Here is a 138,811-nt window from a genome sequence, read left to right as displayed (position 1 = left end):
GGACCCTCAAATCTTCTTGCACCAAAGAGGCCAATTCGCTGGGCACTCGGCCGGCTGATGTGTGCTGCCTCCACTGCCCAGGAAGCCCTCCCACAGCCCATGACCACACTGCCTGCTCCAGCCCAGTCCCCAGCAGGGGTTCAGGACAGAAAACACGCTCGGAGAGCTAAGGGGCTCAGGACCAAGGCCACACGGCAAGGATGCAGAGGAACCCGGGCCAGGGCCCAGCTCTGCCTGACCACGAGCCCCCGAGAGCCAGGACCACTCCTCAGTCACCCAGCGTCCCCAGGCCTGGCACAGCCCAGGCCCAGCACGCCATGTGTGAAGAAGGGCCCTGCGTCTTCCAACGGAGCTAGGAGAGGGGCGCCGGCTGAGGTGGGCTGAGGGGCCCAGAGAGGAACGGGAAGGGGAGGGGCTGAGGACTCAAGGCTGGGGCGGCCACGCCATGTGAATCATCCCTGATGGAATCAAAGAAAAAGGAGTAAAACTGAATGTCCTTGGAAATTCCTTTAGTGCTCGGCTGTCCATGAAAACAGGATAAAGTGGCTTCCTCTGCCTGTGCTCCAGCCGGGCAGGGTGGAAGCGCTGAGCTCAGGCTGGGAAGGCCTTGAGTCAGGACAAGGGTGGGGCCGGGCTCTGAGCTGGAGAAGGGGCTCCAGCTTTGCTACTTGAGGGCGTCCAGGTGGGTGCAGACCTGGGAGAAGACACTGTCCACGGAGCCTTCAGCATTGACCTGTGGGGAGATGGGCCATGAGGGCAGGATGCCGGGGAAGGCTGGGTGGGCCCCACCGAGGCAGGGGGCTGACCTCTCCCGGAAGCCAGGCCAGGCTCCCCGAGCCCAGCCACAGTGGGCAGCAGCCCCTCATCCAACCAGTGGGGAAACCAAGGCCCAGACAGGAGGACTGGCCCAAGGTCACAGCAATTTGAGGCCAAGCCAGGCAAAGACCCAGGTTGCCTAGGGCGCCCTCGGGCCCGCACCTTGCGGATGATGCCACGTTTCTCGTAGAAGGCGATCACGGGCTCCGTGGCCTTGTAGTAGGTCTCCAGGCGCTTCTTGATGGTCTCTTCATTGTCGTCCACACGTCCGCTGGTCTCTCCACGCTTCAGGAGCCGCTTGGTCATGGTCTCAGGGCCTGCGTCCACATACAGCAGCAGCGTGGGATGTCCGATCTGCAGGCGGGGCACTATTTACAGGGGCCTCATTCCTGCCCCCTGGGGCCATCTCCTCCCCATTTTCCCACTTCTGAGGCCCCACTGAGACCCACTCAGACCTTCAAGCCCTGCCCGCAAGGCAGCCTGAGGGACCTTCCTAAAACCAATCTGCCCTGCCCCTCCCCTGCTCAAACGTCTTCCATGGCTCCCCAGTGCCCTCAGGAGAAAGTCCTAACTCCTTACCTGACCTACCCTTCCCCCCACCTCCTCATCTCGTGCTTCTCAGTCCTTTGCTCTCCTGGCTTCAGCCACACGGACTGTCTGTGGTCTGGGCTCTCATCCACCTCCTCCCTTGCCAGGCCTTTGCTCATGCCGGGAACCTTGGCCAGGAACCCTTTCCCTCAATACCAAGTGCTCGCCTTCGGATTTGAGCTAAGATCTCATTCCTCTAGGACAGTCTTTGCAGATGCCCCCCCCCCCCACCATCCCAGCTCTCTGCGACACGCGCTTCCAGTCCCCCTTTACTTCTGCCTCGAGCTTGTCTCAGGAGGACCTCTGGTTATTTACTTAAGGTCCCTCCCCCAGCCAGGCCTGGAGCCCCCGAGGGCAGGTAGGTGGTCTTATACCTGCAAGGCTGGATATGAACTTGACAAAGGAATAAGGAGGGCTGAGTGAAGGGGCGAGGGCCTGCTGAGCTCTGGGGGTTCTGAACAATGTCCCTGTCATTGCAATAAGCGTTTCATCTGCGGGGAAGATTTGGAAGGGCCAGGAGGCCGACCTGTCTTCCTTTGGTGAGGCCCAGGCGCCCCCTGCTGTCCAGAGCCGAGAAGACCAGGTGCCCAGCCCTGTCGCCCAGTAGCACCCACAACGGCCCCAGGAGGGATGGGTTAACTTTCATTAACCACATTTTCTAGATGTGACCCTGAGGGCCTGAGGCGACATCATGCATCTGGTACATCAGGACGTGCCTCAGGGCTGCCTGGCATCTGACCTCAGGGTCCATGGCCTCCTAGTCTGAAGGAAACCCAGCCAATCCCCATTGCATAGATAGGGAAACTGAGACCCAGACCAGGACAGACACTTTCTTGAGGTCTTGCAGTCATTTCGATGTCAAGGAATATAATATCCTCCCTCTGGATGAGGCTCAAAGCTATGGAAGCCCAAAGATGGCCCAGCCTCACAGAGACAGGCAATGGGGATGGAGGTCTGTCCTGCCCCAGCCCCCTAAGATGCCCGGTCCTCCCCGCAGGCATTCCCGCTGCCGAGAAGCCCTCCCTGAGCCCGCACCCGCCCTTAGAGGTCAGCAGACCTCTCCCTCCTCCTGGGCACTTGCAGTTTCATGTTTCCCCCATATGGCCTGTGACATCAGAGGTGTTGGTGTGTGCATCTGTGTGTGCACATGTGTGTGCATCTCTGTGCGTCCCTGTATCTGGAGGTACTGCATCTGTGCGCACACACTGCATGAGTGTGCGTGTGTGTCCATTAGATGCTTGTGTACATGTGTGCATATGCCTCTGGCCTTGTGCATGTGTAAGTGTCTGTACCTGTGTGCACATGTACGTGTGCTTGTATGCCTGTGGGCACATATGCCTGCACATGTGTGTGTGTGAGTGAGGTGCTCCCCCACTGTGGAAAGTCTTCCTGGGGGACACCCGTGCTAGGCAGCCCAGAGCCCTCATCCTCAAGGCTCACTCTTTCCAGCCAGACTCCCCATGGCACCTGGAAGGAGACTAGACGCCCCTCTGTGGCATTCAAGGCCTCAGCCTGGTCTGAACGTCCCCACCCACATCACTGCCGGTTGCCCTGCCCCACAGATTCTGTTCTCCCCACACCAGCGTGACCCTTCCAGCCCTATCCATGCTGTTCCCTGCCCCTCTGATCGTGTGTTTATGGGGTGCCAAGCCCCACTTTTGAAGGATGCATTCTCTCTAATCCCCACGCTGCCCCTCAAGGCAGCTGCGAACTGTCTGTCCCCATTTTGCAGGTGGGGACACCGAGGTTCAGAGAGGCAGCCTGACTGGCCCAAGGCCTCAAGCAGCTGAGCTGGAACCTGCGGCCATGTTCGTGAATTCCCCAGCCTGGTGCCCTCTCTCCTTCCATTCATTTTCTTCTAGACTTCTAGAAAGACTTCCAGAAAGTCTCCCTGGTCTCCCTCCTTGCCCACCCTCCCACCCGCCCACCATCAGTCTCTCTCTCCCTCTGCTCAGAACTGCCCATCACAGCAGCCTTCGCCGGCTCATCCCATGTCACAGCTCCAAGAGGTTGCACTTACCCTCCGCTCAAACTCTTCCCCCTGCTTCACCTCCCGGGGGTAGCCGTCGATCAGGAAGCCTTTGGAAGTATCTACCTTGGCCAGCATGGCGTCTCGCAGCATGTCCAACACTGTGTCCTGGAGGCGTGGCAAAAGAAGGCGGGGTCATGACCCCCTATTCTCCACCCCCTCCTCGGGCCTCTGCACGCGTTGCCCCACAGCCAGAAATGCCCTCTGCCCTAACACAGATTTCCCAAACAAGCCTCCCTCTCCAGGAAGCCTTCTGTGAACTGTGACGACTTGATGGATTGATTGAATCATTCATTCATTCGTTCATTCATTCATTCATTTCTTCATCCACTCAATAATATGACTGAGCCCCTCCTCCCAGCCTCCTGTCTGGGCCCTGAGGACACAGCTGTGAACAAAGCAGACCTTCCCTGCCCTCCGCAAACTCACAGTGTGCTGAGGGGACAGACAATTACACCGTTGATTTATAGTTTCCAAGCATGACATGGGTTATACGGACAAAGAAGGGAGGCTACTGGAGTATAAAGTTGGCGGGAGGGGGTGGTCTTAGCCTAAGTCTGAGGAGTCAGCAAGGTATGAAAGATGAGGAGGAAAGAACATTCCAGGCAGGAAAGAGTGTGATCAGTGTGAGGGGACAGAAAGGCCAGGGTGGTGGGAGTCCGGAGGGGTTGGTGGTGGGAGGGATTGGTGGTGGGAGGGGTTGGTGGTGGGAGGGGTTGGCAGGGCAGGTCCTGGAGGCTCCCGGGAGCTTCCGGAAGGAACTTTCTGCCAAGGGCAGTGGGGACCCTCAGGAGGGTTCAGAAACAGGGAAGGTCATGGTCTGCCTTGCTAGTGTGTCATGGGCTTTGCTGGCTGGTGTCCACTCAGGGCCACCATCACCCCCCAACCCTCACCCTGCCGGGGCCCACTCACCAGTGGCACCAGCTGCCCCTTCTCCATGATTTCCGACAGCATCTTTCCCCTGGCTGAGCCTGAGCTGACCTCAGCCCGCAGGAGGTCCCCGGTGGAGAGGTGGGTGTAGCCGTACTTCTGGACAATCTTCTCACACTGGGTGCCCTTCCCCGAACCAGGCCCGCCTGCAAGCGCCCGCCCATTCAGAAGCCCCGAGAAATGGGACAGGGTCTGCCCGGGTCACCCAGTGAAGCGGGGGCAGAGCCCAGGGTGCAGCCCCAGGCCCAGGCTCCCACCAGGGCCTGCAAAGCCCCTCCCTGCCTGCTGCCTTGGACTCACCCACCACAAAGATGATCCTGGTTTTCTTCAGTTTCTCTGTGGGAGAGAAGAGGGAAGCAGAGCTCAGTGAGTCACTGGACAGAGAACCAGAGGTACCTCTGGGATCCCAGGCCTGTGCTGGGCCCCAGGCAGTTGCACACACACAGCTCATGGTCCTGTCGGAGAGGCAGATGAGTCAGCCCAGAGTGAGGGATAACGGGGCGAGGAAAACTCAGAGACCGGGACAGGTCAGGGAGAAGAGGGTGTTCCAGGCCTGAAGGCTACGGGCTCAGCACACGCTGTGACGGTGACCCTCAGGGGCTCGGACGCCAACCTTCGCGTTGGCCGAGATGCCTGGTCACCTTGGGCGTTAGCGTCTTCCACGCTGCGGGCGTCTGGTGCCGAGCAGCAGGCCCACATGGTCCTGCTCTGCTGTGTCCCCTGCCCTTCCCCTCCCGGGCCCTGGGCCAGCCTGCCGCCTGCCTTCCCTGGGCGGTACCAGTGTGGAGTTGGCAACCACAACACACGTTGCCCTGGAGACGGTTGCCGGGGTGGGGGGGGGAGGGGGCTCTGGTGGGCACGTGGAACCCTTGCCCGGAGAGGGAGGGAGCTTACGTTTCAACCTCTATCTCAGAACTCAGCAAGAGTAGCCCCACCAGAGAGGGGGGAACCTAGGCCTAGAGGCAGGGGCCTGCTCCAGGGATGCCAGAGCTAGGGCTGCGGCCGGGGCTTCTTCCCAGGCTGCCAGGCCTTCCCCGCTTCTCAGGGAAGTAGGAGCTCGTTGTGTGCACTTAGGAAAGAAGTCCCTGCCCCAGTGGGGAGGTGAGCTCGGCAGTTCCCCGGGGTCCTCCCAGCCATGAGGCTGGAGGTCTAGAGGAGCTGCCGAAGAACGACTTCTGTGGGTTCCCATCGTCTGCTGCCGTGTGATGGGCACAAGCCTGGGCGTGGCGGGGAGGCCACAGCCCAGTGGCAGCGGATGTTCAGAGGCCCAGGGGTGGAAGGATGACCGCCGGCCTCAGGCCGCAGCAGCAGCCAGGACAGCTGGGTTCCTTTAAGAGCCGCCGAGGCCGAGGCCCAGCGCCAGGGAGGGATGGGTGGTGCTGCCAGGAGGCGGGCCAGCCGGGCTCTTGGCCCACGTCTGCCTCCAGGTCCCAGCCTATAGGAGCCACGAGGGCCCAAGACATCCTCAAGACCCACCCCTGCTGGTCTGGGAGAGGGGCAGGAATGTGTCAGTGTTTGCCTTGGCATTTGCACTCTTGGGGCCTCTCCACAGGGCAGGCTTTCCCTCACCAGTGCCGCCCCCTCTCCAGAAAGAGCCAGAGATTCAGCTCTATAAATACCAGTGTAGGAGGTGAGCTGGGGGGCCCTCAGGAGCCTCAAGGAGGCCTCTTCCCTTCTAAAAGTAATCCTGGAGCTGGTATATCCTGTGAGAGGCCTGAAGAAGATGCTGGAGGCCCCCAGATAGGCCCCTTCTAGCAACCCCAGAGCCACGTCCAAACCCTCCCCGAATGTCTCCCGAAAGCACACCCCCTAAACAGATGGGCACACTGAGGCCCAGGCTGTGAGCAGGAAAAGAGGGGAGCTTCCGTACCTTCCATCCTGCCGAGGTCTGGGGAGCCGAGTCAGCACTCTGCAAGACAAGGGCACAGGTGGGGAGGGGGAGGGGGATTTTCCTGCCTCTGCTCCCACCCAGCCACATGGTGTGCCAGGCCCTGACATCCTCTGAGGGTGGAGGGGCTGGTGGGGGCAGGGAAGGCCCAGGAGGCTGGGAGGACTTCACAAAGTCCCCTTTCCTCTGGATGTCTCCACTGTCCTGTCCCTGCCTCCTCCCTCTGGGGCCAGACAGCGGGGGCAGCACCGAGGGGCATAAACAGCCACACCAACAACTGCTGAGCTGCTCCCCTTGCGATTCCCGGAAAACAGGCCCTGGGTCCTGCATCTGCCCGACAACTTGACAACGCGCCCCAGGGCCGGGAGGAAGGCCCGGAGGCAGGCAGGTGGGAGGGGAGCTGCACGTGTCCTCATCTGGGATGAGGTTTGGACTAGGATGCTCAAAGGGACACAGAGGCCCAGGGTGGGAGAGAAATTTGCGGGGCTGCTCACGTGACCACAGCCTGTACAGTCCTCAGCTGAGGGGGTCCCCAGGCTCTCACCCTTGCACAGGCCCAACTTCCACCCTTGATGTGGCCCCTGCCCACACCTTCCCTCAGTGTGTAAATCAAGCCCAATGCCTCCTGGGACCCCCCCCCCCCCCCCGCTCTGCATCCACAGCCCCAGGGGTCTCCCTTCACCTTCCCTTCCCATCAGTGCCTTCAGAGTGACTGCAACACATCTTTGGCCCCCACTTCTTTACTCCCCACCCACCAGCCCTCCCCAAGGCCGCCAGCAAACATCAGAGATACTCTTGCCTTGGCCTTTGACCCTCAACCCTTGGCCAGCATTCCTCTTGCCAGGGACATCCCCACCCGGGGCCCCTACTCCACCCTCTCACTTTTGGCGTCAGGTTCCCAGGACCCCCATCCCTGCTCAGCCAGCCCAGGCCTCCTCTCCCAGCCCCAAACATGAACAGCCCCTGGACAGGCCCAGAGACCCCACAGACCCCGAGCCTCTAAACAGTCCCTCCCATGTCCCCAGCATTGCGCCCTATCACCCAGCCAGAGGCTGCAGTCAGAGGGGACGCCCTTCTCCCCACTCACGTCCACCCCACACACGCGAGCCCCAGCCATCCCCTCCTGAACGTCCCTCCAGTCCGTGTCCTCACCACCACTGCCGTGTTCCAAGCAGGGGACCTGGCCACTGCTCCAGCCTCCCGTGGGCCTCCTTACCTCCGTGCCCCACCAGGCAAACTGCAGGGTTTTCTCTGACAAGCATCAAACCACGTCTTTACCTGCTTAAAACCTTTCCATGTATGGCCCCCTCAGTCCCCAAAATAACCCTAACGTAGCTGACCGGGCCCAGCGAGCTGGCCTCCAGCACCTTCTGCAGCCTTATCAGCCACTGCTTGAACTGCTCCGATCTCCCTCACCCACCACGACCGTGTCCCACTCCAGGGCCCGGCTAATGTTGCACCCAACACCTGGATGCCCTTCCCCAAGGTGCTACTGTTTAGGACTCAGTTCAGGTGTCACCTCCTTCAGGAAGCCTTCCTGGACTCTGCTCTCCACTCCCATACTGGCAGGTGACCGTCGCCCAGCATCACACACACCACACTGTACTGGGCCTCTCTGCTGTATACCGCAGGCCTGTGTCCACCACACTGGGCCTGGCCCCGGCTGAGCATAGCCCCGGGAGCCTCACTCCATCCTCACAGTCACCTTGGGAGGGAAGGAGAGACTTGCTCCAGGGCCTGGCTGGGGTCACACTTGAGGCTACGTTTTCTGCTGCCCCGGGCCTGGCACCCACTAGGTCCTTTAGCAGCTTTGCTGACCGTCCCGCTGCTCATGGGCTATGAGTTATAACCTCTTTCCTGCTGAGTGTGCTTAAGGAAGAGTAACAGCTGCCAGTGCCCCTCTGCAGCTGGTGGGGGAGGGAGAGGCCCCCAGGCCAGGGACAGCCTGCCGCGAAGACACCCTGAGGGGTGTTCCTGACCCCACCCTGCCCTGCCCCCTCCTGGTAACCTAAGCCCCTCTGTCCTGCTGGCACCTGCCACTTCTTGGTCCAAAATAACTTGGGTTGTGAGGAGTCCTCACAGAAGCCAGGGGTCCAGGACAGAGTTGGGTTACGGGCTCCGCACCCAGGCCTTATAAGGTCCCCAAATCAGGGCCATGGCAACTCCTAATATGACTGGGTGGTCTGCTGAGGGGCCTGGGGAGCTGAGGCCCGATGGGACAGCGACTTCATCTCAATCACAAGGCAAGGCCAGGGCAAGACCCAGGTCTCCCAGCTTCTGACCAAGAGCAGCATTTCCAGTGGTTGGCAACTGGTTAGGGTTCAAATCCCAACTCTATCACTCAGCTGTGTGACCTTGGGCAGCTGCTGTACCCTCTCTGGGCTTATACCCCCAGGTCCAGTCCTGCTGCTGCTGGAGAGTCCTAGGCAGGTAACTGAGCAACACGCAGGAAAGGCCCCATGGGCTGTCCCAGGGCTCCCACAGGGCCCCTGCTTTTCAGGAGGCGGGGGCAGGGGGCCAAACATCCAGGGGGCTTCTCGTCCCCCCAGCACTCAAAATGACATGACAGGATAGCTCCTCCCATCACCTAGGCTGCCCCTGCCCAGGTCCTCGGGGCAGGCAGTCCAGCCACAGCTCCCCCTCCCCAGTCCCCAGGTGGGACGTGCCAAGGGCAGGGACCTGGAGCCCCAAGAGTGCCGGCAGGACAAAGGGGTGACTGTCGCGGAGGCTGGGAGGGAGAGCAACACACACACACACACACACACACACACATCCACAATGGCACACACAGTGTGGCACTAATACCCAGAGCAGAGCCTGGGGAACAGGCAAGCAGATGCCTACAGATCGCAACCATGGATACAAACACAGCCACGCAAACCCGGAGGACGCCCTGCCACACACAAACACGCACCCCCACTCCCCGCAGGGGCACCCCCCCCACACGTGCACAGGCACGCACACGGGCACACACTGACCTGAGGGAGGGGTGCGGGTGGGCACCGGGGACAGTGTGTGCCCTGCCCGTCCTCGCCGGCCGCCCGCTCGCAAAGGCGACTATTTATAAGGTTGTCAGCGGCGCACGGCATGCCGGGAGCCAGCGCTCCTTGATGGCAGGGAGGGAGGGACAGAGGGAGGGAGAGCGGACCGGGAAGGGAGCGGGCACCGGACCAGAGCGGAGCCCTGATGGGAAGCCAGGCCAGCGCCCTCGCCGTGCACCTGCGGGTGGCTGTGCCTGCACACGCGTAGGGTACTTTACAGCTTCCCCAGGGTTTTTCATTCCTTCGTCACCCCCACTGTTCCCGCATCACTCCAGGGGGACGGGACCAGGCTTCCTGTATGACAGCTGGGGAAACATACCCAGAGAGGAGAGGCTCTCTGCACAAAATCCCAAAGCAAATTGGTGGCAGAGAGAGGCCAGGACCAGGGATGGAGGGCACCGAGGCATGGATTCTGGGGGCTTTGCTGGCTGGACAACGTCCCCCAGCCCCTCCTCGGATCCTGCCCAGAGGTCCCCGGGCCAAGACCCACCTGGAACTCCTCCTCTGTTGGAAGGGACCCAAGAGCTCCTCTGGGACAGTAACCTCCCGGGACTCCAAAGACCACCCACATACCCATCTCCGAGGCGGTGGCCGTGTAGATTATAAAAAAAAACCCAGCCCTGCTCCCATGCGGCTGCCAGGCAGCTCCCAGTGAGGCTGTGTGAGGATGTGGGTCATTCAGAATGCTGAGGGCACCCAGATGGGGGACTGACAATCCTGATAAAAAAGAACAGCTCCCATTAATGAGACTCAGTGGGCACCAGGTGCCGGGCAGAGCACTGGACTCAGACCATGTCTGTCAATCCTTAAACACAGAGAAGGAAAGTGAGGGTCACAGCTGTAAAAGAACTTGCCTGGGGTTCCCAGGTAGAGAGTGATATATTTACCCAGCATTTTGCATGAGACCGGGACACAGCAATAGGTGCCCAGTGATGTAGCAGAACAGAGATGAGAGCCTAGGACCCTGCATCTTCAGAACTCAGGCACTTGACCACTAGATCACATCACGACCTTGAAGGCAGCAGCCCCAGATGGAGTGGGTTGAATCTGGAATTTGTCTTGCAGGCACAAAAGAGCCATGGAAGGTGTTTAAGCAAGAGGATGAGACTATCAGAAGGGTGAGACCCCCTTAGATGGGTGGTTTCTTAGCAACAACAGCAACCTGGACTCCAGGAGGCCTGGGCCTGATCCCAGCACGGCCACCTGTGACGTCAGACAAGGTTCTTATTCGTTGGGATTTTAGTTTCGCCATTTGTGGGAGGGGTGAGTAGTGGGTCAGAGGGTCTGCCTTAGAAATTGTTTGAAAGGCCCTCTCGAAAGCTGTAGGTGGTTGTGTGAACTGGCAAATTGATGATGGGGAAAGCAAATTGATGATGTCAATCAAACTTTCAAATGTGTCTTTCTATTCTTAGGAATCCCACAAGTGGGTGCAAAACGTGTACAGGATGTTCTCTAGTGCCAGTGGAGACTGACTGATGGGAGGGACGGTGGCATAGACAGTCAGGCTGGGGAGATGGCAACTGCCCTAGAGTCAGCTGGAGAAAGGAAGCTGGAGGTCTGTGTAGCTGGTGGGGCAAGAGAAAGAGGCAAAAGGCCCAATAGCCCTGATCTTATCCCACCTTCATGAAAACAATTCTAAACATGCGGATGTGTATGGGCGCATGTGTGTAAAATCTATCCCTAAATTTTTTTTTTTTTGTATTTTAACATCTCTGAAATCAGGCTTCCCTGGTGGTGCAGTGGTTAAGAATCCGCCTGCCAATGCAGGGGACAAGGGTTCGAGCCCTGGTCTGGGAAGATCCCACATGCCGCAGAGCAACTAAGCCCATGGCCACAACTACTGAGCCCGTGTGCCACAACTACTGAAGCCCGTGCGCCTAGAGCCCGTGCTCCGCAACAAGAGAAGCCATGACAATGAGAAGCCCGCGCACCACAATGAAGACCCAACATGGCCAAAAATAAAAACAAACAAATAAATAAATTTATAAAACAAAACAAAAATCTCTGAAATCGTTTTGTCTTATAATCAAATCAACGGTATCTTAAAGTTGATGAACTACAGCAGAACTGAGAGAGCAGTTGTGTGCACAGGATCACCTGGGTGGGGGTAGGACTTTCACTTCTTACTTAAAGGCTTCTCCATGCTTTTTTTTTTTTTTTTTAAAATACAACAAGCATCTATAGATGTACCTTGAGGACATGATGCTAAGGGAAATGAGCCAGTCAGAAAAAGACAAATATTGTATGATTCTCCTTACACAAAGTATCTAAAGCAGTCAAATTCATAGAAGCAGAAAGTAGAATGATAGTTACCGCGTGCTGAGGGGAAAGGGAGAATTTCAGAGAGGCAAGATGAAAAATTTCTGGGGGTCTGTTTCACAACAGTGTAGAAAAACTTAATACTACTGAACTGTACACTTAAAAATGGGTAAGTGGTAAATCTTATGTGCTTTTTTTCCACAATAAAAAAAACCTTAAAAATCTTACAAACTGAACAAAAAATATTTTAAGTACCTGTTTTAATTATTTCATTTACGCATGACCTATGGATTTTCCACCAAGACTGGGATATTAAAGTTTCAGGATTTTTTTCCCGGCTACAATCTTAAGAAAGAAAAAAAGGGAGAGGGGAAGGGAGGGCGGGAGGAAGGAAGGAGAGAAGTAGGGAAGGAGAAAAGCAAGGAAGGGAGAAAGGGAAAGAAAAAAAAGTACACGGAAGAAAAATCTGGAAGATTGAAGCCTAAACTGTCAACAGGGAATAGGACTGGGTGATACCATCGTTTTCCATCTTACAGTGTTTGTATAGTTCAAGTTATTTTAAAATATAAAAAAATACCTAAAACATAACCATACAAAATGAAACCAAGTCTTAAAAAACATTTTAAAATATTCTAGCTAATAAAGAATTCCAATGAGCCAGCATCGGGGGATATATCTGGGGTGGCCACTCTCTGAGGTGCACAGCTGGATCCATGTGTCCAGCACATGGGGCGCAGGTGTGGGGCTGCCCTGGGCGGGCCTGGCTGGACCGCAAAGCATCCGCAGGAAACAGCTGGAGTGGCTGCCTCGGGCAGCACATGTGGGGGTTTGCAGCTGGTGGGAGATGCCCCCTCGCCCAAGGAGGAGTGGGGGGTAGAGGCCTCACAGGGGTAGCTGGGTAAAAGTTCATGGGAGGGCCCTGAACCCCAAACTAGGAGGTGGATTTGGTCCTGACCACAGTGGGAAGCCAGTGAAGTTTTCAGAGCAAAGCTGGCCGTGATGAGGTGTCTTCAGGAAGTTAACTTTGGCCATGAGTGGAGCGGTCTCGGCTGGGTCCCATCTGAGGCCGTGAGAGCATGTGGAGTTGAGGACTAGACCCTGGACCTCCTGCCCTCATCATCCTCCATCAAAGTCCTACCTGCTGACGCTGAACCGAGCTTTCCTAGGGTCCACCCCCAGCAACCGGCCCCTCTTGACTCCCTCCTGCTGACCTCCCCTTCATGCCCACCAGTGGGGAGACAGGAGAGCCACAGCATTCTGGGAGAAATTCCCCCTAGAAACCTCTGCCTGGACCCAGATTCCCAGAAGCCTTTGCGTGGGGCTGGAAGTGTGTCGTATCCCCATATCCCCTTCCCATGCAGGGCCCTAGGCTCCCCACATAATGACTTTGTCAGGAGTCTCATCCCTCGGATACTGTCTGGTTGCCCCAGGCCTAGACCCTGCCACCTCCCAGCCTCCTGCCTATCGTGCTGCTGTCGGAGCAAGGATGGCCTCTCCTAGCAGGAAAGATCGAGGCTTTGCCCCGCCTCGGACTGGCATTCACGGCCTTCTGCCATCTGGCCCCAGGTGGTCTCATCTTCCACTGTTCCCTCCTGCGGCCCCGCTGCCTACTGAGCGAGGCCATGGGTCCTCCCACTAGGCTTCCATTCAGGCCCTTCTTCCCACCTGACATCCGCTCCCTCATCAGTTGCACTTAACACAGCGCATGGCACGTGGCCACCTATTGAGCCAATGTATACATGAACTGAGACAAATGCAGGGGCCATTCCCGCTGGCCAGCTCCGTGGCCCCCATCCCGCTGGCCCAGTGCCCAGGAGAGCTCTTTTCCATCTCCAGCAGGCCACCTGCCCTTGTCTCACAGTCACCCTTTGTTAGGTCTCCGCTCCCAAGGGCATCTTATCTTCCTAAACAGGTTGTAATCTCCCCGAGTCACGGACCCGCTTGCTCTTGCCAACCTGGAGTGAACAAGCCCTTTAGCTGAGAGGACAGAGGCAGCAGTGAGGGATCCACAGTTCACACGCCGCCTGGCCCAGGGCTGCAGCCCTGCCTGGCTCCCTCCTGCCAGGGCCTGAAGGGTACTTCAGCTCCCTGCCCTCAGCAACACCCCCCTGCAGCCAACCTCTGACCCCATCACCTGCCTCTCTCCTTCAACCCTCTGCTCTGGGCTCCTCCATCCCGTCCCCCGCAGATGCTTCTGTGACAGAAATGTCCTCTCCCGGCCCCCTTCTCTTCCTGCCGGAAGCTCTTCCCCAAAACCTCTGCAGGAATCTTCCTCTGGAAGAACGTCACCTCCTCCAAAGCTATGCTCGCGGCGCCCTGTGTTGCTCTGTGTGGCCCTTACTGCCCTGAACCTGTCGTGGGGCCCCTCCCCTCCCTCTATCCTGAGCTCCTTGAGAGCAGTGTCTTGTCTCAACCAAGAGGGAACTGGGGCTCTGAGAGGGGCAGTGACTTGCTCAAGGTCACACAGGCAAGGGGAGGCCAGACTGGAAGAGCCAGGTGGGCTTGGCTCCGGAAGCCCATGTACCTCCAGCCCCCAGGGCTGCCAGGTCTCCACCCAAGCTGTGAAATGCATGACTCACTGGCCAGCTGACAAAGCTGGACATCCTGCTTGTGTGTGGGCGTCCAGCCCGGACAGTGTGGGCACCGTCCCGACGGGGCCCGAAGTGCAGGGCCAGAGAAAGCGGAGCTCGAATCCAGAACACAGGAAACGCAGCCGGAGCTTAGGTGTGTTTATTCCTGTACAAATCATTACAAAACCAAGTCTAGGGTAGTCACCGGCCCCCACCCCTTGCCCCAGTGTGCAATGGCTCACTGCGGGCCTCCGTCTCCTCCACCTGACTCGACCCATTGCACAGCCTCCTCCAGTCTTCTCTTCAAGACTCCAGAAGAGCAGGGATTAAACCCACCCCACTGAAGTCCAGCAATAAAGTGCCTGATGGAGAGACAGGGGACAGAACACAGGCAACAGCTCCCAGCCCCCTAGGGCCTTCCCAGGCCCAGCCGGGGGAGACCCTTGGACTACTCCAGCAGCTGCAGACAAAGGGGCTGCAGGAAACCTCAGTTGGGCTGGGATCCCCCCTCTCTCAGCCCCAAGGGCTCCTCCAACAGGTGGAAAACCTCACTGCTGGATGGCAGAAAAGGGGGCCTGGCTCTTTAAGAGCCACGCTAATGGCAGCTGGGTGGAAGGGCTAGGAAAACAGCTGAAGGCTTGTCCCTTCTTTTCAGAGTTCCCCAAAGCCTGGGAGAGTTTGCGCAAAAACATCCTCAAGTTTCCAGGAGGAGGTGGGGAAGGGAACCCCAGACCCTCAGAGAGCTGAGCCCCCCGGCAAGGGGTGGTGGCTGGTGGGGTCCAATCTTGACGGAGGACAGACCCAAGGTGGTCGTTGGAGGAGGTGGGAGGGTTCTCAGACTCTAGAACCTGACACAGGCAGAAGGATGCCCAGAGAGGGGGCAAGGGGTCTGTCCAAGGCCACTCACGGCAGAGCCAAGACCCGGACACCTGCCTCCCACGCCTGGAACCCCCCGAATCCCACAGATGCCCCTGCCTGGGCTCCAGACAGCTTCCACCGCCACACAACCTCTTTCTGGCTCTGGGGAGTGAGGGGACGACACGGGTTCCCAGCTCCTTGGGACAGAACCCCACTGCCCCAACCAATAGGAAGTCATTTAGAGTCCATCCTGAGACTCTGAACCAAGGCCTCATGGGAAACGACACGACATTAGCCTCGGATGACTCAGAAATACCCTGATTGACTATGCTCAGACCCTGACTGGACAAGAAATACCCTCGACACCCGATTAACCACATAGAAGCCCAAATCCCTGATTGGCCAAGAGATACCCCCAGGCCCTGAACGGCTGGAGATTATATCCTCTTCAAGGCCGGAATGGCCAGAAGACACTCTGACCAGCCTTGATTAGCCAGACGATGGCCCTTGGTCGAGCGGCTGGGCGGAGACCCACTTCTCCTGTGTCCCTTGTGAGAGTCCCACAGGCAGGGTGGCCTAGGTCCAGGAGGGGTGGGAGAAGGTGATTCCGTACAGCTGGGCCCAGGACGAGAAGACCCTCTTTTCCGTGATGAAGCGGTGGTGGTTGCCCTTGCGGCTGTGCTCATTCTGGATGTAGGTGACACACTCGTCCGGCCCCTTGGGCTCATAGTAGTGGTAGGGCATGCGCTGCAGGCGGGGCCGCTGGCTGGGGCAGAGCAGATGGGGCCATAAGGGCAAGGTGGGCACCAGCAGGACCCTGCCCTTTCCAGCCCCTGACCTGCTATAGGGCCTCAGTGGGGGAAATCCCTGCCCCTCCCTGGGCCTCAGTTTCCCCACCTATGAAATGGGTGTAGGATGGACTAGGTGTGTGACTCTCAAACTTTCTTTTTCCTTTTTTTTTTTTTTTTTTTAAATGCAGTGGAAACTTTTCCTTTCCCCAAGAGGGTGGCAATAGGGGGTAGTGGTAAGGACTGTGGGCTCTGGAGCCTGGCCCCCACCCCTTACCGTTCGTGGGAACTGAGGGCACTCACAAAACGTCCTGCTCAGTTTTTCTATCTATGAAATGGGAGGAATAGTGCACTTATCCCTTAGGGTCACTATAAGGAGTAAATGAGATAATAAAAAGCCATGCTTGGTACACGGTCAGCACTTGGTAAAAAACAGCTGTCCCCTGCTGGGCTTTTCATATCGTAATAACGAAAACAGTTATTATTAATATACAAATTCTGGACTCTGGCTAAGCTTGGGATTGAGGCTCCTGGGGTGGCTCTAAAGAGCCTAGATCTCGGCAGAGCAGTTTGAATACTATAAAAGAGAGGCCCTTGAAGGCACCCCAGCCAAGGTTTCTGGGACCCCAGCTCCACCCTGCGGCCAATGGCTGGGCATCGCCCTGGGGGTGCTCACCTGCAGTAGTTGGGGGGGACCATGCCATAGACGTGCACATGGTCACACAACTCCACCGCAATCACCATGGTGAACCAGCCTGTGCTCAACCACGAGTGGGACTTTTCCCTGGGGGCAGAGAGGGGTCACGATGAGGGGGCATGCAGGCAGGGAGGAAGGGTCAACCCACACAGGGTTTTCCAGAACTCCCCCCACCCACTCATGGGGCCTTCCCCCCACTTCAGTCACCCCCTGTCCAGCCCTGCTGTGGCAGCACGGGCAAGCTGGCAGAGGGCAAGCTGTCTGGACAGAGATGAGGGGTGTGGGGTCTGCTCCTTTGAGGGGAGGAATAGGAACACAGCATGCTGGGAATTAACTCCTGGGGAGACTGGTCACACCTGGGCAGGCTGGGAGTAACCATGATCACAGAGCATGGTAGGTAGAAGCAGTTATGTACATGCTAGGAGAAAACTCCTAAGGGGAGACTAAACAGAGAAGGTGATGCCGGAAGTGACCACAAGTTCAGAGCAAGGCATGGAAAAAGTAACCAAGAACCTCAGGCTGTGTGCCCACTACAGCAGTCACTAGCCACGTGCGGGCACACGTGAACACTTGACATGTGGTTAAGACGTGCAGTCAGTGTAAAATACACACTTGATTCCTTAGATAGTATGAAAAAAAGAATGTAGAATATGTCACTGATCGTTTTTGATACTGATTACATGTTGAACTGAAAATATTTTGGATATATTTGATTGAGCGTGGTTCTTTGAAAAGTTTAAAAGAAAATAAACCTCTCATAAGACGGACAAAGAAGGGAGAAAAGACACAAATTACTAATATCAAGAATAAAAAAAGAGGATATCATCATAGACCCTGAAGATATTAAAAGAATAATAAGAAAACCGCAAAAAAAGACATACATGAATTTGACAATTTAGATGAAATGGGCCAATTCCTTGAAAATCACAAACTACCAAAACTCACTCAAGGTGAAATAGATAACCTGAATATCCTACAACTCTTAAAGAAATTGAATTCATAGTTTAAAATCTTCTGAAAAAGAACTCTCCAGGCAAAACAGTTTCACTGGTGACTTCTACCAAACATTTAAAGAAGAAATAAAACCAATTCTATACAATCTCTTCCAGAAAATAGAAGAGAAAATATTTCCCAATTCACTTTCTGAGGCCAACATTACCATGATACCAAAACCAGGCAAAGACAGTACAAAATAAACTACAGACCAGTATCTCTCATGAACATAGATACAAAAATCTCAACAAAATACTGCAAATCATGTCTAGCAATATATAAAAAGAATAAGACACCCACAACCAAGTGGAGTTTATTCCAGAAATGCAAAGCTGATTCAACATACAAAAATCAATCAATATAATCCATCAGATTAATAATCTTAAGAAAAACCATGTGAGACAATTCTCCAGCCTGTGGAAGGAAAACCACATTCACAGAAAGACAGACAAAATGAAAAGGCAGAGGACTTTGTACCAGATGAAGGAACAAGATAAAATCCCAGAAAAACAACTAAATGAAGTGGAGACAGGCAACCTTCCAGCAAAAGAATTCAGAATAATGGTAGTGAAGATGATCCACTACCTCGGAAAAAGAATGGAGGCAAAGATCGAGAAGATGCAAGAAACGTTTAACAAAGACCTAGAAGAATTAAAGAACGAACACCTAGAAGAATTAAAGAACAAACAAACAGAGATGAACAATACAATAACTGAAATGAAAAATACACTAGAAGGAATCAATTGCAGAATAACTGAGGCGGAAGAACGGATAAGTGACCTGGAAGACAGAATGGTGGAATTCACTGCCACGGAACAGAATAAAGAAAAAAGAATGAAAAGAAATGAAGACAGCCTAAGAGACCTCTGGGACAACATTAAACGCAACAACGTTCACATTATAGGGGTCCCAGAAGGAGAAGAGAGAGAGAAAGGACCCAAGAAAATATTTGAAGAGATTATAGTTGAAAACTTCCTTAATATGGGAAAGGAAATAGCCACCCAAGTCCAGGAAGCGCAGGGAGTCCCAAGCAGGATAAACCCAAGGAGAAACACGCTGAGACACATAGTAATCAAACTGACAAAAATTAAAGACAAAGAAAAATTATTTAAAGCAACAAGGGAAAAACGACAACATACGAGGGAACTCCCATAAGGTTAACAGCTGATTTCTCATCAGAAACTCTACAAGCCAGAAGGGGGTGGCACGATATATTTAAAGTGATGAAAGGGAAGAACCTACAACCAAGATTACTCTACCCGGCAAGGATCTCATTCAGATTCGATGGAGAAATCAAAAGCTTTACAGACAAGCAAAAGCTAAGAGAATTCAGCACCACCAAACCAGAGCTGTACAACAAATGCTAAAGGAACTTTTCTAAGTGGGAAACACAAGAGAAGAAAAGGACCTACAAAAACAAACCCATAACAATTAAGAAAATGGTAATAGGAACATACATATCAATAATTACCTTAGACGTGAATGGATTAAATGCTCCAACCAAAAGACACAGGCTCGCTGAATGGATACAAAAACAAGACCCATACATATACTGTCTACAAGAGACCCACTTCAGACCTAGGGAGACATACAGACTGAAAGTGAGGGGATGGAAAAAGATATTCCATGCAAATGGAAAACAAAAGAAAGCTGGAGTGGCAATACTAATATCAGATAAAATAGACTTTAAAATAAAGAATGTTACAAGAGACAAGGAAGGACACTACATAATGATCAAGGGCTCAATCCAAGAAGAAGATATAATAATTATAAATATATATGCACCCAACATAGGAGCACCTCAATACATAAGGCAACTGCTAACAGCTATAAAAGAGGAAATTGACAGTAACACAATAATAGTGGGGGACTTTTAACACCTCACTTACACCAATGGACAGATCATCCAAAATGAAAATAAATAAGGAAACAGAAGCTCTAAATGACACAATAGACCAGATAGATTTAATTGATATTTATAGGACATTCCATCCAAAAACAACAGATTACACTTTCTTCTCAAGTGCACATGGAAGATTCTCCAGGATAAATCACATCTTGGGTCACAAATCAAGCCTCAGTAAATTTAAGAAAATTGAAATCATATCAAGCATCTTTTCTAACCACAACGCTATGAGATTAGAAACCAATTACAGGGGAAAAAACGTAAAAAACACAAATACATGGAGGCTAAACAATATGTTATTAAATAACCAAGAGATCGCTGAAGAAATCAAAGAGGAAATCAAAAAATACCTAGAGACAAATTACAATGAAAACATGACGATCGAAAACCTATGGGATGCAGCAAAAGCAGTTCTAAGAGGGAAGTTTATAGTGATACAAGCCTACCTCAAGAAACAAGAAAAACCTCAAATAAACAATCTAAACTTACACCTAAAGGAACTAGAGAAAGAAGAACAAACAAAACCCAAAGTTAGTAGAAGGAAAGAAATAATAAAGATCAGAGCAGAAATAAATGAAATAGAAACAAGGAAAACAGTAGCAAAGATCAATAAAACTAAAAGCTGGTTCTCTGAGAGGATAAACAAAATTGATAAACCTTTAGCCAGACTCATCAAGAAAAAGAGGCAGAGGATTCAAATCAATAAAATTAGAAATGAAAAAGGAGAAGTTACAACAGACAACGCAGAAATACAAGGCATCCTAAAAGACTACTACAAGCAACTCTGTGCTAATGAAATGGACAACCTGGAAGAAATGGACAAATTCTTAGAAATGCACAACCTGCCAAGACTGAACCGGGAAGAAATAGAAAATACGAACAGACCAATCACAAGTAATGAAATTGAAACTGTGATTAAAAATCTTCCATCAAACAAAAGTCCAGGACCAGATGGCTTTACAGGTGAATTCTATCAAACATTTACAGAAGAGCTAACACCCATCCTTCTCAAAGTCTTCCAAAATACTGCAGAGGAAGGAACACTCCCAAACTCATTCTATGAGGCCACCATCACCCTGATACCAAAACCAGACAAAGATGCTACAAAAAAAGGAAATTACAGACCAATATCACTGACGAATATATGTGCAAAAATCCTCAACAAAATACTAGCAAACAGAATCCAACGACACATTAAAAGGATCATACACCACGATCAAGTGGGATTTATCCCAGGGATGCAAGGATTCTTCAATATATGCAAATCAATCAATGTGATACATCATATTAACAAACTGAAGAATACAAACCATATGATCATCTCAATAGATGCAGAAAAAGCTTTTGACAAAATTCAACGCCCATTTATGATAAAAACTCTCCAGAAGGTGGGCATAGAGGGAACCTACCTCAACATAATAAAGGCCATAGACGACAAACCCACAGCAAACATCATCCTCAATGGTGAAAAACTGAAAGCATTTCCTCTAAGATCAGGAACGAGACAAGGATGTCCACTCTCACCACTATTATTCAACATAGTTTTGGAAGCCCTAGCCACGGCAATCAGAGAAGAAAAAGAAAAGAAGTAAAACTGTCACTGTTTGCAGATGACATGATACTATACATAGAGAATCCTAAAAATGCCACCAGAAAACTACTAGAGCTAATCAATGAATTTGGTAAAGTTGCAGGATACAAAATTAATGCACAGAAATCTCTTGCATTCCTATACATTAACAACAAAAGATCAGAAAGAGAAATTAAGGAAACAATCCCATTCACCATTGCAACAAAAAGAATAAATACTACGAATAAACCTACCTAAGGAGGTAAAAGACCTGTACTCAGAAAACTATAAGACTCTGATGAAAGAAATCAGAGATAATACAAACAGATGGAGAGATATACCATGTTCTTGGATTGGAAGCATCAATATTGTGAAAATGACTATACTACCCAAAGCAATCTACAGATTCAATGCAATCCCTATCAAATTACCAGTGGCATTTTTTACTGAACTAGAACAAAAAAAATCTTAAAATTTGTATGGAGACACAAAAGACCCCGAATAGCCAAAGCAGTCTTGAGGGAAAAAAACGGAGCTAGAGGAATCAGACTCCCTGACTTCAGACTATAGTACAAAGCTACAGTAATCCAGACAATATGGCACTGGCACAAAACGAGAAATATAGATCAGTGGAACAGGATAGAAAGCTCAGAGATAAACTCACGCACATATGGTCACCTTATCTTTGATAAAGGAGGCAAGGATATACAATGGAGAAAAGACAGCCTCTTCAATAAGTGGTGCTGGGAAAACTGGACAGCTACATGTAAAAGAATGAAATTAGAACACTACCTAACACCATACACAAAAATAAACTCAAAATGGATTAGAGACTTAAATGTAAGACCGGACACTATAAAACTCTTAGAAGAAAACATAGGAAGAACACTTTTTGTCATAAATCACAGCAAGATCTTTTTTGATCCACCTCCTAGAGTAATGGAAATAAAAACAAAAATAAACAAATGGGACCTAATGAAACATAAAGGCTTTTGCAAAGCAAAGGAAACTACAATCAAGATGAAAAGACAACCCTCAGAATGGGAGAAAATATTTGCAAACGAATCAACAGACAAAGGATTATCTCCAAAGTATATAAACAGCTCATGCAGCTCAATATTAAAAAACAAACAACCCCATCAAAAAATGGGCAGAAGACCTAAATAGACATTTCTCCAAAGAAGACATACAGATGGCCAAGAAGCACATGAAAAGCTGTTCAACATCACTAATTATTAGAGAAATGCAAATCAAAACTACAATGAGGTATCACCTCAACACCAGTTAGAATGGGCTTCATCAGAAAATCTACAAACAACAAATGCTGAAGAGGGTGTGGAGAAAAGGGAACCCTCTTGCACTGTTGGTGGGAATGTAAATTGATACAGCCACTATGGGGAACTGTATGGAGGTTCCTTAAAAAACTAAAAATAGAATTACCATATGACCCAGCAACCCCACTACTGGGCATATACCCAGAGAAAACCATAATTCAAAAAGACACATGCACCCCAATGTTCATAGCAACACTATTTACAATAGCCAGGTCATGGAAGCAACCTAAATGCTCATCAACAGACAAATGGATAAAGAAGATGTGGTATATATATACAATGGAATATTACTCAGCCATATAAAGGAACAAAATTGGGTCATTTGTAGAGATGTGCATGGATCTAGAGACTGTCACAGAGCGAAGTAAGTCAGACAGAGAAAAACAAATATTGTATATTAATGCATATATGTAGGACCTAGAAAAATGGTACAGATGAACCGGTTTGAAGGGCAGAAATAGAGACACAAATGTAGAGAACAAACATAGGGACACCAAAGGGGGAAAGCGGCAGGGGTGGTGGGATGAACTGGGAGATTGGGATTGACATATATACACTAATATGTATAAAATATATAACTAATAAGAACCTGCTGTATAAAAAATAAAATTCAAAAAGAAAAACCATGCAATATCAATTGATGCAGAAAAACATTTGATAAATTCAATATCCAGGAATGATTAAAAAAAACTCTTAGCAAACCAGTGAGAGAAGGGAACTTCCTCAACCTAATAACTTCCTCAACCCATAGCTTCAAAAACCTAGAGCCAACATCATATTCAATGATGAAAGACTGAACACTTTTGCCCTAAGCCTGAAACCAAGGCAAGGATGTCTACTCTCACCACTTCCAATACAATTCAGTGTTATACTGAAAGTACTAGACAGTGCAATAAGGTAAGAAAAAGAAATGAGGCATGTAGATTGGAAAGGAAAAAATAACTGTCCTTATTTGCATGTCCTTACATCATTATCATTTGCACAGAAAATCCCAAAGAATCTACAAAAGTCTCCCAGAACCAATAAGTAAGTTTAGTAGGATTACAGGATATAAGGTCAACACACAAAAATCTATCATATTTCTATATACTAGCAATGAATAATGGGAAACCAAAAAAAAAATTTTTTTAATGCTATTTACAATATCTCCAAAAATTTAAAAATATTTAGATATAAATCAAACAAAATACTTACAGCATCTATATGTTGGACATATTGAATTAAGTAAAAATATATTGAATTTAATTTCACCTGTTTCTTTTTACTTTTTAAATGTGGCTACTATAAAAATTTTAATTACGTGTGTGGCCTGCATGATGTTTCTATTGGATAGCACTGGCTTAGCTTTTCTAGGGAGATTAGTCAGAGAAGGGCATACTGAGGGTGATGTAGCCTTAGAATAGAGCATGCTGAGAACAACAGTGTGCTTAAAGTAACATGTGCTGGGTATGGTCAACACTTTCCATGAGGCATGCTATGGGGCAGCTCTCCTAGAAAGATGCTAGGAGTGACTGTGCAACCTTAGAGTAGAGCATGCTGGGAGCCCTAGTCTCTCAGAGCCATTCACGCATCCTGGGGGAGACGAGGCCATGCAGAGCGTGTTGGAAATGACTCATGCTAAGAGCTGGACATGAAGCCAACTCCCCTAGGAAACCTGACCACAAGGTGGCAAGAAGTGACCACACCCTCACAGCAGTGCATGCTGGGAGCAAAAGGCCCTCTGGGCAGAGCGTGTTGAGAGGGAGCACAGGACTGGCCAGAGGGAGCGGGCAGGAGGTTGGTACCTGTCCTTGCCTGTCTCACTCCGGAAGAGGTCATCAAACTGGCGCATGCGGCCAAGAGAGACGGCGTAAGCCTCCATATTGGGGAACGCCAGGCCTGCCCGCTGGATGACGCGCACGAGGCTGCCCTGGGGCTTCTGCATCTTGTTTGGGGGACCCCAGAAGATGAACACGGTTTCAGGGGTCCGGTTGACGAACTCCTGGGGCCTCCGCAGCACACGGAATACGCTGGAATGGGCCACTACGCGGAAGGTGGTCTTGTTGCCCACGTCGGCTGAGTAGCCCGTGGTGGGTGCGTCATTCATGCGTATTGTGCACTCGGCCCGCTCGATCTCAGGGCCCAGCTTGGTGCCCAGCAGGTGGCTGGAGCTGGTGACAATCACACACTGGTGGCACCGGGAGGGCAGAGTCTGGGGGGGTAAGGAAAGCCAACACTGTTATGACCACTCAGTGCCAGGCGCTGTGCTCCGTACATCCAGGCCTCCAGGAAGCAGGAATTATGATGTTCATTTTAAAGACAGGGAGACTGAGGCCCATTCATGCAACATTCAACACATCTTTATAGCAAGCTGGCTAATGGCCAAGTACAAGGGACAGAACAATGAACAAAAGAGACCCCACTCCTGGCTTCAAGAAGCTCACGGTTGGGGAGACACGGTGTACAAGTAAACGATAAAATAATGCCAGGTGGTAAGTTAAACACGCTGGGAAGGAAATAAAATAGAGGCAGGGGATCAAGAGTGGCAGGAGTGAGAGCTGCCCTAGAAAAGTCACCTGGGGAGGCCTCTCTGAGCTGACACCTGAAGGATGAAAAGGAAACAGGCAGGGGAAAGTATTCAAGCAGGAGAAACAGCAAGACCAGAGGCTCTGATGTGGGATGACCATGGTGTGTTGAGAAGCAAAAAAGGCTGCTCAGTGGGGGCAGAGTTAATGAACAAAAGAACAGAACAGCCATGCAGGGATGTCCCCAAAGTCATACAGCAGAGGAGTGCAGGGCTAGGATTTGAACCCAGGTCTATATGGCCACAGAGCCCCAGGACCAACACACTGTATGCAAAGACCCCGAGAGATTTATGAGGGTTTTAGTGAGGGAGGAGAGAGAGGTAGGCAGGGCCTGGGGAGACCTCCTCCTAGAAGATGGAGTCCATGCTTGAGGCCAATAATTTTCTCCCTGACCCCAGGGAAAACATTAGGGCTCAGAGGACCACAGGGTGAACTCCAGAAACACAACCTGAGTTTCATGGTTACCCAAGGCCAACAGAAGCCCCAGAATGACTGTTGGCCTCTTGACACAGCTGTAGCTCATCAGGCATTGGGGCAATACCCTGGCTCCTCCCCTCCCTTGCTGTGTGGCCTTGGGCAAGTGACTTCACCTCTCTGAGCCTCACAAGGGAGATAACGCTAACCTCACCGGGCTGGTATGAGGATTACTGCTGATCACAGTGTTCAGTGCACAGCAGGCAACTGACAATGGGCAGCCATTACTGTTACTGTTGTTGTGTTGTCAAGTACCCTAGTGTCCTACTCCAAAAGCCTATGTAGACTCCCACACAGAGACAGAGATCACTGAAAACCAGAGAGACTTTTCCAAAGGGATTCTGACTCAGGAGACGATAGGATATTAGCACTAAGGGTGGGACCTTGGAGAAAACTGAGGCCCAGAGAGAGACAGGGTACTTGTCTGAGGTCACACAGCCAACAAGGCGCTGAAGGCACTGGACTCTTGGGATTCACCCTTTAGGAAGGATGGTGGAAGCAGAGAGAAGAGGTGGAGGAGAAGAAGGAGGTGGGAGAAGCGATGGTGGGCAATGGGGAGGATAAGTCTCCAGGCAGCTCCCAGGGAGCTTCCCAAAGCAGCTGCCCTACCTTGTTGCCGAGAATGGGGATGTAGCCATCGGTGATGCTCCACTTCTTGAGGTTGACGGGCCGGCGGGTACGGCCCCGCAGGGAGCCATAATGAAAGACTTCGTTGGCACTGTTGGAGGTGTAGAGGATGAGGATGGTGATGAGGGCAAAAAGGATCACGAACACCGCTGAGCGCTGCTCCTGGAGAGGGGAGAGGCCAGTGAGGGCCCAGCTGCCCGGCAGGCTCCTTGCCACCTACCACGCCTGCTGATTCCTGCTCTTTATTCCAGACCAGTTCAGGCACTACCTCCCCCAGGAAGGCCTCCTCCAGCCCCCTGAGCACCGCCTATCACTGCACCAATCACGCTGCATTCAAAGAGCCATCCCCCTCAATTAAACCATGAGTTCTGAGGGCTGGGACTGAGTCAGCTTTGATCCCCCCTGTATCTCAGCTCCCAGGGCTGGGCCCAGAGCACAGAAGGTTCTCAGGGTTTGCTGGATGAGATTGGAAGTGTGGGTCAGAAGGATCCTTCCAGTTGCAGCTGGAAGGATGCTTGGAGACAGGTGGGACATTCCAACGAGAGGGTCTAGGTCTTCCCCCAAACAGTAGCTCTTTATAAATGTTTACCATTCATTTAAACCTGAAGGGAAAGGATCTGGTCAGGAATCAGGATGCATGGGTAGTCAGTACACCAACATATGGCAAAGGGCAGGAAAGTGATATCCGAAGTGTCCACTGGTATTTATTTGCCTGGGGTCTGCAAGGCTAGGTGGGACCCGGGAGTCCTGGCTTCTTGTGCTGAGCCCCCTGGGCTGGTTATTAATGTACTGCTTCTCAGCTCCAGGTTTACTCTTTTTGCCTGCTCTGTGAAAACGGATCTGGGCCCTTTACAGGTTTTTCCTTGCCAGCGAACTGCATAATAAACTTTGTCAGTAGAGGGCGCTGGAGAGACATGTCAGGAGGAAGGGAGTTTGCTTCCTGGTTCTGGGGGCTTTGGGCCTGGTGCTGGTGCACTTGCTTCTACAGTGCGCATGGCTTCTCCCAGTGGCCAGCAGCTTCCTCCAGCATCCAGCCTCAGGCAGTTTTGAAGCAGAGTGCCTCTGATTCCTGCTGCGACCACAGCTCCTCCAGAGTTGCACTCATGTGGCACACTTGACACCAGTAACACCCAAAAAACGTAAGCTTCCCCTCCCCGGAGCAGTTTTATCTGATGCTTGAAGTGTCTCTTGGGAGTTATCTCTTGTGAACAGCCCTCCCTGTAGCCTAGCAGGTGGATTTATGACAACTTCCACAGCACAGCCCCACAGTGAGTTCTCTGCCATCCAGTGGGCCAGAGCTGTACCCTCTCCAGCCCAGCAAGGCCTGGGTCTCAACCCTGGGTGTGGTAGCAGCTCCTTTTCTTTGGGCCGTGCCACACGGCTTTCAGGATCTTAGTTCCCCAACCAGAGATCGAACCTGGGTCCCAGAAGTGGAAGCACCAAGTCCTAACGACTGGAAATTCCCAGTAGCTGCTCTTATACCTGCTATCCCTGTATTCTGTAGAGTTCTAATCCCCTGTTACTCCAATGCCCAATTAAAATGAGTAATTCTTTATATTAAACTTTCTCTATTCAAATTACTGAGTGGTTTCTCTTTCTGGATTGGACCCAGACACACTCAGATCACCCCACCCCCAACCCCCAGGCTCTGCCAAAGCTGTAGTGCAGCTAGGAAAGGGGTGTGCAGGGCCAGGCACATAGTAGGTGCTCAGGAAAGCATAAATGAATGGATCATGGGAACGCTGAAACCCTCAGAGTGATGCTCACAATATCATGTCATTTTTGACTCTGACCACTGCCCCGTCTCCCAACCTCCCGTTCACCTTCACTCCCCACCCCCACCCCCTGCACAGCACTCCACAGTCACCTTCTCGGCCAGCCGTTTACCACAGATGGACCAGTCAAGTCTAGGAGGACAGAGGTGGACCTGGGCCCAGAGAGAGGCAGGAGCTTGCCCAGGCCACACAGATCAGTGGCCACAGCAGGGCTCACACCAGGGTCTCCCAGGCATCAGCAGCTTCTCGGCAGGGAAGAGAGACTTGTAGCGCCTGGGTCTGAGGCAGGTCCAAAGGAGCCCATTTCACGGAGGGAAATAAGAAGCTGAGATGGGGACAAGAAATGAAGGGAGACTTACTTTGTTGCTATTCATCTCTCTCCGGCGTCTGCTGAGGGGCAGGGGCCAGCGTCCTGCAGGTGGCCCAGGGGGCAGGGGTGTGGGGTCACACCTGCAAGCCACAGAAAGAGTTATGGCCTGGGTGCCTTCCCCCAAGTCCAGCTGGTCCTAGGCTACACCCTCCCCACCCCTGCCAGCCCTCCTACCCACCCATGACTTCAAGGCTCAGGGCTGTACCCACTTTGCAGGTGGAGACACTGAGGCCCAGAAAGGGCAGGAACCGGCCTGATGTCATATAGCCAGGTGGTGGCAGAGCCCTGCCTCTGTCTCTGCCTGTGCACTCTCCCACTCTGCTCGAAGGCAGCTGGCAGGCCTAAAACTGGCTCCCTTGCTGGGGGGGCCTGCCCCCCACCCAGCAGAAGCCCCATTCACACGCCTACTCTAAACCCTGTCTTATGTTCCTGAGGCCTGGGAATAACATTCCTTGTAGGTCCCCAAACTCCTCTGAACTCATACCCTTCCAGGTCTTGCATAAACTGGCCCCTCTGACTAGGACACCCTCCACAATGTTGTTCACGCCCACTCATCCTCCCAGCCTGAGGTGGGCCAGGAATGTGCCCTGCGTGCCACCTCCCCGCTGAGAGCTCTCTGAGGTCGCAGCTGGCACAGGGCCTCACATTCTCTGCTGTGTCTCCAGAGCCCTGGAGATGGGTGCAGGAGGACTGCTGAATGACTTCATTCTTATCTTTTTTTTCCCCTTTGACTTTGTTCATTAATAAGATCTTGGGGGGTAAGGGCTCAGACTCATCTGTCCAATGGTTATAATCACAGCCCCACCCTGGGGCGCAGTGGGGTCCGGGACCATACAAGCTCAGCTCTGCTCCTCACTCCCCAACGCCCCCCGCCCATCCACGCACGACGCAGCTTCTCTGCAGATCTCAATTTCCCCACCTGTCAAAAGTGAGTAAGTACTTGTGTCCAGCCACCTCCAGCCGATTCGAGGCCAGAAGGCACTAAGGGAAGGAGAGTGCGCAGAGAGAGAAACTGGGGCCCAGGAGCTTCCCAGCTCCGTCCTTCCCTCCAGGGGCCTCCCATCTCCCGCCACTATCTCCGCCCCCTGACCTAGCAGCTGTTTACTCCTACACCGCCACCAGGAATAGCCAGAGAACCCCAGGCTAAAGGAGGTGCCCCCACGCCGCTCCTGATTGGTTGGGTCTTAACTCCGCCCACCACCCAACTCCGCCCACCACCCAACCCCGCCCCCTCTCCTCGGGAGCCCCCTCCTCCCAAACCCAGCTTCAGATTTCTCCGCAGCCAGCCTTCGCCGCCAGCCTTCAAAGCTATGCAGGGAGGCCCCTAGGACACTCATCCGGACTCTCACAGGGTCCAGTCCCTGCGGCACAGATCAGGAAACTGCGGCTCATCAGAAGGGAAGAGCGGCTTGTTCTTAGATTCATAGCCCATTAAGGCAAAAGTCATCCAGATCCCTGGGCAGTCCCCATCTACCCTGATGCCTCTAGCATTCCAGCTGCCTCTCTGAGCTGAGCCTCCCCTCTCACTACCCTTTCCTTTGGATGCCCCAAGCTCCAGACACACTAGAGCACTCCAGTTCCCAGGCCCACCCCCCACTTTCCCACCTTTGCCTGAGCAGTGCCCTCAGCCAGGACCACTGTCCCCCTGGTCAGGCCCGTCACAATCCTGCTCTGAGAAGACCATGGTCAGTACAGCAACTCATGTTCAAGTGCGAATCCCGGTTCCACCACTTACTGGCTGAGGGGCCTCGGGCAAGCCATGTGACCTCTCTGAGCCTCAGTTTCCTCATCTGTGAAATGGAATAATAAGAGTAGGTAACGCACAATGTTGTTAGGAGGATTCAAGCAGATGTGGCAACGGAAGCACAGGATTTGAAAGTGCTTGATCAGTGCCAGCAGCTGTTAGTTTTGTGGTTATTCATTGTTCAAGGCCTGCCTCTCCAAGAACTTGCCAGAGAAACACTCCCCTGCCCTCTGATGCATGGCCCAGCAACTTCCCTCTAATATCAATAAATGTGGAGCCCTTGCTAAGCATCACCCACTCACTGAATCTTCCTGGCAATTCTGCACAGCAGGGGCTCTTATCCCCATTTCACAGACGAGGAGACTGAGGTTCAGAGAGGCAAAGTGCCTTGCAGAGCTGTCCAGAGCCTGCTGGGGTGCCTTATTTCCATGCTTGTTTCCAGGGAGCAGCCCAGGGCTGAGCCTGACTGGATCTCTCTCAAGGATCCCCCAGGGCTGGAACTGACCAGAGGCCACTGAGTGCGTTCCCAGCACCTGGCCCAGCACCGGAGAGCAGGACTGTTGGGAGCGACTTGCTCAGGCTAGGGAGGCAGCAGCCCAGAGCTCTGAGCCAGGATCGTGGACTCAGCCCCAAGGTGGGCCGAGCCGGAGGGCTGAAACCGTGAGCTCAGGCTATGGGGCCACACCCTGCCCTCTGTTTGGGGGCTTTGCTTCTCCCAGCTCGGGGAGTCCTCCTGCAGGCTCGGGACGCCCCCACGAGCCGCGTGGGAGGAGAGCTCCCGGGAGAAGGGGGAGGGGGGCTCCTAATTCCAAATAGGGGGCGCCGAAACCGTGGGTGCACCTAGGAGGGGGACGACTCACCCTCTGCGCCCCGCTTGCGCTGAACCCCCCAACTCCAGCACTCCGGGGGGTACGGAGCTCTAGCCTCAGCTGGGAAGAGAAGGGAGGCAGGACGGCGGCAGGGTCCCCGAGCTCTAATGGGGTAGTCAGCGGCAGGAGGCCCCGCTAACACCGCGACAGCCCTTGGGCGCGGGGACCGGGATCTCCAGGCGCGGTTGCCAAGAGTGAGTGGGTCTAGGGGAGCCCCAGGGGCCCCCATATCAATCTCCATCCCCAGCGGCTCCTGGCGGCCCCACCACCACCAGGGGCGCAGGGAGCGCCGCCCTCCCGCTGCCCGCCCCCGCGCGGCGCCAGCTCACCTCCCCCGGGGAGCGCCCGGCTCCCCGCGACCCCCGAGCCCCCTCACATGGCGCCGGGAGCCACGAGCCAGGGTCCGCGCCACTCTGGCCGCCCAGGCCCCGCTGCAGCCCAGGCCCGCCGGGTCCTAGCGCCGCCGCTCGCCGCTCTCCGGTTCAGGCCTGGGAGGCGGGCGGAGCCTTCGGGGGCCGCGGGTGGCCCCGCCCCTGGGCGGTGCAGGCGGGGATGGGTGAGGGGCGGACGAGCCCCGGCCCGGGGCACCCGAGCGCCTCGCTTACGCCTCTGGGCAGCCTGTAGTGACAATGACAATAACAACAGTCTTCCGGAGAACATTTAGTGTGGGTCAGGCCCACTTCTACCTCGCTTTATTGTTACCACGACGGGGATGGGGAAACTGAGTCCCAGAGCACACTGCGCTTGGAATCAGCTGAGTTTCTCCCTGGGCATCCCTACTTCGGGCCTCCAGAGCCCTGCACCCAGTAGTCACCCTGAGTGAACTCAGGGATCCACTCTTGGATTCAAGTTCGACCCTGCCGTCTGCTAGCCGTGCGGCCTTGGCACTTACTTACACTTCCCCTGCTTCCCGGAAATAGGGAGAACAACCTCACAGGGTGTTGTTAGGATTAAAAATGTTACATTACTTCTTATAATAATTGTGGTATTCATTACATCATTTTATGCGATAGTGAAAAATAACTTAAGTAGCCTGGACACCTGGTTAAATGAACAAAGACACAGCCCCGCTAAAATGAATGACGCAGGTCAATAGGCACCGACAGGAAGGGATGTCCAGGATATTACAGGATACGTAATACGTGAAGAAAGCGAGGTTTTAAAATGTACCTCTATAATCACTTTGGAAAACAAAGTTGGAAAACTTTGCATTCTGCTCCTAGGTGTATACCCTGGAGAAATTCTTGCAAATGTATGTAACAAAGTTCATAGCAGCAATGCTTGAAATAATACAACACTGGAAACAACTCATATAGCTATCAAGGAGAATGGAAGTTTTTAATTACATCATGATACGTTCACATGGTGAAATATTATATAGCGGGGGTGGGGGGGAATGACATGGATGAATCTTACAGACATGAGGAGTGAAAAAGCCAGGTCCTGGAAGACAAATGAAACTACACAATATACTGTTTAAGCATACAGCAGGCAGTAGGCCGCCTGTCATAGGACAGGAGATAGTTTTGCCTATCAGACTGATTAAAGTTTTAAAAGCAAAAGTCAAGAGTACAGCAGTCTCTGTGGGGAGGGATGAGGGAGAGGAGAAGAAAGGCAGGGGTGTGCAAGTTATAATAATGAAGGTCTGGTCTTTAAGTGGGACATGTGTTCAAGAGGTTCATTATATGTGTTTTATTTTTACAAGTATAATGCATGCCTTCATTCGGGTGTAACACAGTATTTTTTTTTTTTTTTTTTTTTTGCGGTACGTGGGCCTCTCACTGTTGTGGCTTCTCCCGTTGCGGATGCGCAGGCTCAACGGCCATGACTCACGGGCCCAGCCGCTCCGCGGCATGTGGAATCCTCCCAGACCAGGGCACGAACCCGTGTCCCCTGCTTCGGCAGGCAGACTCCCAACCGCTGCGCCACCAGGGAAGCCCTAACACAGTATTTTAAAAGGTGAAAAAAAGAAGAAAGATAAGTCAAATGAAAATAGATACTTTTGCCTATCATAGTGATTAAAGTGTCAACAGTGGTTATTTTTCTAATGATAAGATTATGGGCTGCTGTCTTCTTTTGGCTTAACTGTATTTTCCAAAATTTTTGAGATAATGGTCAATGTTTTTATATTTAAAAATTTATTTTTAATATAAAAAATGAACTGCATGTATAACATGATTCCTTTTTTTTATACAACTATCTATGCATATATGTTTGTAAATGCACACAAAAGGCTTCTGGAAGAATCCACTCAGGACTACTGGCAGTAGTTTCCCCTGGAGAGTGGATGTGGGGAGAGTGGGGTAGGTGCTATTTTCACTTTCTGCTTCATAAAATTCCAGGTGGTTTGCATTGGACTAATTTGGGAAGTTAATACCACTTTGTTTTTAATTTAAACAAAAGTCAGGGGGCCCCCGAGGTCCAGCCTCCGGGCCATGGAGGCACTGCCCAGCAGGCAGTGCGGGGGGAGTGCAAACAGCCAGGGGTGCATGTAAGGCTTCCTGCCCCGCTGGTGTCCAGCTCCATCCGCTTCCTGAGCCTCAGCCCCATCCTCACCCCAGCCCTCCTCGGCGCCTGACCCACCCTGCTGGCCACGGGACAGAAAACCACGGAGCAGCAGGCCAGGCAGTCAGGCAGGACACCTGATGAACGGAACTGCTGGGAGCTCAGAGAACAGGAGCCCCTTGCCTGAGGTCACAGGCAGGTTAGAGGCGAGGGGTGGAGGCACCCAATCCGCCCCTCGCCCTTCTCCCAGCTCCAGGCCAATGACCTAGACTCCGGAAATAAAAGGGTGCCGCAGCCCAGCTCCTGGACCAAATCCGGACCTGGAGCTCCCCCGTCAGGCCTGCCGTGTCTCTGGGGCCAGGCTTGCTCCAGGAGGCTCTGCTCTAGGGCTAGCTTCCCTTTCCTGGGCCCCAAGAACAAGGGGGACTTCCCTGGCGGTCCAGTCGTTAAGACTCTGCACTTCCACCGCAGGGGGCACAGGTTTGATCCCTGGTCGGGGAACTAAGATCCTGCATGTCTCGCGGCACGGCCAAAATAATAATAATAACAACAGCAAAAACAAGGATACGAAAACCCACACAGCTCCATGTGTGTCGGGTGCTTTCTCCTGTGCTAATAAGCACTTTGCAAATATACCTCGCTGAATCCTTAAAATAACCTATGGGCACTGCTGTTACTCCCACTTTCCAGAGGGAGAAAGTGAGGCACAGAGAGTACAGAGGTGCCCGAGCTGGGATTCCAGCAGACCTGTCTGCTGAATAACCACAAGCCTTTCTGCCCCCTGGAAGCCCCAGGCCTGCCTCACAGGCACGCCAGGGCCTTCACGGACGGCAGGTTGCGGCCAATCCTGGCGCTGCTCCCCGACCCCGCCTGCAGCTGGGCAGCCGTCCCCGGCCCCGGAGTCGCTCCCCCATGGTCTGATGGAGGTGGCCTATGCTTCAGTCCTTCCTGCCCCAGGATGGGGGTCCAGGGTGTGACTCTCCCCTTCTCACCCCTTAGCAATCTTTGCACTGTTAGGATTCTTCCCTTCTATGGGATACTGGAAAAAACCAGGAAGTACCTGGTTCTTCTCAGACAGAGGCTGGAGTGGTCAGGCTGGCCCAGGTGACGCTGGACATGGGTGCCCACCAGTACCTAGGAGAACCAAGGTTCCTGTCCTCTTCTGGCTAGATGAGTTCCTGACCTGGCCCGAAGTTCCTTCTGAGGAGAGGCTCCTTAAGATACCTCCAGGCTATGAGACTCACCCAGCTCCCCCTCTGTCCTCAGGAGGAAGTAGGGGCCGTCCCCAGCAGGCCTGCTGAGGAGACAAAGGAGCCTGGGTGTGACAGGAAAACAGAGGCCCAACGAGGGGCTGCACACGAAGGTGCCCCAACCCCTGACACACTCCTCAGCGCTGCGAGGAGGCTCCTGTCCCCCAACTCACCTCCCGGAAGCTGCAGGAACTGCAGTGGCAGAGATGGGGGTCCAGAGAGCTGTCAGCAGGCCCAGATCCAGTCACCAGTCATCTTCATCTGCCTGGAGGAAGTAGCTGGTGGATCGTCCCTGCCGGGTCACCACCCCAGAAGGACAATATCTGGGCCAACACAGCAATAAACATCCCACCCACCCAAGGACAGGGCCAGGACAGAGATGCCTGTGCACACTACGCCCCAAGGGCTGGGCCAGCATCTCCCAGGCAATGGAACAGGAGGAGGAGGCAACCTGCTGGGAGGGGGTGGAGTTGGAGTCCTAGCAAACCCAGCAGACCCTGGGCCTTGCAGACAGAGGATGACGCGGTGAGCAGACACAGCTGATGGGAGTGGGAAGTCTTCCTGCCCAACCACCACCTCCGAGGAGGGCAGGGCTGGCTGAGCAAGGGTGACCCCGTTGAAGACGGTGGCTCCCACATGTCAAGAGCCAGCGCTGGGGACAGGCACTTGACGGATGCCATCTCTCCCAGTCTGTGCCATCCCGTGAGGTAGGGACTACTTTAGTACCTTTTACACACGAGGGAGGCACTAACCTGCCAGGGTCCCGCGGCAGGAAGTAGAGCCAGAACGAGGCCAGGTCTGACTCCAGAGCCCTCCCTCTGGGCCCGGAAGTTCCCCCACCAAGCCCTCTGCCTGCCAGGTTACATTCCCCCCTTACCTCTGCCCAACGCCTACTCACAAACACTTGCCGGCTGCCGGGCCAGCAGCTGTGGCTCAGCTGCCAGCCTGCTCCCTCCCACGGGCGTGCTGCCCCCCAGCCCGGGGCTCTCCTCCCATGCCTGCAGAGGCTTCTGGGCACACCTGGCACCCAGTAGGGGGAGGCAGGACACAAAAGGCAGGTGGGCCAGGTGCCAGGTCTCCAGTCTCTCCTGAGAAGGCTGGGGGTGGGAAAGGGACTGTCCTGGGTCACCCAGACTCCCTGGCACAGATGGCTACATGATTTGTGAGGTCTAGTGCAAAATGAAAAGGCACAGCCCTTTGTTAAAAAAAAAAAAAAAAAAAAAGAATTTCAAGTGGCAACAGCAGAACATTGAGCTAAGCGTGGTGCCCCGGGGCAGGTTCTGCACAGGTCACCAGCCAATGAAGTGGCCAAGCCCCGGAGCCGGAAGCTAGAACCCTAGGCTCCATCCCAGCTGACAGCCTGGGGTCCCGGCCCTCCATTAGTCTCCCGGTGTCCAGAAGAGGGAGGGAGGGAGGGAGGAAGTTAGGAGGGAAGGAGGGAGGAGGGGGGTGAAGCCTCCGTGGGCTTTTTCCAGCCCCCTGGTGCAGGGCCCAGACGCTCAGGCGCAGCTCTCAGACCTTGGATCGCACCCTGACTCAGCCAGGCAGCTTCATCTCACCTGTAAAATGGGCTCTAACTCTAACCCACCCCAGCGTGGCTGTACACCCTTGCTACCTGTTCACTGGTGGATGTGCTTTTCCACTTTACAGGTGACCAAACTGATACTCAGAGAAGGAAAGCCCCAAGCCTGCCCTCCTTCCTTTCTAGCAGTGTAACCAACCCCAGAGTTAACTGGGAATTTAACTGGCAAGGCCAGTGGAATCTGACCCTGGACCAGGAAGGCAACATGACATGGAAGAATTTCCTCCCACACTGACTCTCCTCCCACTGGGTACAGGGTGGGGATCCCATGGAAGCCTCTGAGCTGGGGTGTTCCCTGGGTCAAGTGCAGTCATGGGGTTAGACTCCCTGACCTGGTGGGGAAGCGGGTAGGTTCCTGGGGAGGAAACATGCAGGCACATTAAATGGCCAGAAGCCCAGCCGGCTGTAGGTCTGCCCCCAAGACAACAGGTCATGGCATTGTGGTGGCGAGAGGAGCCCCGATCCCCACCCCCAGACACGTGACAACAGCCAGGACAGGCTTCCAGAAAACATGTTTACCCATACACTCCAGAGGTGGCCCTGGCAGTCACAGTTCAAAGGCCCCTTCGCCCAACAAACCCCAAGTTCTGGGTTGCCCTGACTAGGGCGACAAGCCTGGGAAGTGTGGCACCAAAGGCAGGTGGAGAGGGAGTGCAGAGAGGAAGGGCCAGGGCTGGTGCTCGGTTGAAATTCATGGTGCTGGTGAATAGGGGGGTCGCCAGCCCCGGGAGCAAAGGCCACCGGACAGACTCAGAGGTGTGACGAATCCGACTCAGATTACTCAGGGAGCAGGGGTAGGGAGGAGGGTGCAAAGGTCACCACGGCCCTCCTCTTCTCCCCGTAAGTCTAGAGGCCTGAGATGGCCCAGGTGTCCCCAGGGTAGGGCAGGAAGAGAACTTCGGTCTGCTCGGCACACGACAGGAGGCAGGATCCATAAATTAAATGTTTCTGGTGGAGTGTGGTCGGAACAGAGGCCTGGTGAAGGCGTCGTGGCTGGCTGGGCGAGGGGGCTACTGGGTCCTCCAGGACGGGTGGGCGAACACAATGGGCCTCTTCTTGGCCCAGCGGGAGAACACAGCCTTCTCGGTGATGAAGCGGTGAGCGCTGCGGGGTGCCCGCTCGTGTGCCAGGTACATCTGACACTCGTCCAGCCGGCCCTTCTCGAAGTAGTGGTAAGGCACCGAGGGGCGGCTCTCCTCCCTGTGGGTGGGGAGCAGGGATGAGCGTGAGGCACCAGAGCTCGCCTGCCTCCCACCAGACCCTGCCACCTGCCGGACCCCCTCTCGCCAGGTACTACAGGCCACAGAGCCCCATGCTTGGTCCCAGGGGAGGCCAGAACAAAGGAGGAAAAGGGCAGCCCCTGAGGATCCCAAAGGCCAGGGTTCAAGCCCTGGCTCTGCCTCTTGCAAGCTGGCTGACTCTAGGCCAGAGACGTACGCCGTGAGCTTCAATAACCCATCTGTAAAATGGGGATGGTGGTTACCTACCTTCTCGGCTGAAAGCACAGGTCAAAATATGCAAAGCGCCTGGTGCTGGGCTCTTGGTGAGCATGGAGCTGCCAGCCCTGCACACCCAGCTACTCACTGGCTGTCTGGCAAGGTGCCATGGCAGAGGGCACACGGGCTACTACCATCTCACCCACGTGCTCAGCAAAGTTCCAAGAAGAACAGAGGGTGAAGACGTGGAACCCTTTCAGTTCAATTAGTCATGTTAGTTATGATAACGTTGAGCTATATAATATCACAAGTCAGAACTTAGGTGTAATAGATCACTGACACCATCAGCCCTGATGCTGTGGTAGGCACTTTGGTAGATTATTCTCTAAACCTTTCCATAACCTTCTGAGGAAAGTGTGATTATTTTCTCTCTTGGACATGAGAAAATAGAGGCTCTGGGAGGTGGCGGCCAGGCCCAAAGGCCACACAGGCAGAGCGGAGGCTGGTATCCAACCTGTTCCAGAGGCCGAGCTCCTTCCCACCCTGTGCCTCGGCCACCCATCGGGAAGCCCACGCACCCTCCAGCATGGACAGGGCCCACGCATGGTGCCCTCCCGCCCGGCGCCTGGCTAGCCTGACCTGCAGTAGCTGTCGCTGACCATTCCATAGACCACGATCTCCTCACACAGCTCCAGGGCGAGAATCATGGTGAACCAGCCGGTGCTGAGAAAGGAGCCTGACTGCCTCCTGGCAGAGGGAGGGAAGCAGTCAGCCAGCCGCGACCCCAACTCAACTGGGAGCAGGGTGGCCCCAGCCTCAGCTCTCTCAAGGCACAGCACTGGTTCCCCTCCCAGCCGAGGGCCTCTCACCTTGACGCCCACAGTGGGTTCTGGGGGTGCCTAAGGACGGGGCAGCCCCAGCCCAAGGCCAGCAATGGGCAACAGGTGGGGGTGGGGTGCAAAGCCGGGTCCGTTCAACTCTTCCCACCCACAGAGGACTTGAGCAAACCACCCCTCTCCCAGCGGTGGTGCGGCAGCCCTGATCACATCCCGCCCACAGCTAAGGGACCAAGCTTGGGGAGACGGCAGGAGGCAGCAGAGCACCGTCGTTGAAAGTGGGGAAGAGGGTCGTCTGGAGTCAAATGGTCTTCCATTGGAATCTGCTCTGCGTCATCAGGTTTGCTCGTGAACTTCTCTGAGCCTCAGTGACCCATCCGTGAAATGGGGATAATTATGGGTGGCTATGGAGAGGGAACACTTTCAGCCTAGCTCCTCCTCCAGGCCCAACACCCAACTCAGAGCAAGGAACTGTGTGGCTACCCCAGGCCTCGACTCTCTCAAAGCACCAGCACTGGTTACTCTCCCAGCCGGGGGCCACTCACCTCCACCTCTACCGAGGGGTTGTGGGGTGATTCAGTCATTCAAACTGAACACCTCCCAAGCCCTGTGCTGGCCTGAACCGGCCCCGCCCATTGCTAACATTCTCAAGGGAGTGGGCAGCTGGGAGAGAACTGCTGGGAAGAAACGAAAGAATGGGATGAAGGATGTCAGGTGGCAGATGCTCCTTCATTTGGGATCAACATGACACTCCATCCACATCTGGAAGCAAACAGTCATTTGTGGGAGGACCTGGGGGAAGGAACGGCACGTGCACGGGACTGCAGGTGAGAGCAGCGTGGATGTCTGAGGAGGCCCAGACGGCCAGGGTGGCTGGAACAGGGTAAGCGAAGGAGGATGAGGTCACAGAAGCAGGCAGGGGCCAGATCATGCGGGGCTTGTAGGCCAGGGGAGGAAGGAGGTGGGAGTCTGGACTCTACTCTCCCCGTTATGCGAAGCTGCTGTAAGGTGAGGGCAGGTGACTGATGGGATGAATTCCCTAGGGCAGTTGGAGCTCAGACTGCAGGGGGTGCTGCGAGAGCAGGAGGGGATGGTGGCTTAGGTCAAGGTGGCACCCGTGGGCACGGAAGGAGATTCGAGAGCCCATCGTACGTGGAGGGTGATGAAACAAGGGGAGTCAAGGGCAAAGCCCAAGTGTTTGTCTGAAAAACTGGAGGCTGGCAGCCGTATTTTCTGAGGTGGGGAGGTGGCAGGGAGGAGCCCGTGCATGGAGGAGGGGGCCACAGGAGTCGGGGCGCTCTTTTAGGCGTGTGGTAGAATGAGATCTTGAGGGCAGCACCTGGTGCGTGAAAAGGGCTGTTAGAACTGTCACTGTTGCTTTCCTTATCAGGAAGGGACGCCAAAGACCAGTTCAGGTCTCAGAGCACCCCCTCCAGAGAGAAGAGCTCCCTGACGTGGGCCCACACCAGTCACCCCACAACGCATGCTGGCGAGGCCGAACGCCCCTTACCACCATTTGGAATTCTTCATCTCTAAGAGAACTCGATGAATGACAGCCCTCTGATTCCCAGCCCCCATCAGAGGGCAGGACCACGTCCGCCTGTACCACTGCTGAGCCCCAGCACCTGACAGAGCAGACCCTCGGTGGACCAGAGGCTGCTGGAGAAGGCAGGTCCCCAGCCGCCAGGGAGACCCCAGCAGGCAGGCCCCTGGCTCACCGGTTCTTGCCCGTCTCGTCCTGGAAGACCTGGTCGCAGTAGGCCATCATGCGCTCGGTGAAGGTGTACACCTGCAGGCCCGGGTACACCCTGGTGAGCTGCAGCAGCATGCGGTAGGTGCGGCCGCCCAGCGCCCGGTCCATGTGTCTCCCCTGGCCCCACACCACGTAGACGGTGTCACGGGCCTGCTGGAAGTAGTGCGAGTAGTTCCGCAGCAGCAGCGGCACGCTCGTGTGGGAGATGACCCGCAGGGTGCTGCGCCGGCCCACGTCCGCCTCGAAGCCCACAGTGGGCGCCTGGTTCATGCGCAGCACACACTCAGCACCGTCGATCTTGGCACCCAGGCCCGAGCCCAGCATCTGGCCCGAGCTGGATACCACGGCACAGCTGCGGCACGGCTCTCGGACCAGCGGCTGCAGGGGGAGGTAGAGAGAAAGAAAGTCCTGGGGGGCTTCCCTGGTGACTCAGTGATGAAGAATCTGCCTGCCAATGCAGGGGACATGGGTTCGAGCCCTGGTCCGGGAAGATCCCACATGCCGCGGAGCCACTAAGCCCATGTGCCACAACTGCTGAGCCTGTGCTCTAGAGCCCGTGAGCCACAACTGCCGAAGCCCACGCGCCAAGAGCCCGTGCTCCGCAACAGGAGAAGCCACTGCAATGAGAAGCCCGTGCACCGCAACAAAGAGCAGGCCCTGCTCACTGCAACTAGAGAAAGCCTGCTCGAAGCAACGAAGACCCAACACAGCCAAAAATAAATGAAATAAAATAAATTTATATAAAAAAAGAATGAAAACTAAAACAATTCTTTAAAAAAAAAAAGAAAGTCCTGGGCACACAGCTTCCACCTGCCTGCTACTCCACCCAGGAACACCCCCTGACCACACTTGACATCTATATCAGTAAGATGTATCAGTAAAGGGATGTAAGTCCCTTTATCAACCCATTTTGCAGATGAGGAAACCGAGGCTGGGCAGCTGGAGTGACCTTCTCAAGGTCAGACCGATGACAAGTGGCAGAGCTAAGATTCTGTGTTCAGGGAATCTTCATGCTTCCTCATCAGCCACATTCCTGACCCTGGTCTTTACTGCTGAGGCCCTAAGGGGCCCTACATTGCATTTCCTCATTAAGGTTACATAAGCAAATATTTATAAAGCACTCAGAGCAGTGCCTGGCACAGACTGGGTGTCATGTATGTGTTTGTTAGGTAAATATGAACCTCAGCTCTTCGGAATCACTCTTAGGTCACTCCCTCCTCTGCCCCAGTCCCATTCTCATTGTTCCAGTTTATAAGCAAAAGCAGTCTTTAGTGCCCACGACAACATTGGGAACCTCTGGTTCTGAGCCTCAATCCTGGCTCTGCCCCTTCCTAGCTGTGTGGGCTTACGCAAGTCACTTTGCCTCTCTGAGCCTCAATTCCCTCATCTGTAAAATGGGGATGAAAATAGCATCTACTGGACCAGGCTGTAAGGAAGGATTCAATTAAAAATGCCTGGAGAGTGATCAGCACAGACCAAGGGCACAGTAAGGGTCCAACCCTCACCTCATTATCCCCCAAGAGGCGGAAGCTGAGCCAACAAGCCTGCAAACATTCACTGGGTGTCAGGGGTCAGGGCTCCCAGCAAAGGACTTGCTGCCTACCCCAGGCCTCCATTCCCTCCTGGAGGAACCAGGTTTATGGAGGCGTGTAAAGGATATGGGAACATGGATTCTAGTCAATAAAAGACACAGTGTTGTAGCCCACTCAGGGACATTTCATGTCTGACATAATGTTGATTTAAGAACTCGTAGCCCCAGTTTCCACGCCCCAGCAATAAACAAGACTTCCTTATTCTGCCCTCAGTTTGAGCCTGACCTGACAACTGGGGTCTGGTCAGATCCAAGGTCACCATCAGCCCCAGGAGGTGTTCTGCTTGTCCTACACAGGGTCTTTAAGACAATTAATACTTAATTTATAAAAATCAGCCCTTTGACATTCCAAACTTAGATTTCATGCTCTGTTAACAAACTTGGGGGACTTGCCTGGTGGTGCAGTGGCTATGAATCCACCTGCCAATGCAGGAGACACAGGTTCAATCCCTGGTCCGGGAAGATCCCATGTGCCACGGAGCAACTAAGCCCGTGTGCCACAACTACTGAGCCTGCGCTCTAGGGCCTGCAAGCCACAACTACAGAGCCCACGTGCTGCAACTACTGAAGCCCGCCCGCCTAGAGCCCGTGCTCTGCAACAAGAGAAGCCACCGCAGTGAGAAGCCCGCGCACCGCAACGAAGAGTAGACCCCGCTCGTCACAACTAGAGAAAGCCCGCGCGCAGCAACAAAGACCCAACGCGGCCAAAAATAAATAAAAAACAAACAAACAACAAAATTCAGAGGATCTGGCCACCCTGGGCCCACGTCACCATGAGCTCTGAGCATCTGAAATGAACACTGGCCATGACCGTGGAGCCGTCTGTCCCACCTGGCCAAACCTGTATGGCGCTTTAATTTGTCCCCCCGACCCCAGCTGTTTTTGCATTTTTTTTTTTTTTTTTTTTTTTGCGGTACGCGGGCCTCTCATTGTTGTGGCCTCTCCCGTTGCGGAGCACAGGCTCCGGACGCGCAGGCTCAGCGGCCATGGCTCACGGGCCCAGCCGCTCTGCGGCATGTGGGATCCTCCTGGACTGGGGCACGAACCCGTGTCCCCTGCATCGGTAGGCGGACTCTCAACCACTCTCAACCACTTCCCACCAGGGAAGCCCTGTTTTTGCATCTTGATCAAAGATTTACACAGCACCCGTTCTAAACACTGTCCATGAATCATCCACTTGGACCTGCACAGTGACCCTACCGAGGTAGGAACTGTAATGACAGCCTTTTACAGATAAGGCAACTGTGACTCAGAGGGGTGAAGGTCTGAAATTGGTCTCCTCCAAGCCAGGGTCCCTGAGCACGCCTCCCTCTGACCAACGTTCAGAGAGCTGTCAAACTCCGAACTGGGAGCTTCCTGCACCAGGTGTCGTTGCGGGATGTCTTTGAGAGACATACCAGATGGGGCCGCTGAAATCAGGGTGAAGGGGGTAAAGTGCTCCAAACCTCGCCCAGCAGAGCAAGCATGGGGAGGTGTGTGCCGTGGGGCAAGGGGCCTCAGCTGCCTCGTCACCCCCGGGCCCCACTGTCCCTGTCTCCCCCAGAGGGAGAGCTCTGGGGCTGATATGACTTTTACCTGTGTCATCTGTATCCCCAGCAGCCATCAGCACAAGGCAGGACACATCCAAGGCACCAAATACACACTTGCTGAACAAACGGATTGTGCGTAGACAGGTCAATCTAAAGATGCGTGCAGCACCATGATGTGATGATGTCTGGCTCCCCTCGCTGGGCTGGGAGTTCCAGGGGGCCACCCTGTCTGATTCACCTTTTTTTATCCCCAGCACCCAGCTGAGAGCAGCCAGGCAATTATTTGTTGAAGTAAAAAAAAAAAAAAAAGACATGTGGGAATTCCCTGATGGTCCAATGGTTAGAGCTTGGCACGTTCACTGCCATGGCCCGCGTTCAATCCCCGGTCGGGGAAATAAGATCCTGCAAGATGCGCGGTGCAGCCAAAAAAAAAAAAAAAAAAAAAGACATTTCCTCTTAGAACTTGAGGCTCAGAGAGGTAAAGTGACAGGTCAGCTAGTGGACAGGAGCCAAGCCCAGGGTCCAGGCTGGCCTGACATGAGCCCATTTCTCACAACCCCAGAGAGTTGGGGGCACCCTGGTAGCCTTGGCCAGGCCTGCCCCCCACATGTTGCCCAGCCAACTCACCTTGCCATCTGGCACGCTGCTGTAGCCACTGAAGTGCTGGGGCCCTCGCACAGTGGGCCTGGAGTTGATAGAGAGGTGGGAGTCCAGGCAGGAGGCCAGGCAGAAGGGCAGGCAGGTCCAGCAGCACAGCAGGATGTAGGCAACGGAAAAGCCCAAGGAGCACAGGATGATGAGGAGGAGCCGACCCTGGGGAGACAGTCGTCATGGGGTGGGAGTGGGGGTCGCTGGGGCTCCTAGAAGTATCTGCAGGGGTGCTGTACCCCAGCCTCATGGGTCCAAACCCCAGCTCAGTAGTTCCCAGAACATCAGCAGAGGCCACCATCTCTGTTAACCAGGCCTTCCTCTGGGCTGCCAAGCTCAGAGCACATGACCCTGAGATGAGCCCTATTATTATTCCTATATTCTAGGATAAGGGAAACTACTTGGGGTGAAATGGGTAGCTCAAGGCCACACAGTACGAAAGTAGCAGGGTGGGGCCTCAAAACCAGAAACCGTGCTCTTAACCAGAAGCTGAGGTGTACTGTGCAGCCTTGGGTATAACTCTCCACCTCTCTGGGCCTGCTTCCTCTTTGAAATAGATAATGCCCACAGCGTGAACTTACTGTGAGGTCAGTGGCCAAAGCACTACCATGAAGTGCTGTGCACGTGAGGACAGGAGAGTGGCCCATCAGAAGGGCAACCAGCCCCCTTCAGACCCTGGGATGAGGCTGTCTGCATGCCCATAGCCCATCCCCTCCCCCAGCTGACTCAGTGGCCATCCACCTAGCTGATGATCGCGATTTGGGTCAGCAGACCGGGTGAGGAAAGGGATGGAAGAAAGGGATGTGAGGGCAGCATGATTCAACGAATGGTTTCAACAACTGAAAGCTGCAGCCCAGAGGCTCCTGCCTCCAGAAACCACGTGCCAAAGGCCACCTGAACCAGGAAGCCCTCCCGGCCCACTGCCCGGCGGGCAGACTTAATGAGTACCCCCCCCCAAGCCTTCCAGGCGGAGTCGCCTAGTGGGGGACACAACCCGGACATGCCATTGTGCCACCTTGGTCACCACCTGTGTCTCTCTGGGTGCTAACTTTCTCCCAGCCTACCCAAGGCCCAGGTCCCTCTGCCACCCCTCAGAAACCACTGAGTGGCTGGCTGGGGCTCTGTGAAAACCAGAGGTGAAAAAGCAGCCCCCCAGCTCCCCCAGGTATATCCTGCCAGAGGCCCTCGCTATTCTGCCCACAAGCCACTTCAGCTTCTAAAAATAAATCTCTGTGTGGCCAGCTGTGCGGAGGAGGGGGTTCAGCCCCTGAGGCCTCAGGCTGTGCCTGGCACCTGGTCCCCTGCCCACAAGGGACCCAGAGACCTTGATCCAGGCAGCCGTGGCTGACTTCCCACAACGTCCAAGGCTCTCACCAGGGGCTCCTGAATAAAATCAAGAGCAGCTAAACTGAACTTTCACAGCATATCCCGCTCCCAGGTAGACAGATGCCTCACCTGGTGACCTCGGATGCTCACAGGAGGTAGTGCTATGATCTCCATTCTACAAGGAGGAGGGGCAAGGCCCGGAAACCAGAGATGGAATGCCACTTGCCTGGGGCCACACAGCCTGCCAGCTCAGGGCTGGCCTTTGAGGCCAGTCTGGCCTTCTCCTCAGCTCAGGAGCAGTGAAGTCGGAAGTGACAGTCAGCCCTGGGGTGGGAGAGGCTACTGAGGCTGCCGTGCCAGAAGCCACCTCCAAGTCCCCTGTGAGCCTTCCTCCTTCCGCCACTTACCGGAGCCTTCATGCTGTCACTGCCGCTCAGCAGCCGGGTGGCTGCTGCCTCCAGGGATCAGGCTGGGAAGGGATGGGAGCCGGGGACCTGCCAAAACCCAGACACTCAGAGCTGGGTCCCAGGCCTCTGAAGAAACTGCCCAGGGAAACTGAGGCAGGGGAGGGTACAGGCCGGGGTCAGGGCAGATGGCTTCTGGGAATCAAACGCCTTAAAGTCTCCAAACACGGGGAAGCACTGTCCCCATCCTAAAGGAGCTGGAATCAGTGACCCTTGGGAAACCTCCAGCCAACCCAGTCCCCATTGCACAGATGGGGAAGGAGAGGCAGACGAGAGGAGCCCTCGGCTCAAGGTCACCCCTCGACTCTGGGTTGGACAGAATCAGGAGCCTGGAGCCTCGACTCCCATCCCATCTCTCCTACCTCACTAATGGAGAGGCCTGGGGCGGGACAGCACAAGGGATTTCGACCCCACTCCCAGATTCCACCACCCGCTCACCCGGCCAGGCGCTAACCTGGAGGACAGGTTGGGACGCGCCGGCTGCTCCCGATCCGTAGCTCCGAGCTCCATGACCCGCGGGCCGGACGAGCCGGGCAGGAAGCCGGAGAACCTGGGCGGAGGCGGTGCCGTCGCCGCAGCTTCTGGAGACTAGAAACTGAAAGGGCGGTCGCTGCCGGCGGCAGGGGCGGGGTTTGCCGGGACGGGGAGGAGACAGGGGCGCTGGGGGCGGGGCTGAACGGCGGCGGCGGGGCTTACGAGCGCGGCTTGCGCGGCGTGGGTGGGAAGTACGCGGCTGGCAGTGGCGGAGAGGCCTCCGGGAGTGGGGGCCGGGCCTCGGCAGCTGGGGGCGGAGTCTGAGCTCCAGCGTCTCCCCTCTTCTGCCCTCCCGCACGTCTCCCAGGCTCCTGCGGGAGGTGGGTTGGGCGGTCCGCCTAGGAAAGGGCTAGAGGGTGTCGGAGCCAATGTGCCGTGGCTCTCTTGTCGTCCGGACTGGAGTTTCTCCATTTATGAAGTCGGGCGGCGGGGGGCGGGGAGGGGGGCGGTGCGGGACGGTAATTAAACGGGGTTTTAGGCTCAGGCAGCCCCGGGTTTCAAGCTTGGTAGGGTTGCTAGGTTTAGCAAGTAAAATACAGGATGCCCGCTTATATTGGAATTTCAGCAACAACCAATAATTATATTAGAAATATGAAATTCCAGTGTCATTGGGCGTCCTGTATCTTCTCTGGCAACCTTACCTGGACTACCTCGGGTGAGTTCACCTGAGCCTCAGTTTTTCTCCTCTGTGGAGTGGGGATGATGATAGCACCTACCTGATGATAGCATCTCCCAGTGAGATGGTGCAGAGGCATCTTGTGGCAGAGCCAAGATTCAAACCCTGGGCAGTCACTGCAGAGCCAGGGCTCTGACAAGCTACTTTCATCTCCCAAACACCCCCGTTTTGCTGCAAGATCCAGCGGTAAGACCAGGTTAGAATCACAGGACTGGGGATATACAAAACGTAACCATGGGACTTCCCTGGTGGTCCAGTGGTTAAGAATTGGTCTTGCAATGCAGGGGATGCCGGTTCGATCCCTGGTCAGGGAACTGAGATCCCACATGCTGCAGGACAACTAAGCCTGTGCCGCAACTAATGAGCCTGGGTACTCTAGAGCCCGCGCACTGCAACTAAGACCTGATACAGCAAATAAATAAATAAACATTTAAAAAAAAACCAAAACAAAAACCACAACCAGTGTTCAATTCACGAGTCACTTGGTTTATTGCACACAACACAGGTTAGTGGGGAAAATAGAAAAGGGGGTAACAAACAACTCCAAGGAGAAGACTGGGAAGGTCACGTCTCAGCACGAGTGAGCGGCGGGCTTTGGTCCAGCTGAACCAGAATCTCATGACAAATGTGAGTGGGAAGTCGCCTTCTGCTCCAACAGAGCATCCGTCTGGAACAGCTCTCAGCAGCGTGGAGTCCTCCAGCAAAGAGCCTTCAAGTTGCTCAGTCTTGTGGTCTCGTTTTAAAGGATCTGCCTGTAGGGTGTAACAGTTATGCCCCAAAGAATCTTGTCTCTATCAGTCTCTGTGCCAGTAGAGTCTTCCTGAGGAACCAAACAAATTCCTTATCTAAAGCAAAACTACTGGGACTTCTCTGGTGGTCCAGCGGTTAATACTCCACGCTCCCAATGCAGGGACCCCGGGTTCGATCCCTGGTCAGGGAACTAGATCCTGCATGCCACTGCACGCAGCAACGAAGATCCCACGTGCCAAAACTAAGACCCAGTGCAGCCAAATAAATAAACGCTGTTAATTTTTTTTTTTTTTTTTGGCTACGCCAGGCGGCATGTGGGATCTTAGTTCCCAACCAGGGATGGAAGCCATGCCCCCTGCAGTGGAAGTGCAGTCTTAACCACTGGACCGCCAGGGAAGTCCCTTAAGCAACACTATTAATTTATGACACTCAGACACTTGCAGTCCTGTACTGGACAGTTCACAACAGCTAATATGGAAGTTCACATTGGCCACTGTGACTCCATCTCGAATTACTGAGGTTAAATCCTATGAGTTTCACACAAGATGAGGAAGAATCATGGTACAAAAGAAGTCACACTATAACACCCCCCTTCTCAAAGTGTCCTCCAATTCGAAGCCAACACAGTGTAGGGCCCCTGCAGGTGCTGGAATGTGTCCCATTCGAAGGCTCACCTGGGGTCCCTCGGGGATTCAAAGTCAAGTGCTTTCCGGGGCCAGATAGGATTGAAGGGGCAAATAGGAGGCAACTGGGAGAGGCGGGCCTGGGGTGAAGTGGAGAGCATACTTCCCATCTAAACTGTTTTTCTTTTTTACAAAATGCTTCCTGAGCATTGAAAGAAAGCTCATCTTACCACACGTACCCCCTTCTGCAGGGCCCTGGCCTGGGAACCAGCCTGGACTCCGGCTCTGGTCCCATTTCAAACTCCATTTTCCTTTTTCTAAGAGGTTCCGGTGTGGGCACAACAGCAGGGTATCTGTGTTGGGTATCTGCACCCAGATCAGCAGCTTTCCAGGGCTAGCACTCCATAGGCAAAGCCAAATTCCCCCAAGCCGGTGATCTAGGCCTCCATGCCTCTCCCCATCCTGTTGGGGGCGCTGTTGAAGCAGCCCTGCCCCCGGGGCCTCCGTTGAGCACAAGCCTTCCTTGTATCCCCCACTCCAGCCTGGGCACACCTCAGTTCAGTCTCTCTCCGTGGCCCCAACCCCAAGGGGAAAATGATGAGATGTCCCCTATGGATTCATTGATCACCCACAATGGCTGGTGACGATTCCTTCCCCAGAGAGGCAAATCCTTCCTTGCTAAGGCCGCATGGAGACATGGTCAAGTTCCTGTCTTGACAAGCCCAGACATGCCCAGATATCCTGGGCTCCCAGAGTAGATGAGGGTCATACATCCACAGTGGAACTGACACTGGGAAGTTCCACAGCCTCAGATGAAGCTCTTCAATTTGGTTTTGGCAAAAGTCCTCTCCTTACTCTTCATAGAATAAGGAGGCCCTCTTGCTTCCTTCTTAATCACCATCCACCCACCCTGGCCACCGTTCCAATCTCCAGTTGCATTGAGCTCATTCCTACTTCAGGACTTTTGCACTTGCTCTATCCTCTACCTGGACTTCTCTATTCAGATGGCCAGCTCTTTCTTGTCATTCAGCTCAAACATCACCTCCCCAGAAAGGCCCTTGCCAACTTTTCTATCCAACACCGCACCACCATCCCTCTTGTCCCAACCTGATTTATTTTTTTCATAGTGCTTGTCACACTCTGAAATCATGCAGTGTATTAACTGGTTTTCTTGTTTATGGTCCATCTGCCCACCAGCTTCTAAGCTCCCTGCGGGCAGTCAGGCCAGTCATGTTCTTAGGGCATTTCTAACACCAGCACAGTGTCTGGCACACACTCAGTGCTAGATAAAGTCTGTTGAATGAGCCAGTTAGAAGAGCCAGGAGTCCTGGGCCTCGTGAGACCTTGGACAAGCCACTTCCTTTCCAGCCACAGGCCCTGCCTCAGCCCATTGCCAGAGACCCAAAGTGGGTAGGGGCTGAGCCATCCCCATCGATGAGCGTAGGACTCGGGCCCTGACTCAGCCCTGAAGGATCCAGATCCCAGGGAAATGTAGGGCCAAACCCCAGTTTCCTGCGGTGCTGCCCTCCCACCGCAGAGTCTCCACGACCCACCCACCTCCTTAGTGATGACCTTAATGCACTCTGTGTCTCAGCTTCCTGCTGAGCCAGAACAAGAAATGCCCTGTGGCTTGTGCCAGCTCAGAAAGGTAATCACCCAGACTCACCCAGGCAGCTAGGGGTGAGGTCAATTATATGTATGTATATATATTCCAGGAACCCGCACTCCAGCCCTGCGGCATAAGATTTCCCTTTCCTCTCCCTTCCCCCACCAGCCATTTTTCCTCCTTTTCTCTCAAGGCCAATGGAATGGGAGTGGTGGGTGAGTGAATTTCCCAAGGTCTGGAGTCATCCAGTCCAGGGATCAGCCATTGGCCCACAAAGCCCCCCACACGACCACACTGTCCCCCCAGCCCTGAACTCCAACCACAGTGTCATGTTTTTCTCTCTAGTGCCAGGCTCTCTCTTACTCCAGGTCTTTGCTGTGTCCTTGGCTTGGGACCCTCCCAGAGCTGCATCTGATTCTTCTGGTCTCAGTGAAGGGGTTAGAGCACACCCACCCATCAAATAATTAGGTAGAGGCTCCTTCCCTGAGCTCCACAGCCCCATGGTCCTTCGCAAGGCTTTGTCACACAGGTTGCTTTTGTCACTGTCCCCCCCCCCACCCCGACTGTGAGTTCTGTGGCGGTGGAATCTACGCATCTTGCTCCACCCCACGTCCCCATTTCCCAGCAGAGGGCCTGTCACATAGCAGGTGCTCAATAAATATTTAATGAGTTAAATGTTTCCATTTTAACGATTAGACCACTGAGGCACAGAGAGGTTTAGCACATTGTCCTGATCACACAGCCAGGCCCCAGAGAAGCTCTAGAGGAAAGGGCCACTTGGGCATGGTCGGATTGGACTGGGGCCAAAGGCAGAGTTGGAGTTTCCTGGAGGAGGGAGAAGGAAAGATCACAGGCTATGCAGGCAATTTTCTTCTCTGCTCCCAGTGATGTCTGTGTGTCCAGGTCCCTCCATCTGACCACCAACCCCTGCTCCCATTTCACAGATGATAAAAGTGACTCCCAGAGGAGGGCAGAGCTTACTCAAGACCCATAGTGGACCGCAGTCTAATGTTTCCCAGAGCTGAAGCCCCCCCACTCCCCCACCTCCTCCCACCTGCATCCTAGAAGAGCAGGAGTGAGGGGGGCCACCCCAGAGGGAGGCCAGTGGGCCCTGCTTGAGCCAGGGCGGGGGGTTGGGAGGCCCGGGTTCTTGGGCTGGCCTTGCCACTTACCCGTACTAAGCCCCTTAAAGTCTTTGGGCCTCAGTTTCCCCATCTGGACGACAAGGGGGCTGGGCTTGGTGGCTTCAGCCTCCCCCCTTCCCCAGTGAGGACAGAGCTGTGGGAGCTGGAGAGTAAGAATACAGGCTCCTGAGTCCAAAAGGCATAGTTGAGTCCTGGTTCCAGCATTTATTGCTGAATGATCTAGCTCAGTCCCTTCACCCCCTGAGCCTTCATTTCATGGTCTGTAAAAAAAAAGGAATAATAGCATTTTTTTTTTTTTTTTTTTTTGAGGATTAAATGAGCTAATGTAAGGGAGTCCCTGATACAATGCCAGGCACAGCATCCCCAGCAAAATGAGTTCATAATATTAATTAGGGGATGCTGCCCTCTGGAGGCCAATAGGAGGAACAACAGGCGAGGAGAGCCCGACCCGCTGCCCGGGCCAAGCTGGAACCCGCGTCCCCAGCGGGCGACCATTGTCCAGGTGGGGAGAGCGCGGCTGGGCGCCGGTCACTCGGTGTGCGCCTCCACCCACTGGCAGAGGCGACGGGCGTAGCGAGTTGGGCTGACGGTGGAGAAGGTCCGGCCTGGGTAGCGCAGCGTCTTCCACAGGTGCTCCAGCCGCTTGCGGAGCCCGTAGACTGTGGTGAGGTCCACGAGGCCCAGGAAATAGCGTTGCTCTGGCCCGTCCAGGATGTGTAGGGCGTTGGGGGTGTCGGGCAGCAGCCGGCGGTTCTGGGCTTCCGGCTCCTCCAGGCTCTGTACCCCTCTCATAGACCTGGGGGCAGACAGGAGGGTGAGGTTACCACGTCCTCCAGGGAGCCCCAGCCAATGGACCCTGTCAGCATGGCCATGCTGCCCCTGGGTCATTCCCCCACCTCCCGTGTGCCCGGACCTGTGATGTCAGATAAACTGGGTGGCTGAGTAAAGTGCAGTTGACTGTCTAATGCTGAGCTGTCCATTATGCAGCCACCAACCAGCCATATGTGGCCCTGAGCACTTAAATGTGGCCAGTCCCAAATGAGATGCGCAGTAAGTATAAAATACACACTGGATTTCCAAAGCAGTGTGAGAAAAAGAATGTAAAATATCTCATAAATGTTTATATTGATTAGATGATGAAATGATAAAAGTTTGGATGTACGAAGTAAGTGAAATATGTTATTAAAATTATTTTTACCTATTTCTTTTTTACTTTTAAAAATGAGGCTACTAGAAAATTTAAAACTACATGTGTGGCTCGCATTAAATTTCTACTGGGTAGCGCTGGTCTAGAGCATTTGGGTCACACAGACTCTGGCTCTGCACTTATGTGCCACGTCACTTTGGGTAAGTCCCATATTTGGGTACTTCCTAAACTGCTGTTTGGGGTTATCCAACCCTGGAAGTTTCAGGGTGGCAGAGTTGAAACCTTGCAGACAAAGTCCAACCCAAGTTCACAGATGGTGTGTCTTTTTGCCTCAAATTGTATTCCAAATCAGAAGGTGCCTCTGGCTGGGCCCCCAATCCCAACCAGAAGCAGGCTCAGTCCCCTAACGTTGTCCTCTTGTGATGGTGGGAGTAGGGGTCGCTGGGGGGGGGTCGCTGAGGGCTTTATCCCTGCCCTGCCCAGGTCTTGGGGGAAAGAAACCAATCAAAGAAAGTCCCACCCAAGCACCAACCAATCAGAACCGAGTGGTCTGGGGACCAGAACAGAGCGCTGGTACTCCCTGCAGTGCCAGGGTTAACCTGGGTGTGGTGGGTTCTGAATGAGGGGCTGGGAACTGGCTGGGGGTGGGGCTGTAGCTGTGACCTTTTACCAGGCAGCATGGAGAAACAACCGTTGTATGCACACTGGGGTTTACCTGCTGAATGACGGCTGTAATATGAGCACTATCTGGGGGTAGAGGGCAAGGGAGAAGCTGACCTAGGTTGGATGGGCAGACTTGGTGGATTCTGTGCCCCGTGGCAAGCCTTCCACCATCTGGTCAGGATGTGCCCACCAAGCCATTACCTTGGGTTGTGCCCAAGACTCACCCATCCCAAGGTCTTCCTCCAAGGGGTGGGGATGGGGGCTAGTGAGTGGACATCATTTTTCACTTGTCCACCCACTGGATCAATGAACTTATTTCCTTGAAGTGCCTGTCTTAAACCCTGAGTAATTCGGTTCAACCACAGATGTGGGCCTTGGAGGACTGAAATGCAAGTCACTAACCAAGTACTAACATGAATCCTCAAAAGTCATTCTACAACTTCACTTCCTCTCTCTGAGGCTCAGTTTCCACATCTCTAAAATGGGAAAGAGCCCATCCTCTCAATGAGGCTCATAGTCAGCATGCAAAGATTGGCTGCATGCAAGAGGAAGGCAACAAGATGATGGTGCCAGTGGTGATGACTTCAGGGTCCTCAACGTGAAATGACCGAGTTAAGGGGCAAGGGCTCTTTCTAAGGCCAAAATTAAATATGTCTGAAACCTTCAATGGCTCCACATCTCCTTCTGGAAAATGGGCAGATTCTTCAAAAGCCCAACTGGATCTCACCTGGTCTTTCCTCTGCTGTGATCCATCTGTGCCTGCTACCCCTGCCGGCCAGGCTTCTCCAGCCCTCCACGCTACACACACACACACACACACACACACACACACACACACACACGTACACACATACACACAAACACTGCACTTTCCAGTCTTCGAGCCTTTGCCTGTGCTGTTTCCCCACTACACTGTCTGTCTTTTCCATGTTCTCATCACCTCATTCTTGCTGTTGCCTCTGGGGGGCCCACCTGGCTGTGCGGAAGATGAGGCTACTGCCTGGGCCCTGCTCATCCTCATGGAGACGCTGAAAGGCCATCAGGAGGCTGTAATCCAGCACGTTGAGCTCCCGGAGGAAGGCGGTGTCCAGTTCCATCTGGTGGAGGAGCCAGCTCCGCTGGGGCCCTGCCGGAGCATCAGTGCCCCCACCTGAGTGCTCGTTGTGTGCCAGGCAAGTTTCTGAGGGCTCCACACACATCTGCCCTAGAAGGGCAGATGTCATTACTGTCCCATTTCACAGATGAGGGAACTCATCTGTAATTTGCCTTGGTCACCTAGCTAGAAAGCTGTGGAGTTAGGATTCTCTGCCTCACTCCAGAATCTGGGCTATTAAAGACCCAGGCAGAGGGGCTTCCCTGGTGGCGCAGTGGTTGAGAGTCCACCTGCCGGTGCAGGGGACACGGGTTCGTGCCCCGGTCTGGGAAGATCCCACATGCCACGGAGCGGCTGGGCCCGTGAGCCGTGGCCGCTGAGCCTGCACGTCCGGAGCCTGTGCTCTGCAGCAGGAGAGGCCACAACAGTGAGAGGCCCGCGTACCACAAAAAAAAAAAAAAAAAAAAAAGACTCAGGCAGAGAGCAGTGCCAGGGACACCCTTCTAACTTCACTCTAAATGGAGGAAGAGCAGGCAGTGACCGCCCCCGTGGCTCACCCAGGTTGATGATCTTGCCCTGAAAATTGAGGTCTTTCAGCACCAGGACAAGGGGGCTGCCCTCAGGGGCGGGCTCCACCCAGCGGCTCACCTCGCAGCCCTTGATGTCATACCTGGGAAGTGAGGGGTGGGGGAGACAGAATTCAACCTTATACAGACTTGAGACATACAGGGAACTCACGAGGTAATAAGAAACAAGAGCTTCCACTGGGTGACTGTCCAGATTCTCAGCACAACCCCAGTCCGTTACCGTCCCCATGTTAGAGATGAAGAAAAAGCCTCAGAGAGGTTTTCTGTTTTGTTTTGTTTTTAATTTGCCCAAGACCACACAGTGAGTAAAGGGCAGAGCAGGGATTCCAACTCAGGCCTTTGAACGTCCAGTCCAGACTTTACCCCTGCCTGTGACTGCCTCTTGGCACCTTGTCATCCCTGGGGTATCCCGGACAGAGGGGCCCAACCCTAGACGCAGCAACAGAGGGCATGAGTGAAGTCCGCGCCCTGGGAGAGCACCAGCGTGGAGCTCGCAGGCAGAGGCAGGGCTAGGAGGCTCAGAGGGCCACCTGCAATCAGAGGCTAGTTTGAATCCCTGCTCCTCACCTAGTAGCTGTGTGGCTTTCCCCTCCTCAGTTTCTCATCGACAAAATGGGGATGATAAGGACAGCTACCCCTCAAGAGTTGTTCTGGGAATAAGGAAAATGATGAATGCAAATGTCTCAACACAGCGCCCATGGCATACTGAGTGCTCAAGAGATGCTGGTCCTGGGAATCACTGTCTCCGACCCGTCAGGAGATCTTGGTAACGTCCCTTCTCCTCCCTGCGCCTCAGTTTCGCTGTCTGTCTAGTGAGTGTGGGTGCTTCAGGTGGCACATTCTGGGTGGGGCGGGGAGGCCGACTCACCTCTCGGAGATGCGGCCGGTGGGATAGAAGACGCTCTGCATGATGATGAAGTATTTCTGGAGACGGGGGTAGGGAGTAAGGGAGGACAGGATCTAACCCTCCAGCCGCCCCCTCCGGCCCGGCCCCCTCACCTCGGCCTCACCCACCTTCTTTCCCCGGGCCACCCGCAGACTGTGCACTCCTGGAAAGGGAGAGGGCGTCAGGTAGAGAGGCCCCAAACTCGGCAACGCCGGGTGCATCCTGCCCCAGTTCCAGGCCATGCCTCCTTCTCGCGATCCGCCGCATCCCGAGCCTTCAGGCCACGCCCCCAGACCCCTTCCCCAGCTTGAGGTGGTGTCCCAAGTCGACCCGCTTCTTAATTTAGCCCCAAAGATGCCGTGTCCCCCAGGCCTAGCCCTGCCCATATACCCTCCTCTCGGGACTATTCAATCCCAACCCCGCCCCCTTTGGGCCCCGCCCGAGGTATTGGCCCCGCCCACCTACCCCGCCCTCCTACGTTGCTGTCTAGGACCCGCCCCGCCCCTGAACTCTGCCCCCAGCCGGCCCCGCCTCCTGTCCAGTCCCCTCCACCCTGCTCGGGCTCAGGTACCCTACGTCCCCCGTCCTGGAACCGCCCACTCCCTGACCCCCTCCCCTTCTCGCTCTCTCTCTTCACCCTCCCCTCGCCCCGCAGTCCCGGGTCCCTGGCCGGTCATACCCAGCAACCGCGCAAGCAGCGAGTGTGGGTGCCGCTGCAGGTGCTGCACGTAGCGGGGCAGGTGGGCGAGCAGCGCCCGCACCTCCCGGCGCCGCAGGGTCTTCAGGAAGAAGCGCTGGTCGTGGCTGGGGGGCGGGACGGAGAGGTCACTGACCAGGTGGGGCAGGAGCCGCGTCCGCACCGCCCCTCTCGCCTCCTGCCCTCGCCCCCAGTCTCTCCTCCTCCATCTGACCGCTATCCGGCCCTGACCCACCCTAACCTGGCCATGCTGTCTCTCTCCTCAAGAGCCCCCCCTCCGCCCCGGACACCTCTCGCACCCTTTCCCCACCCCAGCCACCAGCTCACGACAGGAAGAAGCTGGCCTTGCTCTTGGAGGTGCTGAGGAACTGCAGGTAGGGGCCGCCGGGACCCAGCGCAGCCTGATAGTCCTCCTCTGCCAGCCCTAGGGAGCGCCGCAGTCGGGCGAAGGCGGGGCCAGCCAGGGTGCCCAGCTCGAAGCCCTGCGGAAAGGAAGAGCAGCCCCGAGAGTGTCCCTGGGGCCCAGGTGTGTGCAGTTGGCTCTGGCGCGGGAGGGTCAGGGTAAGCACACCCTTCCTGCAAAGCCCTGGGGCAAGCCGTCATTCCCATTGCACAGATGGGGAAACTGAGGAGAGGAGCAGAACACACCCCCTCCCATGCAGCACTCGGGCTTTCTACCTCGTGAACCTGGGTCAGGACCTCGGAGAAATCCTCCTCTGTGGGCAGCCCCTGTAGCAAGGAGCAGAGGGGCTCAGGGCAAGTCTCAACCCCCCAGTGCCAGCCCAGGGTCTCCCAAGCATCCTGTACCTGGCCTCACCCCCGTTCCCCCCAATTTGATTCCTCCAGCCAGTGGGGACCACTCTGGGTGTGCCTGAGTTGGGCAGATAGACTGCCAGCCCTCCCAGAGCTGGAGGGAGGAGGAGAGTAACCCAAGGCAGGTCCTAGGTGTGTCTCATTCACTGCTGGGTCCCCAGCACCAGTCTCTGAGCTAGAGCCTGACGCATGTGCCCAGACACACGTTGGCCAAAGTGTCGCCAGATGCCTTCCCAGTCAAAGGGGATGGCCTAGAAGCCTAGGACTGTCTGACTCAGCCTGGGAGAAGCAGGATCAGAGAAAGCTTCCTGGAGGAGGTGCCCCCTAAGCTGAAATCTCAAGGGCAGTAGCGAGGAGGAGCAGGGTGCTCACAGGAGCGGGAACAGCAGTGGTGGCCCCCAGGAAGGGAAGGAGAGCCTGAGTGACTGAAGCGAGTAAGGATGGACTGGGGAGGAGGCTGGACAGTTGGCCCTTGGGGTTGAGCCAGCAGGACCATGGGGCCAGGCTGAGTATTGGGGAGCCATGGAAGATTTTCAGCAGGTGATGAGATTGAGAGGACTGCTACTCTCTCCCTGGACCTCCAGGTCCTGTGCTAGGACCTGGCTCACAGGATGTGGTCACACTGTGCACATGTATGCACACACACAAACAACACACATGCTCACCCGGGCCGTCCAGCTGCTGAGCTTGCAGTGGGCGACCCTTTCTGCTGAGCCAGCCTGGCCCCAGCCTAAGCTCCGGGGAGGATGGGCTGGGCTAGTGGGGTGGGGGCGGGGTCCCTTAACCACACACCCTGGCAGAACCGGGAGGGCCTCAGAGACCAAGGAGTACAATCCCTGCCATCCATTATACAGAGGTGACACTGAAGCCCAAAGAGAGGCAGAGACCCACCTAGATCACACATCAACCACCCGGGTCAGGGGCTTCCTCGCACTCCCCACACACCCTGGGCTTTCTGGCTTCCTGGCCTCAGCCCCCACCCCAGAATGTCCCTCCCTCCCTGCACCAAGCCCCTGCCTTCCTCTCCTTCTATCTAGTCCGCTCTGTTCCCCAGCCCTGCAGTATTAGCAGGACAGGGCATCAGCCTGGTCTTGCTGTCGGTGCTGTGGAGGTGCACGGGACAGACTGGCCACTCACCGTGGGTGGGTGGTCCATGGACACTTGAGTGGCAGCCCACAGCCCTGCCTGCATCATACACGTCAGCTGGTGCAGCTCATGCCCTGGGCCAATCTCAAACAGGCCTAAGCGAGACTGCTTGTCTCGTAGACGCCAGAGGAGGCCACGGCGGCCAGAGCTCGAGGTGGCAGCTCTGTGTCCAGCCTCTGGGGAGGGGGTCAGGACCTGGGGTGGGAGGCACCAGAAGCAATGAGCCTGAGGCAGCAAGTATCCCACAGGTGAGAGACCCTGGTCTGAGTCCCACATCCACTGCTTGTCAGCTCACCCCTCAATCCCTCTCTGCCTCAGTTTCCTCAGTTGTAAAATGCAGATAAGGCCGGTACCCACCTCACTGGGTGTTGTGAGGGGACAGTACCTGGCATGCAGTCAGCACCCACAGTAGTGATGTTTATTATCAGTAGGCAGAGCATTTGTTCTGCAACCTGTCACTAGCTTAGGTAGATCACCTAACCTTTCTGCACCTCGTTTTCTCCTCTGTAAAATGAGAACTATAATAACTCCTTCGTGGCAGGTATTAACTGTTGTTACTGTTGAGTTTGAGCATCCTGCACAGGAACTCCTTATAGTAGGAGCTGTGATGTCAGTGATTCAGTCATCTATTCCACTCGTCTATGTCGAGTTCCTCCAGGCCAGCGCGGAGGGTCAGCACGAAGCTGAGATCATAGCTGCTGACCCCTTCGCATTGGGCGCCCACCATGTGCCCAGCACTGTCTGAGAGCTTGACCTCCTAACAGCCCTATGAAGGAGAAGCTTTTATCATTGTCTCCATTTTCCCGATGAGGAAACTGAGGAAGTTCTCGGGGGATACCCGCCGGACTCCCCGCTTCAGACCTGCGGCCCCATGTGGGGCGTGTCCCAGTCCCGGCCAGTGCAGGACCCCTTCTGGGCTTGGATGGGGGTGTGTTCGCCCTGCACGGGGAGGGGAGGTCCTGCCCCTGCCCTCCAACCCTTTCCTTTCCTGTCCTCTCTCGGGTCTGCACCTACCTCGTGGGGCCCCGGGCTCGGCGCGGCCATCGCCCCCGCAGCAGCTTCCGCGGGCTCTGGCCGCGTCCCCAGCTGCCGGGCCGCCCCGCTGCAGGAGCTAGGCCCCGCCCCTGCTTCTGGACCGACCAATCGCGTGGTGCCGGTCACGGCTGCACCCAATCCGAGCCGGGGCGCGGGGGATCGCCTGCGGGTCCCGCCCCTGGGGCTGCAGCACCCTTCGGACCGCGGTCCAGGGCTTGGGCAGGGCCGCCGCGCGTTGGTTAAGGTCCCCACCGGGGGAACACCCCACATTCCCTTCCTGGGGTGGGAGACTCAGGTCTCGGGGCGCTCGGGGAGGCGGGTAACCTAAATCCAGTCCCGCCCACACACCCTGGCGTGAAATTCCCACCGACCGTATTTCGGGTGAGGAAACTAAGGTCCAGAGAGAGAAGTGACTACCTCCAGGTCACACAGGAAGTCAGGGGCGTGCATTCATTCAACACTTATTTTGAACATTCACTATGGGCCAGGAGCAGTGTAGGCCGGGGTGGCGTGGGGGGGAGGCGGATTTTAGTGGTGAGTGAGAGAGAGGAACACAGCTGCCAGCGTGAGCTTTTAAAAGCATAAATCGCATGATGTCACTCGCACGCTCTAAGCCTCCAGTGGCTTCCCACGGCACTGGAACAAAGTCCAAACATCTCGGCGTGGCCCCAGGCCCATCTGCCCACTCTCCAGCCCCATCTCAAATCACTGTCCCTGCACCCAGCACACGGTCACAGGGGCTCCCGGCTGGCCCTTGGCCACCGAACTCTCACACCTCCGGGTTTTTGCAGGTGCTGTTCCCTCTGCCTGAAATCCTCCCCCACCTCCACCCTCGACTTGATTTGCTTTATTCCTCATCACCTTGCCCGACTCTAAGTGTCCCCTCCCTTCGGTCATGATCACATCGCTTTATTTTTCTTCATCACACTTAACACTGTCAGAGACTGTCTTGTTCATTTATTTGTTTATTATATCTCCCCTCCCCCACCCAGAGTGGGAGTGCCAGGAGGGCAGGAACCATGCCAGGCTCCTTCCCTGGCTCAGCACCTTGCACAAACCAGTGTTTGAGAAGTACATGCTGAACCAATGTGAGTAGGATGTGCAGAGAACCTCAGTGAGTCCCAGGAAATGAAAGGCCAGTGTGACTGGAGTGAGGAGAGCTCAAGCAAGCATGCAGGCTCTTGTTGGCTGGCCATGGGAGGGAGAGGGACAGGAACCCAGAGAAGCATTGTAAGTGTGTGAGAAAGATTCTCAGAAAAAGAAAAAAAAAAAAAAGCTCAGGGACTTCACTGGCAGTCCAGTGGTTAAGAGTCTGCACTTCCACTGCAGGGGGTGCGTGTTCGATCCCTGGTTGGGGAAATAAGATCCCGCATGCAGCGTGGTGCGGCTAAAAATTAAAAAAAGAAAAGATGCTCAGATGTTTTCAAAAGGCCACTGGTTGTAGTGCAGTCAGATTGGAGGGGGCCACTGTGGGCAGGGGAGAGCAGTGAGGAAGCCTTTGGTGATTTAGGGCAGGGGACAGTGGCTTTGCATCTGGAAGGTGACGGGGGAAGGGGAGAATTGACAGGATTTGGGGTCATGTGGATGGGGGGGTGGAAGAGGAAAGCCAAGGTCAGTGATGTCTGCCAGGCTTCTGGCTGTGGGTCAGGGATACAGGATGATGATGCTAAGGCAGGGCAGGACAGGAGAGCCAGATTTGTGCGGGGGGAGAGTGGGTAAGTCTGAGAATTCAGATCATGACAGGATGGATTTGAGGTGTCACTACAACAGCCGATGAGGATCTCAGGTGGGCAGCTGGTGCACGTGAAATACTTTGGGGCTCAGAAGAAAGCTGGGCTAGAGGTGAGCCTGGGTAAGGATGAGGTCACCCAGAAGGTGAAACAGCCTGTGATGAGTCCCGAGGAACCCACCCTCTCGGGGCAGAGGAGCATGAGTGCCAGAGAGAGCATAAAGTAGGAGAACGGGTCATCCAGCGTCTGAGGGTGTCCCAGGGGGGAAGTCACCGACCAAATGTAGCAGAGGGGTCAAGGAAATGTGCTTTGGATTTAAAGACTGGACGTCACGGGTGGTCTGAGTGCAGCCCCCCTGGAATGCTGCCAAGCACAGCAGGGAAATGCAGGAAGCAGGTGTGGATACCCTTTTGGGAAGTTTGGCAGTGGAGGGGAAGGCGCGGGAGAGACCCGGAGGGAATTATTGGGTTGATAGAGGGTCCCTTATACGGAGCCCGTAACATGTTCATTTAACACTGGGGGACCTTGTTGAAAGGCAGAGGCTGTTCCCTTGAGAGAGATCATCAGACAGGAGGCTCCTGCTATAGCAGTGTGAGAGGACAGGACCCAGAGTCCAGGTGGGCAGCTCTGCCTGGACTGGAAGATGGAGAGAAACAGGTAAGGACAGGGCAGGTGCGCCTGCAGTTGGTCTCTCTTCTCTGATGAGGGGGACACCTTTGCTAACCGGAGGAAGAATGAATGTCCAAGGTGTGAGGGGTGGAGGCTCACACTGTGAACGGGAGAGCTGGCTGCCCAGTGGGGCATGGTGGGATGCCAGGGACTAAGGCTGGGGCCTGTGCCGGTTAACCTGAACACAGTGGAACCAGCCCTGCTCTGGCTCATAACAGCCCTCTGCTCAGAGCCACGCTAAGTTGGGCTGCTGGGTACAGGAGACAGATGACAGGCTTGCCTTTTCGGGGACTAGCCTGAGGGTCCGTAAAATACCAGTGCCAGCTGGCTAGGCTGGCACGGGGGAGACCTGGTAGAGGCTGATGTGGCGTCTGGCAGATTGCCGTGCCTCCACAGACTCCCCAGCCATCAGCTGCGCCAGGCCAGACCCGTATCGGTCCCGGTCCCGGTCCCTGCTTTATCCTGTGTCCAGCACACAGATGATCCAGGAGGCATCTGAGGCACCAATTGCACAAACCAGGGTCTCCTGACCTGAGACCAACGCAGAGGCCAGCGCCCAGCCCCTCTCCAGCCCCTGAGCGGCCCAGCCCCCTGGTCAGGGATGGCACTGAGACAAACACACCACCACCGTTTATTGTTCAGCTCTCCCCAACAGGCCAGCACTGAGGCTGGGGGGCTGGGCCTCCGTGAGAAGCGGTCAATCCAGGGGCCCCCCGTGTGGCCACCCTAATGGGCTCTGGGGCCTGTCAGGCCTCCCCCTAGGCTTTCCAGGTCCAGAAATCCTTGTGGGGTCTGGGGTATGTCAGACCCGGGAAAGCTGCCTTTGTAGAGGAGCAGGACATGGGGGGAGAGGTCTCGTGACGCCCCAGAACCTGCCAAGTCCAGCAACAGCATGTGACATGAGGGAAACTGAGGCAAGAGTGTAGAAGCCAGAGGAAAAAGCGACAGGGAGTCTGAAAAGTGAGGTGGGGAGGACCGGCGTTTTCCAGGCCCTGAACCTGAAGAGGGTGAGAGCGAGACTTCCAGGGACTCCTCCCTCCTGGCTTCTGGAAGGGTGAGCAGGGGCTCTGGTCAGTCAGGGGTGAGTCCTGAGCAGCTCCATCCCACAAGGGTGTCTGCAGGGTAGCCAGGCTTGAGGGGCCCTCAGTGCCTGGATGGGTCCTCTGGGCCCCCACCCTTGGTCTGCCCTGGAGAAGAAGCAGAGAAGGGGCCGGCAGCCTCATCCGTGCTGGGCCTTCACTGGGCCTTTTTGGTCACCTTCTGATTCTTCAGCATCACGTAGGTGATGAACACGCCTGGAATACACAGACCAGAAAGGTCAGGAAAGAAAGCGCAGGGCTGCTGGGGGCCAGAGCAGGACACAGCATGGGAGAGTGACCCACACAGGGGGCCAAGCACCTACCCAACCACACTCCAGGCCACCTGGTCATCTCCCCAGCTGTTCATCAAGCCACACATCCACCCATTCATTCAAAAAATATCAGCCGGGTGCCTACTACAGGCAATTTGCTGAGTTTAGCGCTTCCAGTCCTACAGGGAATAAGATCCACCCAACTATGCATCTACTCACCCAGTCAACCACCTACCCACCCACCTACACACTGACCCACTCAGCATCCATCATCCGCCCATCCCATCATCCAGACACCTGATTGTTGACGCATCCAAACCACTTTCTTGAGCACCGACTCAGTGCCACAGCTTGTGCCGGGGGCTGAGTAAACAGCAATGATAAAGCAACAGTCCTTGCCCCTTAAGGACTAGACCCTGGGAGACAGACAGGTGCAGGGATCTTGAACCGGGGTGACCAGCGGGTGAGAGGTGATGGAGGTGTGAGCAGAGTGATGGCGGTGGTGGAGGGAGCAGGAAAAAGGGAGACATCCCACTAGAGTCCAGTGAGCCTGGGGCATCGGGAAGACTGACTTAAAGCCCTGAAGGATGAACCGGGAAACCCCAGGGGATGAGTTGGGGGCAAGGAGCCTCATGGAGACATACGGCCAGTGACAAAGTGTAGCAGCATGTTCAGGGCTGGGAGAGGGTCATGGGGTCCCTCAGACACACTGCCCAGGGTTGGGGGAACTTACCCACAAACAGGAGCAGCAGGAGGCCAGCAGCCAGTGGGATGGCAACGGCATAGGCTTGGGGCAGGAAATACTTGTGGATGACATGCTGACTGTCGATGAATGGCTGGCATCGAGGGCAAAGCTCTGGTGAGCACTCCCCACCCTGCTCAGCTCCCCAAGCCCAAACATCCCACCTCCTCCATCTCTGGGGCTGACCCCATCAAAGCACTGAGACTGCATTTGCTTTTCTTTAAGATGATGGCATTTGGGGTGCCTTGGTTTGTTCCCTTCCTTCATTTATCTAATAGTTGTGTACTGGGCACTTGCCTGCTGCCTGCCCTAAGCTGGGGCTGGGGACCTGACAGGGAACAGAAGAAAAAGGACTTGCCCTAAGGCCCCCACAGCTTAGCAGGGGCAAAGGGTACATGAGGAATCCTCGAATGATTCCCAACCTGGGCTCCAAAGTCTTCTTTACCAACATTTTTCTCCAAAGGATACCAAGTTCTGCAAGATTTTGCCTTCCAAACACTACACTTTTAAAGCAGTAACCAAGACATTTCCCCACAGGGAAAAGAAAAATCCTAAAGACTCTCACAAAATCCACTGGCACCTGTCATGCCCAGGGGCCCGCAGGATAACGAGAAGAACTAGAACTCCCATCAAAGGCAGAGCAAATCAAGGACAGGACTTTACAGTGTAGTGGTTAAGTTTTCCACCTTGGGCCTGAGGCTTCCCCCTGAGCTTCCGCTTCCTCGTGTATAAAATGGGGGACAGCGCTAGCATCTTCCCCATAGTGCTGTTCTGGAGCTTTTGTGAGGTATGCAGGTAAAGCACCCAGCATGGCACCTGTCACACTGCAGCTGCTTAAATGATGTTAGGAGTTGGCCTCAAGATCCAGGGATGGGAGGTGAGAGAGGACGGGGCAGCACACATACCAAGAGAATCACCCAGACGGTGTAATAGGTGAAGATGATCAGGCTAACGGCGACGAGGCCGAGTCCCACCACCTGGTCTGTTCCCGTGGCCTGCAGAAAAGGGAGAACTCAACTGAGGCAGTGATGCTCCATTTAGGTGCACTGAAGAAGGGGGGCGTTGCAGCCTGGTTACGCCCATTCACTCAGCGGACGTATCTGACGTGGAGGACTAGGTCAATTTTAGGCCGAGAGAGACCGCCGGGCCAAGGCCTATCACCCGTACGACGGACCGGCAGGAGAGCGATGCCGGATCCGAGTACTCAAGTCCCAGCTCCTGAGCAGACCCAGGACCCCACCCCCAGACGCCCCCGTTCCCCGCACTCGGGCCCAAGCTCACCATTTCCCCAGCGCTGCGGGCACTGGAGCAGCAAGCCTCATCCGGTTCCGGATCCGGGCCCTTCTGGCCTTGGGCCGCGGGGTACGCCGGGAGTCGTAGTCCTTAGGCCGGTTCAGGACCACGTCGCCCGAGACAGGCAGGCACCGCCTTCCCTTTGCATATCGGGAAATGTAGTTTCTCAAGGGCATTGTGGGCCGCGTTCCGGAATCTCTAGGGAATGGGACGGGGCGGGGGGGGAAGGGGGGGCGGGGGGGGAAGGGGGGGCGGGGGGGAACCCAGTCTAGCTGGCATTTGTGGTCTCAGTCCTGTCGAACTCGCCCGAGAACAAAAGCCCGTCTCTCGATGTCCCAGAGTCCCATAGCCAGAGCGGGATGGGGGTGGGTGGCCGGAAGTCCCATATTTCCGACGGGGAAAATGAGGCTCAGAGAGGGGCGCGCTCTTGCAGGAGATCACAGTCTGAGTCAGTGGTGTAGCCGACTTCAGAACCCGAGGGCACTACTTCCTGGTCCCGAGGCCCTAACTTGTCTGTTGAGGGTAGGGTGCAGAAAAAGTTCACCGACCGGCCTGGGGTGGGAGGAGGGGCTGGCTGGGGCCCCCAGGGATGGGGAGGATTTCGACTGGCTGTGAGAGGGCACCCCCTTACCATGCCAGGCTTCCCTGGCGACCCTTTGGGTGTCCTCTCTTCACTGCATGAATGAGGCTAGGGTGACCCTCCCTTCCTTCACCGTCTGCCTCTCGGGCCCTGGGTGTCCCGCAGCCCAGACAGGTCTTTGGACTGGGCCGGTGTGAGGCCCCTCCCTAGGCTTGGAGGCCAGATCATCTTCAATGTCTCCTCCAGCTCCGAGGTCCGGAACACTGTCTCCTCACAGCTCATAGGGCTGGCTGCTTCTCCCGCATCAGGTCTCACTGGGATGCCACACATGCCAGGGAAGTGACCTTCACAGCTGGGCAGGGTTCCCTCCTCCGTGCTCCATAGCCCCAAGTGTGGCTCCAGGATGACACTTATCACTGCGTTTTAATTAGCTGATTTACTTGTTGATCTGGCCCACGTGACTGTGAGCTCCCTGAGATTAGCATCTGTGGTCACTGCTGTATCCCCAGTGCCCAGAGTGAGGCTTGGCACAAGTAAGAGCTTTGAATCAGTCAACCAGCTTTGAAATTTTGGTGACTTCTGGAATGCTACAGAGGACAGCATGTGGAGACTCCAGGCCTCCTGAGGGGTTGTGTGGAGGCTCTCCGTGTGTTATCTTCACTTGGGGGGCGGGGGCACACAGAGATCGTGTCTGAACCGGGCATGACCTGCTCCTGCTGGCAGCATCTGTCTCCTTGCGTCGTCCAAGCCCATCACAAAGCTAAGAGAGACTTTTTTCCCCCTACCACTGTATAGGGGGATACTGATATACTGATATACTGATTGTATACTGATTTTTCACTAAGCGTTACTGTGTTCCAAAGGAGCAACCTTTTTTTAGCCTACAGCCCAATTCCTTCCCTCTCTATCTCAGGAGAATTTGAGCTCAGCCAGGAGCCACCTTTTCCCTCCCCAGGTGTGCACAGAACAGAGGAAGGGACTGAGAATCAGCCTCCAGGGTTTACAGGGTCCATGAGTGGGCATCAGCACTAAGAAAGGGTGGGGACAATGCGGTGCTGTGGCAGGGACAAGGCCTCATAGTCTGGTCCCTTCTGGCTTGTCCAAAGCCCTGAGGATTCCTGCCACCTCTGAGCTCATTAAAGGCCCAGGGTGACTTGCCTTTCCCAGAGCCTGGCTAAGTCAGCTCTTCTGAGTCAGGGGCAGAGAGTGAGGGGTGGTCCCGGCCTGGAGACGGTGCTGGCCTGTGGCTTTAGAGAGGCTGGGGAAACGCTCGGCACCTCCCAGTGTCTAGCTCCCTAGGAAGGCCTGTATACCCACTTTCTCATTTGATTCACAACCCCATTTGCAGCTGAGAAAACTGAGGCACAGTTGTTTGTCCTCAGGCATGCCTGTTAGAGGCTACCTGACTCTAGGGAGGTTAGAACTTGGGCTCTGAGGTCAGAGCTGCCACCTCGTAGGTGTGAGACTGGCAAGAAACTGCCCTTCTGGGCATCCGTTTCCTCCCCAGGAATCTGGAGTAATAACTGGTGGTAATTCTGATAACTACAGTCAGGACTTTGAGAACCTGGCCACTGACATCTCCCCCACCCACAGCATGTCACCTTATACATCCTGCTTCCTTCTGATGCCGTCTGTGACCCCGACTTCAACTCAGTAAAACAAACAAAAGCCAACATGCCATAACAAACAAAAACTGCAACATTTAATTTTTTCCCCCCCAAACCAAGACACTGACACTAGGCTGATTTCCCTTTACAATGTTATTTTCTACAATAGAAGCTGGGACAGAGATACAAACACAGCCCACTGAATCAGGGGGTGGTGGTATAACATTCTGTTAGAAAGGAGGGGTGTTAAAAAAAAAAAAAAGACCTCCCCTCCCCCCATCTCCCTGCTCACCTCCCTAAAGAGAGGAAGCCGTGGACATTCTCCATCCTGGCAGGTCATGCCATGTGGTCAGTTTGTGGGGTGACCAGGAAAAAAAAAAAAAAACTAAAAATATTGTAGACCTTTATTTCTTTTCTTTAAATCTCCTAGTAAAAACGTTAAACTGTCTTTCAAGAAGATTCCAAACTGGCATTGCATAGACCAATTCCTTTCCAAAAATATCTCTAATATACTCTTTCTATCTCTCTATATATAGGATTTTAAGTCCAGAGCTGTGGGCACCTAATGGGAATTCACTGAGCTTGAGGGGACCATATGGCCGAAGAATGAGCTCCCACGTGGGGATGAGGCCAGGGGCTCCAGGCCTCCGGCTCCAGCCAGCAGTAATTTGGTTGTGGCCGAATTCTGTTAGTCCAATTACCCTGGCCCAGGGCCTAGCGTGGGAGGGTGTGGCAGGCTCTGTCTCCTTCTGGGGTGACTGTCAAGTTCAGACCTCGCGTAGGGTGGGGCTGGGGTTCCTGGTTTGGGGAATTCTCCCCAACAGCACCAAAGCCAGCTATTTTATGTCTAAAGCCCCAGAACTTTGAATCAGACCCCAAATACACCCTGAATGCATCTCCTCACTGGGCTGAGGTCATGAAGATACAGAAGGGAAGGACAGCATTCCCCCATCTTCTGGGGGTTACTTCAACTGGAGACAGTGCAGCCAGCTCCCTTTTAAAGTGCCAGGTGTCTGTGGGGCAGGAAGGGACCCGCAGAGCTGACCAGAGCCTTCTCCAGCCAGAGCAAATGCTCCGTCCTGCCTCAGCAGGCACCTTCGAACATTCATTTTCTAAAAGTTAGGTAATTAAAAACAACAACAACAAAAATCCTAGAAATGCTCTGGTCCCAACGCCAGGAGGTTCCAACACCAAGACTCCAATTCTTGCCAGTGGGGCAGAAGGGCAAGGACCCCTCCCAGCCTGGGGAGGAGACACCCCCATCTGCCCCCACCCAGATCCCCAGCCCTGCTGGGACCCAGCCAGCGGGTAGGGAGAGAACAGAACCACCTCCCCTCACCTGGGGGAGGAGAAGATACCAAACTGTGAACTCTAAAAACGAAAAGAAAAAGAAGGAAGGAAAGAAGGAAAAAAGAGGAAAAAAAGAGGCAAGAAAAGGAAAAAGGTATAGGGCTAAGTAAACACCAGCCTGCTGGGTTTATACAAAATGAGTGAAATTTAAGAGCGGCAGGGGGTCTGTCCAGGGACTGGCTGGCAGTCAGAACCCACCTTCAAGCAAGTAAGGAGGACTAGGACGGGAAAGTGCTGAGAGCAGAGGATTTAGGGAGGGGGGCGGGGCCAGACTGCCCCCCCGCTGGGAAAACCCCATTAATGGACCCCACCTCGCCCTTGCCCAGAGAGGGGATGCTTTCAGAGGATGGCTGAGGCTTTTCTGGCCAGGAAGCCAGCTCCAGGCCAGTCCAGTCACAGCCCACCTGCCTCTCCAGCACTGGCCCCGGCCTGGGCCAGCTGACCCTGAGGGAGAGAAAGGGCGCTTTGCCTGCCAAGCCCAGCCCAGCCAGGCCACTGACCTCCAAGGGCTTGGGAGGCACCTGCCCTGGCTTCCTACTGGAAGCCAGCTGCTCAGGACCCAGTCCCGGGCAGAGGGGAACCACCGTCCGCGCTCAGACCTTTCTCAGCATGGGGCTCGGGCCTGAGCTGGAGTTAACTGGAGTGGGGAGGGGCAGTGCCACGTTCCAGCCGGGCTGCTAGGGCTGGGCTGCTGACTGCACAGCAGGCAGCGCCCAGGAATCCTTGGGAAGGGCTCAGAGCACAGGCAGGTGAGGGCCAGGGCGCTGTGCTGGAGACAAGCGTGTGCAAAGTGCAGGCTGCCAGGGCAGCAGGAGAACATTCGTTGCAGGGGGAGGTGGGGTCTCAATCTGGAGTGTGGGTGGGGTTTGAGGTCTTGGTTCCCAGGAGGAGGCCGCCAGCAGGTCCCCCGGGACACAGGGAAGGGACAGCTGAAGCACTGAGCAGTCAGAGGGCCATGGTGGCAGGATTCCAGGGGTGGACTGGCCCCCCAAGGGCAAGGGAACAATGGAGCAAGGCCCTGCCAGGGCCACTGGCTGGGCCAGTGCTCCTGGAGTGAGCAGGGACACAGAACAAGAGGCCCCTCAGCCACAAGCATCCTTGCATGTGCAGGAGCTGCTGCATGTCCTCGCCGAGGGGCCAGGTGGGTGTCCAGAGGGGCAGTCCCCACCGCGTTTGTCTGGCCCACCTGCTTCACGGGCCCATGTGTCCAGCCCTCTAGTGGTTCAGAGGAGAATATTCACAGTGGTGCCCGGGGCCCTGGCGGACCATGAGCGTCCCAGCAATGATGGGAGGTCAACGGAATGATGCTTTGGGGCTGGAGTGCATGCAGCAGGCACAGATGAAATGCGGCACGGATGGTGATCCGAAGGGGAAGGTCCCTTGTGGAATGACTTGGGTCTGGACGCCTGTGAAGGCAGGGTCCTTCTCCAGCCTGGACGCCTGCTCCTCAATGGCTTTCAATCACGACTGGCTCATAGACCCCAGAGGAGACCCTGCGGGGAGAGACAGGTCAGCTTGTCATCCTTGATGGTCCTCTGCGCCAGGTCCTTTGGGCCAGGCCCTTGGGAGTGCTTCACAAGCAGGCCCCATTTTGCAGAGAAAGAAACTGAGGCTCAGAGAAGTTGAATCACTTGCCCAGGGCAACACAGATGTTAAGTACCGGAGTCTGTAGGAGTGCAGAGCTGGCACAGACCATGCCCCAAGCCCTCCTGAGCACCGGCAGCTCTCACGCTGGGGTGTGCTGCGCCCATCCTCACGACAACTCTGGCAGGGAGGGCCTGCAGCTAGCCCCACTTGACAAGTGAAGAAACTGAAGCTCAGAGGGATTACGAGGCTTGCTAAAAGCGCAGTAGAAGGCTGGGCAGCTTGATCGGCCTTTCTCCCCACTGAGGGAGGCCAGGGCCACCCCTGGGATTGTGGACATTCAGGGCTCAGCATACAGCTCTGCAATGATCTTGCTGCCAAATAGATCGGTTCTTCCCGTCCTGCATCTCAGTTTCCTCATTCTCAGAGGGGGCTAGAGAGGGATGTCACAAAGCCCCAAGGAGGTGCCCTCTGTTTCCTTCTTGCCCACCCCACCCGGGGCAGCTGAGGCGACCATGGAAAGATGGCAGTTGCAATATCAAGCCTCAGCCAGTAGGGGTCAGCAGAGCAGCACCAGAGGGCTGGTCTGGAGACCCTGCATGGCCCAGCAAAGACCCCTTGGAGATGGGGCCCACAGGAACCAGGGGAAAAGGCTTCAGCACAGCCCCGCAGGTGGGAATCTCTACCACTCATTCATTCATTCATTCATTCAGTGAGCCAGGCACACAGCAAGCATGCTGTAAGTGAACGATCATGAGAGGGCACTCTAAAACTGTAGAGTTCAAGTCCAAGTTTGACCCTACCACCTCCTCGTCTCTGAACACCATGCAGCAGAAATCTGTGTTGCTCACTGCTGTAGCCCCGGCACCTAGGGATAGCTCAGTACCTGGTGTGTAGCTGGTGTGCAATAAATATTTGTTCAATAAATAAACGAGTCATCATCATCATTTTTTTAGGAGTTCCCAGATCCAGGAGGAAGGGAAAGAAAAGTAGAATCCAAAGTAAAGATGTATTAAGCCCCTGCTCTGTGCCAAGCCTTGTGCTAGGCACTTACCAAGCTTCCTCAGAACCCCCAAAACCAAACCCAGGGCCTTTGTCCCAGGTTTCCAGGTAAGGTGGTGTGGTCCACATCATTTGACAGATGGGAAACTGAGGCTCAGAGAGAAGTGACTGGTTCAAGGTCACACTGACAAGAGCTGGCATTCAAAGCTAGGTCAGTGGGCTGCAGAGGCCATATCCTCTCACCACTATGCCCCAGAGCCACACTTGTGACCCACCCAGAACCTTCAGCCCTACCTGTTGGCCAGCTGGATGCCACTCAGGGTGGTGGAGCCATCGCGGCTCACGAACAGCCGGAGGTTGCTGTCTGTGGGGACACAGGGAAGGGTGGGGGCTGAGCGGAGCGGCGCCGCCAGGGAGCCCCTGGGCATCGTCCCTGGCCCGCCGGCGCGGGCAGCTCACCCTCAGTGTTGCTGCCGTCCGTGAAGTCCTGGCTCTGCATGATCTTCTCCACGATGTCATCAGCGTCAATCCGCGTGTCATCCACCCAGGTCGGGTGGCTCTCCACGGAGTCCTTCTTCCTCCTGGGGCGGGGCGGGGCAGAGTCACGACAGTCAGGGCAGCAACAGGCACGACGACGACAGGACCAAGCACCCGCAGCACTCAGGATGCTCAAAGTGCACGTGAGAGCTGTTCCAGAATGTATTCATTTAACCCTCACGTCAAACCCTACGTGCAGATGCTGCCACGACCTGGCTTTACAGAGGAGGCCACGGAGGCCTTGAGACGTTAAGTACCAGCCTCTGAGAGGCTGCAGAGCAAGGGAGCAGGCGGGGACAGAGGGGACACTAAACCGCACGCAGCAACCGCTCACTGAGCATGCGTGCCAGGCCGGGGCGCCGCGCCTGTGAGCATCAGCTGGTTGAATAGCCACGCCCACACCACTGCGGCAGGGGCCCCCTTGTCCCCCTGTTACAGGTAGAGAAGCAGAGGCTCAGGGAGCCACCGGCGGGGTCTGCTCTCCAGGAGCACGTATGGTGAGACTTACCGAAACGAGCGGTCCGACAGATGTGGGGGCCGGGGTGGCCGCGGTGGCTTCTCGGGGGGCCGGTGCTCACGCTCGCTGCCCTCGGGACCCTCCACAGCTATGCTGAGGCCACCCGAGGCGCTGCTGCTGGTGGACGTGTTCCGGCGATGCGTCAGGTCCGAGAGGCTGGAGGAGCGCGAGTGCTCGGTGCTGTAGCCTGGGGGGCGGTCGGGGACGCTGATTACGGGGAGCTGGGGGCCGGGGAAGATGGAAGGCCAAGGGCAAGGGGCCGGGCGGGCACTCACCAGAGATCTTGGACTGCTGGCTGGCGTAGCTGGAGTTGCGGGAGTGGCCGGAGTGGAACACCTCCTCGGGGCTGGAGAGGTTCTGGTCCGGCTCCTCTGGCACCCCTGGAAGCCGGGTAGGGGCAGGGGTTACCAGTGTGCCCGCCCTCGCCCTTGCTCCTCCTCTCACTGAGTGTGGGGGGGTGGGTGGGGGGTGGGGGGGGTGGAGAGCACATTATGTATTTCCATTTGAGAGACTGAAAAGCTGAGGTCCAGGGAAGCAGCAACCTGCCCCGGGCTGCAGGTCACCACTCGAACCCCGGGTCATGCGTTCATTCCACAAATATCTGTTGGGGACGTCCTCCACGCTGGGCGCTCTACCGGGTGCTGGGAACAGGAGATGTGGTGTCACAGGCACCAGTGGTGGGAAAGAAGAATGTTGAACAAAAATGACCCACGATTAACCACAACTGGCTAATGGCGCAGAGTAGGGAGCGTATGGGGGGGGGGGTCTGACCCAGTCTGGAATCAGGGAAGGCTTCTCTGAGGAGGTGGCCTTAATGCGAAACCTTCAGGATGCGTGGAAGGGAGCAAGCCAGAAGGAAGCAGCATCAGGGGAAGGGCCTTCTAGACAGAGGGAACGGCATAAGCAAAGGCCCTGAGGCTTGAATGGGCTTGGGTCTGTGTAGCTGGAGTGGAGTGAATAAGGGGGTGCAGAAGGCGGGGAACACACTTTCAGGCAGTGACAGCAGGAGATTCCAGAGAACCAGGCGGGGTCTGCCCAGCGCTCCATGAGTAACCCCTCCCCCCACCCACAAAGGAAGCAAGGACTCATCCATCCTCTCTTTGGAGATGAGCACACCCAGGCCATAGGATGGACCCCAGGCCTGCCTGTGTCCCCACCCAAAGCCACATGGCTTTTCAAGTCAGCAGGTTCTCCACATCTGAGGGGTTGCAGAAGAGGGAGAGCGAGAGGCAGAAAACCAGCTATAGAGGCCTGTGGGGGCTCAAATCCCACCCCCCGTGGGAGAGGCACCTCTTCTACCTTGCACAAAAGGCCCCACATTTGCTGGAGTGGCCTGGTCCCCAGATCTCTCCTCTGGGGACCCCCACCCTGAAGCTGGAGAGAGCAATGGAGCTGGCGAGCCCCCATTCCTGCATGCAGCCCCCAGCTCTGGGCCACACTAGGCTGGGTGTGCAGGAAAAACAGGAGTGGAGGGAAGCTGGCCCTTGGGGTCAGAGGGTCCCTCACAGCTCCCATCCCCTGGGGGCAGAATCACCCAGCAAACAGGGCCTGAGGCCCTGTGCCCTAATTGCTCTTGCGGCACCAATCAGGGCCGCCGCGTGCCGCCTTGCTTACTGATCAGCTAAGGGGCAGTCCTCCTCCCAGCCCTGAGCTCACCCCCAGGGAAGGGGTGCAGAGGCCAAGGCTCATGCTCGGAGGCGCCTGCTTCACCCCGCACAGCACCCAGGGTTGGGGGGTGGTGCAGGCTGGAGCCTTCTCTCCTAGTATCACTTCCCCCTCTTAATTGCCACACTGATTCCTCTGGGGATTCAAGCTCATTTGCGTTTTTCATAATATTAGTAATAATGATAATTTAACAAAACACGTGCTGGGAAATAGAGGACACACTATGGGCCAGGCAAGGCGCGCACGTACGTTTGCTCAGTTCATCCCCAGAGCAACCCAAGATGTGATTGCTACTGCTGATCCCATTTTGCAGAGGAGGACGCTGAGACCTGGAGAGGCAAAACGGCCAGTCAAGGTCACGCAGCCAGTCGCAGAGCAGGAGCTCACAGGACATCCCTCTGCCAGGAACACTGCACACTACACCCCAGATTCAGCTCAAATGACACCCCTTCAGGGAGCTTTCCCCGGTCGTCCCCAGGCGGACACCTTCTGTGTCTCTCTGACACCTCTCGTCACAGCTGTAGGTGGACATGCATTTGACATATTTATTGTCTCATTGACACCCGTCTCTCCTGCTAGGCCAGGGACCCGGTTAGTCTCGGTCCAGGGCGCTGCTGTGGTCCTGGGGCCACGCACAGAGCCCAGATCACAGGAGGGGCTCAGACGCCTGCCTAATGGAAGCGTGGGTGGGTACACGCCATCCCACTAGCCTTCCCTTCTCAGCAAGCATCCCCCTTGGGACCTAGGGATATGGGGAGGTAAAAGCCTTCGGCCGTGGGAGGGGTAGGGAGGGCAGGTGAGGAACAGTACCTGAGCTGAGGATGGTGGGCCGCGCCTTGGGTGGCCGGGACCCTGTCAGGGAGTTGGTGCCACTGCCACCGCTGCTGGTCCCGCCACCCTTACACGTCAGCTGCAGGGAGGAATCCTGGCCTGGGATGGAGATGGACTTGGCAGTGGACGGCGGCCTTGGGAAGACAGATGGGTGTGACCGGAGTGCCCCACTTTGGGGTTGGAGAAGACAGGGGAACCCAAGAGCCTGGGGGAGGGGACAGTCCCTTGTCCCCCCTCCCCGTGTCCAGGACAGAGCCCCCACCACTCCGGCGCCCTGTACCAGCACTCACGTCTTGAAGCAGGGGTCTCCAGAGAGCAGGAACATTCCAATGGTGACCTGTGCAAAAGCCGGAGGAATCAGCCACGCCCCATCCACCCCCCCACCCAGGCGCCCGGCCTCCCTGTGGCCTCCCTGCTCTGGCTTCAGATGCGCTTGGACTCTGATCCTATCTCTGTCCCTTGCTGGCCCTGGCGAAGCCACCAAACTTCAGTGAAGCCCAGCTTCCTCGTGCAGAGGACAAAACTGATCCTAACGCCTACCTCGTGGAATAGTGGAGAGGATGCTGGGCACCTGGCCCGGGGTGAGTGAGGAGGGAATGTCAGCTACTGTCATTGCAAAACCACAAACAGACTGTGAGGCCCTCAAGGGAGGATCCGCAGACACTCTCTATCCTCTGCACCCCTCGCAGCCCTCAGAGCAGGTGAGCAGGTGGGAGAGAAGCTCTCGATGCCTACGCGGTGGGGAGGGGTTCACAGATTCCAACACAGAGGGCAGGGGCTTGTGAAAGTTTGTTGAATAAAGTAAAGCAAGAAGCCATTAGAAATGTAACATCCACTCGGGCAAAGATTTTGGCAATGGTCTAAACAGGGCAAGGTTTGGGTCCCCAGATCTGGGCTGGGGCAGAGCGACAGGCAGAGGGGTGATGGGGTGGGAAAGAGGTGCTCAGATCACAGGGACACCTCTGACAAAAATGGTGACCACTGGGGTGAGGCTTTGTTTTTAATGGATTGTTTCATTTGGCCATGATAGCAACCCACAAAGTACGTGATGGCCCCAAGCTGTAGACGAGGGAACTGAGACTCAGACTCAGGGGAAGGGACTGCTCAAGGCCCTGCAGACAGGATGTGGGGGAGATGGCCTTGAACTGGAGGCCACCTGCCCCTGGGGCCTTGATCTGGCCTGAGGATGCACTGGGCCACTGGGGCAAGGCTGAAAGGGCTTGGCTCTCACAACAACTAGCCTGGACCTTTTCAGGTGCCTCTGGTTTCTTTGGCAAAAGGCCCAGGACGCCCCAGAGCCCTTGCCTGCCACCTCTTGCCCGGCTCTGCCAGGCATAACACGCTCCCGCTGGGCCAGCTCGCAGAGGTGTGGTTACAACAAGACTGTTTTCTCAGCCAGGTGGAAGGGTGTGGGGACGAGGAAGAGAGGCATGCTGGCAGTGGATGCCCAGATATCTCTGTCCCAAGAGGCCAAAGAGGCAGCTGCCTGGGGGGAGAGTGATGCCCCGGCTGGAAGCCTTCCCCGTGGCTGGGCCCTCTGAGCAGCTGCCCGGCTCTGCCAGGTCTGGGGATGGCAGTCCATCTGCTCACTGATGCTCTGGGAGCTCAGGCTGCCTCATAACGTGTGGGCAGTGGTTAGGAGCTGGACCGCAGGCTCAAGTGGCAGCTCTGCTTGTGACCCAGGCGGATGATCTAACCTCTGCGTCTCAGCCCCCTGCGGTGCAAAACTGGGGCCAATAATAGATACCACACCCCACGGGGCTGTTGTCAGAAACCACGAGATAACGGGTGGTAAGCACTCAGCCACGATGAGCTCACCGCACGTGCTCACCAAGGCGTTAAAGAGACTATTGGGTCCCCCCCGACCCTGATTATGGATGGGGAAACTGAGGCCAGTGCCTGAGTCAGGCCTTCGATGGTGCTTTCCTGACCCCAGGGCCCACGTCTTTCCCAGTGTCTCTCACTGCCTGTCTGGGGTGAGAACCTGTATTCTTAACAACCGTTCAGGGGACTCTGACAAGGAGCACGTTTGCCCCCGCCCCTTGGTGGGAGGGGGTGGGTGGGGCAGCAGAGTCCTGGTACCTTGAGGATGGAGTTGTCCTGTCGGGTGTTCTTCGTGTCGTATCCCTCCAGCAGGCAGCAGCGCACTGTGGAGCCCGAGCCTGCAAACTCCGCCAGGTTCAAGTCGGCAAAGCCCAGCTGTGGGGACAGAGGAGAGGGTGGGAGGCTGAGGGGAGTGCGGGCGCATGGCTGGCAGCCCAAGGGTTAGCTTGGCAAGGTGGGATGGGGAGGGGAGGCAGAGCCCTCGGGCCCGCCCCACGGCCCAGAATGACTGTTGCATAACCGGCACCCAAGGACAGAGGCCCGGGCTGGCGGCTCCAACGTGGCAAAGCCAGGAGCTCACATCCCTGAGCTGCACAAAGCACCCTTTGTGCCGTGTCCCAGCGTGCACCAGGGCAGCGCCCGAGATGAAAGGACATTGTTGTCTGTGACACAGACGCATTGTTCCCTGGGAAACAAGGCCGTGCTGTGGGAGCCACCAGGCCAGCGGACAGGAGGGGAGGGAAGGCCCGTGGGAACTTGGCGTTGGGCTGCAAGCGTGGAGGGCACTGCAGGGTGAGCAGGAGACCCTGGCGGGAGCTGGAGTGAGGGGCTGGTGGGAACTCCCAGCTGCTCCTGCAATGCAGAAGGGAGCAAGGGATGCGGAGGGAAGCGAGAAAGTGTGAGAACATGGTGTATGAGCTGAGAAGGCCTCCTGGGTGGAAGCCAAGTCTGCCAGACCTGGAGGTTGAGGTTGGAGGGATGCTGGGCTTGGCGACCTGGAAGACGAACCAAGCCAATCAGGGACATTTATTGAGCACCTGCTGCATGCAAGTCTCTACTGCAGAGCTTAGGGCGCATGCTTCAGACAAGGAAACTAAGGTTCAGAGCGGGGAAGTGACTTGCTCAGGGGCTCACACACCTTAACCGGCAGAGCCAGAGCTGACATTAGGCCTGATCAGCGTCAAGCCTCACCACCTTTCTGGGCCTCAGCTTCCTCCTCTGATTAAGGGGAGCTGAGCCTGTGGTGGAGGTTTGATTAAAGAACGGAAGGGAAGGGCCTGGAAGGTCTGACATGTGACATAGCAGGTGTGTGGGGGGAGGGGGAGGAGGTGGGACTTCCGGCTGTTGGCTGGCAGTCTCTTTCCTGGCTGTCCTTCACCCACATGCATCAACAGGAGGAGAAATCTCCACTCCGGAAGCATCTTCCACAGCCCGGTTCTAGCCACCCTGCCCTCTGCTTCTGGAGAGGGCATCAGCGCCCCGGCCAAGGCGGAGTACAAGGCCTGGTCCACTGAGCTTCCTGGGCTCTGGTCGGTGGGAAGGAACACGCCCTGCGCAGCACCTCCCTCGGGCTCTCCACGCAGAGTGAGGTGAGGCAGAGGCATGTCCCCTCTGGACTGACTGAGCCCATCCCCTGCTGCCGGGCGCCTCCCCAGGCCGCAGAGGGTGGGCGAGAGTCCCCACGAGAAGGGGGCTTAGGGCAGAGCAGGCTGACTCAAAGCCAGAGGTAACCCTTCCAGAGCCGTCTTCCCCCACCTTCCCCAGTGGAAAAGGTTTTAATGCGTAGGCCTGAACTGTCTGTGGGCACAGGGGAAGCCCGGCAACCACACAGCTGTGCAACAGCGGGGCCTGGCCGAGCCCTCTTCACCCAGCCAAACGATGGGCCCCGCCGCTGTTAGACAGCAAAAGGAAATTTGTGATGACAGAAAAACATGCCCATGATGTATTGGTAAGTAAAAAACCAAGTTGCAGAATCTGTTCAGAACAAGTCCCTCTTGTGAATTTAAATATCACATCACCTGCATGTGTGCAAGTACACACATAGGGTGAGCCTTGTAGGATCCTCTAAGCCATATGCACACGTTTTATTCAAGGCTCTGGACATATATTTCATGCATTTTTTTTTTTTCTTAAAAGGTCTGGAGGGCTTCCCTGGTGGCGCAGTGGTTGAGAGTCCGCCTGCCGATGCAGAGGACATGGGTTCGTGCCCCGGTCTGGGAAGATCCCACAGGCCGTGGAGCAGCTGGGCCCGTGAGCCATGGCCGCTGGACCTGCGCGTCCGGAGCCTGTGCTCCGCAACGGGAGAGACCACAACAGTGAGAGGCCCGCGTACCACAAAACAAAAAAAAGGTCTGGAAAGACCCTAACAAATCAAAATGGTGGAGTCTGAGGAGGAGGCCTAGAGAGAACTAGGGTGGAAACCACCCTTTCACTCTGAAAACCTCTGTCCCATTTGTGCTGCAACAAACATCCACTGCCTTTATGTTAAGTGAAAAGACTATCAATAAAGATATTTCAAAAAAATAGGGACTTCCCTGGTGGTGTAGAGGTTAAGAATCCGCCTGCCAATGAAGGGGACACGGGTTCGAGCCCCGGTCCGGGAAGATCACACATGCCGAGGAGCAACTAAGCCTGTGCACCACAACTACTGAGCCTGCCCTCTAGAGCCCATGAGCCACAGCTCCTGAGCCCGCGCGCCTACAGCCCGTGCTCCGCAACAAGAGAAGCCACCGCAACGAGAAGCCTGCGCACCGCAACGAAGAGTAGTCCCCGCTCACCGCAACTAAAGAATGCCCGCGTGCAGCAACGAAGACCCAACACAGCCAAAAATAAATTTAAAAAAAAAAAAGATATTTCAAAAAAATAATACATCTCATGGAGGGCACGGCGTCTTCTGTTTGGGGCAAGAGACGCGGCTGGAGGTTAGTCTAGGAGCTTCTCTCATGCCTGTCCCATCCACCCATCCCGTCCCACCACGCCGCCCCTTCACATGGCCCCGCTTACCTTGGAGTAAGCCTTCCCACCTTTCAGCTCCTGCATGGGAAACAGACAAAGGCAGCAGGATGACTAGGGGATCCCAGGGACCTCATGGGTCTCCCCAGTCCACCCCATCCCCCAATCTGACTCCCAGGGAAGGGGGACAAGAAAAGGGGTTGACTGACTCACTCAGGGCATGGGCCTAAAGCCAGCAGCCCAGTGGCCCTACCAGCGCCCCCTGGCCTCTCACCTTGCGCACCGACACACGGAAGATGCAGGGGTCCAGCAGGCCAGTGGCCGGGTTGGCACTCATCTTACACACGAAGGTGAACCTCTTCCGCCACCGCACACAGTTCTCTTGCACCTCCTCCCTGCAGGTCAGAGGGACAGTGAGTGCAAGGGTGCAGGGTCCACTTTTAGGGACGTGAGGGCCCTGCTACCTTTGGGATGGGGAGGGAAACTCTCACTTTTCACTTTGTATCACAAAGTGACTGTATTTTCATAACAAGAATCTGCTTGTGTACGTGTTATAAAAAAAACAACAAAAACATTAAAATAAAAAATGAAAAAACACAAGGCGAGGGTGAGATCAGGCTGGGGGCAGCTGTCTGTTTCCAGCACTGCCTGTCCCACCCCCAACCTTGCTCTGGGGTCTCGGGTAGCTCCTTCGGCTGCCATTACCTCCCTCCAGCTGGACTGCCACTGGCCATCTCAAGTGAGCCTCACAACGGTGCTCCCAGGATGGACTCCCGGCCCTTTTTATAGATGAAGAAACTGAGGCTAGATAAACTGCCCAGTCCTGCCCAGCCAGGAAACAGCTGGCCCTCAGCCCAGTGCCGCCTGGCTCCAGAGCCCCCTTCTTCACCAGCAATAATAACAATGATAATAATAACAACAACAACAACAGCTAACGCTCATACGGTACTTCTGTGTGCCAGGCACCACCCAAAGCACTTCACAAAACCAGCTGCCACAGGAGCCTTCTCCAAGGCTGGCGATCCAAGGTCACGCACCGTCTGGGGCAGCTGCTACCCGTAGTCCAAGCCCACGTTCAAAGAAACCGGGAGCTCTAGGGCTAAGACCCCGGCCCGAGGCCCACCACTGGCAGAGCAGAACAGGGACTTGAACCCCGGCAGCCTGGCTCTGGTGCCACATGCTCAGCCCTCACCGCTGGGTCAGGGCAGGGTCGGGGAGGGGGTGCTGGCTTTCCAGCCCCTGGAGCGCCTCCTGGACCTGAGGAGCACGACCAAGCCCACCAATTCAGCACCCCCTCCCCCACTGGGGAGGCGCCCTGTGCCCTGGGGGTGAGTGGGAGCCAGTGCGAGCAGTCCACCGAGCCTCTCCAGCTGCCTCAGGGGCCGGTGGGCCCCGGGGGTGGCAGCGGCACATGGTGGAAATGAGCCCCCCTGCCACGGCAGGACGCGCTCAGGAAGGGAGGGGCAGGCGTACAAGACATGATCTCCAGCCTCATCCCACCTAACAGGAACAGCGAGTGGACAGCTGAGGAAGTGACCGCTCCACACCCTGGAGACCGGAGGGGCTCGGGTTAATGGCCAGACGGGGGCCGGTGGGCGGAGGGTCAGCACAGGTTGAGCATCTCCTGAACACGGGCTGGCCTGCTTCTCACGGCAACCCTGGAAGGAGACTCTGTGCCATCCCTTCTACAGCTGAGGGCACTGAGGCTCCCGGAGACCACCCAAGGTCACACCCCCAGGGATGGACGAAGCAGGATCTGAACTCAGGACGGTCCAACTGCAGAGTCAGAGCGCTCAGCCATCACCGTGGTTCACGGGTCAGGGGCTCGGGAAAGCCTGGCAGACAGAACCCCCTGGGGTTGTGGAGCCAGCAGCGCCCTGATCTGCACCCGAGGTGTCTACCCATGTCTCTGAGTCCCAAGTATGTGCCAGGTGCTGGATGCTGTGGTGGACTTGATTCACAGACTGACATCTGACAGTCACCCCACTGATGACTCAGTGTCACCAGGACAGGGTGGGGGAAGGGGTGAGTCAGGGAAGGTGACTGGCTGCAGGGAGGTGGCATTCAGGCTCAGACCCGAATGAAGAGGGGGGAGTAGCAAGCGGGGGAGACGGTTCCTGGCAGAGGGGATTGCATGAGTGAGGAACAAACATACTCTTGGTTTCTCAGCCGATGAAAGCGCCGGAGCCAAGCCTCTATGAGGAGCTCCCTCCTAGCCCCACAAGTCTTTGAGGATGGGACCAAGGCTTCCCCACATCCTGCCAGGGCTGTGACAAGAAGCAACAGGACTCCGTCGGGCAGACCTGGGCTCGCAGCCTCATGCTCACTGTGCAACTTGGGCTGGGGCCAATCACCAAAATGCTCTGACCTTGTTAGGAAGGTGAGCTCCAGCAACCCCCGCAGACTGGGGACAAACAGAAAAGGTCAGGGCTAGAGATGAGGGGGAGGAAGAGAGAGCTCCCAACCCGCCAGTGGACATGGGCAGGGACCCTCAAGAAGCAGGTGCCAAAGGAGGAGTGGGAACGCTGGGCTGGAGCATCATCTGACCCAGCCTCATTCATTCATTCAAATAATTGAGCACCAGTCGTGTGCCAGTCCCTGTTCTATGCACTGGGGCCACAGCAATGACTAGCTTACATTTTGCTGGGAGTGGGAAGGAAGAACGAAAACTACCTCTTTTGGCAGATGACTTAATCTTGTATGTAGAAAATCCTAAGGAATCCAGTAAAAAAACTATTAGAATACATGAGTTCAGCCAGGTTGCAATATACAAAAATCAGTTATTTCTACATACAGTACTAGTGAACATCCACAATGAAATGAAGAAAACAATTTCATTTACAATAGTATCAAAAAGAATAAATTTAACAAAAGAAGTACAAAACGTATACTCTGGAAAACTACAAACTACATTGCTGAAAGAAATTCAAGAAGATCTAAATAAATGGAAAGACATCCCACAGTCGTGGACTGAAATATTTAATATTGTTAAAATGATAATACTCCCGGGCTTCCCCGGTGGCGCAGTGGTTAAGAATCCGCCTGCCAATGCAGGGGACACGGGTTCGAGGCCCGGTCCGGGAAGATCCCACATGCCGTGGAGCAACTAAGCCCGTGAGTCCCAACTACCGAGCCTGCGCTCTAGAGCCCGCGAGCCACAGCTACTGAGCCCACGTGCTACAACGACTGAAGCCCACGCGCCTAGAGCCCGTGCTCCGCAACAAGAGAAGCCACCGCAATGAGAAGCCCATGCACAGCAACGAAGAACAGCCCCTGCTTGCTGCAACTAGAGAAAGCCTGCATGCAGCAACGAAGATCCAACACAGCCACAAGAAAAAAAAAAAAAAAAAGATGATAATACACCCAAATTGATCTAAAAATTCAATATGATCCCTATCAAAATCTCGGCTGGCTTCTCTGCAGAAAATTGACAAGTTGATCCTAAATCTTAGAAGTTCAAAGGACCAGAATAATCAAAACAATCTAGAGAAAGTAGAATATAATAAGGGATTCACATGTCTTGAATGCAGAACTTCTACAAAGTTACAATAATCAAGAAAGAGTGGTTCTGGCATAAGGATAGACACATAGATCAACAGAATAGAATTGAGAGTCCAGAAGTAAACCTTCACATTTATGGTCAGTTAATTTTCAACAAGGGTGCCAATGGGGGAAGGAACAGCCTTTTTAACAAACGTTGCTGGGACAGCTAGATATTCACGTGCAAAAGAATAAAGCAGGACTCATTTCTCATGCCGTATACAATAAGTAATTCATAAGCTTAAGAGCTGAAACTATTAAATTCTTAGAAGAAAACATAGGGGTAACTCTTCATGATCCGGTATTAGGCAACAGTTTCTTAGATATGACACCAAAAGTACAAGCAACAAAAGAAAAATATAGATATTTTGAACTTCATAAAAAATTTTAAATTTTGTGATTCAAAGAACACCATCAAAATAGTGAAGACGGGCTTCCCTGGTGGCACAGTCGTTGAGAGTCCACCTGCCGATGCAGGCGACACGGGTTTGTGCCCCGGTCTGAGAAGATCCCACATGCCGCGGAGCGGCTGGGACCGTGAGCCATGGCCGCTGAGCCTGCACGTCTGGAGCCTGTGCTCCGCAACGGGAGAGGCCACAGCAGCGAGAGGCCCGCGTACCGCAAAATAAATAAATAAATAAATAAATAAATAAACAGTGAAGACAACCCACAGAATGAAAGAAAATATTTGCAAATCATATATATGAGACTTGTAGCTAGAATATATAGAGCACTTACAACTCAATAATAAAGACAAACAACCCAATTTAAAAATTGGTAAATGATCTGAACAGACATTTCTCCAAAAAAGATATATAAATGGCCAATAAGCACATGAGAAGATGCTCAACATCATTAACTATCAGGGAAACACAAATCAAAACTATATAACAAGTTACCACTTCACACCCACTAAAATGGCTATAATCAAGACAGATAATAAGTGTTGCTGAGGATGGGGAGAAATTGGAACCCTCGCGCACTGCCGGTAGGAACGTAAACTGGTGCAGCTGCTTTGGAAAACAGTCTAGCAGTTCCTCAAGAGGTTAACCATAGAGTTACCATATGACTCAGCAATTCTACTCCCAGGTATATACCCAACAGAAATGAAGCATATGCCCACACAAAACCTTGTACACAAATGTACGCAGCAGCATTATTCATAACAGCCAAAAAGTGAAAGCAACCCAGATGTCCATCAACTGGTGAATGGATAAATAAAATGTGGTATATCCATACAATGGAATAGTATTCAGCCATCAAAAGAAACTGAGCACCTAAACATGCTACAATGTGAATTAACCTTGAAAACATTATGCTAAGTGAAAGAAGCCAGTCACAAAGAACTATACATTGTATGATTCCATTTCTATGAAATGCCCAGAATAGGCAAACCCATAAGAGACAGAAAGACTGATGATTGCCAGGGGATGGGGGAGCTGGGAAAAAATGGGAACGACTGCTAATGGGTATGGAGTTTCTTTTTGGGGTGATGAAAATGTCCTAAAATTGACTGTGGTGATGGTCACACAACTCTGTGAATATACTAAAAACTCCCAAACTGTACACTTTTTTTTAAAAAATTTATTTTATTTATTTTTGTTGCGTCTTTGCTGCTGCACACGGGCTTTCTCTAGTTGCGGCGAGCGGGGACTACTCTTCGTCGCGGTGCACGGGCTTCTCATTGCAGTGGCTTCTCTTTTGCGGAGCACGGGCTCTAGGCGCGTGGGCTTCAGTAGTTGTGGCGTGCAGGCTCAGTAGTTGTGGCTCGTGGGCTCTAGAGCGCAGGTTCAGTAGTTGTGGCGTACGGGCTTAGTTGCTCTGCGGCATGTGGGATCTTTCCGGACCAGGGCTTGAACTCATGTCCCCTGCGTTGGCAGGCGGATTCTTAACTACTGTGCCACCACGGAAGCCCCCAAATTGTACACTTTAAATGGGTGAATTGTGTGGTCTGTGAATTACGTCTTAATAAAGCTGTTACCAAAATGAAAACATGGTAGTTCAAATAAAGAGAGAAAAATGGAGAAAACAGAACAAGGAAGGTGGGTAGGGAGTACTGGATAGAGATGAGAAGGTGGGGGCTGCTACTTTGGGCAGGTGGTTAGGGAAAGCCCTTTGGCAGTGACGTCTGAGCAAGGTCTGGAGTGAAGTGAGGATGTGGGCTGAGCAAAGACTGGGGGAAGAGCTGTCCTGATGCACGAACAGCAAGTGCAAAGGCCCTGAGGTAGAAACAAGCTTGGCAAGTGGAGAAGCAGCATGGGGGCCAGCGGCTGAATGGGACTAGGGAGGGGAGCAGAGGGGACGAGGTTGTCGAGGGAACAGGGGTAGGTCATGCTGGACCATGGTGAGAACTTTGAATCTTCCTCTGACAGTGCGTCTGTCTCGCCATTATGGATTCCGGTTTTAGGCAGAGGCTGAAAGCAGCCCTGAGGAGGTGAATGGAAGGGTGAAACGAGCAGAATGCTTCCCAAGCAGCCGAAGGACCAAGCCTGAAAGCAGGGAAAGCTAGGGGCCGGCCAGGGCTCCCATGTGGACCCTCAGATCTCCGCCCACCCCCTCCACTTGCTCAAGCCAGCCAGGAGTTGGAAGCAGCTGCTGGAGCCTGAGGAGGAAGCTCACAGTGCTGGGCGTGTTGAAACACCCAGAAGAATTAGGATTAGTGTCTGGGAACAAAAGCCGATATCGAATTGTGGGCTCTCTCCCTTCCCCTTTGTGAGTCTGCCATGGGAACACCCGGCCAGGAAGCCTGCTTGACCGTGGTTCCTGCAGGCCTGGCCAGAGAAAGCCATGCGGAGCCCTCCCAGGCTCAGGTAACAGGCTGTTTCCTCTCCCGCTGTGGGAAGGTGGGCAAGGGCAGGGCTCACGGGATCAGCCCTGGGCCTCCCTCATGTTTCCACAGGGCTCTAAACACACGCTCTTAAATGCCACCACTCCCATGGGAAGAAGCTCAGAGCCTCGCCCTGGCCCACCCAGGAGGTCACAGCAAGGATAAAAACAAACACCCCAGCAGTGGCCATTCCCTGTGGGCCTACTGTGTGCTGCCTGGAACTCCTGAATGCTGCAGGTTGGGTGTTATCATGGCCCACTTTACAGATGAGGAAAATGAGGCTCAGAAAGGCCGAGAAACTCACTCACAGCTACAGGGTGGTGAGGAGAAGAGGCCGGTCTTGACTCCAGGCCCATCTGTGTCCAGAGCCAGAGATGGCACAGCCAGGACTCAGCCCTGCAGCCGCCTCCAGAGCCCTCTGAAGAGAGGGAGCTGGGCACCCTCAGTCAGGTGGTATAGGGTCTCAGGCACAGGGCAGGGCTAATGGGGGGAGATGAAAGATGAGCACAGGCTCAGGGGTCGGGGTGAGGGGGCATTCGTTAAAAAAAGACAGAAATTAAGATGCCAAGCAGGGGACCACGAGCCCCAGGGGGGAGCTTGCCAGGCCAGGTTTGAGGGAATCTCAGGGGATGGATTCATTCAAAAACCTTTTACTAAGCACTTATTAGGTGCCAGGTACTATTGAAGGCCCTAGGGACATAAATAGTGAACAAAACAGAAATTCCTGCCTTCAAGGGGCTTATAGTCTGGCAGCAGGAAGGAGACAGACAAAATAAAGCAAAAACACAAGATGGTGGTAAGTGCTATGGAGGAAAAAGGAACAGGGAAGGAGGCAGGCAGTGCCTGGGTTGGGGGTGCTTGAGGGAAAGACGGCCAGGGAAGGTGTTAATGGGAAGGTGACATCTGAGCAAAGAGCCGAAGGGGGTGAGAGAGTGACCCACACAGACGCCTGGGGGAAGAGCAGTCCCGGCATGAGGAACAGTCAGTGCAAAGGCCCTGAGGTGGGAATATGCCTGACATGTTTAAGAAGGCACGAGGAGAGGCTTAGGAGGGGCTTCCCTGGTGGCGCAGTCATTAAGAATCCGCCTGCCAACGCAGGGTTCGAGCCCTGGTCCGGGAAGATCCCACATGCCGCGGGGCAACTAAGCCCGTGCACCACGACTACTGAGCCTACGGTCTAGAGCTCACGAGCCACAACTACTGAGCCCGCGCGCCACAACTACCGAAGTCTGTGCGCCTAGAGCCCGTGCTCCGCAACAAAAGAAGCCACCGCAATGAAAAGCCCGCACGCCACAACAAAGAATAGCCCCTGCTCACCGCAACTAGAGAAAGCCCGCGCGCAGCAACGAAGACCCAAAGCGGCCAAAAATATATATAAATAAATAAATTTGCTAAAAAAAGAAGGCACGAGGAGGCTAGAGGCCAAAAAGCCACCCCAGGAACAGCAAAGGCCCACTGCAGCGCTGCCAAGAGCCCTGAAGGGTGACCGGGATCCTGAGAGCTGAGCACCGCTTGGCACCAGCCATGACCTCGACGGACTGTGGCCCCGGGGGCAGGGACAGGGCCTGTGTGGGAAACGTGGGTCTCTGCGTACATTCCCCAACTCCCCAGGTGCAGTGAGCCAGAAAGAGGAAGAGCGTGAAAAAATTACAACGAATGAGCATCTCTGACGAAACATAAAGAAGATGCTCATTAAGAACACACAGGACTGTGCATCCGCCCCCCACCCCAACCCCCGCTTGCCCTGCTAATGTGGCTCAGGATGCGCTGAGAACTGAAATGTAAAGATGATGGCACCAAGCCCAAAGAGGACACCGTCCAGAGCCCTGGACTCGGGGCTCCCAAGCCGAGCGGCTTGCTCCACCTGCAAAGGGGCAGGAGGAGACAATGGCTGAAGGAAGGAGGGAGCTCGGAGCGGGTCTGGCTAAGGTAGGGTGAAGAACCGTTCGCAGGGCCACTGTCTTTGTGTCTGTCCAAGAACTGTTTCTGTAATTGAACGTGAAATTGAAAAATGAGAAAAGGGTGTGAGGTTAGAAGAGCTGGTCAAAAGCAAAGGGATTTGAATGCCCATCTGCCTGATTCAAGGCCTGGGCCCACACTCACCCTCCCGGCAGGACCGGGCGCCCCTTGGTAAGAGATGAAGATGGCCTCCCTAGCCTGGGGTTTCAGGGCTTGAGTCCCCAGCTCCATGCTGCCAGGGATAGGTAATTACAGAGACTGGGTTTTCAGGGGAGTTTCGTTTTTAGCTTTAAGATACACAATTAGATGTCCAAATCCCAGAGAGGCAGGGCGAGCCCTCTCCACCCACCACAGCCCGCTGGCAGAATTTGGCTCTTTCTGGGTTGTCCTGAAATAGAGCAGAGCATCCTACCAGGCTGGTGTCTCCCTCGGAGCTCCCCTGGCCCCAGATCCCGACCAGGGCCTCTGTGATGCATCCACAAAGCCTCACTGTGGACGCCGGCTCGGTGCCAGGCCCACGTGGGTGTGGGGACACAACGGGAGCAGACCTCCTCAGGAGCCCCCGGCTGAGTGGGGAGACAGACTCACACAAAAAGCAACTGACAACTGCCGCCAGCCTCCAAGGAAGTGGAAGGGGCTGCGAGGAAGCGGAACAGACTGGGGGCCTGACTTGGTCCGGGCAGTGACGCCATGGCTGGGACCTCTAGGCTGCGGTTGGCTGGGTGAAGACGCGGGGAGATGGCCCGGGTGGTGGGAAGACCCAGAAGGAAGGAGGTGGCTCTCAGGAAGAGGCAAGAGAAGGCCGGGGGGAGGGGGGTAATCAGGCAGGTGAGGGTAGGGCTGCATGAGTGACCCGGAGGCCCACCACCGGGAGCCTGGACTTCATCTGTGAAAGGGTGACACTGCCCACCGCGTGGGGCTGTCGCATGACCCTGCGGTGCCGTGTCCAGCTCCTTTCTCCACTGCTCACCCAGAGAGGCAATGTAAAGAATTCTACCGGCACGATGGGTGTGTAGTAGACACATCTTCCTAGCACCTGCCCTACCATGTGCCAGTGACTCACAAAGGCAGCTGGCCGCCGTCGGGGCCCCACACAGATGGCACCTATCTGCCACCACTGCCTCCCCACAGCTCAAGACAGAGCTGCACAGAGCGGGACCCTCGCTCTAGAACACTCGCTCCTGCCTCCCAGGTTCATCTTTAATTAATCAACAGTAAAACCCAGTCCTGTTCATTGAGCTTGTTCTACAGGACATGTGTTTTATAGACATGAGCAACTACCACAATCCTAGGAGGTATGTGCCATTATCATTCCCATTTTACAGATGAAGAAACTGAGGTCCAGAGAAGGGCAGAACAAGCCCAAGCAAGGTTGGACAGAACAATAGGGCTGGATGCTGACCCAAGGCCACACCTTCGCCTCTTCCCCATGTTGGTTCCCTTCAGAAGCAGGAAGGTAAGTGGACACCTGGGAGGAGGGAATGCTTCTTCTCAGGGCCCCAACAACTCAAGATGCCTCAAAGGCTGTGAAGAGCAGCAGACCAGGTTGAAGTGAGCCACCATCCTCGGCCTCTCAGATGGGGAAGTTTGGGACTCCCAGCAAAAGGCCACCCCAGCGTCCGGGTTCCATGGTTCCCCGAGGGTGGCTCACTGCCACATCCCTATCACCTGGCCCAGACCAGCCTCACTGCCCAGGAAATGCAGCAAGATCTCAGAGCTTTAGTACCCCCCAGTCTCCATCACGCAGGCGATGAGGGGTCAATTCCATGAGAGCCACCTCCTGGCCACAGGCTGCCCACGGCCCGCAGGGTCCTCACAGACAGGGACCATCTGGGGCCCCTCTCCGGAGTCGGAGTGAAGGCACAGCCAGCAGTGGTCTCAGAGCAGGAAGTTGAGAGAAGGGAAACCAGGCTATCAGTGGGGAGCCACGGAAGGGCTCCAGCCTGACCCACCCTCAGCCCCTCACCTCCCCAGCAGCCTGGCTGCAAGTACTCATCTGCACACCTGTCTGGTCACCACCGTACACCCAGCACAGAGCTTGCCTGGCAGGGGGCAGCTCAACTGTGGCCACTACCTACGGGTGGGGGTGGTGAGGCCTGGGAGGACAGAGCTTCTCAGCCTCAAGTCAACACTGAAAATTCCGTGGCTTGTCACAAATGGAGATTCCCAGGCCCTGCCAGAACTAGACTCTGTTATGGCAGGGTTTCCCAACCCCGACACTACTGACATTTTAAGCCATTCTGGACTTTATGGGGGGTGTCCTGTGCATTACGGGATGTTTGGCAGCATCCTGCCAGTAGCACAACTCCAGCTGTGACAACCCAAAATGTCTCCAGATATTGCCAGCTGTCCGGGGGCAAAGTCACCCCTGGTTGAGAACCACTGCTGCAGGCCTTGGACCGGACTTTTTAAACAAGCTCCCAGGTGATTCTGAGGCAGGAGCTGGGCACCTGGCTAAGCGAGGGCATATCCATGAGCACTGAGTAGGACCCCAGGGACTCCCAGCCCCACTGCCCTCCTGTGTTCCTGAAAGGGCTGGTCCCCGGATTCCTCCCCTTCTGCCCCCATGATGAGAGATAACCAGGGCAAGGCTCCATCGCACGAATCCCTCCCCGCTGGGCCGGCGGTCACAACATCCAGCCTGCACCTCCTCAGCCACACCCGCTCCGTGATCTCCCTGACCTTGGTCCTTGGCCGGGTCCCTGGAAGAACGTGCAGTCACAGTGATGCAGTCACAGTGAAGCAATCAAAGTTCCCGGCTGATGAAACCCAGCCCAGCCTGGGAAAGGCGAGAGTCTAATAAGGAAACAATTTAAATTGACAACATCTGCCTGTGCTTCCCTGAAGAGAAGAGAGTACAGCCGCCTGGGGAGGGGCCCACCCCGGGGACCAGGCAAGGCATCTGTCCAGGGGCTGCAGGGCGGTAGAGCCTCCATTCCAGTGACGTGGCCAACGTGGCCGCCCAGCAGCATCTGGCCCCTGCCAGGAACTCAGGGCTGCACGCAGGGGAAGCAGCTTGTTGCAGTTCTGACACAGCCAGCCCCTCCTCCTGTGACACGACAAGGCAGCAAGAAGTTCCTAGAAGTCAAGCCACTCGGGCTTGGTGGAGGGGCATCAGTGTTAGGAGTGAGGACTCTGGAGTCAGAGGCACCTGCATTCCACTCCTGCTACTCACCAGCCCGGTAACCTGGAACTACATCAAATAACCCAAAGTGGGCAGACGCTGGCTTCCCCATTTTACAGACACAGGCACGCTGCCTCCCTGGCTCTGCCTTCGCAGAGGTGCCTGCACCCAGAGGCAGGCTCTGCAGGCAGCTCGAGCTTCCCTATCACTCAGGCGAACGTGTGGGCATGCTATTCTCAACTGAGGCACACAGCCCAAGAGGAGGGCAGGCCATCGAAAGGAATCCGGAATGAACTGCTGGCTTTGACCAAGTGCTGGTCCAAACCCAGGCACCTGGGCGAAGGTGCCCCATCACCAAATGTGGCCCAGCCTGGCTCCTGTTTCCCGGGCCCCCTTCTGTGCGCCAGGTGCTGCTCAAGCACGCGCCCTCCGCAGACGCGGTCAGCACCCACGTCGCAGATGAGCAGATGGACACTCAGGGAGTCCGCAGGTCACTCAAGAGGTGAGGGGTGAACTGCACCTCCAAGCCCTACCTCAGGAGCCCACCGCCCACCCCCGCCCTGCAGGACCGCTGGGAAGATGCTCTAAGATAGAAAAGCTGTTCTCAGGGGACAGCAGCAGCCGTCAGTGTCCCTGCGCCTTGTGGGCTGAACCTTCACGAGTCTCAATACCAGGGAAGAGGCGGCCTTGAGACCAGTCTTGTCCTAAAGGAGGGGTGGTCATGAGGTCAAAGTGTACGGTCAGTGGGGCATGGCACTGGGCCAAACTCGTCAAGACCTGCTGGTGTTGGGGACCAAGCCTGGTCAATCCAGGGTCGAAGGGAGAGTGGGGAAATGTTCCTATAAAAGTCCATAAGGTCAGCTTCCTGCCTCCTGAGCATTTCCTACTTATCGGGCACTGAACTGAGAGCTCTCCCTGCCTGACCTCCTGGAGTCCACACCCCAAGCCTGGGAGGTAGCTACCATCATCCCCACATCGCAGGCAGGGAAACTGAGATTCAGAGCACAGAAGCCACCGACCCCAGGTCTGGCTGGGAGAGGGCCGTGATCTGATCTGAACCCATAGCTGTCTGACCTCAGAATCTTAAACTGGGCCCAGGCCCTAGAAATTCAAAGCAAGAAGCCGCAGCTGGGCTATAGTAGCTACGTTCCCTCCTCCGTTCCAGAACCCACGACTGTAAAACACGGAACTGTGGGGTTGGCTGTGCACAGGGAGTTTCCCTTCCTGAGCCCCTGAGATCCCCAGCGGGACCACTCACTCACAACGCAAGGGTACAGGAGGCAGATAGGCTGGGGACCAAGGCCAGGATCTGCCACTCACTGGACAGGACCTCTCTGGGCCTCAGTCACTGCCCTGCCCTGTCTCACGGGTTTGCTAAAAGGCCTAATGAGAGAACAGGGCCTGGCACATACCCAGAGGACACTCACACTGAAAGGGGGACATGGCCGCTACCATCGAAAGTAACTCTGAGATAGACGGTCCAGCAGGAAGCCAGGGCCCTGATGCAGGTCCCACTTCCCCACCCCAGGACCATGGATCAGGACATTTCCCCAGACCTTGAACCTGGCTGGGACGTCCTGGGAGGTGGACGGGCAGGTAGCCCAGGCATACTCAGGCCGCTCCTGGCTGACTCACGCCCGGGTGGTGTTTGAATCACCCAAGGGAGGGAAGAAACAGGAGGGAGGTATCCCCATCCCCGGAGCCCAGTTCCTTGAATAGCTGGACTCAAGTGAGTCACAGGGATGTCCCTGTCCTCTGAACCCCTACCCAACCCCATAGCCTTTCCCGAAAGCACCCTCCCCACAGCGATTGCAGACAAATTACTTCCTCTTCTGGACATGGGTCTTATTAATGGTGAAAATGAAAGGAGGCTTCCATGTCCCAGAGTGCAGGGGTCCTGGAGGCAGGGCCTTTGTTTCACTCACTGCTGCTTCCCATGTCCTAAGGATGGCACCTGGTACATGGGAGGTGCTCAGTAAGCCTCTGATGACTAAATTAGTGATATTCACAGCACTGCTCCCAATAAGGGCCACCCTAGACCTTCTTGCACTGATATTTCCACCTCTAGGAAAGGGGCCTCCAGCTGTGGTCAGGTCACGTTCTCCAGCCCTCTGTAGTCACTGAGGGGTCAGAGGTCATCACCATCTCTGGATCTGCCCCCACGTGTTCCCACTGCTCCACACCGCATTCCCCACGGCTCCCTGGACTTCTGAGGTGACCGAGGAATAATCAGGGACCACTCAGCCAGAGTCACGTCTCCTCAGAAAACCAGCACAGACTAAGACCTGCTTTGCTGGCCATCTTCAGCAGCTCTCTGAGATTCCAACCACAAGACAAAGGGCTCGGGGTCAGGTGGAACCAGGAGGCCCTGACTCACCCATCTCCACCTCCTGCCCAGACAGCTGATTCTCCTGCAGACTCATGGACTGACCCTGGGCTAATCGCTGCCCCTGCCATTCACTTGGTCCACACACATTAACTGAGCACCTACTACGAGCCAGGCCTGAGTGGGACACTGGGAAACAAACCTGGGCCTTGGTCTTGTCTGCATCCAAAAGGGGCATGGCCATTCTCACCCAGGTCCATGTGATTCCTCTTTAGCCGACAGGAAACCCTTAGGAGGTGCTGGAGCCCTGGGTCAGGCCTTCTGTCGCATTCAGGGAGAGTACCCAGTCAAAGGCCCATCCCCAAAGACAGCGGTCAGGGCCAGAGCAGGCAGGAGTGGCTGATGCCTCCCCTCCCGCACCGTGCTCAGCACTTCTTGGAGAGCTGATGTGTCTAATGGTCTCCCCTGGCTCATGGGCCCAAGGTCAGGGGCCATGGCTGTCTCGGCCAATGCTGGACCCAGTGCCCAGTGCAGGACCAGGGCAGCAGCCTGGCTCGAATCACAAATGTTTGCTGAATGGGTGAAACACAGGAAGAGAGAAGAGAAACAATTAAGGGGAGAGCAGGAGGAAGGTGAACCTTTCCTTCCTGCTCCCACCCCTGGATCCTCTCCAATGATTGCCCTGCATTAATACCAACCACTGCCAGCCTTTCCTGAGCACTTACTCTGTGCTGGGGGCTATGCTGGGTACCTAACGGGGGCGTGGGGGCAGGGGGGTGGTAACCCACTTAATCCAAGCACCAAGAAGGAGCTTATCACCCCATTTCACAGAAGAGGAAAGCGAGGCTCAGAGAGATCCGGTGGTCTGGCAGCCTTGGGAGCCTGCCCTCCTTCTGAACCGCCAAGCCCCACACCCAGCAGCCCCTGCCAGGGTTTGCAAGAGGCAGAAGGAAAATCCCCAGCCAGAGAAGACTGCCGGCAACTGCTGAGTTAAGGTTCATAAGTGATGCTTATTGGGTAGCGACGGTTCAGGCTGCCCTGCCAGAAAGACCCTGGAGAGACCTGAGGACCTCCTCCAGTCTCAGGTGCCCAGCACGACCAAAGGTGTGGGTGTCTCAAGGCCTTTCTCACACAAACACGTGCGCACGTCAGTGCTCGGCTGGCTGGCTCTCAGAGCAGTCCTGTGTAACCAGCCTCCTAGAAGCAGGACTTTACAGGTCCCAGAAGTCCTCTCCAGACATGACTGCCACCCCAATAAAGACAACATCATCCTGACTCATATCAGGATGGTTTTTTTTTAATCAGAATGCTTTTGAACTTCATATAAACGGCACCGCACAGCATGCTCTTGTGTCTGGCTTCCTTCCCTCGAGGTTGTTTGTGACACTGTCCTTGTCGTGAGTAGCAACGGCTGCTGCGTAGCAGGCTCGAGTTTTGTTTTTAATCATTCCATGATGACAGAGGTGGGAAACCGCTCCTCTCAGCTGACAGCCACCTCCCCTCCTACAATGTGGAGTCCCAAGTGGTCAACCCCATGGCTGCCCTTGGGGGTTCTAAAATACAACTCTGACTCTGATTCACACCCTTCTGTGGATCCCTGGTCAGAGAAGTCCCAGCCCCTCCCTGTGGCCTCCCCCGACCCCGAGCCCCCAGGCCACGAGCTCTTCCCTGCTCAGCACTCTTGCCCTTGCCTCCCTCTGCCCTGTGCTGCTCTTCTCTCCCCTCTCCCCCAACCTAATCACCTACTGTCCCTGGGACGGAGCCCAGCATCCATTCCTGGGCGCGGCACTGCAGGGCAGGGCACTGCGGGGCGGGGCTGGAACCCCGGGAAGCTGCACGGGGGCGGGGGGGGGGGGGGCCCACACACAGAAGGTGCGCAGGAACTTGTCCCTGAGGGACTGGGGGTTGGGGAGCCGCAGGTGTGCTGCCTCTGTGGGTCTGCAGAGAGTCCAGCACTCGCTCAGAGGAAGTGGTGGGAAGTAAGGGCGCCTTGCGTGCAAAAAGGGCGCAGACTTCTGCCTTCCCCAGCGCCCTCGCCAGCAGGTTTAGTCTGGTTTCAGCTGCCGGGTGCAGGGCCCTGTGCGAGCAGGTCGCCCTGATCTAGGGAGCCCTCCCGCCTCCACGTAGGAACCCGCACCCCATTTGTTGGAGGAGCAAGCCCAGGCTGAGAGGACAAGGCTGTTGGCCATGGTCACAGAGCCAGTGAGTAGCAGCCGAGGTGCCTCCCAGGGCAGGCACCAGCCCCCGCCCCGCCCCATCCCCCTAGGAGCATCCCCACTCCACACACAGGGTCCACCTGACACAACCCATCGGTGCGGCCAGCTGCCTCTCAATCGCAGCCTCTGAGCCCAAGGCAGTGCCCAGCTGCATGGTATGCAGGCGAGGGCTGCTCCTGACACGCGCTGATACCTCCCGCACCAGGGTGGGGAGGGGCTGGGCCCAAGCAACTGGTGGTGACTGGCACTTGGTCCGGCACCATCAGCGCCCACACTGGTTCAGGGCCAAGGGAGAAAAGTTCCAGCCCTGCGCCAGCGCCAACCCTCAGCAGGAAGCCCCAGGAGCGTGATGCAACAGAGGCCACTCCGTGCTAAGACGCTTGGCCCACAGAGGTGTACAAGGCCAAAAGAGGCCAGGGAAGGCCTCCCAGAGGAGGTGGCTCTCAGGCCGAGCAGGAGGTCAGCCAGGTGAAGAAGCGGGGGAAGGGAGCTTGAGGACAAGGCAACTGCAGAAGCAAACAACTAGAAAAGTAAGGTGTGGTAAAAGTCAGGGAGCACCAGGGGCCTGCCGCCCACCGAGGGCCCCTGGCTTTCTCCCCTGCTCCCCCGTCCCCCAGCAGTCTGCCCTCTGCCTCACGTGGGGGGGGCGGTCTTCCGCCTGCCAGAGTGGGTCCTAGAACTGGCTGTGCAGAGGGCTCCTTCCCGCAGGCAGAAGCCCCCTACACCCTAGTCCCACCCCACCCCGGGAGCACTCCAGCTCTCACTGGCTCGGAGCCAAGCGCCCCAAGACAGGGCAGGTTCAAGCCAACAGAGACAAGAAAGTGCACAGGCCCCACTGGGGACCCTGAGCTCCAGCGTGACGCCCAGCTCCTTAGACACTAGGTGTGCTCCTCACCTGCTTCCCACCCCTCCGGAAGTAGCCTCTCCCCACAGCACCCCTAGAATCATGAGACAGAGACAGCACCCCAGTCAGTCCTGGCCCACAGGGAAGTTCCAGCTGCCACAGAAGGGCAACTGAGGTGCGCCATCCAGCCCACCACCCTGACTCAGCCAGGGATGGAAGGATGGGCGGCAGCACATCCAGTGCCTCGACCACGTGCCAGGAGCCGAGCTAGACGTTTGACAGGCATTATCTCACTTGGTCCTCCCCAGAACACTGCGAGGCAGACACCAGCAGCCCCTGAGGCTTAGAGACTGAGCCCCTTGCCCAAGGTCAAACAGGTGACAAGAGGCAGAGGACGGGAATGTCCTCCCCAGGCCTGTGCAGGGCAAGCCACCAGCCTGACCAAAGAGGCAGCACGTCCTCCATCGGGGCTCTTTCCTCCCAACTGCGGGCTGGCCACTCCCAGTTGACATCTGGGCAGATGGGGGGTTGGGTGGTTCCAGGCCTGCATTTGAGAGCCATTCCAAGCCCAGGCCACCAAAAGAAGCTCACAGCAGAGACAGAGGGTTTGCAACGACAGTCCTAAGCAGACACCAAGGCCAGGCACAGGCTTGGGCAGCTTCAGGCCTCACCAAGGCCACCAACGGCACAGTGTGACCTCGTGGAGAGCCAGAAGGCCCAAGGGAGACAGACCTCACAGAGCACATCTGAGGCCCTGGGGGCAGGTCTGGTAGCCCCAGAACAGAAAGCACTTGCCAGGCCAAGTGGATAATGAAGAGAGACAGCCCTCGCCCTCGCCCCAAATTAGTTCCAGGTCTCGTTCTAAGCAAATCTGATGTCTCTCCCCTGCTCAAACCTTTCCGCGTCTGTCTGATGAGATGAGGATAAATCTATATCGGTTGCCACGGGTGCTATACTGCTCCTCCCAGCAGTGGGCAAGTGACCGCAGGGTCACCACCCAGCAGTCACCAGACTCCACATACTGAGTCCCCAGGCTCGCGAGGCCCGTGAGCAGACATGCTAGCAGCTCTCACGAGGTCCAGGCAGGGCTTCGCGAATGCAAGTCAGGACTCCCAGGTACTGAAGAAGCAGAGCTCAAAAGCATTCGGGGCCCTCCGACACACGGTGTGGTTGCTACTGAGAACCCCTGGCCAGAGCAGCTCCCAGAACAGAGATCAAAGTGAGGAACACGCCTCAGGGAACAGGCCTCGGGGAACAGCCCTGGCTCCACAGGGCCAGATCACCTCGGGTCAGGGCTCTGCCAATGCCAGGCTGGCAGGCAGGTGGCAGGGGCTGCCAGGGTGGCACCTGCCAATGGTGTGGCCAGCTGGCGGCAAAGGCTGGGCTCAAGGAGCAGACACCAAGGCCATGCACAGGCTGACCCCGAGGGAGCCCGCAGCTGGCCTGGTGCCACAGCCTGGCTGCCATGGGTGGTCTCTGCAGCCTGCCAGCAAGATTTCTCTCCACAAGCACCCGCCTCCTCAGGCCCCAGCCTGTGCACGGAAGGCCTTCCACAGGGGCCCCGGGGAGCAGGCTGGCCCGAGCAAATGAGGGAGGCAGACCACCGTCAGGGATCCAAGGGCATGCAGGGGGTCAGGAGGAGCCCAGAGCAGGCAGCCCACGGAGGAGGCAGCGCAAAGCCCCTTGGGCCACATGCTGCCACGTGACACCGTTGCTCGATCTTCTTATTTAAAAGATTTTTGTTTATGCTGTCAAAAACTCTTAGAGCACTGTATACGGCAACAAAACCCCAGCCGCATTTGGCCACCGTGCACTCTCTGAACTTCCATCTTCCGGCACCTACTAAGTGCTGGGTGTGCTGCCAGGAACTTGAGGACAAGGAAACCCACCTGCCGGCTCTACCCGCCCACCTTCTCGCCAGTGTGCCCACTCTTCTCCCTCTGCCTGCCACGGCCCAGCCAGGCCACAACTCCAACTTCCCTTACTGAGTACCGGTGAGGCACCCTGGCATCTTCTCCACCTGGCAGCCAAGAGCCAGCATCCTAATCGGCAAACCGGGCACACTGACCCCCTGCCCGTCGGCTGGACCCCCAAAGCCAGGAACTGTCCAGCCCAGCTACCCCCATCTTCATCGACTGCAGCCAGCCCCATGCTGCCCCTCTCCATACCCCAACCACGCCAGCCCCTTGCCTAGATCACTGACCAAGTGCCTTCCAGCTGGGGGCCTCTGCCTGACCTCTTCCCAAACTCATGGAGCTTATGTTTTCAGGATGGGGCACGTCACTGTGATAGGGAGGGCTTTCCCTTTGGCCCACAAGGCTCCCATGAAGAGTCCCTTCCTCAGGGAAGCCCTTCCTCTGTGATGCCCACAGGCACACTGCCCCCACCCCATGGGGAGCTCCATGGGAGCAAGGCTGTCTGGTCCCGGTCACCTCTGAAAGAAAGTCCAGGGCCAAGAGGGTGCTCGGTAAATGTGGAAAAGGGACCTGCGCCTGCCAGCCTCCTCCCCCTCCTCCCCCTGCCCCCTCCCCACTCGGCCTCCAGAGCTCCCGATCTGTGAAGGGAAGTGGATGCCCTGCCTGCCTTAGGGTCCCACTGCACCTCCACCTCCCTGGACCCTCGGGCCCAAGAGACAGAACTGTGTGTCCATCTCCACACGACCCTCCCTCCACATTAAGATGTGCATGACAGCAGGCCTCGCAGGGCAGCAGATTCAAGTGGCAGCTGCATCCTTTTCCAAGGAGGGAGGGAGAGGGCCTCGGGGAAGTAGAAGCCCAGCCAAGCCTGTGGTGTGTGTGTGCAAAGACCTGGCCTCCCCAGGCCCGGGCACAGGGCCTCCAGCTGCAGAGCTGACCTGTCCAAGGTCTTCTTCATGCCCCCCACAAATCCCAAACATCCCTCGGAGGTCTCCCGTCCCGGCCTGCTCAAGGCCAGGCCCACAGAGAGAAGTCAGTACCTGTATTCTGAGCAGGCATGCCCTCTTTCAAAAGGCTGCCCAAATAAAAACCCCACTGAAGAGACAGTTGAGAATTCAAAGCTGCCAAAAAGAAAGGACGGGTGGGAGCCTGCCCAAGTCACACAGTCTGCTTCTTAGACAGCCTGGCACCCAAGTGCAGAGCAGCAAGAGCCATCGGAGGGGCCCCTCTTCTCTTTCTGGCCCAGCAAAGAGGGGTACTGCACAGCGGGTAGAAGTTGGGGCCAACCAGAGCCCATCCGGCTGTGCCATTAGCTCCTCCTACGAAGTGACCCTGAACAAGTGACTTCTCTGCCCCCAGCCTCAGTTTCCCCATCCACTGGCCAAGGAGGCTCGCTCTGCCTGTCTCCTCCAGAGAGGACTTGCTGTAAGGTAAATCAACGCCTCCCTCTCGCTCCCTCCCGCCACCAGCCACGTGCATGGGGCAGGCCACAGGACCAGTGCCAGCTGGGCACAGAGACCTCTCAGGATGTTTGGGATTCCTCCTGCCTGAAAGACAGATTGGCTCAAGGCTGGAAGCCTGTGCCCAGCCTGCCCTAGGGAGACCACAGCCTGGTCCACTGCTTCCCGACTCACTAGACTTGGCTGGGATGCATCCCCCCTGGGACCCCTAGGAAAGCCTCCCAGATGCCATTTGGATGCGTCTGCTGGAAGGCCTCTAGGCAGAGACGTTGGCAAATGCCCATTGTGCCCCAGTGCCAGCCCGTGCCTGGCACCAACTCCACAGCAGTGGACTTCAGCCCCACCCCCACCTGTGGCCCAGAGGCCCCTTTTCCTCAGATCTCACAGGATGTAGCCCAGTGCCTTGAAATGATCCAAATCTGGATTTCCCTGTACCACCCAATCCACTAAAAAGAACCTCCTTCAAAGGTCTGAGGACATGACATGAGGCTGTAGCTGCTTCAAGCCCTCTGCCACCAAGGCAAGGCAGGGCCTTGGAGCCGGACCTGCCCACGTTTAAATCACAGCTCTGCCACTCTCTTGCTGAGTGACACGGGTCCATCACTTTAGGTCTCTTGACCCCAATTTCCTCCTCAGCTCACGGGGTGGTTCAAGGACTCAGCTGATCATGCATTCGAGGTGCTCAGCAGGTCCCTGGCATCTAATAATGCACAATCAAAGGCAGCTTAAACCCTAATGATAAAATGGTTATTTTCCCAATTGCATTTCTAGCCAGATGACCTCGCCGGATGGCCGAGAGGATGAACAGACACAGCACGTGCAAAAACACTCAGCACGGCACCTGGCACGTAGCACTGAACATGGTAGCTGTGAGGATTATGGTTCATAAGGAGGCCTCAGAAAGATGAGGCTGGGGAACAGTGCAATGTACCACCTGTTCTACCTGCTCAAAGTGGGTCAGGCTGGAGCTGTGTACCCAGCTGTTGCCATGGCACCCAACACACAGGGAAACACTCTAGCTAGGAGGGTGGCTGCTGCAGGAGTGGAGGCTTGGGCCTGCTTTGCTCAGACACCACCCATGCTGCCACCACCCCCACTCCCTGGGACATGTCAGGGGTCTCCGGGGTTACGGACAGTGTGCTAATAAACTAAGCAGGTCTCGTCACCCCTGACCCTACCCCACCTCCAAAACAATAGGGCCTTGGCCCTCTGGAGAGGTGGGCTGTGAGGAAGGGCTCCCAGGCTGCAGACCAGGGTGTGTGGCATGGGAGTGGAAGGGTAGGAACCCAGGAACCCCCCTCTGCTGGGCAAAAGCCAAAGCAGCTGTAAAGCAGCCTCAGGTCCCAAGGTGTGTGTTCCCTCCAGACACACATGCCCAGCAGCAAACAGGTACCCAGAGCCCATAAGTGCCAAGTTGTGTGGGGTTCAATGTCAGCTCTTCCCTCCTCATGCCACTCAGGTTTCATCCAGGATGAGGGCTGGGAAAGCCTGTTTAGGCAGGCTCAGCCGGGTTCAGGGAATCCATGGCCCCTTGCCAAGAGGGAGGAAGGGGAGAGAGAGGTGAAATCCAGACACTGTGGGCTGAGACCTGGAAATTTCCAGACTTTCCCGGATGAGGGGGCAGGTTTAGGGCAATTGAAAGGCTGACAGGTAGGGTGACAGTGGCCCCAGGGCCTGGGAAGCCAGCTGAGACCTCAGCCTGGGGCTGAATACTAATTCTTCAGTAGGATCCAAGACCCTGCCCCCAGCCCTCAGGTCAGATGTAGGCCCTCTGCTGACTCCACCTGGTCCGCCCAAGACCTAGGAGGGGCTGGGGCCTGGGCCCCTCTACCATAGTAACAACAGCTGCTGCAACAGTCTGCCTGGTCAGACATGGTATACACAGTACCCATTCCCCATCACAACTCTAGGGGTGGGTATGACTTCTCCCATTTCACAGAAGAAGAAACTAAGGCTCAAAGGCAGAACAGGCTAAAAGCACATCCTGAGTTTGAATCTGGGCTCTGCTGTATTAACGCAGAGAAATCACTCCCTCCTTGAGCCTCTGAGCCACCCCTATAAAATGGGAATAACAACAGTACAGGCCTCCCCCAACCTCCACTCTGCTCCATGGCATAGTCAACAGGTTAAGTGAGAGGTGCCAGTAAAACAGGGAGCAAAGCACCAGTAACTGCTGGTTCTTGGAATCAGAGAGGTTAGGTAACTTGCCCTAGGTCACCCGGCCACTCACTGGCTGACCCCAGGCCCTAGCTCTGAGCACCACAGCCCTTTCCCAGAAAGGCTGGGCTACTCTGTGGGTGGCCACGGGATCACAGGCTTCCCAGGCAACGAGGACAGCCTCCCACCCCCACAGCAAAGGGCAGCCCTTGTCTGAATTCCTCAGATAAGCAGCTCCCAGCCTGAGCGGACCCAAGTGCACAGAAAAGACACCCCACCCTGTCCCACACTGGAGATTCCTAAATCTGGGTTAGGCTGTATGCCTCCTCTCCCTCCTCCCAGCAGAACATTCGACCACCAGATTCATCCAACAGGTCTCCAAACAGGCCAAGTTCAGTTGACAACTGCAAGCCACTTACTCCCTCTTTCTGGGCCTCAGTTTCTCCATCTGTAACAGGCACCCCATCTCAGAACTGTGAGGCAGCTCCAGCTAACTGGGCCCACAAGGAGGCCTGAGGAGCAAAGGGACAGACCAAGGAAGGGAGCCAGTGGGTCACAGGCACTGGGCCAGGCCCTGCACCGCATTCTCTCTGCTGAAACTTCTTCACAACTGTGACAGAGAGACCTGTATTGGGCCCACAAAGTGGCCGAGCTAGGACTCAAACTCCCATCTGTCACACTCCAGGACTATGTGACCCCAGATGGGCCCAGGCAGTGGGCGCAGCTTGGGAACTCAGCCGCCCTCAGCAATGAGCCGGGCAGCTGGACCTGCAGGATGGGGAAGAACACAAAAACTAAACTTGACCGAGCCTCTTTCTTTCAGAGAGGGCAGCAGCCTCCTTGACAAGGGCATTTGCAATGCAAAGCAGTCCAGCTCCAGCCAGAAGAGGGCAGTGACTCAGAGGGGGCTGGGCAGGCCAAAATCCAGCCACCACCCTCCAGCCAGACCAGGAGTGCCTGGGGCTGGACCTTCCCAGGAGCCAGGGAGTGCCAGGGAACCTGTGGCTGGCCCGGGCTCTAAATCATATGACAGCCCGAGTGGCCAGCTGGGTGCAAGATGCCCTGGAACACTCCTCCCCTTCTCAGCCCTTCGAGGCCAAACCCCACTGGGCTCTTCATACAAGTCTGCAGAATGGGCCTACTGTGGGCTGTGTGCAAGGCCCCATGAGGGGGCTGAAACAACAGACCCCCAGGTATCCGGCTGGTCACCTGCAGATGGGTGCCCAGCACCCTTCCAGCTTCCTCAGGCCTCAGACCTCTCAGATCACTCAGTCCTGCCTTGTGCAAACCTGCCCCAGACACACATAATCTCCAGGACTCTCTGGACCCCAAGAGGCACTTCCACACTCGCCAAGTGACTAGATCTGGCTCATTATCCCCCTTCCCTGCAGGGATCCCTGCCCCAGCTCCTACCTTGACGACAAGCTGACAAAATCCCCGCCATCCAGCAGCCGGACCTTGCAGAAGAGGACCCCATTCACGAAGGGGACCGCAGTCAGCTCCTCCAGGGTGAAAGTGGTTTGGAATTTGAATTTCTTCTTCTTCATCAAAAAAGCCATGAGCGAGTTCCCTGAGTCTGAAGCCCCGAAGGCCAAAAAAAGGGGGGGAGCCAGAAATCCCCAGGATTCCTTTCCCTACACCACACCCCCTCCTCAAAACACCAGAGCCGGATCCCGCCCAGATGGTAGCTGAGGCGGCAGAGCGGATGGGGATCTGAGTCCAGAGGGCCCTGGTCTGAACTACCAGTCCAGTTCGCAGGCCGGCTGGCTTCACCCTCGGGGAGCTGGGGCTTGGAGGGGTTCGGAGTGGCCGGGGGCTTCACCGGCATGTAAACACTGGGGCATGGCCCAGGAGTCAAGGGAAGGGGTGGCGGGCGGCGCGCAAGCGGCCGCGCTGGCGGACAGCATCCCGAGCCGCGGTCCCTGGGGAGCTCACGCCGCGCGACTGGACGCGGCGGGCGGACCGGTGAGACTGAGAGCGATGGGCGGCCCGGTGAGGCCGAGGGCGGCCCCGCCCCCGCCCCGCTGGCGGCCGGGGGTAGGCGCCCACGCCGCGCCCACGCCGCGCCCACGCTCCCGCTCCTGGGTGCCAGGCAGCCGCACAGGTAAGTCCGGGGAGGCTGAGGGCACCCCCAGGGGGCGGCCGGGAGTTCTAGGGGCCTCTCCGGGAGGCGCGTCGGGGACGCTCCGGGCCAGGAACGTCAGGCCACTGCCCCCTCCCGGCGGGCACCGGGCCGGGCTCCAGGCAGCAGGGGCGCCGCCTCCTCCTCGGTCTTGGGTCCTGCTCCGCGGGTCCCGCTCCGCGGGCCCCGGCGGAGCTGAGGCGCCCCTCCGGCCGGCCGGTGGCGCCCACCTCACCCGCCTCACCCGCCGCCTCTGGCCAGCACCCCCGCGAGCAGCAGCGCCGCCGCCTGCGATCCCGACGCCACCGCCCGCCAGACGCTGCGCGGCCCAGCTCGGAGAATGCCGAGGCCCAGCGCGGCCGCCCGCGGAGCCGCCGCTGAGCGCGGGAGGGGCGGGGCGCCAGGAGCTCAGCCCGCCCACGATTGGGCGGCCCGGCGGGGCGGGAGCGGAGTGCGATTGGCGGACGGCGGCGTGGGGCGGGACTCGCGGGAGGCCGCGGCAGCTCGAGGCGTTCGGATTGGTGCGTCGCCCATCTGGGCCCGCCTCCCCGGTCCGGGCGGAGCGGAGAGAAAAGGCTAGGGGCCCTGGGGAGGCAGTGGGAGGTCGCGGGGCGGAAAGCCGGGGCCGGCAGGCCGGCAAAGAGAAGGGCGCGAGCAAAAGAAAAGGAGAAACAATGACGAGAAGAAACAATATGAGCACTATGGCTGAAGTGGCCCTCCAGTGTCCTTCCAGATTTGAGTTCATTGACGAGTAGATCAGGCCCGGAAGGTAGCGAGTCCCATTTTTCAGAAAACACACCCAAGAGAGGTGGCCGGAACTAGACCATGCAGGTGTTTGGCTTCGAATCTCTATTTCTCAGCACTGAGGAGGAAAGTGCCTGCAAAGGCTTCGCCAGGGCTTGAGTTAAAACAGTTCATCACGCAACCTGTGATAGAACCATCTTCTCCCTTTCCAAGCTTCTATCAAAGCCTTTTGTTGTTGATTAGCTTCTTACCTAGTTATGGCTGGTCTCCCTGACTGCATTAACTGCCCTGGACACAGAGACCAATTCAGGAGCTTTTTATTTCCCAGGCCTTCAACATATTGCAGTTCATTGATTCAGTCCCCAAATGTTTAGGTGCCCCTGAGCCAGGCTCGGATTTAGGAGTGAGAGTGGTGGGCCTGCCATCTCCAACCTCGCCAAGCTCAAGATCAGGTGGAGAAGCAGACAGGGACACAGGCAGAGACAAATCTGGTGGATGAGGACTGTAATGGGGGACTTAACAGGAAACTCAGTGGAGGCAGGGGTGGAGGGGAGGGGGACTCAGAGAGAATGCCTCACAAAGTTATCCAAGCCACTGGCAGGATGCATACCCTGAGTCAGGCAGGGTCTAGGCAGAGGGAGCCTCAAGAGGCCTGGCAGCCAGAGAGTGCAATGCCCACAGAAAGCTGTGAGTACCTCCATGCTCCTGCATTGTGGCTCTTTGAGAGATGCAGGAGGTGAGAGGTATGGCTGGAAGGCCTGTAATGGCTGGATCTTGCAGAGTCTTGTAGATCAGAGGAAGGAGGGGAGCTACGCACACGTTTTGAGTGGGAGAGTGACCCAGACAGATTTGCTTTTTGTTAGAAGAAGGTTGCTCTGACTACAGGTAGTGTGGAAGAGAGAAGATGGGAAACAGGGGTGAGGGGCCTGTTGTGGTGATCCAGGCCAGAGATGATGACAGCGGAACCACAGCACTGCAGGAAAACTGGAGTCCAAGAAGCATTTGAAAGACAGAATCAAGTGCACCTGGGGATGAGTTCGGTTGGGCCATGTATCTGAGGACTCAGATTTCTGATTCCCTCCTGATTCCCAGCCATAAAATGGGTGGCAACCTGTACTTCTCTCCAGTTTGTCCCATAATTTGAAAAACACAGTTAGCCAGATAGGAGAAGAATGATAATAGCAGCTCCCAGTACTTTTATGTATCCCCATGTACAGCCAGGGAAGTTGAGGCCTGGAGAGTTTAAATTACTTGACTAGGGTCCTGACCCTGGAGCACAGGCATTAGAGTGCTAAGCTGTGCTGCTCACACTGGGGTAGGAGTGGGGGTTCTCACTAATCCTGGCTGGACCTGCTCCACAGGGGAAAGGCCTGTGGCTATCTGACCCCAGAAGGGGATTTCGGAGGAGGGAGCCAGCCAAGGATGTCCCAAGGCCCGGCTGACTTCTCAGCTGTGACCGTGAGTAACCCCAGGCCTCTCCAACAGGAAGCAGGGTGGGCCTGGCTGCCAGACTTAGCTCTGGTGGGGTACTTATCTCTCTGAGCCTCTGGGCTGGGAACCCAGGAAGTTCCCCTTCCCTCATTTCCTAGATGGGTCCTGGTTAAGGGAGAGAGCTAGGTGCCAGGACAGGATGCCGCATTTGGGGCGAGACAAGCCTGAGTTAGGATCCTGGTTCTGCTGCATATTGGTAGTATGGCCTTGGTTTGAAACACCAAGGCTCAGGGACTCCAAACCGAGAGGGGGTTCAGTATGGTCTGGCTAGGATCGCTTGCCCTGGAGCCAACAGAACTGGGTCCGAAATCTGGCTGACACAACACCGACACCTGTGTCACACACACTTTGGGTATAGTTTTGCATGCATAGGAAGGAATCTTGAAGGAGGCACTCTAAACTTTCCCATCTCTGAGCCACAGTTTCTTCGTCTGTAAATTAGGAATAAGAATATCAACCTTTGGGACTTCCCTGGTGGTCCAGGGGTAAAGAATCCACCTTCCAATGCAGGGGACAGGGGTTCGATCCCTGGTCAGGAAACTAAGATCCCACATGCCGCGGGACAACTAAGCCCTGGTGCTGCAACTACTGAGCTCGTGTTCCACAACTAGAACCCGCGTGCCGCAAACAACGGGGCCCATGCACTCTGGACCCCGCCTGCCACAACTAGAGAGAGAATAAAAACCCGCACACCACAACTAGAGAGAAGTCCACGCCACAACTAGAGAGAAGCCCGCGCCACAATGAAGACCCTGCGTGCCACAACGAAGACCCGATGCAGCCAAAAATATAAAGAAAATAAAGAAAGAGAATAAATAAATATTAAAAAAAAAAAAAAAAGAATATCAACCTTTCCAGAAGAGGCTGTGCCTGCAAAAGGCTCAGGCCTGGAGGGACGTGGGGATCTGAGTGAGAAGTCAGCAGGGAGCTCCAGGCTGGTACTTCCTTACTTCCCCAGCCCCCTAAATTCCCAAGCATAGCCTGTCCTTCCTCCCTGAGGCCCTGACCGGACATATGAGGAAACCAGTACCTAATAAGATAATTCAGACAAGTAAGTGGTCTGGAAAAGGAATCCCAGGAGAATTTGAGAGAAGATGATCGGATTGGGAGTCCTGATTTAGATGATCAAGGAAGGCCTCTGCAAGGCGTTATCTCAGCCCAGACCTACATAAGAAGGGGGCCCCAAGCACAGGAAGCTCTGGGAGCAGAGGCAGGAGCTGGCATGTTTCCAGGACTCTGTGTGCCTGGAGGGGAGTGTGTGGAGGGAGGAGAGAGAGGCGTGGAGTCAGGCAGGAGCCGGCTCACGTGGACCCTCTGGGCCTGGGAGGAGTTTAGGTTTTAGTCTAAGCCCAAAAGGACACCATGGGAGGATGTAACCAGGTTGGTGACAAGATCCAAAATACCTTTATGAAAGTGCTTTCCAGTTGTTTGGAAGGTTGTTTCCGGTTCTTTCCGTTCTTTGGAGAACGGATTGATCGTCAGCAGGCGAGAACAGAGGCAGGCAGACAGGTGAGGAGCCTATTACAGCCATTCCAACGGGAAACTGGTGGCTCAGAGGGAACACTCGTGGAGAAGTGATAATAGTTACCCACTAGAACTTTTGAATATTCCCAGGATTTTGAATTTGACTGAACGGCACCAGGTTCTCCTAGTCAGGAGGTAAGTGAGCACTAAGCACTGGAACAGGAGTGAGGGAGGAGTAGAGGGGAATGGAGGAACTGCGTGGGACATCAGCCTGTAGAACAGAATCACAGCTGGAGAAAGTGGGGGTACCCTTAGAGTCCTTACCTTTATCTGGCCCTAGACAAACTCTTGTGATGCTATCTTCTTCTTTTTCGTTACAGCATGAGCTTCACAGGATCAGACACCTCACCCATGGTGTCCCCACTTCCAGTTCATGGCCTGTCACATGATAGACAGTCAATAAGTGGCTGTCCAAGGGATGGATGCATATATATCATGCATATGCATATATCCATACATATGTATGCGTGTATATATGAATGGATAGATGTGTGGATGGACGGATGGGTGGGTGGATGGATGACTGTAGATTTAACCTCGTCACCTCCTATTTTAAAACTCCTTGGTGTTGCCAATAACTATCAAAATTCAATATGCACAAGTCCATTTAAAGTAAGTTACCCAGGGCTTCCCTGGTGGCGCAGTGGTTGAGAGTCCGCCTGCCAATGCAGGGGACACGGGTTCGTGCCCCAGTCCGGGAGGATCCCACATGCCGCGGAGCAGCTGGGCCCGTGAGCCATGGCCGCTGAGCCTGCACGTCCGGAACCTGTGCTCCGCAATGGGAGAGGCCACAACAGTGAAGGCCCGCGTACCGCAAAAAAAAAAAAAAAAGTAAGTTACCCAATAGCAATACTCAACACACGTGTACAAAGTTACATGTGCAAGATAGCCCTGCACCATTATATATTATACGAAAATATTGGCAGCAGCCTGATGTCTGACAGTGAGATGCTATCCAGCTATTGAGAAGGATGCTGGAGATGTGTGTGCCAAGGTGGAAGGTGTCCACCCTATCATGGCAAAGCAAACACAGACAATATTTAAAGGATGAGCTTTTTTATTTTTATTTTTTTTTAGGATGAGCTTATTTTTGTCAAGAAAAATAGATCTATGTGTGCATAGAAGAGAATCTTGAAGGATACACTAAATTGTTACCAGAGGCTTTCAACTAAGGAGAGGGTTTGGGGGGGAAATGTTTATTATTTTAATGAATATTCTGGGATATTGTTTGGTTTTCGTAATATGATAGATTTATTTTATAATTTAATAATATATAATTATAAGGATATTATTAACAAAAGGCCTTCCATGCTTGTCCAGCACCCTCTGGATAAAGTAAAAGTTTCTTTTCTTTTTTCTTTCTTTTTTTTTTTTTAGGTAAGAAGTGGATTTCTTTAGAGAGATACACATTCCATAGACAGAATGCGGTGCATCTCAAAAGGTGAGAACGGCCTTGGGAGAAACACACTTCACAGACAGAGTGTGGGCCATCTCAGAAGGTGAGAGAAAGTCAAAGGTTCTTAGAGAAAAAAAAAAAAAAGTTCTTAGCCAGGCATTCAGTCCCCTCTGGAATCAACTGCTCAGCCTCTCCCTGCTTGCCCTGCTCGGACCCCTGCAGCCCTGCTCAAAGGTCCTGGCCTTGTCCTCTTGCCCACCTGGTGACACCTACTCAGTGTCAGGCTTCAGCTCAAGCATCCTCTCCCACCCCATTCCCCCACATCAGGCACAATGCTCACTCCCTGCTCTGTGTCCCCAAGTTACCAACCACCTGTGTGCGGAGAAATGAGGGCTCGGCCTTCTGTTTTCTGTCACAATAACTGGTGTGTCCTTGGCATTCATTGGAAGAGAGGTGGGAGGGCGGGAGGAATAAACGGAAGAAAGGAAGAGAAAATGAAAGGAAGAAAGAAAGGGGAAATTGAGGTTGGGATGGAAAATGCCACTTGCCCAAATCACCCTGAGGGCAGGCAGCTACCCAGCTGGCCTGCTCTCTCAGTCACCTGACAGCCAGCACAGAGCGCCAGGCCAAGCCGTTTTCCCAGCGCTGCTTGCCACAGGCGCTCAGTGCTGATTCAGTGGTGACTCGGCTCCAATTATTTGCAGAACTGGAATGACAGCTGAGCCACCCCAGCAGCTGACCAAGGGCGTATCGATTTGTGCTAGGCTCCTTGCGAATATCTGAGCCAGTCACACATGAAAATAAAGGCTCCAAAGAACCCACCCACGGTGATCTGTCCTGCTTAAACCTCCCACGGCCAAGTCCACAAGTCTCCCCATTGATCAGCCAACTCTGCCCTTTCCAACCCAAGCCTGACCATCACTCGCGGAGAGTAGTCATGGTTCAGAACACGGGATCTGGAGTCAGGCAGCCTGGGTTCCAGCCCAAGGCTTACTGAGTCAAAGGGTATTTATATATTTACTGTTGAGAGATGCTGCCAAACTGCCTTCCAAAAAGTTGGACCCATTTATACTCCCACCAGCAGTATAAGACAGTGCCCGTTCCCATACTTTCTCCATCTTTACCAATCTGTTTCAAAACAAAAAAAACAAAACACCCTTTACTACCATGCTTGCATTTCTTGCACTAGCATCTTTTCATCTTGTTTTGGCAATTTGAATTTCTGTAAATTACCTGGCCGTATCCTTTGTCCATTTTTAAAAATTTGAGTTGTCATCTTTTTGATATTTATTTGTAGTAGCTTATTACATATTTGGATATCAACCTCTGTTATAAATGTTAAAGTATTACTTCCACTTAATCAGTGGTCACTGGACTTTGTTTATGGTGTCCATTTGCCTCACAGCAGCTCTTACCAAACCCCAGCTAAGAGATAGAAATCCACCTACTTCAGTGGAGAGAGCACTGGATTGGGAGTCAGGAACCTGGGTTTTGAGTTCTACCTCTGTCATTGATTCACTGTGTGACTTTGAACCAGTCCCTGACCTCTCTTTCACTATCTGCTAAGTAAGAGCATTGAATTGAGTGGTCTCTGTAGACCTGTCCACCTCCGTGGTCTAGACAAGCACTATTAACAGAACTTTCTGCAATGATGGAAATGTTCCATCTCTGTACTGTTCAATATGGTAACCACTAGCCACATGTGGCTATTGAGCACTTAAAAATGTGACCAGGGCTTCCCTGGTGGTGCAGTGGTTGAGAGTCCGCCTGCCGATGCAGGTGACGCGGGTTCGTGCCCCGGTCTGGGAAGATCCCACATGCCGCAGAGCGGCTGGGCCCATGAGCCATGGCCGCTGAGCCTGCGCGTCCAGAGCCCGTGCTCCGCAATGGGAGAGGCCACAACAGTGAGAGGCCCGCGTACCGCAAAAAAAAAAAAAAAAGTGACTAGTGTGAATTTTAAACTCCATTGAATTTAAATAAAAAACTTAGATAGCCACAGGTGGCTAATGACTACCGTATTACACAGTGCAAGTCCGGACGGTCTAGATGCCCCACCTCTGAGTATGCTGTAATACAGTTTAATTAAGGCAGCAATGGAGAGTCCCTGTGTGACTTGGGGAAGGTCATTCAGCCTCTCTGAGCCTCAGTTTTCCCATCTGTCCAGTGGGGCCACAGCAGTCCCTATCTCCTGGGGTTGTTGGCCAGATTTGATTAGTGAGTGGGTGAAGGCCAAGGCCCAATGCCTGACCCGACACTGTGTAAAATCAGGCCAGATTCCCAGGTTGAAACATGAGAGTGTGTTTACACCATTTTCATCATGTCCAGAGATCCATGGGTGGCTTTCCCCAGAGCTGCCTGTCTTCCCCTACAGCTTCAAGGCCAGACTTATTTTCTTAAACCAGGGCTTCGGCTCCAGCATGCCTTCAGCCCAGGATTCCAGATCGCTGACGGGACAAAGTCCAAACTTCAGCCTGTGTTCCCACCTCTGAGCGCTGGCCCTACCCTTGCAGTATTGTCATTAATACAACCTGCAGGTCAGCCCAGCCACCTCACCACCTTCCCCCTCTGTCTGTTGCCTACCCCGGCCTTCCAAGGTCTGCCAAGCACTTCATTCATTCATTTTTCATTCACAGATGTTTATCACGCCATCTGCTCTGGGACTGGGGCTATAGCGGCAGGCATGTAGATGTGGCCCAAGTGATGAGAGCTGTGATACACCTGGAGGTCAGGAGGAGCTCAGGGGGAAGTGAGAACACAGAAGAGGCCTAGCCTGGTGTGTGTGGTCAGGGCAGACTTTTCTGAGGAAGTAGCATGTAAGCCTGAGCCTGAGCAATGGGTAGTAGTCAGCCAGGAGAGAGGGGAGTTGGTAGAGAGGAAAGACTAAGCTGAGAGAATGTAGGAGCCCAGGATCTGTGAGAGGCAAGGGCAGGCCTAGAAAGGTAGGCAGGCCCCATCCTACAGGAGGGCCTTGCAGGCCGTGTTAATGAGGTTGTGCTTTATGCTAAAGGTAAAGGGGAGCCATGGAAGGTTTTAGAGAGAGGATGATGTGATTATTCCAGGCCAGCTCCCTACGTGGCCTGGAAGATTCAGGAATTTCGGGAATCCCCTGGCAGCCTAGTGGTTAGGACTTGGTGTTCTCACTGCCAGGGGCCCGGGTTCAATCCCTGGTCGGGGAATTAAGATCCCACAAGCAGCGTGTGGCCAAAAAAAAAAAGGGAGTTTAGCCTCTTTAACTTTCCCTTCTCTGCCTGCCACCTGTATCTCAAGATACATCATGAACACACAGTTCCCGGGGCCTTCCTTTTGTTTAAAGCAACCTGGGTTCAAATCCCAGCCCTAAAAAAAAAAAAAGAAAAAAAAAATCCCAGACCTATCGCTTCAAGCAAGTTATTAACCTCTTTCAGTGTCCTCACCCATAAAATGGAGATAATGACACCTTTGCACAGTTATACAAGTTATGAGGGGAAAGTGTATGGCACAGAGCCACTCTGGAAATAGAGTCCAGTTGAATTCCTTCTGTGCAAAGTCAAATGAAAGCCATGGAGGGGGCCTCTGAGCGTTTCCTGAAAGGGCAGGCAGAAGTCCCATTTCTGGGAAGTGTCACTGTGGCCCTGTTGGCCTCGACCAGGGTAGAGGGAGGGATTTGGCCGAGGCCTTTCTCAGGCAGACTGACCGTGTGCTAGGCGACCTCGAAGGGGACCTCCAGAGCTAGGCTTGGTCTTCTGAACCTTTTCAGACCCCCACCCAGCAGACCAGGAGTCGGCAGGTGGACCCTGAACTTACATAACTGGTCAGGAGTCCGACACCTTTCACCCAGTGATCAGGGCTGTGTTTACTGAGAAGAGGTGTTCCCAGGTCACCTCCCTGTCCTCTTAGGTAACTCCCTACCTCTTAGGCATACACACAGCCCTTTAGCCCTTGCTGAGCTCTGCTGATTTTATGATTTCTTAGTCACAGTGCCTGGTGTTACTGTCAGCAGCAGCTATTTTTTTTAAATTGAAGTATAGTTGATTTACAATGTTGTGTTAATTTCTGTGGTACAGCAAAGGGATTCAGTCATATATATAGATAGATAGATAGATAGATATAGATATAGATATTGAATATAGTTCCCTGTGCTATACAGTGGAGCCTTGTTGTTTATCCATTCTATATATAATAACAGCTATTATTTTTAAATGTGAAAATCATCAGTGGTACCATTTAGTGGTGAGGCACTGGGGGATCAGTGGGGGACAGGGGCTGCAGCAGGGACCAGGGTATGAGTCCCAGACTCCTTCACTCATTAGCTCCATGACCTGGAGCCAGTCGCTTGGAGACACTGAGCCTCAATTTTCACAGCTGTAAAATGGGTTTAGTGACCATACTTACCTCATGAAATTCTTCTGAGGATTCTACAAGGTAGTAATGTACATAAAGGGCGTTGTAAATTACCTGGCACAGGGGAAGCACTCATCAAATGTTAGCTATTAACATCACACCGTGTTTTGTAACCTGTCCCTTCCACTCAACTCACCATGAAACTCTTTCCAGTGACAGTGAGGAATTCAACACTTGGGATTTTCTAACGCATCCCAAACTCCTGACTGGGAACTGGGAATCCCGCATTTTACTCTCCTGCTTGGCTTTAGGGCCCCACCCTCCCAGACCTTAGTCCCCACTGCCCACTTGTAGAACAGCAGGGGAGTGGGGTGGAGGTTGATGCTTGCTAAGGGCCCTGTTCTCTGATTCTGCGTTTCAGAACTACAGACCCCAGACCCTGCCCCTCACCCTTTCCTTCCTTCCTTCCTTCAACAAATACCTCCCAGGGTTCAAATTCCAACTCTGCCACTACTTGGCTGTGTAACCTTGGACAAGTTATGTAACCTCTTTATGCCTCTGTTTCCTGATCTCTAAAATGGAAATATAGTACCTATTTCCCAGGGATGTTATGAGTAATGATTTTTGTAAAGTGCTTAGAATAGTGCCTGTTCGACTAGATCAAAAACTGAGTGCCCGTTCTGTGCCACGCAGTGGTGTAAGCACTGGGGGTACAAGTGTGAACAATTGGGTAAGAGTGGTGATCTCACTGAGGTTTTGTTGGCGGGGAGGGTTGAAATCAGCATGGCAATACAGTGATGCGGCCCCAAGGCAGGGCAGTGTTGACCATTCTCCTGCAAGGGGTTGGCTTTCAGGGAGGCCCTGATGCTCTGATGCTGTCACTTCTCTTTGTCTAAGCAACAGCTTCTGTGTATTGACCTCGCCCTGAGGGCCCATGCCCCAGGCTAAGCCCTGTGCTCCCAAGTTCTCCTCAAAAGCCAACAGCCTGCAGGGGATTCCATCACTGCTATAGACCAAATGTTTGTTTCCACCCCCTCAAAGTCATATGTTGAAACTCTAACCCCCAGCGTGATTGTATTTGACAGTGGGGCCTTTTGGAGGTGCTTGGGTCATGAGGTGGAGTCCCCATGAATAGGATTAGCACCCTTATAAAAGAGATCCCAGAGAGCTCCCCTGCCCCTTCTGCTATGTGAGGACACAGCAAGAAGACAGGCTCTCACCAGTCACCGAATCTGCCAGTACCTTGATCCTGGACTTCCCTGACTTCAGAACTGTGAGAAATAAATTTCTGTTGTTTGTAAACCACCCAGTCTGTGGTGTTTTTGTTATAGCAGCCAGAACAGACTAAGACAGTCGTTATCCCCATTTCACAGAAGAGTTCATGTCCATTGCCCCTCCCAGGCCAAGCACATAACAGGGGGCTGGTGAGTGAGTGGAAGAAAGAAGGAAGGAACAAATGAACACAGAACACTACTGACACTAATCCTTCCACGGGGTAAGCATCATGCTGGGGCTCAGGAGCCCTCTTGCTCTTGGAGGGCAGGGAGCTCCATTGTACATGCTTGTGGCCACCATACAAGGCTCAGCGGAAACATCCTCTAGACTGTGCCGTTGTCACTGTCCCGTCCTCCCCCCATCATCACAGCTGACACTTCCCTGAGCCTTAGTATGTGCTCCAGGCACTGATCTAAGGTTTTTAGCAGATGAACTCTTTCAATCCTCACAACAGTCCCACGAGGTATGTCCCATTTCACAGATGAAGAAACTGAGGCACAGACAGGTGATGTCATGCCCAAGGTCATACGGGTAATCGATGATGGAGCTGACTTCAAATCCAGGCAGTCTGGATCCTGGGCCTGAGCTCTTCACCACCGTGTTATCCAGACTTTCTCTTTCTCTTTTTAGTCACTGCTCTGCTGATCTCAAATGTAGCACATGCTCTGAAGCAGACTGAAACGAGAAATCAGTGGCAGGAGGAAAACTGGAAAATTCACAAATATGTGGAAATTAAACAGCACACTCTTAAGCACTCAATGGGTCAAAGAAGAAATCTCAAGGGAAATGAGAAACTATCTTGAGAACAAATGAAAACAAAAACACAACATACCGAAACTTATGGGCTACAATGAAAGCAGTAATAAGAGGCAAGTTTACAGTGGTCAATGCTTACATTAAAAAAGAAAGATCTCAGGGAGTTCCCTGGTGGCCCAGTGGTTAAGATTCGGTGCTTTCACTGTAGGGGCCCAGGTTCGATCCCTGGTCGGGAACTAGGATCCTATAAGCCACACAGTGTGGCCAAAAAAAAAAAAAAAACGATCTCAAAGCAAAAGTAACACATGCTCATCTTTGAAAAATTCAAGCAGCACAAAATAGATAACCAGTGGGAAGCAGCCGCATAGCATAAGGAGATCAGCTCGATGCTTTGTGACCACCTAGAGGGGTGGGATAGGGAGGGTGGGAGGGAGACGCAAGAGGGAGGAGATCTGGGGATATGTGTATATGTATAGCTGATTCACTTTGTTATAAAGCAGAAACTAACACACCATTGTAAAGCAATTATACTCCAATAAAGATGCTAAAAAAAAATTCAAGCAGCACAATTTCATGCTCTAGAAAGTGAAAGTTTAAAAAGTGACAGTCCCCTGTGATGCCCCCTCCCAGAGACGACCTCCATTAAGATGCTTCAGGTAGCTTTTTTTTTTTTTTAATAGTGTTTATTTATTTTTACTTGTGGACAGTTTGCTTTATTTATTTATTTATGGCTGTGTTGGGTCTTCATTTCCGTGCGAGGGCTTTCTCTAGTTGTGGCAAGCGGGGGCCACTCTTCATCGCGGTGCGCGGGCTTCTCACTATCGTGGCCTCTCTTGTTGCGGAGCATAGGCTCCAGACGCGCAGGCTCAGTAATTGTGGCTCACGGGCCCAGTTGCTCCGTGGCATGTGGGATCTTCCCAGACCAGGGCTCGAACCCGTGTCCCCTGCATTGGCAGGCAGATTCTCAACCACTGCGCCACCAGGGAAGCCCTCAGGTAGCTTTTTTAAAGCTTGTAATACTGGCATCTTAAAAAGAAAGAAAGAAAGAAAAATGGAATAATACAATACACATTGTTTTGTCACTTTTAGGTTGTTTTGTTTTGTTTTACTTAAAAGTGACTCTTAGAGGTTTCCCCTTGCTGGAACACTCTCTTTGGGGACTGCAGTTGTCCACGGTGAGGACATCCACACTAGATTTAGCCAGTTCCACCAGGATATGTTTGCAGTCCTTGCAGTTTTTAACTACTTCAAGCCACTGCAGTGAGCACCCTTGTAAATGCCCCCTGTGTGCTGATGGAGGATCCCAGGAGGGGAAATTTCCAGATGTGAAATCTCTGGGCCAACAGTCAAGAGCATTTTAAACATTCCCTCCAAGAAGGCAAAACCAGCTTTGCCTGAAGAGCAGGAGACGGTGAGTTCCCTGCCCTCACATAATTGCTGCCACCTCTGCCCAGCTGGTTAGTATGAGCCCAAGCCATCGTCTTGCCCTGTTGAGTGGTGCCTGACCCTCAAGAGTGACCCAGCCTCCCGTGTTGACAGCCCCTCTGTGCCGTTGGGGTCCAGAAATTGACCATTCTTGTCGAGAATGTCATCAGATGCTGAGGCTGAAGCGCTTCTCGACAACCCCAGCGTTTGCTCTTGAACTCATTTAGGAAAGCCCCAGTGACCACAGTGAGCCCTTGGAAAGACTCCAGGGCTGCTCCATAGACCACTGGGGCCCCACTCTCGAGGTGACCAGTGGCCAGACTGGCGTCTGATTAGCATCTCTACGCTTGGGTAGCCGGATCGGCTGAATACCCTTCCAGAATCCAGCAAGTAGCTTTTTCCCTGAATCATCATGACTCCTGCAAACTGGGCACTAAAGTGATTAACGTCCTTCCGGGCCACTTGTTAGCAAACAGCGATTGAATACATCCACGGGTTTGTCCTGCTGCCACCTCGGACAGCTGTGGGCATTTGATGGTGACTGGGGAGGTGAGGCAGGGTCACAGAGAGGCAGGGCCAGTCACCTAGAGGCCAGGGCAGGGTCATTATCATGCCTTCTCACCTTTGCCTGGGGTGACCCTCAGCAAAGCTCTTACCTAATCTCAGGCATGCTGTACATGCGGTTCCCTCTCACCTGGACCTCTTCCTACCATAGACTCTGCCCTCTCCGCTTTGCCTCCCTCACTCCTTGTCACTCTGTAGACCTCAGCTTCAGCATCAGTTCTGCAGGGAAGCCCTCCCTGATCCCTCCAAGCAAGGATGGTCCCTTTCTAGATTCTCTTAGAGTACCAAGCTTGCAGCTCTTAAAACAACAGCGACAGCTCCTGATGTGGGTCATTGCTATTTGCATCATTTTCCCCAGGCCCACAAGGAGGACGTCTGTATCCCAGTGCCTGGAACAGTGTCAGACACATGCCAGCACCTGAAGGGGCAGTGGTTACGAGCATGACATCAAAGCCAGGCTGCCCAGGTTTGAATCCCACCCCTGTGAACCAGGGCAATTTACTGAATCTCTTTGTACCTAGTTTTCCCATCTGTAAAATGGGGGTGACAGGGGACTTCCCTGGAGGTCCAGTGGTTAAGACTCTGTGCTTCCACTGCAGGGGGCACGGGTTCAATCCCTGGTTGGGGCACTAAGATCCCACATGCCGCATGGCGCAGCCAAATAAATAAATAAAATGGGGGTAATAGTACCTACCTCTTGGAGTTGTTAGGAGGGCTGCATGAGAGGATGTAATACATGAGGTACTTAGAATGAGTGCCTGGCCTGTTGAAGGTGCTGGATCAGTGTGAATGTTAGCATTAAACGCTAGTAGTTAGACAAGGGGCTCTGATCGGCTGTGTGTAGCAGGCACTGGTGGCTTCCTACTCGGGGTCCTCCTGCGCGGAAACTGCTTAGCCCGTCGAAGGTATGACTTGCTGTGCTTTGTTGTGGTGGTTGCTGCATCAGCGTTGCCACGATGACACTGCAGCTCTGGTGATGGTCAAGAGCCATCATCATTATCTTTTTTTTTTTTTTTTAATGCAGGCCTCTCACTGTTGTGGCCTCTCCCGTTGTGGAGCACAGGCTCTGGACGCGCAGGCTCAGCGGCCATGGCTCAGGGGCCCAGCCGCTCCGCGACATGTGGGATCTTCCCGGACCGGGGCACGAACCCGCGTCCCCTGCATCGGCAGGCGGACTCTCAACCACTGCGCCACCAGGGAAGCCCCATCACCATTATCTTGACTCCTCTGTCCACCCCGTGCGTATCTTTTCATACCTGCTCCTACTGACATAGCTGACCTTTCTCCACATAGCCTTGTTCAGATTCCTCAGAGGACTTCTGCCATTGCTGCCCTGGGGGAGGTGACTTAGCAGCTGTCACCAGGGATGTGCACAGACCTGGGTGGGGATCTTCTCCATGGGAGGGGGCTTGGACCAGGCTGTCCTTCTAATACTTGGGCCCCTCAGGACAGCTGCCACATGGGGAGGCACCATGCTGTCTGGAGGCTAAACCACCCAGTCAGTTTTTTTGTGTTCGTGTGTGCTCGTGGAGCGTAGTGGACAGCCTTTGAGGAGCCATCCAGCCGGCCCCTGCCCCTTCCCTGAGAACCCTCTGGAAGGCATCTTAGTATACTTGACCCTTTCCCATTGGCTGGATCAAGACTGTGTGCCACGTGACCCAAGGTGGGCCAATGAAGTTCTGTCTTGGGAAATGGGCTCAGAACTACTCTTCGGTGGTCGGTGAATTACCCACCAGCCACAGGCCCAGGGAAGCAGAGAGTGAAGTGGGGAGCCCCTGGCACCAGAAACTCAGGAAGGTCCTGCTGGTTTTCCAGGTGCCTGTTTTGGTTCCTTGGGAGCTGAGCTGCACTGCCTCTTCTTTCTAAATCCCCACCAGCTTAATCCCTCACCCAAGCATGTGTGGGGGCCCCTTACTCATCCAAACCCTGTACGCATTTCCCCGCCTCGCTGCCCTCCCTCTGCAGAGGAAATGCTCGGGCCCCTTCCTGGGGTGATTTACTGGTCTAGCCCAGGCTGACCCTTGGGCTTTCCGGGAAGCAGCTGCAGGGCTGCTCTCGTCACTGCCCTGGGGACCGCTGCGCGCGGGGACCAGCTCGCAGGCAGCTCTTGAGTCTCGGTCAACTCCCAGCCTCCAGCTGTACCGGACGGGACAGGGGGAGGAGCCTCGGGGGGTGGGCGGGGCTAGACCCTGCTTAGTCGATTTTCCTCCTGCAAAATGGAAGTTGTTTTATTTATTATAAAATATAAATGCAAACGTGTGGTTGTTAAAAACCGTTACGCAAATGCAGAAAAGTTTAAAGAAAAAAGTCTACTTCACTTCTGATTCCATCACCCAGGAAATGTACACAGCAAGCAAACGCCTTTTTTTCTCCCAGAAAGAAAATCAGACTATGTATACCGTTGGGACCTGCCCGCCCCCTTTTTAAAAAATTTATCAATGTATCAAGAGCGCATTTTTTTCTTCCAGTTTTATTATATAATTGACATACAGCATTGTATAAGCTTAAGGTATAAAGCATAATGATTTGAATTACATACATCGTGGAATGATTGGGGAATTCCCTGGTGGTATAGTGGTTAGGACTCCAAACCGATCCCTGGTCCGGGAACTAGGATCCTCCCCAGCCAAGCCACGGGGCACGGCCAAAAAAAATAAAATAAAATATACATTTTTTTAAAAGAAATGATTACCACAATAAGCTTAGTGAACATCCAGCATCCCTATAGTTACAAAATTAAAGAAATAGACAATTTTTTTTCCTTGTGATGAGAACTCAGGATTTGCTCTCTTAACTTTCATATATACCATACAGCAGTATTAATTATATTTATCATGTTGTATATTACGTCCCTAGTGATCATTTAAAACTGGGAGGAGGGCATCTTTTCTAAAAAAATAGCTTTACTGAGTAATTGACATGCAATAAACTACACATATTTAAAGTGTATGATATAGATTTCAACATATGTATACGAGTCCATCACCACATTCAAGATGATGAACGTATACTCCCCCCCAAAAAACTTCCCTTGTGCCACTTTGTAATTCCTCCAGCCACTTCCCAGACGCCCCCCTCAACACACACTCCAGCAACCTCTGATCCTGCTTTTTGTCATTGCAGATGAATTTGCATTTTGTAGTATTTTATATAAATGGAATCATACAGCATGTACTCTTGTTTATCTGGCTTCTAAATAATTAGCGTAATTATCTTCAGATGCATCCATGTCGTACGGATTGATAGTTCATTTCTTTGTATTGCTAAGTAATATTCCATTGTGTGGCTACCCCACAGTTTGCTTATCCATTCATCTGTTGATGGACACTTGAGTTGTTTCCAGTTTGGACCTATGACAAATAAAGCTGTTGTAAACATTTATATATGAGTTTTTGTATGGACCTACACTATTATTTATCTCGGGTAAATACCTTAGAATGGAATGGCTGAATCATGTGATAAGTGTATGTTTAACTTTTTAAGAAACTAGCAGGGTGGGACTTCCCTGGTGGCGCAGTGGTTAAGAACCCACCTGCGAATGCAGGGGACATGGGTTCGAACCCTGGCCCAGGAAGATCCCACATGCCATGGAGCAACTAAGCCCATGTGCCACAGCTACTGAGCCCATGTGCCACAACGATTGAAGCCTGGGCACCCTAGCGCCTTAGAGCCTGTGCTCTGCAGCAAGAGAAGCCACCGCAATGAGAAGCCCGTGCACCACAACTAGAAAAAAGCCCGCGTGCAGCAACGAACACCAACGCAGCCAAAAATAAATAAACTTATTTTTTAAAAAAAGAAACTACCAGGGTGTTTTCTAAAATGGTTATACCATTTTACACCCCCACCAGCAGTGTATGTGATTTCCCGTGACTATACATCTTTGCCAATATTTGATATGGTGAATCTTTTTAGTTTTGGCTATTCTAATAGATGTGTAGTAATATCATGTCATGGCTTTAATTTGTGTTTCCGTGGTGACTATGGAGCAGAGCATATTTTCATGTGCTTATTCAAGGCCATCTTCGTACACCTTTATTGTCATTTGTTTCCCTCTCATTTTATTACAATGAAGTTTAACTGTACAGAAAAGTCACATGACCTTGGTGGGTCCTACATTGTCATTTTTATTTATTTATTTTTGGCTGCATTGCATCCTTGTTGTGGCACACGAGCTTGCAGGCTCTAGAGCGCAGGCTCAGTAGCACGGGCTTAGTTGCTCCGCGGCATGTGGGATCTTCGCGGGCCAGGGCTCGAGCCCGTGTCCCCTGCATTGGCAGGCAGATTCTTAACCACTGCGCCACCAGGGAAGTCCCAGTACATTGTCATTTTTAATCACCATGTGGGACCACAATATTGGATCTATCCTTTTAGTTCATCGAGACACTATTGATGGACATCTAGGTTGGCTTTGATTTTTCGCTATTCTCCCTAATGCTGTGATGCACAACCTAGATGTTCATTTCCTTCTGCATTTGTTCATTTCCTTCGTGTGACATCATGGGTAAAAGGGATGTACTTTTTTTTTTTTTTTTTTTTTTTTTTGCGGTACGCGGGCCTCTCACTGTTGTGGCCTCTCCCGTTGCGGAGCACAGGCTCTGGACGCACAGGCTCAGTGGCCATGGCTCACGCACCCAGCCGCTCCACAGCATGTGGGACCCTCCCGGACTGGGGCACGAACCCGTGTCCCCTGCATCAGCAGGCGGACTCTCAAGCACTGCGCCACCAGGGAAGCCCAGAATGTACATTTTTAAAGCTTTTGAAACACATTGACAAAAAGCTCCCCTGGAAACCTGTACCCATTACAGCCCTGTTGGCAGTGTGTAGGAAACAGTCCTGCTTCCAGTTCAGGCGGAAACCTCCAGAGCCATGACTTGCAGGGTTTGAGGAAGTCTTTCAAGTATGACCCCTTGACTTTTGGCCAACAGCCAGAAATAAGGGTGAATTGGCCACAGGACTCCCTTGGAGCAGACTTGGAAAATCACTAAGATGGTCTGGGGAGGGTGAGACCATTCAGGGAGGGTTGGGGAAGAAGGGAGGAGCTGGGGGTCAGGCCTGGGGGTGAGTCCTGCAATATTCATTTCTTACCTGTGACCTTGGGTCATGCACTTGACCTTTCTAACCACAGTTTTCTCAGATGTGGAGCAAAACAAATACGACTTACCCCCAAGTATGTGAAAGCTCGGTTACCAACTCAAACACATTCCACAAAGGTGTGCTGTTAAGAGCCTTTGTTTCCTCTCTAGAAATGTAGGGAGCACCCACTCCCTCCTGGGTTCCTACCTGGGGGCAACTGCTTTGGGGGCTTGTGGGATCTTAGTTCCCCAACCAGGAATCGAACCCGGGCCCCAGCAGTGAAAACGCCGAGTCCTAACCACTGGACTGCCAGGGAATTTCCACAATGTCCACATTGCAATCCTGTGATTAGTGTGAATACATTAGGTTACCTGGCAAAGTGGAATTAAGGTTGCAAATGGAATTGAAGTTGCTAATCAGCTGACTTTAAAATAGGGAGATTATCCAGGATTATCTGAGTGTGATTACATCCAATGTAATTACAAGGATCCTTCAGTGAGAAAGAGAGAGACTGAAGGAAAAACCAGAGAGATGGCAGCATGAGAAGGACTCAGACCTATACAGCTGACTTTGAAGATGGAGGAAGGGGCCATGAACCAAGGAATGCAGGAAACTTCTAGAAGCTGGAACTGTCTCCTAGAGCCTCCAGAAGGAATTCAGCCTTGCTGACACCTTGATTGTAGCCCAGTGAGACCCATTTTGGACTTCTAACCTCTATAACTGTAAGGTAATAAATTTGTGTTATTTTAAGCTACTAAGTGGTAATTTGTTACAGCAGCCGTAGGAAACTAATATAGGACAGGGGGCCCCCATGGGCTGCAGAAATGACTGGGGAAGAGATTGGAGCACCTGCACTCCCCGAATTCCTGGCGGAGGGACAGCACCAGTGAATGTGGGGCAGCAGGCTCTCGGGCGTCCTCTGGGCAACACTGAACAGTGCCCTTCACTTTGGTGTGGGTTCATGCCAGGGAGAGATAACCCCAAGCAGGGGGCCTTGAGTGCCAGGCTGTGGGCTTTCTGGAGGCAGTGGGGAGCCCTTGAGGGTTTCAAGCAGGGCAGGGAGGTGATGAGAACTTGCTTTTGGCAAAAGCACTGGGCGTCAAGTCGAGAACTGGGTTCCCAACGTTGTCTCCCTGAGTGACCTTGGGGACCAGTTACTGATGCTTTCTGGATTTGGACTCCAATTTCTGAAAACATTAGGGCTATTTCTGGGGTCCTTCCCAGTCAAGGGACACAGCTGACCCAGACTAGTCAGGGCCTTTTGGGATCAAAGAGAATTTTCTGGCCTGATACCCGGGAGGGTGGAGAAAGTTAAAACTAATAATAATAATAACAACATTTATTGTGCCCTAACCGTGGGTTAAGAAATTTACAAGATGTTATCTCGTTTAATCTTCTCACCATCAGTCAATGGCTCCCTAGTGTTCTTAGTTTAAAGGTCAACACTGGTCCATAAGGAGAGTGTGATCCTGTTAACCCCTTGGGTCTTATCTGAGTCCTCTCTCCCCGTCACTCTCTGCACTCGTGTTCTTTCAGTCCCAGAAATGAATGTGACATGCCCCTCCCACCTCGGGGCCTTTGCACAAGGCGTTCCACCCACCAGGAATGCAGTTACCCTGCTCTCCACTCTTTTAGCAGCTTCATCCTATGGTCTGAACTCAATGGCTGTCTCGTTGCCCACCCTCTACCTAAATCAGGTTCCTGCGTACTTGCACTTGATTTCAGATGACATATTCCCCACGTACAAGTACATACAAATAGATACCTATGCAGTTACCTGGTCTGGCTCTGCCTCCCATTAGACCATGGGGACCAAGAGACCAGGATGCTTCTTTAGGATGTTTTCAGAAGGAAGAGAGAGAGAGAGAGAGAGAGAGAGAGAGAAATGTTCAGTGAAGGAATAAAGAACAGTACCCAAAGACTGGTATTGTTATCATCCACATTTTTTCTTTCTTTTTTGTTTTTTTAATATTTATTTATTTATATATTTGGCTTCGCCGGGTCTTAGTTGCAGCATGAGGGATCTTCAGTTGCAGCATGCAGGATCTTTAGTTGTGGCATGAGGACTCTTAGTTGTGGCATGTGGGATCTAGTTCCCTGACCAGGATTGAACCTGGGCCCCCTGCACTGGGAGTGCAGAGTCTTAACCACTGGACCACCAGGGAAGTCCCCACATTTTTTCAAAAGCAGTTATGGGCTCCGAAAAGATCAGAGGTTTGTCCAAAGTCACAGGCAAACCTGGAAAGCTCCTCTCTTTGCAGGAGGTGGGGACTGGGGCTGGGCCCCTTCTGAGCCAGAGGGTCACAGTGAGCAGGGGGTCAAGGCTGGAGGAACTTGAGCCTACCCGTGAAGCCCGTCTGCTGGGGAAGCGCCTTCAAGGGCTGCACTGAAAGAGGATGTGCTGAGCACAGCTGCCCCAGCAGAAGAGGAAGGAACTGAGGTGGGGTTGGGCTGGGGCCCCAGACCCTGCTCCCTGCAGCTGCAACAGAATCTTCCCCACGGTCCGGCACCTCACCGCCCTCCCCCCGCCACTTCTGTGACACTTTCACACACTCATGCTGCCTAATGATGCTGTTTAAGTGGCTTTTCAAGCTTGGATAAGGGTTGGGGACCTGGCCCGCTTACCCACTGTGAGTAGGAACACAAACTGGTACAACCATTCTGGAGGGCAGTTTAACCATATCTGTGAAAACTTTTCAAGTGCATACCATTTGACCTAGCCATTCTGCTTCTGGGAATTTATCCTAAAGACAGCCCTGGTGGCGCAGTGGTTAAGAATCCGCCTGTCAAAGCAGGGGACACGGGCTTGAGCCCTGGTCCGGGAAGATCCCACATGCCATGGAACAACCAAGCCCGTGCGCCACAAATACTGAGCCTGCACTCTAGAGCTTGCGAGCCTCAACTACTGAGCCCGTGTGCCACAACTACTGAAGCCCACGCACCTAGAGCCCATGCTCTGCAGCAAGAGAAGCCACCGCAATGAGAAGCCTGCACACCGCAAGGAAGAGTAGCCCCCGCTCGCCACAACTAGAGAAAGCCCGTGCACAGCAACGAAGACCCAACGCAGCCAAAAATAAAAATTAATTAATTCAGGAAAAAAAATAAAGAAATGTCACAAAAAAGAATGAGCTGATCTATATGAACCGACCTAGGAGGATGTTCATGATATATATATGTATTGTTAAGATTTTTTTAAAAGTTGCAGAACAATCCATGTTTCTGTCATCTATTGCTTAGTTACCACTCCGAAACAGGGCAGTTCTTCAGCCCCACAAGGCATCAGCAGGGCTCACTCATGTGGATGCCTTCACCTGGGAGCTTAGCTGGGCTGGAACTTCCAAGGTGGCCTCTCATCCTCCAGGGCCTCTCTCCACATATCTGCTAATCATTCTGCGGTCTAGACTGAGCTTTCTTGCAGCATGGCGGCTGGATCCCAAGAATGAGTACTTCAAAAGGACAAGCCTCAGAGTGCAAGCCCTCATCAAGCCCTTGCTTGCTAATGTCCCTTGGACCTGATCATGATGTCACATGATCAGATCCAAATTCGACACGAGAGGGGCCTACACTAGGGCATGGATGCTGGAAGGCAAGATGTTTTGGGGGCCATTATAATAACAATGTAGCACCATATACGTAATTAGATAATATTTTACGAAACTCTGCATGTTCTTTTTTTTTTTTTTTTTTGCGGTTCACGGGCCTCTCACCGCTGTGGCCTCTCCCGTCGCGGAGCACAGGCTCCGGACGCGCAGGCTCAGCGGCCATGGCTCACGGGCCCAGCCGCTCCGCGGCATGTGGGATCTTTCTGGACCGGGGCACGAACCCGTGTCCCCTGCATCGGCAGGAGGACTCTCAACCACCGCACCACCAGGGAAGCCCAGGATTTGAATATTTTAAAAGTGAGATGTGTTATTTTTGCAGTAAAAATTTTTCATAATGTACAATGAAAACCTTTGCATTAGATGAAAATTTTCAGCACCAGTTTTGATAGCATCATGCTCATTTCCCTAATGCAGGACATTTAGGCTGTTTCCAATTTTTCTGCCATCGCAGGCACATTCTGATGAACATCCCATGAGCCAAATCTTTTCACAAGTCCTAAATTATTATCTCAGGATAAGTTCTAAGAAAAGGAACTGCTGAGTTGAAGGTTAGGAACATTGTAAGGATATAATTATACATTAAGCCAGATTGTCCTGCCAACCAGCAGACAGACTCTCCCAGCCCATCAGCAGGCTAGGGGAGTGTACATTGTGGTCCAGTCTGGTGTCCACCCTCATAAGAACCCAGTGCCCATTTCACAGATGGAAGAACTGTGACCCAGAAAGAGGAAGCAGCCTTCCCAAAGCCAACACAGCAATATGCAGCCCTGGGGTTGGGGCACCAGCCCAGCTGGGATTTCTTTGCTCCCCACCTAGCCTCTGATGTCCCATCCCAGGCCCTGTCTCCCCTCCTGCTCAGGGCAAAGTCTACCCGCTCCTGACGGTGAGTGGTCTGGGCCCTGCTCACCTGCCTGCCCCCTCCTCCCTCATGACCTCCCCCCCTCACCCTCTCCCTCCACCAAGATTAATCTGCTTTCACTTCCCAGAAGGAATAAAATGCTGCCTGGTCTCCAAACCTTCGTACAGGCTGACTCCTCTGCTTAGAATACCCCCCTCACCACACTCCCACCCCACGCCACTTCCTCCTGGAAGCCTTCCCTGATCACCTGAGAGGAAGTTCAGTAACGAAGTCACATGCACACTGATGGATTTTCCATTCATTCATGCCTGCTTGCATTCATTTATTCACCCAGCGCTTACTGGAGGCTAGTTTGTGCCAGGCACCAGGCTGGACAGAGGGGATGTGGGGTGAACAGACCCTCCCTGCCCTGCAGAGCTCAATCTCAGTCTGGATTGGGGGAGGGGAGAGAATCGGGGATGGGACACACAATGCCAGACCACACGTGAACAGTGCTGGGCTGGACATGGGCCGTACACTCATGGCAGCCCAAACTTCCTCCAGCTCAAATATTAAAAACATCCATTTAAAGGGGGAAAACCTCAAGAGCCCCAGAGGTGACAGATGACTTCAGTAATTCTCTTCCCTAAATATCTATGAACTTGATAACTGTACTAGCTCACGTTTATTGCGCCCTTGCTCTGTGCCCCTGACATGTATTAACTCACCGAGTTCTTACCACCACCTGCGAGATAGGGATTGTTATTGTCCCCATTCTACAGAAGAGAAAACTGAGGCTGAGAGACCTCAGTCGTTTGCCCATAATCACCCAGCTGGGAGAACCAGGCTTTGGACACACACAGTCAGGGTCCTGAGTCCTGTATTCTTGGCCACTACACCACACAGCTACAAATCAAGCACAAAACAAACTACAAGAACATCAGCATTCAAGCTACTGGACAAACTGAGTGTGACAGATGATGATGTTTTGTGGAACTGAGGTTGCCCCTCCACCGTGTTGAGTTCAGGCCTTGTGTTCCCCGGGGCCCTGGCCTGCCCGCTAGATTTTCCTTTCCAAACCACAGGGAAATTGTCAGCTTTTTGTCCTTCACTCGGCATAACAGCAACTTTTTTCTTTTTTTTTTCTTGGCTGCGTTGGGTCTTCGTTGCTGCGCGCAGGCTTTTTCTAGTTGTGGCGAGTGGGGGCTACTCTTTGTTGCGGTGCGTGGGCTTGACATTGCGGTGGTTTCTCTTGTTGCAGAGCATGGGCTCTAGGCACCCGGGCTTCAGTAATTGTGGCACGTGGACTTCAGTAGTTGTGGCTTGCGGGCTTCAGTAGTTGTGGCACGCGGGCTTCAGTAGTTGTCGCTCGTGGGCTCTAGAGCGCAGGCTCAGTAGTTGTGGCACACAGGCTTAGTTGCTCCGCGGCATGTAGGATCTTCCCGGCCCAGGGCTCGAACCCGTGTCCCCTGCATTGGCAGGCAGATTCTTAACCACTGTGCCACCAGGGAAGCCCAAAGCTGGAACTATTTGAGCAACCAAATAAATAACAGTATTGGATTACAACTCAAAGTATAAAATAAGTATACAAGTCCATACTGATATAAGAAATTGATTGAATAATTGAATAAAGAATAAATGGGAGAGAAGGGACAAATCATCTTTACAGAAGAATTCCAACTAATTTACCATACTCCTCCAGCAGGTGGAGTTTAATTCCCCACTCCTTGAGTATGGGCTAGATTTCACTTCCAAAGAATAGAGTACAAGGAAAGAACGGTAACCTTACAGTGGGGAAATATATCAGAAACCAGTTTAACCAAGAGAACCAAGAGATGAAGGTTAATCTCCTAGATGATGTCACATGGGGATCATGCACCCCCCTAATATAATGTAATGAGGAGGGCACTGCATCTACTTCTGTGGTTTCCTACTCCCAAATCCATAACCCCAACATAATCAAAGGAAAAACAAAGACAAACTCGAATTGAGAGACATTCTACGAAATACTTGGCCAGATCTCCTCAAAACTCAAGGTCATGTAAAGCAAGGAAAGACAGAGGAAACAGACCAGGAGAAATCAAGCAGACTTGACAAAATGCAATGTGGTATCCTGGATTGGACCCTGGAACAGATCCTGTTCATCAGTGTGAACAGGAGTGAAATCTGAATAAAGGCTGGAATTTCGTTAATAACAATGTACCAAAGCAGATTTCTCTTGACAAACATTCCAGGGTAAATTAAGATGATAACGTTAGGGGAAACTGGGTGAGGGATGATAACAGAAACCCTCTGTGTTATCTTGGCAGGTTTTTTTGTAAATTTCACATTATTCCAAAAATTTTTAAGTTTAATAAGAAAATGGGAGTTCCCTGGTGGTCCAGTGGTTAGGACTCTGCACTTTCACTGCCAAGGGCCTGGGTTTGATCCCTGGTCGGGGAACTAGATCCCACATGCCGCAACTAAATTTCCCACACGTGGCAACGAGGATCCTGAGTACCGCAACTAAGACCTGGCACAACCAAATAAATAAATGTTAAAAAAAGAAAAGAAAAAATGTGATGGGATGTCACTTCTGAGACTAGGTTATAGAAAGACACAGGCTTGCGGACTTCCCTGGTGGTCCAGTACTTAAGAATCCACCTTCCAGTCCAGGGAACGCGGGTTCAATACCTGGTCAGAGAACTAAGATCCCACATGCCGTGGGGCAACTAAGCCCGTGCTCCGCAACTACTGAGCCCACACACTCTGGAGCCCACGCAACAAAACAAGGAGGCTGCATGCCACAGCAGAGGATCCCGCGTGCCGCAACTAAGACCCAATGCAGCCAATAATAAAATAAATAAATAAATATTTAAAAAAAGAAAAAGAAAGACACAGCCTTCCATCTTGTTTGCCCTCTCTTGCTTTCTTACTTGCTGGCCCTGATGAAACCACCTGCCATGTTGTGCCGCCCTATGGAGAAGCACACGTGGCAAGGGACTGAGGGAGGCCCTGACCAACAGAACACAAGGAACTGAATGTTGCCAATAAGCAGGTGAGTGAGGTCGGAAGCAAATCCTCCTCCAACTGAGCCTTGAGGTGGGCCCCCAGCCCCTGCTGTTTGCAGTTTTGTAAGGGACCTTGAGTCAAAGATTCCTGGCCCGCAGAAACTCTGGGATAGTAAATGTTTCTTGTTTTAAGGTGCTGCATTTTGAGGGGGGGTGATAAGTTACATAGCAGTAGGTAACTAATACAGTTCCCCTCTCTTCTCCGTTATTTTCTCCTTGTCCTTGACATAGCTCTACTTGGCTCAGACACAAGCAGAAATGCTACCACAGGCCAGGCTCCAGCCTCCCCCCTAGTCCAGTATGGAGGCTGGCGATTTTACTGGATTAGTGAAATAAAAATTAATAACTTGAAAATGTGCAGGGACCGCAGTTTGAAAAATACCACTCCTCTGCTTCAGTCCTCCGATATTATCTCACTGTTCTTCAAGCAGAATCCAAAATCCTTACTGTAGCCTGCAAGGCCCTTGGGGTGTCCCCTACCCACTCTCTGAGCTCACTTCCTATGTTTCCCCCTTGCTTCCTAGGCCCCTGATCACCGGCTTCCCTGTCCCTGTCCATGCCTGCCTCAGGACATTTGCACATCCATGTTCTCTGCCTGGTATGTCTTTCCCCACAACTTCCCATGGCCTCCATTCAAATGTCACCAGCTGGGAGAGACTGACCATGATCGTCTCTCTCTCTGTCCCCTGCGTCTCCTGGCGCTCTGAACCACATCTCCCTACGTTCCTTGCTTCATAGCATTGATCACTATCTGAAATTATCTTGTTTATTTATGTGCATGTTTTCTGTGGGTTTTTTTGTTTTGTTTTCATGAGTGTGCTGGTTAAGAGCCTTGGACTCTGGTTGGAACCCTGCCTCCACCACAACCAAGCTCTGCCTTGGAACTAGTTATCTAGCCTCTCTGGGTCTCAGCTGCCTCATTGGAGTAATGATAAAAGGACTGTTGGACGAATTTAAAGAATATGTAAAATGCCTGGCCTGTGCCTGGCACATCGCAAGTGCCCTGCATATAGGTATCCCTCACTTTTTGAAAGTTCGCTCTACGCCACTTTGCTTTGGCAAAAGACCTACATTAGTACTTGCTTTCCCTAACTGAAAGAAATTCGAAGAGGATTTTCGTTTTTACAAAAAAGACGAAAGAGAAAATTAAAAATAGCATTCAGTGTTTGCCTTGCAGCAAGCCGCTATAGAGGCAGCGCGCACCCCATGCAGCAAGAGTGGCGCCGCCAAGCTCCTTACCGGGGAAATACACTCAGCACCTCAGCGTCAAGCCACCAAAGATTTGAACTGTGTCTGTGAGCATCTGTGCTTTTTCTCGGTTTATTTTGTGCATCCATTAGCAAGACGTGTCCTAAAGCAATTGCTTCTTTGCTTTATGCCGTTTCAGCTTATGAAAGGTTTCATAGGAACACTCTACTTTCTGATAACCTCTTGTTTGCCATTATTTTTATTGTTATTACTCTTCTCTGTCTCCTACCACCCCTGAGCATAAGCTCTATGAAGGAAAGGACTTAGTCAGTTTGGAGTTTTGCTCACTACTCTATCCTTAACACAGAGCCTGGCACACAGTAGAGGGATGAATGAATGAATGAATGAATGAAGTGGAGTAAGGATGAGGAACACTGGGTTTGGAGTCAGCAGACCTGCTTTCACTCTCTTCTCAGCCTCATCCCTTAGGAGCTGTGTGACCTTGGGTGAGTGATGTCCCCTCTCTGAGCCTCAGTTTGCCCATCTGGGGCTCCTCAGAGACTTGCGGGAAGGGTCCTGCACATTCCTGCGGGGCGGGCCCTCAGCACAGGGCCTGGGGTGCGGGCAGGGAACAGGGAACAGCAGCCACATGCTGCTTGACCTTGGTCAGCCTGGTGCTGCCGGCTTGCAGATACGTGCGGATGCACATGGCAGTTTGCAAACAATTCCTGGGGCTCCATGACCCCGGGTTCATGCTCAAACAGCCCCACCCTAGGTGATGGGTCCTGCCCCTAGGAGGGGAGGCAGGAGGGGGCACCAGGTCAGAAGGCTGTGCTCCTCGCTGATGGACCAGACCACACCGGACAGGCTGGGCCCCCCTCAGAGGAGAGGTAAAGTTCTAGAATGTGGCGCATCGGCACTTCCTTCCTCTGGGTGGCCGGTAGCATCTGGGGGCAGCAGGAGGGCCTTGCCCTGTTATTCCTGTGGCTGAGGTTCTCGGATGGGACAGCACGATGAAAGTTGACAGTCATCTTGGGCGGCCGAAGGGTAGATGGTCCCGAGGTCACGCACTCGGAGCCACAGCCAGAGGATAACTGAGCTCTGGCTAAAAGGAATGTGGGCAGAAGTGACTGAGCATCATTTCCAGATCTGACCCATGAAAACTTCTCCCACTTCATCCTCTACCCTCTCTTTCCCCGTGAGCCAGCTGGATGTCTGTGCCCAGGGCCGCCTGGGAAGCCACGTGTGAAAACACAGAGCCCCATGAGCCAGCCAGATCCCCTGACAGCTCCGTGAAACAAAGTCCTTCCCACCCACCCCTCACTGCTGCTGATTGAACTCTACAAGACTAAGAAATTAACTCCTAATCTGTTCAACACTGAGATTTCAAGCATTATTTGTTGTTGAAGCCAATTTACTCTAATATGTTTTCCTACCAGGCTCATTTTAGGCAAATCTGTAAAAAAAATAGTTTTTCCACCAGTTTACCAAACTAAGATGGTTACATCATAAAACGTTCAAACATGAAGTAAATAATGAGTGAAGGTCTCCTGTGCACCCTCCCTGCTTTTGCAGTGAGAGAGAACACCACTATTAGTAGTTTGGATAAATTCCTCCAGATTTTTTGGCTATGCAATGACAGCATATTTCTATACAAAAAGCATCACATGATACATAATTGTTCTGCAAGATTTCCTTTCACTTAGTGGCATACCTTGGATATCTCTCCATGTTTCAACACAGGAATCCACCTCATTCTTTTTAACATTGGTCTAGCCTTCCGTGACACGTGTACACGAAAATGGATCTAACGGGGCCCTGTGTCAAGTTATTTACTGCTGTATAACAAACTACCCCAAAACTCAGCACCTTAGAAAAACAAACATTTAGGGACTTCCCTGGCGGTCCAGTGGTTAAGACTGCATTTCCACTGCGGGGGACACGGGTTCATCCCTGGTCAGGGAACTAAGATCCCAGTGTGGCCAAAAAAAAAAAGAAAAAACAAACATTACTATCTCAGAGGTCCTAGGGGTCAGGAATCCAGGAGTGGCTCAGCTGGATGGTTCTGGTTCCGGGTCGCTGGGGAGTCAAGCTGCCGTCTTCTGTAGGGACTGGAGAATCGGCTTCCAGGCTCACTCCTGTGATTGCTGCAGGTGTCCGTTTCTTGCTGGCTGTGCCTGGAGACTTCAGTTCTCCCCACAGGCTGTCTGAGTGTCCCCATGATGTGACAGCTGCTTGCCCCCGAGTGAGTAATGAAAGAGCCCGAGATGGAAGCCACAGTCTTTTACAACCTCACCTCGGAAGTGGTTATAATACTGCAAGGGCCGGCCACTCTCCCACCTCTGTCACTCAGAGCAACTCTGGCATGTGGGAGGGGCTTCCCAAGGTGGAACCCCAGGAATCCAGGCGCTCTGAGGCTATATGGGAGATGGAACATGGAGATGCCCCCCTTCTCTCCATCCCAAATCCTGCTGCCACGAACCTCCTTGCTTGTTTCCCTTTGCACGCCTGTGGAAGGGAGGTTTTCCATCGGGTAAGATCCGCTGGGCAATTTACACGTATTAACTCACCAAGTTCTCCCCACACGGCAGTTAGGCAGATACCGTCATTGTGCCCATTTCACAGATGAAGGATTCGATGTTCACAGGGGTCCCTCAGCTTGGTCCCATGAGGATTCCCAGCACCCTCGGGAACAGAAGAGTCTCGGGATGAGGTTTCTAGATGGGCTCTTTTGATGCGAGAAGAGGGTCAATGGAGCTGAACAGTGAAGATGACCGTGAACCACAGTAACATCAGTCTCACCCCTCGACCTGCTGTAGGTAAATGATGGGGGGAGCAAGGCCGCCACCCCCATCATACAGATGAGGAAACTGAGGCTCAGAGAGGCAGAGACTTGCCTCCGGCTGCACAGCTGGTAAGTGACAGACCCAAGGGTCACACCTATGTCCCCGGACTCCTAGACCCTCCTCCTAGATTCCCACCAGGTGCCGTGCACCACACAGAACACACATCAACCCCTCCAGTCTCTAAAGAAGAACTATGAGGTCAGTTTTACTCTTCCTCCCATTTGACAGAAGAGGAGAATGAGGCTCCGAGACACGAGGTGTGAAAACGCTGCAAAAGCTGCAGGCAGGCCATGGCCATGTGCAGGCTGGGGGCTGCTGGGGGTCTGTGCGAAGGGCCAGAGGAGAGAGGAAGGAAAGAGGAGGCAGGGCTTCGCATGAGAGATTAGCTCCTGAGGCACTGTTATCGACAGTTCATATCTTTGAGGCAGAACCGGAAACAGGATGTACGTTGCCCTTTAAGAGGCTGATGCCCCAGATGGACCTGTACCATCAGATATGCAGAAACACCGTGGGAGAGGCAGTGCTGCTAAGGGTTAGAGCACGGGCTCTGGAGTCAGACAGGCTCCTGGCTGTGTGACTGCAGACTCCTGGCTTGACCTCTCTGGGTCTCTGTTAGGAGAGCTGGTGAGACACTCAGTAAATAGTGACAAGGGCTCTTTTTGGTGTTGGGAGGTGGGAGCAATTTCTTTGCCAAAAGAGGAGGCAAAGCCGAAGGACTGCTTGGCCGGTTTTATCCCCCTCCCCATCGTGAGAACCACCAGCAGCCCTGTGCCCCGGAGACCTTGAACAAGCACACCATTGCCCAAAAAGAGTGAGCTTGCTACGGAATCCAGACAAGCCCTGGTCTCCGCCCACAATGTCGCTCCCCGTTGGTGCCCCGAGGCTCCTCCTGTGGGGTTGCCTTGTCCTGAGGCCAGCCTGGCCCTGCTGCTGATCCAGGAACTCACTGCCATGTTCATGTGACAAGTTTGTTGAGCCCCTCCAGGTACCAGGCCCTGTTCTGCCCTCCCAGGGATCTCCCTGGGCCCCTTAAATGGTGCCTGCATTTAGGAGCTGCAATCCAAGCTCTCAGTGGGGTCCTGAGTATCAGGGTAACAGTAAGGGAGAGACCAGATTCCAGAGAAGGACACTGGACTGGGGGTTAAAGGCCCAGGTCTAGACCTAACTTGGCTTTGTCTCGCTGTGTGATTTTGAGCCAACCCCTGTCTCTCTCTGGGTCTTACAACTGAAGGGACCATAGATGGAGCATTTTCAAACTAACCAAAACAGAGGTAACATACTCAGGAGTCAGGCAGCCCCTAATTTTTTTTTTTTTAATTGAAGTATAGTTGATTTACAATGTTGCGTTAGCTTCAGATGTACAGCAAAGTGATTCAGACATATAGATATAGATATAGATAGATATATAGGTATTCTTTTTCAGATTCTGTTCCATTATAGGCTATTGCAAGATATTGACTATAATTCCCTGTGCTATACAGTAGGTCCTTGTTGTTTATCTATTTTACATACAGTAGTGTGTATCTGTTAATCCCAAACTCCTAATTTATCCCTCCCCCTGCTTTCCCCTTTGGTAACCATAAGTGTGTTTTCTGTGTCTGTGAGTCTCTTTCTGTTTTGGAAATAAGTTCATTTGCTTTTTTTTTTTTTTTTTTTAGATTCCACATATAAGCGATATCATATGATATTTATCTTTCTATGTCTGGCTTACTTCACTCAGTATGATAATTTCATTTATTCACATTTTAACATCTTTAAAATCAAGATGAATCTTTTCAAAATCAGTGGTGCACCTGACAGCTATAATTGGCAGTGTTTTTTTCTTGATGATGCATAAGTAATGGTGCATGTTACAGTTGGTGATGTCTTAGATTCATTGAAGTATGGCATTATTTTGATAAAATAACAATTATTTTAAATAAAAAAAGAGCTAATTGGAACAGCTGCTGTTTATTGCACTCCTACTGTAGGTCAAGAACTGGGCTTCCTGCCCATGTGCTTATTTAGTATTCTAAACAATTCTGGAGTATTATCACATTTTTTAGGGAAGAATTTGGGCCTCAGAGAGGCTAAGTGACTTCCTTAATGTCACCCAGCCAGTAAGTGATAGATACAAGATATATATCTATATCTATATCTATATCTATATCTATATCTATATCTATATATATATATATATCTGAATCACTGTGCTGTACACCTGAAACTAACACGATATTTTAAATCAATGATACTTCAATTTTTAAACATGTGAATAAATGGGCATCTTAGAATTGATGCAATTCTGTCTGGGCATGGGAAGCAAAACCAACCTGTGCTAAAAGGAAGATAACAACATGCATCAGTTTCCTGTCTGCCCCTCCCTCGTCTTCCCACACCACCCCACTCCAGAAGCAACCACTTCTGAGTCTTTGAGCTCGTTTTTTTTTCTAGCACTTACACATCTCATATTTCTAAGTAATAAGCACATACCGCTGTCTTTGGATACATTCCTTTTAGCCATTATTTACTACCTACCCCGTTTACCTGTCTACCCTACACTACCTACACTACCTGTTATGATAAAGGAGGAATTAGCTCTCCTGCATCACCACCACCCCATTTCCTGTCCTCCCTCATCTACTGTGGAAGGTCATTGCAATTTGGGGTTAAATCACTAGTCACACTTCAGATTTATACACTTCTATATGCAACTCACCTAATATATTTAATAGCTCAATTTAAAAAAATCACTCTTCAGGGCTTCCCTGGTGGCGCAGTGGTTGAGAGTCTGCCTGCCGATGCAGGGGACGTGGGTTCGTGCCCCGGTCCAGGAAGATCCCACATGCCACGGAGCAGCTAGGCCCGTGAGCCATGGCCGCTGAGCCTGCGCGTCCGGAGCCTGTGCTCCGCAACGGAAGAGGCCACACAGTGAGAAGCCCACGTACCGCGAAAAAAAAAAAAATCACTCTTCAGTGTTTACATGATTTTTTTACTGTAAATATTATTCATAGCTAAGCACTGCTTTACTTTCTTACTGTTTTTCCTGAAGTTAATAATTACTTTTGGGGACTTCCCTGGTGGTCCAGTGGTTAAGACTCCGTGCTCCCAATGCAGGGGGCCTGGGTTTGATTCCAGGTCGGGGAACTACAGTTAGAGTTGCCGCAACTAAGAGTTCGCATGCCGCAACGAAGAGTCCGCATGCCGCAACTAAAAAAAAATCCCACGTGCCGGAACTAAGACATGGTGCAGCCAAAATAAATAAATTTTTAAAATTACTTTTTATTACAGATTTATTGAGATATAATTGATGAACAATAAACTGCACATTTAAAAGGTACGAGTTTCACTATGTGACCACCCGTGAAATCATCACCACAATCCAGACAGTGACTAGATCTGTTACCCCCATGAGCTCCTCACTCCCCTTGGTAACCCTGTTTTTCCCATCCTCCCTGACGCCCCACCCTGTTAGGCAAACACTGATCTACTTTCTGTCACTATAGATTAGTTTGCATTTTCTCGGATTTTATAAAATGGAATCACACAGTGTGGATACTTTTTTGTCTGCCTTCTGTCACTCAGCATCACTATCTTGAGATTCACCCATGTTGTTGCTATGAAGGTCAGCGATTCATTCCTTTTTATTGCCTAGTATTGTGGGATGGACACACCACATGGCCATTTGAGCCATTTTTGCCTATGGTGAATAAAGCTGCTATGAACCTTCCCGAACAAGTCTTTAGGCGGACATAAGTTTTCATTCCGTTTGTGTAAATACCTAAGAGTGGATTTGCTGGGTGTGTAGTAAGTGTAGGTTTAACTTTACAAGAACTGCAAAATTGTTTTCTAAAGTGGTTTTTCCATTTTACATTCCTACCAGCAGGATATGAGACTTCCAGTCGCTCCCTCACCGGCACTTGGGATTACTGGCCTTTTTAAATTCAGCCATTCCAGTGGGCAAACAGGTTTCAGTTTGTACTTCCCTTATGACTAATGATGTTGAGCTATCTTTTTATATGTTTATTGGCTACTCAAATATCTTCTTTTGTGAAGTAACTTTTCAAATATTTTGCCCATATTTCAGTTGAGCTGATTGTCTTATTATTGAGTTGTAGACATCGTTTTGTATATTCTGGATACAAGTCCTTTTTCAGAGGTATGTATTGCAAATATTTTTCTCTCGGTCTATGGCTTGCCTCTTTATTCTCTCTCTTTTTTTTTTTTTTTTTTTTTTGCGGTCCGCGGGCCTCTCCCTGCTGTGGCCTCTCCCGTTGCGGAGCACAGGCTCCGGACGCGCAGGCTCAACGGCCATGGCTCACGGGCCCAGCTGCTCCGCGGCATGTGGGATCTTCCCAGACCGGGGCACGAACCTGCGTCCCCTGCATCGGCAGGTGGACTCTCAACCACTGCGCCACCAGGGAAAGCCCTCTTTATTCTCTTAATGACAACTTTTGAAGGGCAAAGTTTTTAAATTTTAAAAGTCTAATTTATCAAGTTTATTTATTTATTTGGCTACGCTGGGTCTTAGTTGTGGCATGCGGGATCTTCGTTGCCACGTGCGGGATCTTTTAGTTGTGGCATATGAACCCTTAGTTGCTGCGTGTAGGATCTAGTTCCCTGACCAGGGATCGAACCCAGGCCCCCTGCATTGGGAGTGCAGAGTCTTAGCCACTGGACCACCAGGGAAGTCCGAGTTTTTCTTTTTTAATTTGTGTTTCTCTTGTCTTTTCTTTAAAAAAATCAATGGCTTAAAAAAAATCTCTTTACTGTAGTTTTAGGAGGGAGACAAATTAGGCATGTACAATTAATCCACCATCTAACCAAGGAACTTCTCTTAGCTCATTTTCTTTGATGGGAAGTTCTCTCCCACCCTGTTCTGCATTCCCTTCCATTGCAAGAGGTCAGACAGATATGGCAGAAGGAGCAAACAGATCTCCTTTTCACACATGGCTCCAACCACTCACAGTTCTGTAGTCTTGGGAAAGTCATTTAATCTCCTTG

General features: G+C 53.9%; 6 protein-coding genes across 15 annotated transcripts; all 6 read right to left on the bottom strand.

Annotated features, from left to right (window-relative positions):
• Window positions 1–492: 492 nt before the first annotated feature.
• On the bottom strand, window positions 493–9,336 carry AK1 (adenylate kinase 1). 2 transcript variants are annotated; one of them, XM_060014101.1, is made up of 7 exons: window positions 9,230–9,336; window positions 6,234–6,272; window positions 4,664–4,699; window positions 4,346–4,509; window positions 3,425–3,541; window positions 979–1,170; window positions 493–733 (listed from the first exon to the last, which is right to left on the bottom strand). In XM_060014101.1, exons 2-7 carry the CDS (start codon window positions 6,238–6,240, stop codon window positions 665–667), a joined length of 585 nt encoding a protein of 194 aa, XP_059870084.1. In that variant the 5' UTR covers window positions 6,241–6,272; window positions 9,230–9,336; the 3' UTR covers window positions 493–664. The 2 variants fall into 2 exon arrangements, with proteins under 2 accessions (XP_059870084.1, XP_059870085.1); XM_060014102.1 differs by lacking the exon at window positions 9,230–9,336 and adding an exon at window positions 7,592–7,610.
• A 4,910-nt stretch (window positions 9,337–14,246) lies between these two features.
• On the bottom strand, window positions 14,247–31,183 carry ST6GALNAC6 (ST6 N-acetylgalactosaminide alpha-2,6-sialyltransferase 6). Of its 8 annotated transcripts, none has more exons than XM_060014095.1 (7): window positions 31,020–31,183; window positions 29,683–29,867; window positions 28,067–28,157; window positions 25,915–26,094; window positions 24,052–24,458; window positions 16,444–16,551; window positions 14,247–15,741 (listed from the first exon to the last, which is right to left on the bottom strand). In XM_060014095.1, the coding sequence occupies exons 3-7, from the start codon at window positions 28,079–28,081 to the stop codon at window positions 15,417–15,419; spliced, it is 1,035 nt and encodes a 344-aa protein (XP_059870078.1). In that variant the 5' UTR covers window positions 28,082–28,157; window positions 29,683–29,867; window positions 31,020–31,183; the 3' UTR covers window positions 14,247–15,416. The 8 variants fall into 8 exon arrangements, with proteins under 8 accessions (XP_059870078.1, XP_059870077.1, XP_059870075.1 ...); XM_060014094.1 differs by having other exon boundaries at window positions 29,813–29,867; XM_060014092.1 differs by lacking the exon at window positions 31,020–31,183 and adding an exon at window positions 30,682–30,941 and having other exon boundaries at window positions 29,813–29,867.
• A 5,339-nt stretch (window positions 31,184–36,522) lies between these two features.
• Window positions 36,523–46,202, bottom strand: ST6GALNAC4 (ST6 N-acetylgalactosaminide alpha-2,6-sialyltransferase 4). Of its 2 annotated transcripts, XM_060014090.1 has the most exons (6): window positions 46,065–46,202; window positions 45,554–45,640; window positions 43,800–43,985; window positions 40,018–40,430; window positions 38,103–38,210; window positions 36,523–37,227 (listed from the first exon to the last, which is right to left on the bottom strand). In XM_060014090.1, the coding sequence occupies exons 2-6, from the start codon at window positions 45,563–45,565 to the stop codon at window positions 37,038–37,040; spliced, it is 909 nt and encodes a 302-aa protein (XP_059870073.1). In that variant the 5' UTR covers window positions 45,566–45,640; window positions 46,065–46,202; the 3' UTR covers window positions 36,523–37,037. The 2 variants fall into 2 exon arrangements, with proteins under 2 accessions (XP_059870073.1, XP_059870074.1); XM_060014091.1 differs by lacking the exons at window positions 45,554–45,640; window positions 46,065–46,202 and adding an exon at window positions 43,219–43,289 and having other exon boundaries at window positions 43,800–43,843.
• A 4,329-nt stretch (window positions 46,203–50,531) lies between these two features.
• Window positions 50,532–59,042, bottom strand: PIP5KL1 (phosphatidylinositol-4-phosphate 5-kinase like 1). Its single transcript, XM_060013296.1, has 11 exons — window positions 58,991–59,042; window positions 57,968–58,171; window positions 56,696–56,746; window positions 56,345–56,499; window positions 56,000–56,124; window positions 55,449–55,483; window positions 55,303–55,358; window positions 54,405–54,517; window positions 53,727–53,880; window positions 50,972–51,740; window positions 50,532–50,624 (listed from the first exon to the last, which is right to left on the bottom strand). Exons 1-10 carry the CDS (start codon window positions 59,018–59,020, stop codon window positions 51,473–51,475), a joined length of 1,191 nt encoding a protein of 396 aa, XP_059869279.1. The 5' UTR covers window positions 59,021–59,042; the 3' UTR covers window positions 50,532–50,624; window positions 50,972–51,472.
• A 2,983-nt stretch (window positions 59,043–62,025) lies between these two features.
• Window positions 62,026–64,835, bottom strand: DPM2 (dolichyl-phosphate mannosyltransferase subunit 2, regulatory). The gene is made up of 4 exons (XM_060014088.1): window positions 64,785–64,835; window positions 64,409–64,498; window positions 63,495–63,597; window positions 62,026–62,705 (listed from the first exon to the last, which is right to left on the bottom strand). The coding sequence occupies exons 1-4, from the start codon at window positions 64,785–64,787 to the stop codon at window positions 62,647–62,649; spliced, it is 255 nt and encodes an 84-aa protein (XP_059870071.1). The 5' UTR covers window positions 64,788–64,835; the 3' UTR covers window positions 62,026–62,646.
• Window positions 64,836–67,051: 2,216 nt separating this feature from the next.
• Window positions 67,052–103,540, bottom strand: EEIG1 (estrogen-induced osteoclastogenesis regulator 1). The gene is made up of 11 exons (XM_060014087.1): window positions 103,028–103,540; window positions 79,520–79,640; window positions 79,297–79,326; window positions 76,552–76,668; window positions 74,760–74,806; window positions 74,449–74,603; window positions 72,249–72,353; window positions 71,965–72,160; window positions 71,379–71,500; window positions 71,214–71,283; window positions 67,052–69,826 (listed from the first exon to the last, which is right to left on the bottom strand). Exons 1-11 carry the CDS (start codon window positions 103,171–103,173, stop codon window positions 69,781–69,783), a joined length of 1,155 nt encoding a protein of 384 aa, XP_059870070.1. The 5' UTR covers window positions 103,174–103,540; the 3' UTR covers window positions 67,052–69,780.
• Between the last annotated feature and the right edge of the window lie 35,271 nt (window positions 103,541–138,811).

The sequence above is a fragment of the Delphinus delphis genome, chromosome 6, assembly GCF_949987515.2.
Source record: "Delphinus delphis chromosome 6, mDelDel1.2, whole genome shotgun sequence".
NCBI classification, from domain to species: Eukaryota; Metazoa; Chordata; class Mammalia; order Artiodactyla; family Delphinidae; genus Delphinus; species Delphinus delphis.
The sequence above is the reverse complement of the archived record's forward strand: the minus strand, read 5'-3'. Positions and strand labels throughout refer to the sequence as shown.

Bases quoted from the DNA above. Each gene is read 5' to 3' on its own strand.
- AK1 (XM_060014101.1), bottom strand. The intron at 1,171-3,424 runs GTAAGTGCAACC...CCCCGCCTGCAG, and splicing joins GGGAAGAGTTTGAGCGGAGG to ATCGGACATCCCACGCTGCT. The intron at 734-978 runs GTGCGGGCCCGA...ATCTCCCCACAG, and splicing joins AACGTGGCATCATCCGCAAG to GTCAATGCTGAAGGCTCCGT.
- ST6GALNAC6 (XM_060014092.1), bottom strand. From the start codon at position 30,931: ATGGAGATTGATATGGGGGCCCCTGGGGCTCCCCTAGACCCACTCACT. The intron at 24,459-25,914 runs GTAGGGCAGCTG...TTACCCCCCCAG, and splicing joins TCCCCATTCTCGGCAACAAG to ACTCTGCCCTCCCGGTGCCA. The intron at 16,552-24,051 runs GTACCAACCTCC...CTCTGCCCCCAG, and splicing joins AGTGAGACAGGCAAGGACAG to GGAAAAGTCCCACTCGTGGT.
- ST6GALNAC4 (XM_060014090.1), bottom strand. The intron at 38,211-40,017 runs GTGAGCCAGGGG...TCCCTCTGCCAG, and splicing joins GACGAGACGGGCAAGAACCG to GAGGCAGTCAGGCTCCTTTC. The intron at 37,228-38,102 runs GTCAGGCTAGCC...CCCCACCCACAG, and splicing joins GTCAGCGACAGCTACTGCAG to GGAGGAGAGCCGCCCCTCGG.
- PIP5KL1 (XM_060013296.1), bottom strand. From the start codon at position 59,020: ATGGCCGCGCCGAGCCCGGGGCCCCACGAG. The intron at 56,500-56,695 runs GTAGAAAGCCCG...TCCTTTCCGCAG, and splicing joins TCCTGACCCAGGTTCACGAG to GGCTTCGAGCTGGGCACCCT. The intron at 54,518-55,302 runs GTGAGTCGGCCT...CTCACTTCCCAG, and splicing joins ACCGGCCGCATCTCCGAGAG to GTATGACATCAAGGGCTGCG.
- DPM2 (XM_060014088.1), bottom strand. The intron at 63,598-64,408 runs GTATGTGTGCTG...CCTCGATGCCAG, and splicing joins CCGTCTGGGTGATTCTCTTG to CCATTCATCGACAGTCAGCA. The intron at 62,706-63,494 runs GTAAGTTCCCCC...TGTGTATTCCAG, and splicing joins CCTGCTGCTCCTGTTTGTGG to GCGTGTTCATCACCTACGTG.
- EEIG1 (XM_060014087.1), bottom strand. From the start codon at position 103,173: ATGGCTTTTTTGATGAAGAAGAAGAAATTCAAATTCCAAACCACTTTC. The intron at 74,807-76,551 runs GTACCAGGACTC...GCTTTTGCACAG, and splicing joins AGGACAACTCCATCCTCAAG to GTCACCATTGGAATGTTCCT. The intron at 69,827-71,213 runs GTAGGGCTGAAG...CTCTCCCCGCAG, and splicing joins GGCATCCAGCTGGCCAACAG to GGTCTCCTCTGGGGTCTATG.